We start from the raw sequence: 144,179 nt of genomic DNA, 5'->3' as shown, positions 1-144,179 counted from the left end.
CCAGATCAACCCTGTCTCTTACAAACTCCTCCTTCCTCCTTCTCTTCGTATTCCCAATGCCTTCCATGTCTCTCTCCTTAAACCACTCATCATTAACCGCTTCTCTCCCAAACTTGTTTCTCACACTCCTGTATCCGGTTCTTCTGACGTCTTCTCCGTGAAGGAGATTCTGGCCTCCAAGACGGTCAGAGGAAAAAAATTTTTTTTTGGTGGATTGGGAAGGCTGTGGTCCAGAAGAGAGATCCTGGGAACCTGAGGACAACATCCTAGACAAAAGTCTTATTCTCAGGTTCTCAGGCTCCAAGAAGAGGGGGAGACCCAAGGGGGGGGGGGGGTACTGTTACGCCGAGCGCTCCGGGTCCCCGCTCCTCCCCGGAGCGCTCGCAACTTCCTCGCATTTGCAGCGCCCCGGTCAGACCTGCTGACCGGGTGCGCTGCAATGTCTCTCTCAGCCGGGATGCGATTCGCGATGCGGGAGGCGCCCGCTCGCGATGCGCATCCCGGCTCCCGTACCTGACTCGCTCCCCGTCGGTCTTGTCCCGGCGCGCGCGGCCCCGCTCCTTAGGGCGCACGCGCGCCGGGTCTCTGCAATTTAAAGGGCCACTGCGCCACTGATTGGCGCAGCAGGCTTAATTAGTGTGTTCACCTGTGCACTCCCTATTTATACATCACTTCCCCTGCACTCCCTTGCCGGATCTTGTTGCCATTGTGCCAGTGAAAGCGTTTCATGTGTGTTCCTAGCCTGTGTTCCAGACCTCCTGCCGTTGCCCCTGACTACGATCCTTGCTGCCTGCCCTGACCTTCTTCTACGTCCGACCTTGCTCTTGTCTACTCCCTTGTACTGCGCCTATCTTCAGCAGTCAGAGAGGTTGAGCCGTTCCTGGTGGATACGACCTGGTTGCTACCGCCGCTGCAAGACCATCCCGCTTTGCGGCGGGCTCTGGTGAATACCAGTAGCAACTTAGAACCGGTCCACCAACACGGTCCACGCCAATCCCTCTCTGGCACAGAGAATCCACCTCCAGCCAGCCGAATCGTGACACTGGTTTTATCTGCTGTACAGTATACTGTCTCTATATTATACACAGACTTGTTTTATCTGCTGTACAGTAGACTGTCTCTATATTATACACAGACTTGTTTTATCTGCTGTACAGTGGACTGTCTCTATATTATACACAGACTTGTTTTATCTGCTGTACAGTGGACTGTCTCTATATTATACACAGACTTGTTTTATCTGCTGTACAGTAGACTGTCTCTATATTATACACAGACTTGTTTTATCTGCTGTACAGTAGACTGTCTCTATATTATACACAGACTTGTTTTATCTGCTGTACAGTAGACTGTCTCTATATTATACACAGACTTGTTTTATCTGCTGTACAGTGGACTGTCTCTATATTATACACAGACTGGTTTTATCTTCTGTACAGTAGACTGTCTCTGTATTATACACTGACTGGTTTTATCTGCTGTACAGTGGACTGTCTCTGTATTATACACTGACTGGTTTTATCTGCTGTACAGTGGACTGTCTCTATATTATACAAAGACTTGTTTTATCTTCTGTACAAAATACTGTCTCTATATTATACACTGACTGGTTTTATCTGCTGTACAGTGGATTGTCTCTGTATTATACACAGACTTGTTTTATCTGCTGTACAGTAGACTGTCTCTATATTATACACAGACTTGTTTTATCTGCTGTACAGTGGACTGTCTCTATATTATACACAGACTTGTTTTATCTTCTGTACAGTATACTGTCTCTATATTGTCACGATTCGGCTGGCTGGAGGTGGATCCTCTGTGCCAGAGAGGGATTGGCGTGGACCGTGCTGGTGGACCGGTTCTAAGTTGCTACTGGTATTCACCAGAGCCCGCCGCAAAGCGGGATGGTCTTGCAGCGGCGGTAGCAAACAGGTCGTATCCACCAGCAACGGCTCAACCTCTCTGACTGCTGAAGATAGGCGCGGTACAAGGGAGTAGACAAGAGCAAGGTCGGACGTAGCAGAAGGTCAGGGCAGGCAGCAAGGATCGTAGTCAGGGGTAACGGCAGGAGGTCTGGAACACAGGCTAGGAACACACAAGGAAACGCTTTCACTGGCACAATGGCAACAAGATCCGGCGAGGGAGTGCAGGGGAAGTGAGGTATAAATAGGGAGTGCACAGGTGAACACACTAATTAAGCCAGCTGCGCCAATCAGTGGCGCAGTGGCCCTTTAAATTGCAGAGACCCGCGCGCGCGCGCGCCGTAAGGAGCGGGGCCGCGCGCGCCGGGACAAAACCGACGGAGAGCGAGTCAGGTATGGGAGCCGGGATGCGCATCGCGAGCGGGCGCCTCCCGCATCGCGAATCGCATCCCGGCTGAGAGAAGTATTGCAGCGCACCCGGTCAGCAGGTCTGACCGGGGCGCTGCAAATGCGAGGATGTTGCGAGCGCTCCGGGGAGGAGCGGGGACCCGGAGCGCTCGGCGTAACAGTACCCCCCCCCCTTGGGTCTCCCCCTCTTCTTGGAGCCTGAGAACCTGAGGATAAGACTTTTGTCTAGGATGTTGTCCTCAGGTTCCCAGGATCTCTCTTCTGGACCACAGCCTTCCCAATCCACCAAGAAATTTTTTTTCCCTCTGACCGTCTTGAAGGCCAGAATCTCCTTCACGGAGAAGACGTCAGAAGAACCGGAAACAGGAGTGGGAGAAACAAGTTTGGGAGAGAAGCGGTTAATGATGAGGGGTTTAAGGAGAGAGACATGGAAGGCATTGGGAATACGAAGAGAAGGAGGAAGAAGGAGTTTGTAAGAGACAGGGTTAATCTGGCACAAGACTTTGAAAGGACCAAGATAGCGTGGTCCCAGTTTGTAACTGGGGACACGAAAGCGGACATATTTAGCGGAGAGCCATACCTTGTCTCCGGGAGCAAAAATGGGGGGAGTTCTTCTTTTCTTATCGGCAAACCTTTTCATGCGGGATGAAGCCTGTAAAAGAGAATTTTGGGTCTCTTTCCATATGGTGGAAAGATCACGAGTCACTTCATCCACAGCGGGCAAACCAGAGGGCAAGGGAGTAGGGAGGGGGGGGAAGAGGGTGACGGCCGTACACCACGAAAAATGGGGACTTAGCAGAAGATTCGGAGACTCTGAAGTTGTATGAGAATTCGGCCCATGGTAGAAGATCTGCCCAGTCATCCTGGCGGGAGGAAACAAAATGCCGTAAATAGTCACCCAGGACCTGGTGTTACGCCGAGCGCCCACGGGTCCCCGCTCCTCCCCGGAGCGCTCGCTACACTCTCGTTTCTGCAGCGCCCCGGTCAGATCCACTGACCGGGTGCGCTGCGATACCGCCTCCAGCCGGGATGCGATTCGCGATGCGGGTGGCGCCCGCTCGCGATGCGCACCCCGGCTCCCGTACCTGACTCGCTCTCCGTCGGTCCTGTCCCGGCGCGCGCGGCCCCGCTCTCTAGGGTGCGCGCGCGCCGGGTCTCTGCGATTTAAAGGGCCACTGCGCCGCTGATTGGCGCAGTGGTTCTAATCAGTGTGTTCACCTGTGCACTCCCTATTTATACCTCACTTCCCCTGCACTCCCTCGCCGGATCTTGTTGCCATTGTGCCAGTGAAAGCGTTCCTTGTGTGTTCCTAGCCTGTGTTCCAGACCTCCTGCCGTTGCCCCTGACTACGATCCTTGCTGCCTGCCCCGACCTTCTGCTACGTCCGACCTTGCTTCTGTCTACTCCCTTGTACCGCGCCTATCTTCAGCAGCCAGAGAGGTTGAGCCGTTGCTAGTGGATACGACCTGGTCACTACCACCGCAGCAAGACCATCCCGCTTTGCGGCGGGCTCTGGTGAAAACCAGTAGTGACTTAGAACCGGTCCACTAGCACGGTCCACGCCAATCCCTCTCTGGCACAGAGGATCCACCTCCTGCCAGCCGGCATCGTGACAGTAGATCCGGCCATGGATCCCGCTGAAGTACCTCTGCCAGATGTCGCTGACCTCACTACGGTGGTCGCCCAGCACTCTCAACAGATAGCGCAACAAGGCCACGAGCTGTCTCAACTGACCGTGATGCTACAGCAGCTACTACCACAGCTTCAGCAATCATCTCCTCCGCCAGCTCCTGCACCTCCTCACAGGCCTTATGACTGTCCTATTGACCTCCTCCCGGGCACTACTCCACCCCGGGGCAGAATTTATCCTCTCTCTGTCCCTGAGACTCTTGCTATGTCTGAGTATATCCAGGAAAATTTAAAGAAGGGCTTTATCCGCAAATCCTCCTCTCCTGCCGGAGCCGGATTTTTCTTTGTGTCCAAAAAAGATGGCTCCCTACGTCCTTGCATTGACTACCGCGGTCTTAATAAAATCACTGTAAAAAACCGCTACCCCCTACCTCTCATCTCTGAACTCTTTGATCGCCTCCAAGGTGCCCACATCTTTACCAAACTGGACTTAAGAGGTGCCTATAATCTCATCCGCATCAGAGAGGGGGATGAATGGAAAACGGCATTTAACACTAGAGATGGACACTTTGAGTATCTGGTCATGCCCTTTGGCCTGTGCAACGCCCCTGCCGTCTTCCAAGACTTTGTTAATGAAATTTTTCGTGATCTCTTATATTCCTGTGTTGTTGTATATCTGGACGATATCCTGATTTTTTCTGCCAACTTAGAAGAACACCGCCAGCATGTCCGCATGGTTCTTCAGAGACTTCGTGACAATCAACTTTATGCCAAAATGGAGAAATGTCTGTTTGAATGTCAATCTCTTCCTTTCCTAGGATACTTGGTCTCTGGCCAGGGACTACAAATGGATCCAGACAAACTCTCTGCCGTCCTAGATTGGCCACGCCCCTCCGCACTCCGTGCTATCCAACGTTTTTTGGGGTTCGCCAATTATTACAGACAATTTATTCCACATTTTTCCACCATTGTGGCTCCTATTGTGGCTTTAACCAAAAAGAATGCCAATCCTAAGTCATGGCCTCCTCAAGCGGAAGACGCCTTTAAACAGCTCAAGTCTGCCTTTTCTTCGGCCCCCGTGCTCTCCAGACCTGACCCATCTAAACCCTTCCTATTGGAGGTTGATGCCTCCTCTGTAGGAGCTGGAGCGGTCCTTCTACAAAAAAATTCTTCCGGGCATGCTGTTACTTGTGGTTTTTTTTCTAGGACCTTCTCTCCGGCTGAGAGGAACTACTCCATCGGGGACCGAGAGCTTCTAGCCATTAAATTAGCACTTGAGGAATGGAGGCATCTGTTGGAGGGATCAAGATTTCCCGTTATTATTTTCACCGATCACAAGAACCTCTCCTATCTCCAGTCTGCCCAACGGCTGAATCCTCGCCAGGCCAGGTGGTCTCTGTCCTTTGCCCGATTTAATTTTGAAATTCACTTTCGGCCTGCCGATAAGAACATTAGGGCCGATGCTCTCTCTCGTTCCTCGGATGCCTCGGAAGTAGAGCTCTCTCCTCAACACATCATTCCCCCTGACTGCCTGATCTCCACTTCTCCAGCCTCCATCAGGCAAACTCCTCCAGGGAAGACCTTCGTTTCTTCACGCCAACGCCTCGGAATCCTCAAATGGGGTCACTCCTCCCATCTCGCAGGTCATGCGGGTATCAACAAATCCGTGCAACTCATCTCTCGTTTCTATTGGTGGCCGACTCTGGAGACGGATGTTGTGGATTTTGTGCGAGCCTGCACTGTCTGTGCCTGGGATAAGACTCCTCGCCAGAAGCCCGCTGGCCTTCTTCATCCTCTGCCTGTCCCCGAACAGCCTTGGTCTCTGATTGGTATGGACTTTATTACAGACTTACCTCCATCCCGTGGCAACACTGTTGTTTGGGTGGTCGTTGATCGATTCTCCAAGATGGCACATTTCATTCCTCTTCCTGGTCTTCCTTCAGCGCCTCAGTTGGCAAAACAATTTTTTGTACACATTTTTCGTCTTCACGGCTTGCCCACGCAGATCGTCTCGGATAGAGGCGTCCAATTCGTGTCAAAATTCTGGAGGGCTCTCTGTAAACAACTCAAGATTAAATTAAACTTTTCCTCTGCATATCACCCTCAATCCAATGGGCAAGTGGAAAGAATTAACCAGGTCCTGGGTGATTATTTACGCCATTTTGTTTCCTCCCGCCAGGATGACTGGGCAGATCTTCTACCATGGGCCGAATTCTCGTATAACTTCAGAGTCTCTGAATCTTCCTCCAAATCCCCATTTTTCGTGGTGTACGGCCGTCACCCTCTTCCCCCCCTCCCTACTCCCTTGCCCTCTGGTTTGCCCGCTGTAGATGAAGTGACTCGTGATCTTTCCACCATATGGAAAGAGACCCAAAATTCTCTTTTACGAGCTTCATCTCGCATGAAAAAATTTGCCGATAGGAAAAGAAGAGCTCCCCCCATTTTTGCTCCCGGAGACAAGGTATGGCTCTCCGCTAAATATGTCCGCTTTCGTGTCCCCAGTTACAAACTGGGACCACGCTATCTTGGTCCTTTCAAAGTCTTGTGCCAAATTAATCCTGTCTCTTACAAACTTCTTCTTCCTCCTTCTCTTCGTATTCCTAATGCCTTTCATGTCTCTCTTCTTAAACCACTCATCATCAACCGTTTCTCTCCCAAGTTAGTTTCTCCCACTCCTGTCTCCGGTTCTTCTGACGTCTTCTCAGTGAAAGAGATACTGGCCTCCAAGACGGTCAGAGGAAAAAGGTTCTTTTTGGTGGATTGGGAGGGCTGTGGACCTAAAGAGAGATCCTGGGAACCTGAGGACAACATCCTAGACAAAAGTCTGCTCCTCAGGTTCCCAGGCTCTAAGAAGAGGGGGAGACCCAAGGGGGGGGGTACTGTTACGCCGAGCGCTCCGGGTCCCCGCTCCTCCCCGGAGCGCTCGCTACACTCTCGTTTCTGCAGCGCCCCGGTCAGATCCACTGACCGGGTGCGCTGCGATACCGCCTCCAGCCGGGATGCGATTCGCGATGCGGGTGGCGCCCGCTCGCGATGCGCACCCCGGCTCCCGTACCTGACTCGCTCTCCGTCGGTCCTGTCCCTGCGCGCGCGGCCCCGCTCCCTAGGGCGCGCGCGCGCCGGGTCTCTGCAATTTAAAGGGCCACTGCGCCGCTGATTGGCGCAGTGGTTCTAATCAGTGTGTTCACCTGTGCACTCCCTATTTATACCTCACTTCCCCTGCACTCCCTCGCCGGATCTTGTTGCCATTGTGCCAGTGAAAGCGTTCCTTGTGTGTTCCTAGCCTGTGTTCCAGACCTCCTGCCGTTGCCCCTGACTACGATCCTTGCTGCCTGCCCCGAACTTCTGCTACGTCCGACCTTGCTTCTGTCTACTCCCTTGTACCGCGCCTATCTTCAGCAGCCAGAGAGGTTGAGCCGTTGCTAGTGGATACGACTTGGTCACTACCGCCGCAGCAAGACCATCCCGCTTTGCGGCGGGCTCTGGTGAAAACCAGTAGTGACTTAGAACCGGTCCACTAGCACGGTCCACGCCAATCCCTCTCTGGCACAGAGGATCCACCTCCTGCCAGCCGGCATCGTGACACCTGGTTAATTCTTTCTACTTGCCCATTGGATTGGGGATGATAAGAAGAAGAGAAGTTTAATTTAATCTTGAGCTGTTTACAGAGGGCCCTCCAGAATTTAGACACGAATTGGACGCTTCTATCCGAGACGATCTGCGTGGGCAAACCGTGAAGACGAAAAATGTGTACAAAAAATTGTTTTGCCAACTGAGGCGCTGAAGGAAGACCAGGAAGAGGAATAAAATGTGCCATCTTGGAAAATCGATCAACGACCACCCAAACAACTGTGTTGCCACGGGATGGGGGTAAGTCTGCAATAAAGTCCATACCAATCAGTGACCAAGGCTGTTCGGGGACAGGCAGAGGATGAAGGAGACCAGCAGGCTTCTGGCGAGGAGTCTTATCCCGGGCACAGACAGTACAGGCCCGCACAAAATCAACAACATCCGTCTCCAGAGTCGGACACCAATAGAAACGAGAGATGAGTTGCAAGGATTTTTTGATGCCCGCATGGCCTGTGAGGTGGGAGGAGTGTTCCCATTTGAGAATCCCGAGACGCTGGCGTGGAGAAACGAAGGTCTTCCCTGGAGGAGTTTGCCTGATGGAGGCTGGAGAAGTGGAGATCAGACAGTCAGGAGGAATGATGTGTTGCGGAGAGAGCTCTACTTCCGAGGCATCCGAGGAATGAGAGAGGGCATCGGCCCTAATGTTCTTGTCGGCAGGGCGAAAATGAATTTCAAAGTTAAAACGGGCAAAGAACAACGACCACCTGGCCTGGCGAGGGTTCAGCCGTTGGGCAGACTGGAGATAAGAGAGATATATGATATATGATAACTGGAAATTTTGATCCCTCCAGCAGATGCCTCCATTCCTCAAGCGCCAATTTAATGGCCAGTAGTTCTCGATCCCCGATGGAGTAGTTTCTCTCCGCCGGAGAGAAGGTCCTAGAAAAAAACCCACAAGTAACAGCATGCCCGGAAGAATTTTTTTGTAGAAGGACCGCTCCAGCTCCCACTGAGGAGGCATCAACCTCCAATAGGAAGGGTTTAGATGGGTCAGGTCTGGAGAGCACGGGAGCAGAAGAAAAGGCAGACTTGAGATGTTTAAATGCGTCTTCCACTTGGGGAGACCAGGACTTGGGATTGGCATTTTTCTTGGTTAAAGCCACGATAGGAGCCACAATAGTGGAAAAGTGTGGAATAAATTGTCTGTAATAATTGGCGAACCCCAAAAAACGTTGGATAGCACGGAGTCCGGAGGGGCGTGGCCAATCTAAGACGGCAGAGAGTTTATCTGGGTCCATTTGTAGTCCCTGGCCAGAGACCAAGTATCCTAGGAAAGGAAGAGATTGACATTCAAACAGACATTTCTCCATTTTGGCATAAAGTTGATTGTCTCGAAGTCTCTGAAGAACCATGCGGACATGCTGGCGGTGTTCTTCTAAGTTGGCAGAAAAAATCAGAATATCGTCCAGATAAACCACAACACAGGAATATAAGAGATCACGAAAAATTTCATTAACAAAGTCTTGGAAGACAGCAGGGGCGTTGCACAGGCCAAAGGGCATGACCAGATACTCAAAGTGTCCATCTCTAGTGTTAAATGCAGTTTTCCATTCGTCCCCCTCCCTGATGCGGATGAGATTATAAGCACCTCTTAAGTCCAGTTTGGTAAAGATGTGGGCACCTTGTAGGCGATCAAAGAGTTCCGAGATAAGAGGTAGGGGGTAGCGGTTCTTTACCGTGATTTTATTAAGTCCGCGGTAATCAATGCAAGGACGTAGGGAGCCATCTTTTTTGGACACAAAAAAAAATCCAGCTCCGGCAGGAGAGGAGGATTTGCGGATAAAGCCCTTTTTTAAATTTTCCTGGATGTACTCTGACATGGCAAGAGTCTCTGGAGCAGACAGAGGATAAATGTCACGATTCGGCTGGCAGGAGGTGGATCCTCTGTGCCAGAGAGGGATTGGCGTGGACCGTGCTAGTGGACCGGTTCTAAGTTACTACTGGTATTCACCAGAGCCCGCCGCAAAGCGGGATGGTCTTGCAGCAGCGGTAGTAACCAGGTCGTATCCACTAGCAACGGCTCAACCTCTCTGACTGCTGAAGATAGGCGCGGTACAAGGGAGTAGACAAGAGCAAGGTCGGACGTAGCAGAAGGTCGGGGCAGGCTCTTCTTTTCTTATCGGCAAACTTTTTCATGCGAGATGAAGCCTGTAAAAGAGAATTTTGGGTCTCTTTCCATATGGTGGAAAGATCACGAGTCACTTCATCCACAGCGGGCAAACCAGAGGGCAAGGGAGTAGGGAGGGGGGGAAGAGGGTGACGGCCGTACACCACGAAAAATGGGGATTTAGCAGAAGATTCAGAGACTCTGAAGTTGTACGAGAATTCGGCCCATGGTAGAAGATCTGCCCAGTCATCCTGGCGGGAGGAAACAAAATGCCGTAAATAGTCACCCAGGACCTGGTTAATTCTTTCTACTTGCCCATTGGATTGAGGATGATAAGCAGAAGAGAAGTTTAATTTAATCTTGAGTTGTTTACAGAGAGCCCTCCAGAATTTAGACACGAATTGGACGCCTCTATCCGAGACGATCTGCGTGGGCAAACCGTGAAGACGAAAAATGTGTACAAAAAATTGTTTTGCCAACTGAGGCGCTGAAGGAAGACCAGGAAGAGGAATAAAATGTGCCATCTTGGAAAATCGATCAACGACCACCCAAACAACAGTGTTGCCACGGGATGGGGGTAAGTCTGTAATAAAGTCCATACCAATCAGAGACCAAGGCTGTTCGGGGACAGGCAGAGGATGAAGGAGACCAGCAGGCTTCTGGCGAGGAGTCTTATCCCGGGCACAGACAGTACAGGCCCGCACAAAATCAACAACATCCGTCTCCAGAGTCGGCCACCAATAGAAACGAGAGATGAGTTGCAAGGACTTTTTGATGCCCGCATGGCCTGCGAGGTGGGAGGAGTGACCCCATTTGAGAATCCCGAGACGTTGGCGTGGAGAAACGAAGGTCTTCCCTGGAGGAGTTTGCCTGATGGAGACTGGAGAAGTGGAGATCAGACAGTCAGGAGGAATGATGTGTTGCGGAGAGACCTCTACTTCCGAGGCATCCGAGGAACGAGAGAGAGCATCGGCCCTAATGTTCTTGTCGGCAGGGCGAAAATGAATTTCAAAGTTAAAACGGGCAAAGAACAACGACCACCTGGCCTGGCGAGGATTCAGCCGTTGGGCAGACTGGAGATAGGAGAGATTCTTGTGATCGGTGTAAATGATAACTGGAAATTTTGTTCCCTCCAGCAGATGCCTCCATTCCTCAAGTGCCAATTTAATGGCCAGTAGTTCTCGATCCCCGATGGAGTAGTTCCTCTCCGCCGGAGAGAAGGTCCTAGAAAAAAAACCACAAGTAACAGCATGCCCGGAAGAATTTTTTTGTAGAAGGACCGCTCCAGCTCCCACTGAGGAGGCATCAACCTCCAATAGGAAGGGTTTAGATGCGTCAGGTCTGGAGAGCACGGGAGCAGAAGAAAAGGCAGACTTGAGCCGTTTAAATGCGTCTTCCGCTTGGGGAGACCAGGACTTAGGATTGGCATTCTTCTTGGTTAAAGCCACGATAGGAGCCACAATAGTGGAAAAATGTGGAATAAATTGACTGTAATAATTGGCGAACCCCAAAAAACGTTGGATAGCACGGAGTCCGGAGGGGCGTGGCCAATCTTTCATTGTTAACACAATTGATGTAGAGGGGTCTGGCGAGACTGGTCCCCGGAATGTTGAACCTGTTGATGAGAGAGGCCAAAATAAAATTTCCTGCAGATCCGGAATCCAAGAAGGCCATAGTAGAGAAGGAGAAGGTAGAGGCAGATATCCGCACAGGCATAGTAAGGCGTGGAGAAGCAGAGTTGACATCAAGAACTGTCTCACCTTTGTGCGGAGTCAGCGTACGTCTTTCCAGGCGGGGAGGACGGATAGGACAATCCTTCAGGAAGTGTTCGGTACCGGCACAGTACAGGCAGAGATTCTCCATGCGGCGTCGTGTCCTCTCTTGAGGTGTCAAGCGAGACCGGTCAACTTGCATAGCCTCCACGGCGGGAGGCACAGGAACGGATTGCAGAGGACCAGAGGGAGAGGAGCCGGGGAGAAAAAACGCCTCGTGCGAACAAAGTCCATATCCTGGCGGAGCTCCTGACGCCTTTCGGAAAAACGCATGTCAATGCGAGTGGCTAGATGAATGAGTTCATGCAGGTTAGCAGGAATTTCTCGTGCGGCCAGAACATCTTTAATGTTGCTGGATAGGCCTTTTTTAAAGGTCGCGCAGAGGGCCTCATTATTCCAGGATAATTCGGAAGCAAGAGTACGGAATTGGATGGCGTACTCGCCAACGGAAGAATTACCCTGGACCAGGTTCAGCAGGGCAGTCTCAGCAGAAGAGGCTCGGGCAGGTTCCTCAAAGACACTTCGAATTTCCGAGAAGAAGGAGTGTACAGAGGCAGTGACGGGGTCATTGCGGTCCCAGAGTGGTGTGGCCCATGACAGAGCTTTCCCAGACAGAAGGCTAACTACGAAAGCCACCTTAGACCTTTCAGTAGGAAACTGGTCCGACATCATCTCCAAGTGCAGGGAACATTGCGAAAGAAAGCCACGGCAAAACTTAGAGTCCCCATCAAATTTATCCGGCAAGGATAGTCGTAGGCCGGAAGCGGCCACTCGCTGCGGAGGAGGTGCAGGAGCTGGCGGAGGAGATGATTGCTGAAGCTGTGGTAGTAGCTGCTGTAGCATCACGGTCAGTTGAGACAGCTGGTGGCCTTGTTGCACTATCTGTTGCGACTGCTGGGCGACCACCGTGGTGAGGTCGGCGACAACTGGCAGTGGAACTTCAGCGGGATCCATGGCCGGATCTACTGTCACGATTCGGCTGGCAGGAGGTGGATCCTCTGTGCCAGAGAGGGATTGGCGTGGACCGTGCTAGTGGACCGGTTCTAAGTTACTACTGGAATTCACCAGAGCCCGCCGCAAAGCGGGATGGTCTTGCAGCGGCGGTAGTAACCAGGTCGTATCCACTAGCAACGGCTCAACCTCTCTGACTGCTGAAGATAGGCGCGGTACAAGGGAGTAGACAAGAGCAAGGTCGGACGTAGCAGAAGGTCGGGGCAGGCAGCAAGGATCGTAGTCAGGGGCAACGGCAGGAGGTCTGGAACACAGGCTAGGAACACACTAGGAAACGCTTTCACTGGCACAATGGCAACAAGATCCGGCGAGGGAGTGCAGGGGAAGTGAGGTATAAATAGGGAGTGCACAGGTGAACACACTAATTAGACCAACTGCGCCAATCAGTGGCGCAGTGGCCCTTTAAATCGCAGAGACCCGGCGCGCGCGCGCCCTAGGGAGCGGGGCCGCGCGCGCCGGGACAGGACCGACGGAGAGCGAGTCAGGTACGGGAGCCGGGGTGCGCATCGCGAGCGGGCGCCACCCGCATCGCGAATCGCATCCCAGCTGGGGGCGGTATCGCAGCGCACCCGGTCAGTAGATCTGACCGGGGCGCTGCAGTAGCGAGGATGTTGCGAGCGCTCCGGGGAGGAGCGGGGACCCGGAGCGCTCGGCGTAACAATAAATTCTGCCACGGGGTGGAGTAGTACCCGGGAGGAGGTCAATAGGACAGTCATAAGGCCTGTGAGGAGGTAAAGTCTCAGCTTGCTTTTTGCAAAACACGTCAGCATAGTCCATATAAGCCTTAGGAAGACCGGTTACAGGGGGAACCACAGGGTCACGGCAGGGAGTACTGGGAACCGGTTTAAGACAGTCCTTGAAACAAGAAGTACCCCAGTTCTTGATTTCTCCTGTGGACCAAACAAGGGTTGGGGAATGGCGTTGAAGCCACGGTAATCCAAGAAGAATTTCAGAAGTGCAGTTGGAGAGGACCAAAAATTCAATTTTTTCGTGATGAGGTCCGATGCACATTAGGAGAGGTTCCGTGCGGTAACGCACGGTACAGTCCAATCTTTCATTGTTAACAGAATTGATGTAGAGGGGTCTGGCGAGACTGGTCACCGGGATGTTGAACCTGTTGATGAGGGAGGCCAAAATAAAATTTCCTGCAGATCCGGAATCCAAGAAGGCCATAGTAGAGAAGGAGAAGGTAGAGGAAGATATCCGCACAGGCACAGTAAGGCGTGGAGAAGCAGAGTTGACATCAAGAACTGTCTCACCTTTGTGCGGAGTCAGCGTACGTCTTTCCAGGCGGGGAGGACGGATAGGACAATCCTTCAAGAAGTGTTCGGTACCGGCACAGTACAGGCACAGATTCTCCATGCGGCGTCGTGTCCTCTCTTGAGGTGTCAAGCGAGACCGGTCAACTTGCATAGCCTCCACGGCGGAAGGCACAGGAACGGATTGCAGATGACCAGAGGAGAGAGGAGCCGGGGAGAGAAACCGCCTCGTGCGAACAAAGTCCATATCCTGGCGGAGCTCTTGACGCCTTTCGGAAAAACGCATGTCAATGCGGGTGGCCAGATGAATAAGTTCATGCAGGTTAGCAGGAATTTCTCGTGCGGCCAGAACATCTTTAATGTTGCTGGATAGGCCTTTTTTAAAGGTCGCGCAGAGGGCCTCATTATTCCAGGATAATTCGGAGGCAAGAGTACGGAATTGGATGGCGTACTCGCCAACGGAAGAATTACCCTGGACCAGGTTCAACAGGGCAGTCTCAGCAGAAGAGGCTCGGGCAGGTTCCTCAAAGACACTTCGAATCTCCGTGAAGAAGGAGTGTACAGAGGCAGTGACGGGGTCATTGCGGTCCCAGAGCGGTGTGGCCCATGACAGAGCTTTCCCAGACAGAAGGCTGACTACGAAAGCCACCTTAGACCTTTCAGTTGGAAACTGGTCCGACATCATCTCCAAGTGCAGGGAACATTGCGAAAGAAAGCCACGGCAAAACTTAGAGTCCCCATCAAATTTATCCGGCAAGGATAATCGTAGGCCGGAAGCGGCCACTCGCTGCGGAGGAGGTGCAGGAGCTGGCGGAGGAGATGATTGCTGAAGCTGTGGTAGTAGCTGCTGTAGCATCACGGTCAGTTGAGACAGCTGGTGGCCTTGTTGCGCTATCTGTTGCGACTGCTGGGCGACCACCGTGGTGAGGTCGGCGACAACTGGCAGTGGGACTTCAGCGGGATCCATGGCCGGATCTACTGTCACGATTCGGCTGGCTGGAGGTGGATCCTCTGTGCCAGAGAGGGATTGGCGTGGACCGTGCTGGTGGACCGGTTCTAAGTTGCTACTGGTATTCACCAGAGCCCGCCGCAAAGCGGGATGGTCTTGCAGTGGCGGTAGCAACCAGGTCGTATCCACTAGCAACGGCTCAACCTCTCTGACTGCTGAAGATAGGCGCGGTACAAGGGAGTAGACAAGAGCAAGGTCGGACGTAGCAGAAGGTCGGGGCAGGCAGCAAGGATCGTAGTCAGGGGCAACGGCAGGAGGTCTGGAACACAGGCTAGGAACACACAAGGAAACGCTTTCACTGGCACGATGGCAACAAGATCCGGCGAGGGAGTGCAGGGGAAGTGAGGTATAAATAGGGAGTGCACAGATGAACACACTAAATAAGCCAGCTGCGCCAATCAGTGGCGCAGTGGCCCTTTAAATTGCAGAGACCCGGCGCGCGCGCGCCCTAAGGAGCGGGGCCGCGCGCGCCGGGACAAGACCGACGGAGAGCGAGTCAGGTACGGGAGCCGGGATGCGCATCGCGAGCGGGCGCCTCCCGCATCGCGAATCGCATCCCGGCTGAGAGAGGTATTGCAGCGCACCCGGTCAGCAGACCTGTTTTATCTGCTGTACAGTGGACTGTCTCTGTATTATACACTGACTGGTTTTATCTGCTGTACAGTGGACTGTCTCTATATTATACACAGACTTGTTTTATCTTCTGTACAGTAGACTGTCTCTATATTATACACAGACTTGTTTTATCTGCTGTACAGTGGACTGTCTCTATATTTTACACAGACTTGTTTTATCTGCTGTACAGTAGACTGTCTCTATATTATACACAGACTTGTTTTATCTGCTGTACAGTGGAATGTCTCTATATTATACACAGACTGGTTTTATCTGCTGTACAGTGAAATGTCTCTATATTATACACAGATTTGTTTTATCTGCTGTACAGTGGAATGTCTCTATATTATACACAGACTGGTTTTATCTGCTGTACAGTGGAATGTCTCTATATTATTCACAGACTTGTTTTATCTGCTGTACAGTGGAATGTCTCTATATTATACACAGTCTGGTTTTATCTGCTGTACAGTGGAATGTCTCTATATTATACACAGTCTTGTTTTATCTTCTGTACAGTGGACTGTCTCTATATTTTACACAGACTTGTTTTATCTGCTGTACAGTGGACTGTCTCTATATTATACACAGATTTGTTTTATCTGCTGTACAGTAGACTGTCTCTATATTATACACAGACTGGTTTTATCTGCTGTATAGTGGAATGTCTCTATATTATACACAGACTGGTTTTATCTGCTGTACAGTGGAATGTCTCTATATTATACACAGACTTGTTTTATCTTCTGTACAGTGGACTGTCTCTATATTTTACACAGAGTTGTTTTATCGGCTGTACAGTAGACTGCCTCTGTATTATACACAGACTTGTTTTATCTGCTGTACAGTGGACTGTCTCTATATTATACACAGACTTGTTTTATCTTCTGTACAGTAGACTGTCTCTATATTATACACAGACTTGTTTTATCTGCTGTACAGTAGACTGTCTCTATATTATACACAGACTGGTTTTATCTGCTGTACAGTGGAATGTCTCTATATTATACACAGACTTGTTTTATCTTCTGTACAGTGGACTGTCTCTATATTTTACACAGAGTTGTTTTATCGGCTGTACAGTAGACTGCCTCTGTATTATACACAGACTTGTTTTATCTGCTGTACAGTGGACTGTCTCTATATTATACACAGACTTGTTTTATCTTCTGTACAGTAGACTGTCTCTATATTATACACAGACTTGTTTTATCTTCTGTACAGTAGACTGTCTCTATATTATACACAGACTTGTTTTATCTTCTGTACAGTAGACTGCCTCTGTTTTATACACAGACTTTTTTATCTGCTGTACAGTAAACTGTTTCTGTATTATACACAGGCTTATTGTATCTGCTGTACAGTAGACTGTCTATGTATTTTACACAGGCTTGTTTATCTGTTGTACAGTAGACTGTCTCTGTATTATACATAGGCTTGTTTATCTGCTGTACAGTAGTCTGTCTCTGTTTTATACACAGGTTTATTTTATCTGCTGTACAGTAGACTGTCTATGTATTTTACACAGGCTTGTTTATCTGTTGTACAGTAGACTGTCTCTTTATTATACACTGACTGGTTTTATCGGCTGTACAGTAGACTAACTCTGTATTAAACACAGACTTTTGTATCTGCTGTACAGTAGACTGTCTCTGTATTATACAAATAATTGTTTTATCTGCTCTACAGTAGACTGTCTATGTATTATACACAGACTTGTTTTATCTGATGTACAGTAGATTGTCATATTATCCACAGGCTTGTTTTATCTGCTCTACAGTAGACTGTCTCTTTAATATGCACACACTTGTTGTATCTGCTGTACAGTAGACTGTCTCTTTAATATGCACACACTTGTTTTATCTGCTGTACAGTGGACTGTCTCTGTATTATACACAGACTTGTTTTATCTGCTGTAAATAATACTGTCTCTTTAAAATGCACAGGCTTGTTTTATCTGCTGTACAGTAGACTGTCATTGTATTATGCACAGACTTGTTTTATCTGCTCTACAGTTGACTTGTTTTATCTGCTTTAAAGAATACTGTCTCTTTAATATGCACAGGCTTGTTTTATCTGCTGTACAGTAGACTGTCATGGTATTATGCAAAGACGTGTTTTATCTGCTGAACAGTAGACTAACTCTGTATTATACACAGATATGTTTTTTTCTGCTGTGCAGTAGACTGTCTCTGTATTATGCACATATTTGTTTTAACTGCTGTTCAGTACACTGTCTCTTTAATATGCAAAGGCATGTTTTATCTGTTATGCAGTAGACTCTCTGTACTATACACTGACTTGTTTTAAGTGCTGTACAGTAGACTGTCTCTGTACTATACACAGACTTGGTATAACTGTTGTACAGGAGACTGTCTGTATTATTCACAGACCTGTTTTATCAGCTGTACAGTAGACTGTCTCTTTAATGCAGACAGACTTGTCTCTGTATTTTGCACAGACTTGATTTATCTTCTGTACAGTGGACTGTCTCTGTATTATGCACAGGCTTGCTTTATCTGCTGTACAGTAGATTGTGTCTGTATTTGGCACAGGCTTGTATTATTTACTGCACAGTAGACTGTCTGTATAATGCACAGATTTGTTTTATCTGTAGTACAATAGAAAGTATTTGTATTATGCACAGACTTGTTTTAATGTGCTGAACAATAGACTGACTGTATTCTACACAGGCTCATATTATCTGCTGTACAGTAGACTGTCTCTGTATAATGCTCAGGCTTGTTTTATCTGCTGTACAGTATACTGTCTCTGTATAATGCTCAGGCTTAATTGAGCTGCTGTACAATAGACTGTCTCTGTATAATGCTTAAGCTTGTTTAATCAGCTGTACAGTAGACTGTCTCTGTATTATACACAGAATTGTTTTATCTGATGTACAGTAGACTGTCTCTGTATTATGCACAGACTTGTTTTACCTGCTGTACAGTAGACTGTCTCTGTATAATGCTCAGGCTTGTTTAATCTTCTGTACCGTAGACTGTCTATTATGCACATACTCGTTTTATCTGCTGTACAGTATACTGTCTCTGTATAATGCACAGGCTTGATTTATCTGCTGTACAGTAGACTGTCTCTGTATTTTGCACAGGCTTGATTATCAGCTGTACAGTAGACTGTCTCTGTATTATGCACAGACTTGTTTTACCTGCTGTACAGTAGACTGTCTCTGTATAATGCTCAGTCTTGTTTAATCAGCTGTACAGTAGACTGTCTCTGTATTATGCACAGACTTGTTTTACCTGCTGTACAGTAGACTGTCTCTGTATAATGCTCAGGCTTGTTTAATCTTCTGTACCGTAGACTGTCTATTATGCACATACTCGTTTTATCTGCTATACAGTATACTGTCTCTGTATAATGCACAGGCTTGATTTATCTGCTGTACAGTAGACTGTCTCTGTATTTTGCACAGGCTTGTATTATTTACTGCACAGAAGACTTTCTCTGTATTATGCAAAAACTTGTTTTATCTGCTCCATAGTAGAAAGTCTTTGTATCATGCACAAACTTAATTGACCTGCTGTACAGTAGACCATCTCTGTATAATGCTCAGGCTTGTTTAATCTGCTGTACAGTGGACTGTCTCTATATAATGTTCAGACTCGATTGATCTGCTGTACAGTATACTGTCTCTATATGCTGCATAGGCTTGTATTTTCTGCTTTACAGTATACTGTCTCTGTATTATGCACATACTTGTTTATTCTGCTGTACAGTATACTGTCTCTGTATTATGCACAAACTTGTTTTATCTGCTGTACAGTATACTGTCTCTGTATTATGCACAGACTTGTTTTATCTGCTGCACAGTATACTGTCTCTGTATTATGCACAGACTTGTTTAATCTGCTGTACAGTGGACTGTCTCTGCATTATGCACAGACTTGTTTATTCTGCTGTACAGTATACTGTCTCTGTATTATGCAGACTTGTTTTATCTGCTGTACAGTGGACTGTCTCTGTATTATGCACAGACCTGTTTATTCTGCTGTACAGTATACTGTCTCTGTATTATGCACAGACTTGTTTTATCTGCTGTACAGTAGACTGTCTCTGTATTATGCACAGACTTGTTTTATCTGCTGTACAGTATACTGTCTCTGTATTATGCACAGACTTGTTTTATCTGCTGTACAGTATACTGTCTCTGTATTATGCACAGACTTGTTTAATCTGCTATACAGTAGACTTTCTCTGCATTATGCACAGACTTGTTTATTCTGCTGTACAGTAGACTGTCTCTGTATTATGCACAGACTTGTTTAATCTTCTGTGCAGTAGACTGTCCCATTGTATTGCACAGGCTTGCTTTATGTCCTATACAGTAGACTGTCTCTTTATATTGCACCATCTCTCACATGTGACAAAAGGAGCCAGAACAATTAACAAGAGTGTAAAGTGCAGAAACACAAAAAAATGACCTGTCATGTATTCTCTGTGTGACATGTGGAAGGGTCACGGGGGACATTGAGCTGCAAGTGAAGTATATTGATTTTCCTGCGGCGCCACCACAGGGGAATTGAAGCATTACACAGTTTCCATTATAATCCACGGGTGATCTGTTTGATGAACCTGGCACTAGAAAAGTGCTTCCCAGCCATAGTGCCTCCAGCTGTTGCAAAACTACAACTCCCAGCATGCCCGGACAGCCTTCGGCTGTCCGGGCATGCGGGGAGTTGTAGTTTTGAGACAGCTGGAGGCACCCCGGTTGGGAAACACTGTATTAGAGAGAGAGAGGGGGATCTTCTTTGTACAGTAGTTGCACTTTAATAATTTAGAATGTCTTCCTATTGTAATATTGTATTTGGTTGTTACCGATTATCACCACTAGGGGGAGACTTCTGAGGAACCGACCAAAGGCTTCATCTCTGTACAAAGCTACAAATGAAGATTGCGACTAACTAAAAGAACAGCAAGTCCCAGCATGTCCTCCGTGACTGTGACCAGTAAGACATGCTGGGGCCTTTGTATCCTATTATATTGTGATATGAGGCTTTATATAGTATAAGAGGATCATAGTGTAATGTAGTGTAATGGGGGGGGGGGGGGGGCTGACACCTGCTGGGTGCAATCTTCTGCAGTGACATCTCCATCGATCACCCGACACCAGCTAAATGTAATCCCAGTCCAATTCCCTAGCGCTCGTCAGGTGTCGGCTCCTGGCTCCCCCCTCCTCATACTGTCTAGTTTCCTATCACCAGAATGACCAAAAGGTCCCATCCATACAGCTCATTGGGGCAGATGTGACACATTTCATGCCAGGGCTGGTGCAAGGATTTCTGGCACCCGAGGCAAAAACTAATCTTGCTTCCCCCTTGACTCTTCCCATTGACACTCCTAACCTTACTACTGGGGTGACACACTGTAACAAACCTCCTCCTCATGTAATTACCTTACTACTGGGGTGACACACTGTAACAAACCTCCTCCTCATCTAATCTCCTTACTATTGGGGTGACACACTGTAACAAGCCCCCTCCTCGTGTAATTACCTTACTACTGGGGTGACACACTGTAACAAACCTCCTCCTCGTGTAATTACCTTACTACTGGGGTGACACACTGTAACAAACCTCCTCCTCATGTAATCTCCTTACTACTGGGGTGACACACTGTAACAAACCTCCTCCTCGTGTAATTACCTTACTACTGGGGTGACACACTGTAACAAACCTCCTCCTCATGTAATTACCTTACTACTGAGGTGACACACTGTAACAAACCTCCTCCTCATGTAATCTCCTTACTACTGGGGTGACACACTGTAACACACCTCCTCCTCGTGTAATTACCTTACTACTGGGGTGACACACTGTAACAAACCTCCTCCTCGTGTAATTACCTTACTACTGGGGTGACACACTGTAAAAAACCCCCTCTCCATGAAATCTCCTTACTACTGGGGTGACACACTGTAACAAACCTCCTCCTCATGTAATCTCCTTACTACTGGGGTGACACACTGTAACAAACCTCCTCCTCATGTAATTACCTTACTACTGAGGTGACACACTGTAACAAACCTCCTCCTCATGTAATCTCCTTACTACTGGGGTGACACACTGTAACACACCTCCTCCTCGTGTAATTACCTTACTACTGGGGTGACACACTGTAACAAACCTCCTCCTCGTGTAATTACCTTACTACTGGGGTGACACACTGTAAAAAACCCCCTCCCCATGAAATCTCCTTACTACTGGGGTGACACACTGTAACAAACCTCCTCCTCATGTAATCTCCTTACTACTGGGGTGACACACTGTAACAAACCTCCTCCTCATGTAATTACCTTACTACTGAGGTGACACACTGTAACAAACCCCCTCCTCGTGTAATTACCTTACTACTGGGGTGACACACTGTAACAAACCCCCTCCCCATGAAATCTCCTTACTACTGGGGTGACACACTGTAACAAACCTCCTCCTCATGTAATCTCCTTACTACTGGGGTGACACACTGTAACAAACCTCCTCCTCATGTAATTACCTTACTACTGAGGTGACACACTGTAACAAACCTCCTCCTCATATAATCTCCTTACTACTGGGGTGACACACTGTAACAAACCTCCTCCTCATGTAATCTCCTTACTACTGGGGTGACACACTGTAATCAACCTCCTCCTCATGTAATCTCCTTACTACTGGGGTGACACACTGTAACAAACCTCCTCCTCATGTAATCTCCTTACTACTGGGGTGACACACTGTAATCAACCTCCTCCTCATGTAATCTCCTTACTACTGGGGTGACACACTATAACAAACCCCCTCCTCATGTAATCTCCTTACTACTGGGATGACACACTGTAACAAACCCCCTCCTCTTGTAATCTCCTTACTACTGGGGTGACACACTGTAATCAACCTCCTCCTCATGTAATTACCTAATACTGGGATGACACATTGTAACAAACCTCCTCCTCATGTAATCTCCTTACTACTGGGGTGACACACTGTAACAAACCTCCTCCTCATGTAATCTCCTTACTACTGGGGTGACACACTGTAACAAACCTTCTCCTCATGTAATCTCCTTACTACTGGAGTGACACACTGTAACAAACCTCCTCCTCATGTAATCTCCTTACTACTGGAGTGACACACTGTAACAAACCTCCTCCTCATGTAATCTCCTTACTACTGGAGTGACACACTGTAACAAACCTCCTCCTCATGTAATTACCTTACTACTGGGGTGACACATTGTAACAAACCTCCTCCTCATGTAATCTCCTTACTACTGGGGTGACACACTGTAACAAACCTCCTCCTCATGTAATTACCTTACTACTGGGGTGACACACTGTAACAAACCTCCTCCTCATGTAATTACCTTACTACTGAGGTGACACACTGTAACAAACCTCCTCCTCATGTAATTACCTTACTACTGAGGTGACACACTGTAACAAACCCCCTCCTCGTGTAATTACCTTACTACTGGGGTGACACACTGTAACAAACCCCCTCCCCATGAAATCTCCTTACTACTGGGGTGACACACTGTAACAAACCTCCTCCTCATGTAATCTCATTACTACTGGGGTGACACACTGTAACAAACCTCCTCCTCATGTAATTACCTTACTACTGAGGTGACACACTGTAACAAACCTCCTCCTCATATAATCTCCTTACTACTGGGGTGACACACTGTAACAAACCTCCTCCTCATGTAATCTCCTTACTACTGGGGTGACACACTGTAATCAACCTCCTCCTCATGTAATCTCCTTACTACTGGGGTGACACACTGTAACAAACCTCCTCCTCATGTAATCTCCTTACTACTGGGGTGACACACTGTAATCAACCTCCTCCTCATGTAATCTCCTTACTACTGGGGTGACACACTATAACAAACCCCCTCCTCATGTAATCTCCTTACTACTGGGATGACACACTGTAACAAACCCCCTCCTCATGTAATCTCCTTACTACTGGGGTGACACACTGTAATCAACCTCCTCCTCATGTAATTACCTAATACTGGGATGACACATTGTAACAAACCTCCTCCTCATGTAATCTCCTTACTACTGGGGTGACACACTGTAACAAACCTCCTCCTCATGTAATCTCCTTACTACTGGGGTGACACACTGTAACAAACCTTCTCCTCATGTAATCTCCTTACTACTGGAGTGACACACTGTAACAAACCTCCTCCTCATGTAATCTCCTTACTACTGGAGTGACACACTGTAACAAACCTCCTCCTCATGTAATCTCCTTACTACTGGAGTGACACACTGTAACAAACCTCCTCCTCATGTAATTACCTTACTACTGGGGTGACACATTGTAACAAACCTCCTCCTCATGTAATCTCCTTACTACTGGGGTGACACACTGTAACAAACCTCCTCCTCATGTAATTACCTTACTACTGGGGTGACACACTGTAACAAACCTCCTCCTCATGTAATTACCTTACTACTGAGGTGACACACTGTAACAAACCTCCTCCTCATGTAATCTCCTTACTACTGGGGTGACACACTGTAACAAACCTCCTCCTCATCTAATCTCCTTACTACTGGGGTGACACACTGTAACAAACCTCCTCCTCATGTAATCACCTTACTACTGGGTTGACACACTGTAATAAACCCCTCCTCATGTATTCTCCTTACTACTGGGGTGACACACTGTAACAAACCTCCTCCTCATGTAATCTCCTTACTACTCGGGTGACACAATGTAACAAACCCCCTCCTCATGTAATCTCCTTACTACTGGGGTGACACACTGTAACAAACCCCCTCCTCATGTAATGTCCTTACTAATGGGGTGACACACTGTAACAAACCTCCTCCTCATGTAATCTCCTTACTACTGGGGTGACACACTGTAACCAACATCCTCCTCATGTAATCTGCTTACTATTGGGGTGACACACTGTAACAAACCTCCTCCTCATGTAATCTGCTTACTACTGGGTGACAAACTGTAACAAACCTCCTCCTCATGTAATCTCCATACTACAGGGGTGACACACTGTAACAAACCTCCTCCTCATGTAATTACCTTACTACTGAGGTGACACACTGTAACCAACCTCCTCCTCATGTAATATCCTTACTACTGGGGTGACACACTGTAACAAACCTCCTCCTCATGTAATTACCTTACTACTGAGGTGACACACTGTAACCAACCTCCTCCTCATGTAATCTCCTTACTACTGGGGTGACACACTGTAACAAACCTCCTCCTCATGTAATCTCCTTACTACTGGGGTGACACACTGTAACAAACCTCCTCCTCATGTAATCTCCTTACTACTGGGGTGACACACTGTAACAAACCCCCTCCTCATGTAATCTCCTTACTACTGGGGTGACACACTGTAACAAACCTCCTCCTCATGTAATCTCCTTACTACTGGGATGACACACTGTAACAAACCTCCTCCTCATGTAATCTCCTTACTACTGGGGTGACACACTGTAACAAACCTCCTCCTCATGTAATCTCCTTACTACTGGAGTGACACACTGTAACAAACCCCCTCCTCATGTAATCTCCTTACTACTGGGGTGACACACTGTAACAAACCTCCTCCTCATATAATCACCTTACTACTGGGGTGACACACTGTAACAAACCTCCTACTCATGTAACCTCCTTACTACTGGGGTGACACACTGTAACAAACCTCCTCCTCATGTAATCTCCTTACTACTGGGGGGAACACTGTAACAAACCCCCTCCTCATGTAATCTCCTTACTACTGGGGTGACACTGTAACAAACCTCCTCCTCATATAATAACCTTACTACTGGGGTGACACACTGTAACAAACATCCTACTCATGTAACCTCCTTACTACTGGGGTGACACACTGTAACAAACCTCCTCCTCATGTAATCTCCTTACTACTGGGGTGACACACTGTAACAAACCCCCTCCTCATGTAATCTCCTTACTACTGGGCTGACACACTGTAACAAACCTCCTCCTCATATAATCACCTTACTACTGGGGTGACACACTGTAACAAACCTCCTACTCATGTAACCTCCTTACTACTGGGGTGACACACTGTAACAAACCTCCTCCTCATGTAATCTCCTTACTACTGGGGGGAACACTGTAACAAACCCCCTCCTCATGTAATCTCCTTACTACTGGGGTGACACTGTAACAAACCTCCTCCTCATATAATCACCTTACAACTGGGGTGACACACTGTAACAAACATCCTACTCATGTAACCTCCTTACTACTGGGGTGACACACTGTAACAAACCTCCTCCTCATGTAATCTCCTTACTACTGGGGTGACACACTGTAACAAACCCCCTCCTCATGTAATAACCTTACTACTGGGGGTAACACTGTAACAAACCTCCTCCTCATGTAATCACCTTACTCCAGGCAGCTGCCTATTCTGCCTATAGGTGGAGCCGGCTCTTTCTAGGGTCACCTAAAACCTTGCCCTGCTATGATTTAGCTCCTACCTCCTAGGCCCTACATGGCCGATTAACCTGTAAACACCATCTCACATGTGCCAGCCTTGTAACCCATTGCCCCCCAACCTGTGGCACTCCGGCTGTTGCAGGACTACAACCCCCAGCTGCGCTCCTCCTCGGGCTCGCTAGTTCTCCCCTCTTACTACCTTGAGTTGTAAAGTCCCCAATTTGACCATTCTTGAAGACAGTCCCTCGAAGGAACATGATCCAAGGTCCCGTCCATATACAGCTCATTGGTGCAGATGTGCCCACTTATACCCTGGGGCAACCTGAAACCACAATCAGACTCCTGCCTCCTAATGCCCTGGGTCATGTATGGTCAATGCTTTAAATCAACTGGTGCCAGAAAGTTAACCTGTTAAGGACCCAGGGCGTTCGTGTTAAAGCGGGGCCTGCTCATCATAGCAGGTCAGGCCCGGCCTCTAACAACACCCGAGACCCGTGGCTAATAGCGTGCGGCACTGATTGCGGTGCCACGCGCTATTAACCCTTTAGACGCGGCGTTCAAAGTTGAACGCCACGTCTAAAGGGAAAGTAAAACTATGCTGGTTAGCTCAGGGGGCTGTTCGGGATAGCCGCGGCGAAATCACGGCATCCCGAACAGCTTACAGGACAGCCGGAGGATCCCTACCTGCCTCCTCGCTGTCCAATCGCCGAATGACAGCTCAGTGCCTGAGATCCAGGCATAAGCAGTCAAGCGGCAGAATCATCGATCAATGGTTTCCTATGAGAAACCACTGATCAATGTAAAAGATCAGTGTGTGCAGTGTTATAGCCCCCTATGGGATAACAATGATCAATGTAAAAGATCAGTGTGTGCAGTGTTATAGCCCCCTATGGGATAACAATGATCAATGTAAAAGATCAGTGTGTGCAGTGTTATAGTCTCCTATGGGATAACAATGATCAGTATGAGAGATCAGTGTGTGCAGTGTTATAGGTCCCTATGGGATGACAAAGATCAGTATAAAAGATCAGTGTGTGCAGTGTTATAGTCTCCTATGGGATAACAATGATCAGTGTAAGAGATCCGTGTGTGCAGTGTTATAATCTCCTATGGGATAACAATGATCAATATAAGAGATCACTGTGTGCAGTGTTATAGTCTCCTATGAGATAATAATGATCAGTATAAGAGATCAGTGTGTGCAGTGTTATAGCCCCTTTGGGATAACAATGATCAGTATAAGAGATCAGTGTGTGCAGTGTTATAGGTCCCTATTGGATAACAATGATCAGTATAAGAGATCAGTGTTTGCAGTGTTATAGGTCCCTATGGGATAACAATGATCAGTATAAGAGATCAGTGTGTGCAGTGTTATAGCCCCCTATGGGATAACAATGATCAGTATAAGAGATTAGTGTGTGCAGTGTTATAGCTTCCTATGGGATAACAATGATCAGTATAAGAGATCAGTGTGTGCAGTGTTATAGGTCCCTATTGGATAACAATGATCAGTATAAGAGATCAGTGTTTGCAGTGTTATAGGTCCCTATGGGATAACAATGATCAGTATAAGAGATCAGTGTGTGCAGTGTTATAGCCCCCTATGGGATAACAATGATCAGTATAAGAGATCAGTGTGTGTAGTGTTATAGCTTCCTATGGGATAACAATGATCAGTATAAGAGATCAATGTGTGTAGTGTTATAGCCCCCTTCCCTAATAAAAGTTTGAATCACCCCGCTTTTTCCATAAAAAAAAAAAAAAAACTGTGTAAATAAAAATAGAAATAAACATATGTGGTATCACCGCGTGTGGAAATGTCCGAATGATAAAATCATATCATTAATTTAACCGCACGGTCAATGGCGTGCGCGCAAAAAAAGTCCAAAGTCCAAAATAGTGCATTTTTTATACATCATGAAAAAATAAACAAAAAGTGATCAAAAGGTCCGATCAATACAAAAATGGTACCGCTAAAAACTTCAGATCACAGCGCAAAAAATGAGCCCTCATACCCCCCCATATGCAGAAAAATACAAAAGTTATAGGGGTCGGAAGATGACAATTTTAAACATATACATTTTCCTGCATATAGTTATGATTTTTTCCAGAAGTACGACAAAATCAAACCTACATAAATAGGGTATCATTTTAATCGTATGGACCTACAGAATAAAGATAAGGTGTCATGTTTATCGAAATATGTACTACGTAGAAACGGAAGCCCCCAAAAGTTACAAAATAATGTATTTTTTTTTTTTTTTTCAATTTTGTCTCACAATGATTTTTTCTCCCCTTTCGCCGTAGATTTTTGGGTAAAATGACTGATTTCATTACAAAGTAGAATTGGTGGCACAAAAAATAAGCCAGCATATGGATTTTTAGGTGCAAAATTGAAAGAGCTATGATTTTTTAAAGGTAAGGAGGAAAAATCGAAAATGGAAAAACCCCGGGTCCTGAAGAGGTTAACCAGATTTGTAAATTACTTCTATTAAAAAATCTTAATCCTTCCAGTACTTATTACCGGCTGCATACTAAAGAAGAATGCTTTTCTTTTTGGATTTCTCTTCTGTCACGAGCACAGTTCTCTGCTGACCTCCGCTGTCCATTTTAGGAACTGTCCAGAGCAGGAGAAAATCCCCCATAGTAAACATATGCTGCTCTGGACAGTTCCTAAAATGGACAGCAGAGGTCAGCAGAGAGCACTGTGCTCGTGACAGAAGAGAAATCCAAAAAGAAAAGCATTTCCTCTGTAGTATACAGCCCCTAAAAAGTACTGGAAGGGTAAAGATTTTTTTAATAGCAGTCATTTACAAATTTTTTAACTTTCTGGCACCCGTTGATTAAAAAAAAAAAAGTTTTCCACCGGAGTACCCCTTTAAGAAACCATCTCCAAGATGACAACCTTTATAGACCAGTGGTCTTCAACCTGCGGACCTCCAGATGTTGCAAAACTACAACTCCCAGCATGCCCGGACAGCCGTATGCTGGGAGTTGTAGTTTTGCAACATCTGGAGGTCCGCAAGTTGGAGACCACTGTTATAGACTTTTGCTCCTTCTTTTTCTAAGAAGGTGCTCCCCAACCTGTGGCACTACAACCCCCATCATGCCCTGACAGCCTAAGACGTGGACCCTACTAAAGTGCCAGCCTTGCAACCCATTTCTCCTTCTTCTAAAGCAGTGTTCCCCAACCTGTTGGTCTCTAGTAGTGTTGAGTCCGAATATTCGTAATACGAATTTCTATCGCGAATGTCGGCACTTCTCGATTTCGCGAATATTTAGAATATAGCGCTATATATTGGCGAATATTCGTTTTTTTATGTTTTTTTACCATGCAAATTTGTATGCGAATTTTCCATGCAAATTTTCGTTTTTTGTTTGTTTTTTTCAACCAAATTTTTACGCAAATTTTCGCATGGAAAATAAAAAGTGAACGGAACTTAGCAAATATGCGAATTTCACGAACATAGGGCGAATAATCGTCAATATATTCGCGAAATATCGCAAATTCATAAATGGCCCCTGCTGCTCATCACTGTTGACGATTATTCGTCCTATGTTTGCGAAATTCGCATAAAGTTCCATTAACTTTTTTTTTTCCATGTGAAAATTTGCATGGAAAATTCGCATAAAAATTTTCATGTGAAAAAAAAAAAAAGAAGAAAATTTGCATAGAAAATTTGCATAAAAATTTGCGTGTGAAAAAAACTAAGAAAAAAACGAATATTCATCATGACGAATATATAGCACTATATTCTAAATATTTGCAAAATCCCGAAGTGCCGATATTCGCAATAAAAATTTGCATTACAAATATTCGTGCTCAACACTAATCATCAATATATTCGCAAAACATTGCGAATTTGAGTATGGCCGCTGCTGCTCATCACTATTGATGATTATTCGTCCTATGTTTGCGAAATTCACATATTCGCTAAATTCCCCTCCCTTTTTTTTTCTGTGCGAAAATTCGCATGGAAAATTCACATTAAAATTTGCATGTGAAAAAAAAGCTGAAAAAAAAGAAAATTTGCATGTAAAATTTGCAGAAAAAATCACATGAATTCGCATGTGCAAAAAAAAGAAAAAAAAAGAATATTTGTCATTACGAATATATAGCACTATATAAATATACGCAAAATCCCAAAGTGACGAAATTCGCAATTAAAATTTGCATTACGAATATTCGTGCTCAACCCTAATCGTCAATATATTCACGAAATATCGCGAATTCGAATATGACCCCTGCTGCTCATCACTGTTGACGATTATTCGTCCTATGTTTGCGAAATTTGCATAAAGTTCCATTCACTTTTTTTGTTCATGTGAAAATTCGCATGGAAAATTAGCATAAAAATTTGCATGTGAAAAAAACTAAGAAAAAAAACGAATATTCCTCATGACGAATATATAGCACTATATTTTAAATATTCGCGAAATCCTGAAGTGACGATATTTCCGCTAAAAATAATAAAGTTCCATTCACTGCCCTTTTGATATTAACCCTAAAAGTGCCCCTGGGCAGTGCTGGCATTATTATGTGGGCATTTATATAAACAATTATAAGAAGTGCCCCTGGGCAGTGCTGGCATTGTGATGTGGACATTTATATAAATAATTATAATAAGTGCCCCTGGGCAGTGCTGGCATTGTTATGTGGACATTTATATAAATAATTATAAGAAGTGCCCCTGGGCAGTGCTGGCATTATTATGTGGACATTTATATAAATAATTATAAGAAGTGCCCCTGGGCAGTGCTGGCATTGTTATGTGGACATTTATATAAATCATTATAAGAAGTGCCCCTGTGCAGTGCTGGCAATATTATGTGGACATTTATATAAACAATTATAAGAAGTGCCCCTGGGCAGTGCTGGCATTGTGATGTGGACATTTATATAAATAATTCTAAGAAGTGCCCCTGGGCAGTGCTGGCATTGTGATGTGGACATTTATATAAATAATTATAAGAAGTGCCCCTGGGCAGTGCTGGCATTGTGATGTGGACATTTATATAAACAATTATAAGAAGTGCCCCTGGGCAGTGCTGGCATTGTGATGTGGACATTTATATAAATAATTATAAGAAGTGCCCCTGGGCAGTGCTGGCATTATTATGTGGACATTTATATAAACAATTATAAGAAGTGCCCCTGGGCAGTGCTGGCATTGGGATGTGAACATTTATATAAATAATTCTTGTTAGTGCCCCTTTTATTCCGTTCAGCCCCTGCCCCCCTAAAATCTCTCTGCACATCCCTGCAAAGGCTGTCAGGGCACGATGGGGGTTGTCGTTTTGCAACAGCTGGAGACCCACCACTTGGGGCACCCCCGTTCCTATCTATAAATACTGTAGTCTCATCTTGCAGCTGGTTCGTAGGATGAAGCTTTGTGAGGAGATTGCTCAGCTCCTCCATTAACCCCTTCTTCTCACTCCTTAAAGGGACACCCCGAGCCAAGATCGCCTCCTCCTTGGTGCTGCCTGGGCATATCAGGAGGCTTCCTTCTGTACAGGTGGAGGTGGTCTGATCTGCAGGACTGTTCTTGGAGAAGCTTCTGGGGTCTCTTCTGTGGACCCCCTCCTCCTCCATCCTCGCTATCCTTGCAGGGACATCTTGTCGTGGACCCCGGGATGCAGTGTGTGGAGTCACTTGGTGGCCCTGGCTGAGGGTGGTCGTCACCCTGGTGCCTGCCCTCCCCCTTTTAGAGAGCAGAGAACCTTATATGGCCGGGGCTGGCGGTGCCGGAGCCTCCTGAGGGTGGTGCTGAAAGGACAGCTCCCAGGAGCCGCTGCCAGGAGCCGCAGAGCCGCCAGGAGCCTGATGGAGTTGGGGTGCAGCCATGACCTGGGGGTCCACTCAGCCACAGGAAGGAGCCCCTGAGACCCCCTGATGAAGATGAAGCGGCAGAACGTGCGGACCCTGGCCCTGATCATCTGCACCTTCACCTACCTCCTGGTGGGCGCCGCAGTCTTCGATGTCCTGGAGTCGGATGAGGAGACCACCGAGAAGAAGAGGCTGGAGGACAAGAGGGGCGAACTCCGGACCAAGTACAACCTGACTGAGGACAACTACAAGGAGCTGGAGTGGGTGGTCCTCAAACTCAAGCCCCATAAGGCCGGGGTGCAGTGGACATTCGCCGGGTCCTTCTACTTCGCCATCACTGTGATCACCACCATAGGTAAGAGGAGGAGGAGGAGGGCAACTTCTGCTCAATGTCATATAGTGTGTATATAGGGTACTGTGTGTGTATATGGGGTACAATGTGTGTGTATATAAGGTACTATGTGTGTATATAAGGTACTATGTGTGTATATGGGGTACAATGTGTGTGTATATAAGGTACTGTGTGTGTATATAGGGTACTGTGTGTGTATATGGGGTACAATGTGTGTGTATATAGGGTACTGTGTGTGTATATAAGGTACTATGTGTGTATATGGGATACAATGTGTGTGTATATAGGGTACAGTGTGTGTATATGGGGTACAGTGTGTGTATAAGGTACTGTGTGTGTATATGGGATACAGTGTGTGTGTGTATAAGGTACTGTGTGTGTATATAGGGTACAGTGTGTGTGTATGGGGTACAGTGTGTGTGTATGGGATACAGTGTGTGTATGGGATACAGTGTGTGTGTATATAAGGTACTGTGTGTGTATATGGGATACAGTGTGTGTGTATGGGATACAGTGTGTGTATATAAGGTACTGTGTGTGTATATGGGATACAGTGTGTGTGTATGGGATACAGTGTGTATGTATGGGATACAGTGTGTGTGTATGGGATACAATGTGTGTGTTTGGGATACAGTGTGTGTGTATGGGATACAGTGTGTGTATGGGATACAGTGTGTGTGTATGGGATACAGTGTGTGTGTATAGGGTACAGTGTGTGTATATGGGGTACAGCGTGTGTGTATGGGGTACAGTGTGTGTATATAGGGTACAGTGTGTGTATATGGGGTACAGTGTGTGTATATGGGGTACAGTGTGTGTGTATAGGGTACAGTGTGTGTATATGGGGTACAGTGTGTGTGTATGGGGTACAGTGTGTGTATATAGGGTACAGTGTGTGTGTATGGGATACAGTGTGTGTGTATGGGATACAGTGTGTGTGTATAGGGTACAGTGTGTGTCTATGGGATACTATGTGTGTATGGGATACAGTGTGTGTGTATGGGATACAGTGTGTGTATGGGATACAGTGTGTGTGTGGGATACAGTGTGTGTGTGTGGGATACAGTGTGTGTGTATGGGATACAGTGTGTGTATGGGATACAGTGTGTGTGTATGGGATACAGTGTGTGTGTATAGGGTACAGTGTGTGTATATGGGGTACAGCGTGTGTGTATGGGGTACAGTGTGTGTATATAGGGTACAGTGTGTGTATATGGGGTACAGTGTGTGTATATGGGGTACAGTGTGTGTGTATAGGGTACAGTGTGTGTATATGGGGTACAGTGTGTGTGTATGGGGTACAGTGTGTGTATATAGGGTACAGTGTGTGTATATGGGGTACAGTGTGTGTATATGGGGTACAGTGTGTGTGTATAGGGTACAGTGTGTGTATATAGGGTACAGTGTGTGTATATAGGGTACAGTGTGTGTGTGTGTATGGAATACATTGTGTGTGTATATGGGGTACAGTGTGTGTATATAGGGTACAGTGTGTGTATGGGATATAATGTGTGTGTATATAGGGTACAGTGTGTGTATATGGGTAACAGTGTGTGTATGGGATACAGTATGTGTGTATGGGATACAGTGTGTGTGTGTATGGGGTACAGTGTGTGTATATAGGGTACAGTCTGTGTATATAGGGTACAGTGTGTGTGTGGGATACAGTGTGTGTATATAGGGTACAGTGTGTGTATATAGGGTACAGTGTGTGTATATGGGGTACAATGTGTGTGTATATGGGGTACAGTGTGTGTGTATGGAATACATTGTGTGTGTATATAGGGTACAGTCTGTGTATATAGGGTACAGTGTGTGTATGGGATACAGTGTGTGTATATAGGGTACAGTGTGTGTATATAGGGTACAGTGTGTGTATATGGGGTACAATGTGTGTGTATATGGGGTACAGTGTGTGTGTATGGAATACATTGTGTGTGTATATAAGGTACAGTGTGTGTGTATAGGGTACAGTGTGTATGTATAGGGTACAGTGTGTGTGTATGGAATACATTGTGTGTGTATATAAGGTACAGTGTGTGTGTATAGGGTACAGTGTGTGTGTATAGGGTACAGTGTGTGTGTATAGGGTACAGTGTGTGTGTGTGTATGGGATACAGTGTGTGTGTGTATGGAATACATTGTGTGTGTATATAGGGTACAGTGTGTGTGTATAGGGTACAGTGTGTGTGTATGGGATACAGTGTGTGTATGGGATACAGTGTGTGTGCATGGGATACTATGTGTGTATGGGATACTATGTGTGTGTATGGGATACAGTGTGTGTATGGGATACAATGTGTGTGTATGGGATACAATGTGCGTGTGTGTATGGGATACAATGTGTGTATGGGATAAAGTGGTTGTATGGGATACAGTGTGTGTGTATGGTATAGAGTGTGTATGTATGGGATACAGTGTGTGTCTATGGGATACAGTGTGTATGTATGGGATACAATGTGTGTGTATGGGATACAGTGTGTATGTATGGGATACAATGTGTATGTATGGGATACAGTGTGTGTCTATGGGATACAGTGTGTATGTATGGGATACAATGTGTGTGTATGGGATACAGTGTGTGTGCATGGGATACTATGTGTGTATGGGATACTATGTGTGTGTATGGGATACAGTGTGTGTATGGGATACAATGTGTGTGTATAGGATACAATGTGTGTGTGTATGGGAAACAATGTGTGTGTATGGGATACAGTGGTTTTATGGGATACTATGTGTGTATGTATGGGATACAGTGTGTGTATGGGATACAGTGTGTGTGTATGGTATATAGTGTGTATGTATGGGATACTATGTGTGTGTCTATTGGATACAGTGTGTGTATGGGATACTATGTGTGTATGTATGGGATACAATGTGTGTATGGGATACAGTGTGTATGTGTGTATGGGATACTATGTGTGTATGTATGGGATACTATGTGTGTATGCGATACAGTGTGTGTGTGTATGGGATACTATGTGTGTATGTATGGGATACAGTGTGTGTATGGGATACTATGTGTGTATGTATGGGATACAATGTGTGTATGGGATACAGTGTGTGTGTGTATGGGATACTATGTGTGTATGTATGGGATACAGTGTGTGTATGGGATACTATGTGTGTATGTATGGGATACAATGTGTGTATGGGATACAGTGTGTGTGTGTATGGGATACTATGTGTGTATGTATGGGATACTATGTATGTATGGGATACAGTGCGTGTATGGGATACAGTGTGTGTATGGGATACAGTGTGTGTGTGGTTACAGTGCGTGTATGGGATACAGTGTGTATGTATGGGATACATTGTGTGTATGGGATATTATGTGTGTATAGGATACGGTGTGTGTATGGGATACCATGTGTGTATGGGATACAATGTGTGTGTATGGGATACAGTGTGTGTGTATGGGATACAGTGTGTGTGTATGGGATACAGTGTGTGAATGGGAGACAGTGTGTGTGTGTGTATGGGATACAGTGTGTGTGCATGGGATACAGTGTGTGTGTGTATGGGATACAGTGTGTGTGTATGGGATACAGTGTGTGTGTATGGGATACTATGTGTGTCTATGGGATAGAGTGTGTGTATGGGATACTATGTGTGTGTATGGGATAGAGTGTGTGAATGGGATACAGTGTGTGTATGGGATACAATGTGTATGTATGGGATACAGTGTGTGTGTATGGGATAGAGTGTGTGAATGGGATACAGTGTGTGTATGGGATAGAGTGTGTGAATGGGATACAGTGTGTGTATGGGATACAGTGTGTATGTATGGGATACAGTGTGTATGTATGGAATACAGTGAGTGTGTATGGGATAGAGTGTGTGTATGGGATACAGTGTGTGTCTATGGGATACAGTGTGTATGTATGGGATACACTGTGTGTGTATGGGATACAGTGTGTATGTATGGGATACAATGTGTATGTATGGGATACAGTGTGTGTCTATGGGATACAGTGTGTATGTATGGGATACAATGTGTGTGTATGGGATACAGTGTGTGTGCATGGGATTTTATGTGTGTATGTATGGGATACTATGTGTGTATGGGATACTGTGTGTGTATGGGATACAGTGTGTGTATGGGATACAATGTGTGTGTATGGGATACAATGTGTGTGTGTATGGGATACAATGTGTGTGTATGGGATACAGTGGTTGTATGGGAAACTATGTGTGTATGTATGGGATACAGTGTGTGTATGGGATACAGTGTGTGTGTATGGTATAGAGTGTGTATGTATGGGATACTATGTGTGTGTCTATGGGATACAGTGTGTGTATGGGATGCTATGTGTGTATGTATGGGATACAATGTGTGTATGGGATACAGTGTGTGTGTATGGGATACTATGTGTGTATGTATGGGATACTATGTGTGTATGGGATACAGTGTGTGTGTGTGTGTATGGGATACTATGTGTGTATGTATGGGATACAGTGTGTGTATGGGATACTATGTGTGTATGTATGGGATACAATGTGTGTATGGGATACAGTGTGTGTGTGTATGGGATACTATGTGTGTATGTATGGGATACTATGTGTGTATGGGATACAGTGTGTGTATGGGATACAGTGCGTGTATGGGATACAGTGTGTGTATGGGATACAGTGTGTGTATGGTTACAGTGCGTGTATGGGATACAGTGTGTATGTATGGGATACATTGTGTGTATGGGATATTATGTGTGTATAGGATACGGTGTGTGTATGGGATACCATGTGTGTATGGGATACAATGTGTGTGTATGGGATACAGTGTGTGTGTATGGGATACAGTGTGTGTGTATGGGATACAGTGTGTGTATGGGATACAGTGTGTGTGTATGGGATACAGTGTGTGTGTATGGGATACAGTGTGTGTATGGGATACAGTGTGTGTGTATGGGATACAGTGTGTGTGTATGGGATACTATGTGTGTGTATGGGATAGAGTGTGTGTATGGGATAGAGTGTGTGTATGGGATACTATGTGTGTGTATGGGATAGAGTGTGTGAATGGGATACAGTGTGTGTATGGGATACAATGTGTATGTATGGGATACAGTGTGTGTGTATGGGATAGAGTGTGTGAATGGAATACAGTGTGTGTATGGGATAGAGTGTGTGAATGGGATACAGTGTGTATGTATGGGATACAGTGTGTATGTATGGGATACAGTGTGTGTATGGGATACAGTGTGTGTGTATGGGATACAGTGTGTGTGTATGGGATACAGTATGTATGTATGGGATACAGTGTGTGTGTATGGGATACAGTGTGTGTATGGGATACAGTGTGTGTGTATGGGATACAGTGTGTGTATGGGATACAGTGTGTATGTATGGGATACAGTGTGTATGTATGGGATACTGTGTGTGTATGGTATACTATGTGTGTGTATGGGATACAGTATGTATGTATGGGATACAGTGTGTGTGTATGGGATACAGTATGTGTGTATGGGATACAGTGTGTGTATGGGATACAGTGTGTGTGTATGGGATACAGTGTGTGTGTATGGGATAGAGTGTGTGTATGGGATACAGTGTGTGTATGGGATACAGTGTGTGTATGGGATACTATGTGTGTGTGTATGGGATACATTGTGTGTATGGGATACAGTGTGTGTGTGTATGGGATACAGTGTGTGTATGGGATACTATGTGTGTGTATGGGATACATTGTGTGTATGGGATACAGTGTGTGTATGGGATACGTTGTGTGTATGGGATACAGTGTGTGTGTATGGGATACAGTGTGTGTATGGGATACTATGTGTGTGTGTATGGGATACATTGTGTGTATGGGGTACAGTGTGTGTATGGGATACATTGTGTGTATGGGATAGAGTGTGTGTATGGGATACTGTGTGTGTATGTGTGTGATATGATGTATGATACAATGTGTGTGTGTGTGTGTGTGTGTGTGTGATGTGATGAATGATACAATGTGTGATGTGATGTATGATACGGTGTGTGATGTGATGTATGATACAATGTGTGTGTGTGTGTGATGTGATGTATGATACAATGTGTGATGTGATGTATGATACGGTGTGTGATGTGATGTATGATACAATGTGTGTGTGTGTGTGATGTGATGTATGATACAATGTGTGATGTGATGTATGATACAATGTGTGTGTGTGTGATGTGATGTATGATACAATATGTGGGATATAATGTGGGATACAGCGCGGTGTTCTGTGAGGGATGACAGATTTCTAGGATAAGTCCTGAAAAGGGAACGCCGGGGCGGAAGAGGTTAAAGATCATTACCGGAAAGATACAGCTGTAGTGGGTGTGGAACTACAAGTACCAGGTGTGAGGTTAGAGAATGCTGAGAATTGTAAAATAAGATGCTGGATTGGATAGATAGATAGATAGATAGATAGATAGATATGAGATAGATAGATATGAGATAGATAGATAGATAGATATGAGATAGATATGAGATAGATAGATAGATAGATTATAGATATGAGATAGATAGATAGATAGGAGATAGATAGATAGATAGATAGGAGATAGATAGATATGAGATAGATAGATATATAGATATGAGATAGATAGATAGATATGAGATAGATAGATAGATAGATAGATAGATATGAGATAGATATGAGATAGATGATAGATATGAGATAGATATGAGATAGATAGATATATAGATATGAGATAGATAGATAGATGATAGATATGAGATAGATAAATATATAGATGGGTGTTACATTGTGTCCTTACATAAGCAGTGGGCGCAGGCGGCTCCAGGAATATTCCGTAGATAGATAGATAGATAGATAGATATGAGTAGATAGATAGATATGAGATAGATATGAGATAGATAGATAGATATGAGATAAATAGATATGAGATAGATATGAGATAGATAGATATGAGATAGATATGAGATAGATAGATATGAGATAGATAGATAGATAGATATGAGATAGATAGATAGATAGATATGAGATAGATAGATAGATAGATAGATATGAGATAGATAGATATGAGATAGATGATAGATATGAGATAGATAGATATGAGATAGATATGAGATAGATGATAGATATGAGATAGATATGAGATAGATAGATAGATATGAGATAGATAGATATATAGATATGAGATAGATATGAGATAGATATGAGATAGATAGATAGATAGATAGATAGATAGATAGATAGATATGAGATAGATAGATAGATAGATAGATAGATATGAGATAGATATGAGATAGATATGAGATAGATAGATATATAGATGGGTGTTACATTGTGTCCTTACATAAGCAGTGGGCGCAGGCGGCTCCAGGAATATTCCGTAGAATACTAGGGCTTCTATACTTAGCTCTGTTTTCTATCACCTTCCTGTACTATGTAACATACTAGAAGTCTCGGGTCGGGTGTGAGGAGAGGGCGAAAAATAGAGACTGCAACTGTCACACCCCAGGGCGACTGCTACACACAGTCTATTCTGAGACACAAGATGTGACATCCAGGAGAAGACACAGACTAGTGCACGAGACCTCAGAGCACAGGGAGGGGCCCCCACAACTAGTGACCAGAGGAAGGGGAACCTGGGGCCCCCACAACTAGTGACCAGAGGAAGGGGAACCTGGGGCCCCCACAACTAGTGACCAGAGGAAGGGGAACCTGGGGCCCCCACAACTAGTGACCAGAGGAAGGGGAACCTGGGGCCCCCACAACTAGTGACGAGAGGAAGGGGAACCTGGGGCCCCCACAACTAGTGACCAGAGGAAGGGGAACCTGGGGTCCCCACAACTAGTGACCAGAGGAAGGGGAACCTGGGGCCCCCACAACTAGTGACCAGAGGAAGGGAACCTGGGGCCCCCACAACTAGTGACCAGAGGAAGGGAACCTGGGGCCCCCACAACTAGTGACCAGAGGAAGGGAACCTGGGGCCCCCACAACTAGTGACCAGAGGAAGGGGAACCTAGATAGATATGAGATAGATGGGGGGGGGGGGGCTCTGTACATTCATCCTCGGGGGGCTCTGTGCAATCATCCTCAGGGTGCTCTGTACATTCATCCTCGGGGGGCTCTGTACATTCATCCTCGGGGGGCTCTGTACATTCATCCTCGGGGGGCTCTGTACATATATCCTCGGGGGGCTCTGTACATTCATCCTCGGGGGGCTCTGTACATATATCCTCGGGGGGCTCTGTACATTCATCCTCGGGGGGCTCTGTACATTCATCCTCGGGGGGCTCTGTACATTCATCCTCGGGGGGCTCTGTACATTCATCCTCGGGGGGCTCTGTACATTCATCCTCGGGGGGCTCTGTACATTCATCCTCGGGGGGGCTCTGTACATTCATCCTTGGGGGGCTCTGTACATATATCCTCGGGGGTCTCTGTACATTCATCCTCGGGGTGCTCTGTACATTCATCCTCGGGGGGCTCTGTACATTCATCCTCGGGGGGCTCTGTACATTCATCCTCGGGGGGCTCTGTACATTCATCCTCGGGGGGCTCTGTACATTCATCCTCAGGGGGCTCTGTACATTCATCCTCGGGGGGCTCTGTACATTCATCCTTGGGGGGCTCTGTACATATATCCTTGGGGGTCTCTGTACATTCATCCTCGGGGTGCTCTGTACATTCATCCTCGGGGGGCTCTGTACATTCATCCTCGGGGGGGCTCTGTACATTCATCCTCGGGGGGCTCTGTACATTCATCCTCAGGGGGCTCTGTACATTCATCCTCGGGGGGCTCTGTACATTCATCCTCGGGGGGCTCTGTACATTCATCCTCGGGGGGCTCTGTACATTCATCCTCGGGGGGCTCTGTACATTCATCCTCGGGGGGCTCTGTACATTCATCCTCGGGGGGCTCTGTACATTCATCCTCAAGGGGCTCTGTACATTCATCCTCGGGGGGCTCTGTACATTCATCCTCGGGGGGCTCTGTACATTCATCCTCGGGGGGGCTCTGTACATTCATCCTCGGGGGGCTCTGTACATTCATCCTCGGGGGGCTCTGTACATTCCTCCTCGGGGGGCTCTGTACATTCATCCTCGGGGGGCTCTGTACATTCATCCTCGGGGGGCTCTGTACATTCATCCCCGGGGGGCTCTGTACATTCATCCTCAGGGGGCTCTGTACATTCATCCTCGGGGGGCTCTGTACATTCATCCTCGGGGGGCTCTGTACATTCATCCTCGGGGGGCTCCTTCCTTGTGCTCTGCTCCCTGGTACAGATACTTATTCTCATAGATTTACAGATTCACAGGCTAATAAATCACATTAATGGCCGGGGATGGTTGTAATTCACTATGACATGTAACATGTTCTGTGGAACATACGGGAATGTATCTGCTGGGGGGAGGGGTTATATATTGGTGTACAGTATATATATATATATATATATATATATATATATATATATATATTATCATCCATAAATACATCATACACAGCACATTACCTCTACCCTGGGGGCACTGTGGAGGTCACTGCTATGGAGGCACTGTGGAGGTCACTGCTATGGAGGCACTGTGGAGGTCACTGCTATGGGGGCACTGTGGAGGTCACTGTTATGGGGGCACTGTGGAGGTAACTGTTATGGAGACACTGTGGAGGTCACTGCTATGGGGGCACTGTGGAGGTAACTGTTATGGGGGCACTGTGGAGGTCACTGTTATGGGGGCACTGTGGAGGTCACTGTTATGGGGGCACTGTGGAGGTCACTGTTATGGGGGCACTGTGGAGGTCACTGTTATTGGGGCACTGTGGAGGTCACTGTTATGGGGGCACTGTGGAGGTCACTGTTATGGGGGCACTGTGGAGGTCACTGCTATGGGGTAACTGTGGAGGTCACTGCTATGGGGGCACTGTGGAGGTAACTGTTATGGGGGTCACTGTCGAGGTCACTGTTATGGAGGCACTGTGGAGGTCACTGCTATGGAGGCACTGTGGAGGTCACTGCTATGGGGGCACTGTGGAGGTCACTGTTATGGGGGCACTGTGGAGGTCACTGCTATGGAGGCACTGTGGAGGTCACTGCTATGGAGGCACTGTGGAGGTCACTGCTATGGGGGCACTGTGGAGGTCACTGTTATGGAGACACTGTGGAGGTCACTGCTATGGGGGCACTGTGGAGGTAACTGTTATGGGGGCACTGTGGAGGTCACTGTTATGGGGGCACTGTGGAGGTCACTGTTATGCGGGCACTGTGGAGGTCACTGCTATGGGGTAACTGTAGAGGTCACTGCTATGGGGGCACTGTGGAGGTCACTGTTATGGGGGCACTGTGGAGGTCACTGTTATGGGGGCACTGTGGAGGTCACTGTTATTGGGGCACTGTGGAGGTCACTGTTATGGGGGCACTGTGGAGGTCACTGTTATGGGGGCACTGTGGAGGTCACTGCTATGGGGTAACTGTGGAGGTCACTGCTATGGGGGCACTGTGGAGGTAACTGTTATGGGGGTCACTGTCGAGGTCACTGTTATGGAGGCACTGTGGAGGTCACTGCTATGGAGGCACTGTGGAGGTCACTGCTATGGGGGCACTGTGGAGGTCACTGTTATGGGGGCACTGTGGAGGTCACTGCTATGGAGGCACTGTGGAGGTCACTGCTATGGAGGCACTGTGGAGGTCACTGCTATGGGGGCACTGTGGAGGTCACTGTTATGGAGACACTGTGGAGGTCACTGCTATGGGGGCACTGTGGAGGTAACTGTTATGGGGGCACTGTGGAGGTCACTGTTATGGGGGCACTGTGGAGGTCACTGTTATGCGGGCACTGTGGAGGTCACTGCTATGGGGTAACTGTAGAGGTCACTGCTATGGGGGCACTGTGGAGGTAACTGTTATGGGGGTCACTGTCGAGGTCACTGTTGTGGAGGCACTGTGGAGGTCACTGTTATGGGGGCACTTTGGAGGTCACTGTAATGGAGACACTGTGGAGGTCACTGTTATGGGGGCACTGTGGAGGTCACTGTTATGGGGGCACTGTGGAGGCCACTGTTATGGGGGGCACTGTGGAGGTCACTGTTATGGTGGCACTGTCGAGGTCACTGTTAGGGGGACACTGTGGAGGTCACTGTTATGGGGGCACTGTGGAGGTTACTGCTATGGGGGCACTGTGGAGGTCACTGTTATGGGGGCACTGTGGATGGCACTGTTATGGGGGCACTGTGGAGGTCACTGTTATGGGGGCACTGTGGAGGTTACTGCTATGGGGGCACTGTGGAGGTCACTGTTATGGGGGCACTGTGGATGGCACTGTTATGGAGGCACTGTGGAGGTCACTGCTATGGGGGCACTGTGGAGGTCACTGTTATGGGGACACTGTGGAGGTCACTGCTATGGGGGCACTGTGGAGGTCACTGTTATGGGGGCACTGTGGATGGCACTGTTATGGGGCACTGTGGATGGAACTGTTATGGGGCACTGTGGATGGCACTGTTATGGGGGCACTGTGGAGGTCACTGCTATGGGGGCACTGTGGAGGTCACTGTTATGGGGGCACTGTGGATGGCACTGTTATGGGGCACTGTGGATGGAACTGTTATGGGGCACTGTGGATGGCACTGTTATGGGGCCCCCAGGGCTGACTTTTGAGTTCCAGTATCTGGGCATAATACACAGCTCAAAAAATAAAGTGAACACTTAAACAACACAATGTAACTCCAAGTCACTGACACTTCTGTGAAATCCCACTGTCCACTCAGAAAGAACACTGATTGACAGTCAATGTCACATGATGTTGTGCAAATGGAACAGACAACATGTGGAAACTATGGGCAATAAGCAAGACACCCCAATAAAGGAGTGGTTCTGCAGGTGGTGACCACAGACCACTTCTCAGTTCCTATGCTTCCTGGCTGATGTTTTGGTCACTTTTGAATGCTGGCGGTGCTTTCACTCTAGTGGTATCATGAGACGGAGTCTACAACCCACACAAGTTGCTCAGGTAGTGCAGCTCATCCAGTATGGCCCATCAATGTGAGCTGTGGCAAGAAGGTTTGCTGTGTCTGTCAGCGTAGTGTCCAGAGCATGGAGGCGCTGCCAGGAGACAGGCCAGTACATCAGGAGACATGGAGGAGGCCGTAGGAGGGCAACAACGCAGCAGCAGGACCGCTACCTCCGCCTTTGTGCAAGGAGGAGCAGGAGGAGCACTGCCAGAGCCCTGCAAAATGACCTCCAGCAGGCTACAAATGTGCATGTGTCCACTCAAACGGTCAGAAACAGACTCCATGAGAGTGGTATGAGGGCCCAACATCCACAGGTGGGGGTTGTACTTACAGCCCAGCACCGTGCAGGACGTTTTGCATTTGCCAAAGAACACCAAGATTGGCAAATTCACCACTGGCGCTCTGTGCTCTTCACAGATGAAAGCAGGTTCACACTGAGCACATGTGCCAGACGTGACAGAATCTGGAGACGCCGAGGCGAACGTTCTGCTGCCTGCAACATCCTCCAGCATGACCAGTTTGGCGGTAGGTCAGTAATGGTGTGGGGTGGCATTTCTTTGGGGCCGCACAGCCCTCCATGTTCTTGCCAGATGTAGCCTGACTGCCATTAGATACCGAGATGAGATCCTCAGACCCCTTGTGAGACCATATGCTGGTGCGTTTGGGTTCCTCCTAATACAAGACAATGCTAGACCTCATGTGGCTGGAGTGTGTCAGCAGTTCCTACAAGAGGAAGGCATTGATGCTATGGACTGGCCGCCCGTTCCCCTGAATCCGATTGAGCACATCTGGGACGTCTCTCTCCATCCACCACAGACTGTCCAGGAGTTGGCGAATGCTTTAGTCCAGGTCTGGGAGGACATCCCTCAGGAGACCATCCTCCACCTCATCAGGATCATGCCCAGGTGTTGTAGGGAGGTCATACGGGCACGTGGAGGCCACACACACTACTGAGCCTCATTGGGACTTGTATGAAGGACATTACATAAAGTTGGATCGGCCTGTAGTGGGGTTTTCCGCTGTGATTTTGAGTGTGACTCCATATCCAGACCTCCAGGGGTTAATACATTTCATTTCCATTGATAATTTTTGTGGGATTTTGTTGTCAGCGAATTCAACTATGTAAAGAAGAAAGTATTTCATACGATTAGTTCATTCAGATCTAGGATGTGTTATCTTAGTGTTCCCCTTATTTTTTTGAGCTGTGTATATGATATTGCCCCACTGCGGGGGGGGGGGGGGGGGCAGTAAAGTCTATGGGGTCCACCAGGATAGGTTGTGTTCTCTGTTATCTGCCCCTTCTATCACTACTTCTCCCTACACAATGGAAAGCTGCTGATGGATCCTGTTGTCAATAGGATATATTCCCAATCATTTGTGTATTGGAGGCTGCGGATCGGTCGCGTCTCATCCTGTTCCCTGACTATTTGTTTCCATGTTGTGTGATACCAACCTGCGAGGGATCGGTCACTGGATTCACTGGTTTTACAGTGTATTTTCTTGCTATTTCTTGTAATATTGAGCAGTTTATTTTATACTTTGTTTGTTGCGCCACATTGCGTGTATAGAGCTGCTGTAAGGCAGGAACATGTTGTCCGCTGGGGCCACAGAAAGGTAGAGAAAGTTCCTGATACTAAACTGATGCCAACCTAGACCCATAGTGCCAGGGAACTCACCCAATGTGTGCTGGCGGATGGATGCGGGCACAATACCAATCCTAAAATCTGCAAATGTTGATAACATTTCTGTGGTTGGAAAATGCATGAAAACAAGCTGCTTCCTTGGCATGGAAGGGAAGAAAGGAGGCCATCGCCCTCTTCTGGGGTCTGGGAGGTGCAGGGTCCCTCCTCTATAGACTCAATATATCTTGGGCAATGTTCTCATCTGCAATATAAAGGAAGAAAACAAAAGTGCTCAGCTCACCAACCCCTAATGAGACGTCGGCTGAAAAGAAACAACTGGAGTAAGGATATTTCGGTCCGCTTCCCAAGAAGATGAAGGGGATGCAGCTCACAAAAATAGTGGCCATGATTAAGAGCTCCTATGTAGTTCGAAACGCGTCGGAATTTCTGTTTTTCTTTTTTGTTCACCTATTATTTTAACATAAGTTAGTAAAAGCTACGTTTTAACACTATTTTTGTGAGCTGGATCCCCTTCATCTCAATGTTCTCATCTGTTGCAGAACTACAATCCGTCAAGCCCCCTTCCATATACTTGCATTGAGGATGCGGAGCTATGACGTCACGAGCTCCCAGCGCCGGCTCCAGCGTTTGTTCCAAACACTGAGCAGCGGAGTACCTCTTTAAGGTTGTAATGTACCAAAATGCAAAAAAAGGAATCCTTCCAAAACAGGACGCGTTTCGGCCTGAGGGCCGAAACGCATCCTGTTTCAGAAGGATCCATAATAAATGACCACTTGAGCTTGAAGTATTGGTGAGTGCTGGGACTTTCCTCTCATTACTATATCTATCCATCCTTGTGCACCACCTACAATGGATGTGCCGACCCACCTACGTTGCATACTTAACAAAAATGGCGTCCTTAGGTGATATTGGGTTCTCTGCCCCTATATCTGTTACCCATGTTCTCCAAGAAGAGGTAGATTCACCATCATCTTGCCTGGAGCTTCAGCTGAGATAAGTGAATGTGTAGAAGGTGTCTTTGACTTTCTTTACTTGATAATGTATTGATAATGAACTTACAAGAGTCCAATAACCAGTGTCTATACTAAATAACATTTAAAGGGGTACTCCGCTGGAATTTTTTAAATTTTTTTAAATCAACTGGTGCCAGAAAGTTGAACAGATTTGTAAATGACTTCTATTAAAAAATCTTAATCCTTCCAGTACTTATCGGCTGCTGTATGCTACACAGGAAGTTCTTTTCTTTTTGAATTTCCTTTCTGTCTGACCACAGTGCTCTCTGCTGACACCTCTGTCCATGCCAGGCACTGTCCAGAGCAGGAGAGGTTTGCTATGGGGATTTCCTCCTACTCTGGACAGTTCCTAAAATGGACAGAGGTGTCAGCAGAGAGCACTGTGGTCAGACAGAAAGGAAATAAATAAAATAAAAAAAACTTCATGTGGAGCATACAACAGCAGATAAGTACTGGAAGGATCAAGATTTTTAAAATAGAAGTAATTTACAAATCTGTTTCACTTTCTGGCACTAGTTGATAAAAAAACAAAAAATGTTTTCCAGTGGAGTACCCCTTTAAGGGGTTCTCCCCTTTGGACAGTCCCTACTTGTACCAGATTGCCCCTTGATAATAGGGGGATTACTGATGGGACTCCCAGCAGTTAGTAAGTGTTCACATTCCCTGCAGTGCCACCACAGGAGAAATAAGGCATTACACTGTGTCCATGCTCATAAATGAGTTGTCTCTGTAATGCAGGATAGGGCAGGTCCTCCACAGTGGGGGGCGCTCTTCATAACATTTTTTCTGAAATCCTGTTGCCATATCGAGAAGCCCCAAGAATGATCAGATTTCCTTTCCTCCGGCAGTGTCTTTCACCATAGGCGTTGACATGTATGGTTGGCTGGGTTGGGACTGGGTTGATAACCGGTGACAATGGGGGGGGGGGGGGGGGGGGTATTTATAATTTTTTCCTATTGTCAGTTTCTTTTTGTGCTTTTTTTTTTTTTACTTTGGTTTTTACAGACGTGCGACAAATTTATCATTTGGTGCATGTCCTTTGGTAACTTTGGCGCATACCATGGTAGGTGTGTTTTTCCATGTCAGAATATTGTTGGTGGTGATTTGCACCAAACATGCATCAAAAAGCAGGCAAATTAGCACCAAAATACAATTGCTGACTACTACAAAAATCATACACAGGGCCGTCAAAATCCTAGCAAGTTTATAAAAGTACAGTGAAGAGAATGCGCAAAAAGACTTTGCGCAAAAAGACACTGTGCCGAAAAAAATGCACCAAACATACGGAATAAAAGACACATAAATCCGTTGATAAGTACCCCCCCAATGATCCAGCTTTATCCATACAGGCCCCGGACCCTCGGCCCCCATGTCTGTTCTGCGCTATTATTCTCAGGCTTTTAGTGTTCTCTCTGTAATGATCGGATCTACATAAAGACGCCGCAGAGCTGTAATAGCTGCACTCTGCATGGATTAGATTACATCAGTCCCCGGGGGCTGCAGGTGTTTAGGGCCTTTTGTGTTCTTTTTGCTGCAGTCAGTTATGCAGAAAATCTGTGGGTATGGAAACTAAGTGCACTTGGTGGCCACGGTGGGCTCGGTGGTAAATACTGGGGTAGGTTGTTTCCTATGCACTTACATTAGGGCTTGTCCACAGTTGTACATAGGGTTTTTGCCGAGATAATTTGCAGTGAAGGGAATGCAGCACTACAGTATAATGTGGCCCCTTTATTCTATCAATCATGGGGGGTGGGGGACCTGGAAGTTCTTATCGTAAAGTGACAGCTACAGGGCCCTTTAATAAACTGCAACAAAGTATTTACAGTGTTTGTAACATTCTGATGTGAGGAAGAATGAAGAATGTATCCGTGATGACTGCAGTATTGAAGTACAAAGTATATCCTGAAAAGAAAATGATGGCAAATACCAGCAATAGTGACACGTCCAAGTCTGAAGACACAGTTATGGTGCCACTGTAATAGATGCAATAAAGTATTTACAGTGTTTGTATCATTCAGATGTAAGAATGTATTCATTTGATGACTGCAACATTGAAGTACAAAGTATATCCTGAAAAGAAAATGATGGCATATACCAGCAAAAGTGACACATCCAAGTCTGAAGACACAGCTATGGTGCCACTGTAATAGATGCAATAAAGTATTTACAGTGTTTGTATCCTTCGGATGTTAGAATGTATTCATTTGATGACTGCAACATTGAAGTACAAAGTATATCCTGAAAAGAAAATGATGGCCTATACCAGCAATAGTGACACATCCAAGTCTGAAGACACAGTTATGGTGCCACTGTAATAGATGCAATAAAGTATTTACAGTGTTTGTATCATTCGGATGTTAGAATATATTCATTTGATGACTGCAACATTGAAGTACAAAGTATATCCTGAAAAGAAAATGATGGCTTATACCAGCAATAGTGACACATCCAAGTCTGAAGACACAGTTATGGTGCCACTGTAATAGATGCAATAAAGTATTTACAGTGTTTGTATCATTCGGATGTTAGAATATGTTCATTTGATGACTGCAACATTGAAGTACAAAGTATATCCTGAAAAGAAAATGATGGCTTATACCAGCAATAGTGACACATCCAAGTCTGAAGACACAGCTATGGTGCCACTGTAATAAACTGCAACAAAGTATTACAGTGTTTGTGTCAATCACCTGTAAGAATGTATCCATTTGATGACTGCAGCATTCAAATACAAAGTATATCCTGAAAACAAAGTGATGGTTTATACCAGTAAGAATAATACATCCAGTTCTGAAGATACAGCTATGGTGCCCCTGTAAAAAAAACTGCAACAAAGTATTACAGTGTTTGTATCATTCGTCTGTAAGAATGTATCCATTTGATGACTGCAACATTGAAGTACAAAGTATATCCTGAAAACCAAGTGATGGCATATAATACCAGCAATAGTGACGTATCCAGTTCTGAAAAAACAGCTACGGGGACCCCTTTACTAAACTGCAAAAAAGTATTTACAGTTTTTGTATCATTTGGATATAAGTTACAATGTATCAATTTGATGACTGCAACTTTAAAATACAGAGTAAATCCTGAAAACAATTGGATTCTGCTGCATCATGCCCATGGTGGAAACATCTGCCACGGAAATTCCAATTCCAAAACCAATTGACCTGTCTGCTCATAATGTATTGCCTTCCATGGAAAGGACGCATTTCTGGGCGGTCCTAGCGCCGTCTTTTTCAGCCACCACCTGCAGCCTGTGCAACGTCCATCCAGGAATTCTTACAGGTGGACATTGCGCCATGTGATATACCCTTCAGTCGGCAATTCAGCACAAATTCCATTCAAAAAAAGTTGGCCAAATTGGCAGTGTTCTCTAAACATAGAATTCCGCCGAAATTCAAGCCACATTGATTTCAATGGGATTCCGCTGCAGAATTCCCACAACATATAAGGATGGTCTTATATTTTTTCAGATTGTGGTAAGCGGAATTTCTGTAGAATCATGTGCAGTCATTTCGGTGGAATTTCCAGCGGAATTCTTCCAAGAAATTACATGCGGAAATTCCTCCATCTGGAATACCATTTTGCTGTATTCAGTTATCCAGAACATTCATTTATTTGGAAACTCTCTGTTAAAGGGGCTCAATGTTAAAGGGGTTATCCGGCCAAAGACATTTTATCCCCTATCCAAAGGGATAAGATGTCTGATCACGGGGGGCCCGCTGCTGGGACCCCCCACGATCTCCATGCAGCACCCACATTCTATGCGGAGCTGCATCTCCAGTCTCGGAAACCTCTTTGTTTCTCGGACTGGGGACTTGATGTCACTCCCCCTCGTGATGTCATGCCACGCCCCTCCATTCATGTCTATGGGAGGGGGCGCGACGTCACAAGGGTGTTTGGCGTTACATAACGTCTCCAGTCCCAGGAACAAAGAGCTTTCCAAGCCACAGGTTGGAGAACATTGACTTAGACTACACTGCCAGTCAACTGTGTGAGTCTAAGGGGCGCCATGGTGTATAGAAATACATTGTAAAATTGACTCATTACTAAGTAATTCTCCAGTATTGCCCCCAAATATTGCGCTTTTACATGATAAATTATTCTCCTCCCACATGTACCATGTATCTCTATAGGACGACCCCTTGTGTCTTTATATGCGATGGCTCCTATTGCGATGGCTCCTGTAGTGATGGCTCCTATTGCGATGGCTCCTGTAGTGATGGCTCCTATTGCGATGGCTCCTGTTGCGATGGCTCCTGCTGTGATGGCTCCTGTTGCGATGGCTCCTGTTGCGATGGCTCATGTTGCGATGGCTCCTGCTGTGATGGCTCCTGTAGTAATGGCTCATGTTGCGATGGCTCCTGCTGTGATGGCTCCTGTTGCGATGGCTCCTGCTGTGATGGCTCCTGTTGCGATGGCTCCTGCTGCGATGGCTCCTGTTGCGATGGCTCATGTTGCGATGGCTCCTGTAGCGATGGCTTCTGTTGCGAAGGCTCCTGTAGCGATGGCTCCTGTAGCGATGGCTCCTGTTGCGATGGCTCCTGTTGCGATGGCTCCTGTAGCGATGGCTCCTGTTGCGATGGCTCCTGTTGCGATGGCTCCTGTAGCGTTCCAGGGGACTGTGAGAGGGAGTGAAGAACCGTAGTGTAGCTAGACGACCGTACTGTAGAAACCGGTGGATGTAAATGGCGCGTCTAGATGGATGTTTGTAGAGCACCACTAGTGGAGCGTCCCAGGTAATGCAGGTAGACGGGTGCAGAGAACTCAGTTGCTTCTCTGAGTGATGTTTCTCCCCAAGATCATGTCCAGATGGGGCGTTCTTGATGGAGCGATGCCATGTTGTGCTCCTGACCCTTGAGCTGGTGACTCTGGACTGGCTCTTCCACCTGGCAGAGTGGAGACTCTGGGAATAGTCCGAGCTGCCCGGCTTCCCTGCACGACCTGGCCTGGACACTTTGCTAGGCGAGGAGACACACACATGCATGTTTGCTGTCTACATGGATCGGGGCACATTAAGCAGCCCGATGGCAGCTGCACCAGTCAGTCGTCTTTCGTGAAGGCCCCGACATACATACATACATTGCTGCATTAAGCTTATTATGGGCTCTGAGAGACCATTGTAAGTTGAAACTATCGTATGTTGGAGCTTTGTTAAGTCAAGGATTCACTGCATACTCACTCTGCGTCATCCATAAGGTAATAAGGCCCTATTTGCTTTTAGGGTAGGTTTTTTGGGATACATTTTTGGGGTACTATGCTGGTAACAGTTTGTTGAGATAACGTGATGATCGCGTCTGGCCCGGCCGTGCATATTGCTTTCTGGTCAGGTAAGAGTTACAGTCCTGGTCCAATCAGCAGCTGGGATGGGGTATTTCTAGCCTCCTTAGGCTTTGTATAGCCATGGCATATTAGTTCTGTCCTGTTTGGCTTTTACCTTATTCTGTTGTGGTCTGTACCTTGGTCGTTGTATTCCTGTCTGGTTTTGTGTCTGTTGTGTCTGTCAAGCCTCATATCCTGATCTATATAGTGTCTGACTTCCATTAACCTGTTCATCCCTGGTTATTCTTGCCGCTATATCTTTTAGTATACTGTTCAGTTCATACTCTCATACCTGCTGTATCTTGCTTTGGTTCTTAGGCTGTTGTCAGTACGTTATATACCTGCTGTCTTGTTACCCTCATATCTGATTGTTACTTCTTTGCATTCCTGCCACTATTAAAGGGGTTCTCCGGCCCTAAGACATATTATCCCCTATCCAAAGGAGAGGGGATAAGATGTCTGACCGCGGAGGTCCCACCACTGGGGACCCCCGCAGTTTTCCATTCAGCACCCACCTCTTTGAGCTGCATGCAGTGTTGTCAGCTCACAAACTGCTGGGTGCCGACCATGGGGACAGAGGATGGTGATGTCATGACTCCGCCCCCGTGTGACATCACCCCCTGCCCCCGCTATGCAAGTCTATGGGAGGGGGCGTCACGCCCCCTCCCATAGACTTGCATAGCGGGGACGGGGCGTGACGTCACCCGGGGGAGGAGTCCTGATGTCACGATACTCCGGCCCCCTGGTCGGCACCCGTCAGTTTGTGAGCTGGCAGCGCGGCATGCAGCTCAAAGAGGTGGGTGCTGAATGGAAAACTGTGGGGGTACCCAGTGGTGGGACCCCCGCGGTCAGACATCTTATCCCCTATCCTTTGGATAGGGGATAAGATGTCTTAGGACCGGAGTACCCCTTTAATATCCTGGTTCCCTGTCTGTTTATTATGGTTTGTTACCTTTCGTATCCTGACCTGTGTCAATGACCTCGTACAGTTCCTGTTTATTGTGTTGACTATGTTGCCCCTGCACTGTGGTCGGCGTAGGGCCTGACGCCCAGTTGTAGAACTGCTGCTTAGGGCAGCTATGCAATTGGCAGGGAAAGGGGTTCTGGGATAAGCTCAGGGCGCACTCTTCCTTGCCCTACATGACACAACATAATAGATCCATATGCCAACTTACACCGTATCATACTAACTGTGTGGCCCAATGACTTTATTGGATGGAATGTAGTCTACTAGTCACAAGTTCGGCTTATTTACCAAACATACAGTATACTTCTTCCACCACATTTTTGAGTGCCAAAAAAAAAAAAAAGTGTACATCTGGGCAATGGACGCGCCATAACCTGACATATACCATTGATATCTGAATCGGGCCATTAAAGTCAACAAATCATCCTGCGAAAAATTGAAATAAAAACAGAACACGTTACGACAATGGTAAAATCAGAAGTGCCGGAATGTGGTCTCATCGGTGGTGACGATCGTGATTGTTATTTGTTTTGTTGTTTTGATTTGATTTATGGCTTCTGGTAAGCGGTGACTAATGATCGGCCTCCTCTGCCTCTCCTTAATATTGGCGGTAAATGGCGTATTTCTTTTTTTGTTTCTTTTTATGACCACGCGTATTGATCGGGGCTCCGAGCAGAAAGAAGAGCGGTATGAGAAGAATCCATCAGATCTGGCGTCTGACGTTACGTAACAATAAAATCCCCTATTAGAGGTTTTTTCATTCAAATAGAACAATTCCAGGATGAGTTTGTGCATCAGTAGATGGATCCGGCGCAGCGTCCTATTAGTCGCTCACATGACTCCCGGAGCCGCCCGGGATGGGGGCGTTTGATTCTGATCTGCGGTGACAACAATTTCTTTTATTTTCTACTTAACAGAAATTTATGGGAAATATTTACGGTTGAGGTCAAAATCTGCCCAAAAGAGAACAAAATGTCCCAGGCCTAAAATACGGAACGGATGATTCTCCGCTCTGTGCAAAGTCAGGTGGAACTTGATGCTGAGCTATCTGGTGCCGACACACATGGGGGCCCCATGATTCTCTATTGTCTGGGGGCCCCATGATTCTCTATTGTCTGGGGGCCCCATGATTCTCTATTGTCCGGGGGCCCCATGATTCTCTATTCTTCGGGGGCCCCATGATTCTCTATTCTTCGGGGGCCCCATGATTCTCTATTCTTCGGGGGTCCCATGATTCTGTATTGTCTGGGGGTCCCATGATTCTCTATTGTCCGGGGGCCCCATGATTCTCTATTCTTCGGGGGCCCCATGATTCTCTATTCTTCGGGGGTCCCATGATTCTGTATTGTCTGGGGGTCCCATGATTCTCTATTGTCCGGGGGCCCCATGATTCTCTATTGTCTGGGGGCCCCATGATTCTCTATTGCTGGGGGCCCCATGATTCTCTATTGTCTGGGGGCCCCATGATTCTCTATTGTTTGGGGGCCCAATGATTCTGTATTGTTCGAGGGCCCCATGATTCTCTATTGTCCGGGGGCCCCATGATTCTTCATTGTCTGGGGGCCCCATGATTCTCTATTGTCCGGGGGCCCCATGATTCTCTATTGTCTGGGGGCCCCATGATTCTCTATTGTCTGGGGGCCCCATGAGTTGTCAGTCCACCCCTTGAAGCCGGTTCTGATGTAGCACAATAGCAGGCGCCATCCTTAGAAGGTCCACGGGGACCGGCAGAGGGGAATAATAACTGATAGTGGAGCAGAGCGCTGGATGCGGCCAGGATTAGGCCGGGTTCACACCACGTTTTTGCAATACAGCTCCCGAATTCCTCCAAACCGGACTAAACTGTATCAAAACGTGTGTACAAATCTTAACCCCTTATATGGTTTGAAAAATGATGTCCGGTTGCATCCGTTTTTTTAAGAAAAAAAACATACGTTTTTTTAACTCCATTATGAATAAAGTTTCACTTGTTTGATTGAAATTCCCATGAAAAAAACTTTTGGTGTGCACTGCGCATGTATCATGTCAAAAACCGTATGGCGCAAACCGGATGGAACCGTACACACATAAGGTTCTGTACGGTTCTCATTGACTCCAATGTTTAAAAAAAAATGTATACGGTTTCAATATGGTTTTTCATCCGGACGAAAAACCATGGTAGGCTAAAAAACTACAACTCCCAGCATGTTGGACTATATAGTAGTATAAAGTATAGGGCAGTGTTTCCCAACCAGGGGTGCCTCCAGCTGTGGCAAAACTACAACTCCCAGCATGTTGGACTATATAGTAGTATGTAGTATAGATCAGTGTTTCCCAACCAGGGGGTGCCTCCAGCTGTTACAAAACTACAACTCCCATCCTATTAGACTATATAGTAGTATATAGTACAGGTCAGTGTTTCCCAACCCTGGGTGCCTCCAGCTGTTGCAAAACTACAACCCCCAGCATGTTGGACTATATAGTAGTATATAGTATAGGTCAGTGTTTACCAACCAGGTGTGTCTCCAGCTGTTACAAAACTACAACTCCTAGCATGTTGGACTATATAGTAGTATATAGTATAGGTCAGTGTTTCCCAACCTGGGGTGCCTCCAGCTGTTGCAAAACCACAACTCCCAGCATGCCCTGATATAGCGTGTGGCTCAGCAGCTTCCCCAAACGAAAACTACAACTCTCAGCATGTTGGACTATATAGTAGTATATAGTATAGATCAGTGTTTCCTAACCAGGGGTGCCTCCAGCTGTTGCAAAACTACAACTCCCATCCTATTAGACTATATAGTAGTATATAGTATAGATCAGTGTTTACCAACCAGGGGTGCCTCCAGCTGTTTCAAAACTACAACTCCCAGCATGTTGGACTATATAGTAGTATATAGTATAGGTTAGTGTTTAACAACTAGGGGTGCCTCCAGCTGTTGCAAAACTACAACTCCCAGCATGTTGGACTATATAGTAGTATATAGTATAGGTTAGTGTTTACCAACTAGGGGTGCCTCCAGCTGTTGCAAAACTACAACTTTCAGCATGCCCGGACAGCCTTTGGCTGTCCGGGCATCCTGGAAGTTGTAGTTTTGCAACAGCTGGAGGTGCTCTGGTTGGGAAACACTGGTATAGTATATGGTGCAACGTTCCGGGAGTTGGAGGATTGGTTGGATAAATACCGGCCATTGCATTGCCGGTATTTTTAATATAAAAACACTGACAGGGTGGCCAAGATACCGGCTGTGCCAGTAAAGTACCAGCCAGGTGGCAACCCTAGTGCTGACATGCCACCTCATGTAGAGGAAGGGACGGGTACTGTAGGGCATTGTTCTACCTGCACTCCTGCAGTGAGGAGTGCAGGGAGGACGAGTCGCCTAACACTGCTGGGGCTTCAGGAGACTCAGAAAGCTGGGTGACATTCAGTATATATACTTTCTAAGGCCCCTTTTAGCGTGCGTTCACAAGTGCGTATTTTTGCTGCAGATTTTCTGTCCATTGACTTAAATGGGCAGCAAAATCTGCTGAAGAAAATCTGCAGCAGAAAATACGCACGTGTGAACGCACCCTCACACTGCCGGTATGCTCCGGCAAATTCGGCCGTCAGACTCCGGAGACTACGTGCGAACGTAGCTTTATGGCTATATCTCATAAGAAGGTCTCCGGAATGGTGGCCCTCAGGTCATCAGGTCATGACCAGGAGATATACCAGACGTTTGCCTCGAAGTAATCGTCCCTATAGTTGTGTTCAATGGAATTTGTTGTGAAGACGTCTAATTCTGCCAACCATCTGCTCTTCCTTCCGAAAAAAACATCATCAAAAAGACAAAATAAAGAGAGACGTACAATGAAGACCTCATGATTTCCATTACTATTCTGTGGAGAAACGTAACTCTGACTCCATGGAAGAACCTGGTCCCACTAAGCCTTCACGATGACGGGGATGTTCTTTATAATCCCGCCAGGGTACAGATAATCCACAGACATAGACGCTCCGTACAACATGGCGGTGACATATCTCACCCAGGAAGAGACCTAAGGAGGTGCAGGTGGTGGAATGGCCGGAACTTCCATATAACTCAATGTATATATATATACACACACACACACACACACACACACACACACACACACACACACACCATATATACTCGAGTATAAGCCGAGTTTTTCAGCACGATTTTTTGTGCTGAAAACGCCCCCCTCGGCTTATACTCGAGTGAACAAAAAACGCTTCTGGCTTAGCTGTGCGGGAATGGGCCAGGCCGTCCATCTTCGTCCATCTATGCTGCAGGGACCGTCCGGTGGGGAGGGTTAGTCGTTCCGGGCTGTCCATCTTCACCGGGAGGGCCTCTTCTCCGCTCCGGGCCGGCCCAGAACTAGTGACGCTGCATTGACGCCACGTCACAGACGTCTGCTGCGCACGGACTCCCCTGCGTGTCGTCGTCAATGTAATGTCCCTAGTCCGTGACCGGCCCGGAGCGGAGAAGAGGGCCTTCCGGTGAAGATGGACAGCCCGGAACGACTAACCCTCCCCACCGGACGGTCCCTGCAGCATAGATGGCCGAAGATGGACGGACCGGACCAGCTCACCCATCCATCCCACCGAGAAAGCAATAATTGGGGAGTTGACTAGAAAACAAAAGGGGCGTCTGGATGATGATGAGGGGGATGATGACGAAGGTGATAATGACAGGGTGATGATGATGAGGGTGATAATGACGGGGGTGATGATGACGGGGGGGGGGGGTTAATGACAGGGGGGTATGATGACATGTGGGATGATGTATTTCCCACCCTAGTCTTATAGTCGAGTCAATAACTTTTCCTAGGTTTTTGGGGTGAAATTAGGGGCTTATATTCGGAACGGATAGTACTCGAGTACATACGGTATATATATATATATATATATATATATATATATATATATATATATACAGTCATGGCCGTAAATGTTGTCCCCCCTGACATTTTTCTATAAAATGAAGTATTCCTCACAGGAAAGGATTGCAGTAACATGTTTTGCTATACACATGTTTATTCCCTTTTGTGTGTATTGGAACTAAACCAAAAAAGGAGGAAAAAAAGCAAATTGGACATAATGTCACCAAACTCCAAAAATGGGCTGGACAAAATTATTGGCACCTTTCAAAATTGTGGAAAAATAAGATGGTTTCAAGCATGTGATGCTCCTTTATTCTCGCCTGGGGCAAGTAACAGGTGTGGGCAATATAAAAATCACACCTGAAAGCAGATAAAAAGGAGAGAAGTTCACTTAGTCTTTGCATTGGGTGTCTGTGTGTGCCACACTAAGCATGGACAACAGAAAGAGGAGAAGAGAACTGTCTGAGGACTTGGGAACCAAAATTGTGGAAAAATATCAACAATCTCAAGGTTACAAGTCCATCTCCAGAGATCTAGATTTGTCTTTGTCCACAGTGCGCAACATTATCAAGATGTTTACAGCCCCATGGCACTGTAGATAATCTCCCTGGGTGTGGACGGAAGAGAAAAATTGATGAAAGGTGTCACCGCAGGATGGTCCGGATGGTGGATAAGCAGCCCCAAACAAGTTCCAAAGTTATTCAAGCTGTCCTGCAGGCTCAGGGAGCATCAGTGTCAGCGCAAACTATCCGTCCATATTTAAATGAAATGAAACGCTATGGAGGAGACCCGAGAGGACCCCACTATGGAGGAGACCCAGGAGGACCCCACTATGGAGGAGACCCAGGAGGACCCCACTGTGGAGGAGACCCAGGAGAACCCCACTATGGAGGAGACCCAGGAGGACCACACTATGGAGGAGACCCAGGGGGACCCCACTATGGAGGAGACCCAGGAGGACCCCACTATGGAGGAGACCCAGGAGGACCCCACTATGGAGGAGACCAAGGAGGACCCCACTATAGAGGAGACCCAGGAGGACCCCACTATGGAGGAGACCCAGGAGGACCCCACTATGGAGGAGACCCAGGAGGACCCCACTATGGAGGAGACCCAAAATGAACTTGAGTAACCAAAATCCTTCTGGGAAAACGTCTTGTGGACAGATAAGACCAAGATAGAGCTTTTTGGTAAAGCAAATCATTCTACTGTTTACCGAAAACGGAATGAGGCCTACAAAGAAAAGAACAAAGGGGGAGATTTTTGCAAAACCTGTCCAGAGGAAAAGTTGCCCATAGCAACAAATCAGATCGCTTCTTTCATTTTGCAGATACCTGGTTAAAAATGAAAGAAGCGATCTGATTGGTTGCTGTGGGCAACTGGGCAACTTTTCCTCTGGACAGGTTTTGATAAATCTCCCCCACAGTACCTACAGTGACATATGGGGGAGGTCAGTGATGTTTTGGGTTGTTTTGCTGCCTCTGGCACTGGGGGCTTTGAATGTGTACAAGACATCATGAAATCTGAGGATTACCAATGGATTTTGGGTCGCACTGTACAGCCCAGTGTCAGAAAGCTGGGTTTGTGTCCGAGATCTTGGGTCTCCCAGCAGGACAATGACCCCAAACATACATCAAAAAGCCCCAGAAATGGATGACAACAAAGTGCTGGAGAGTTCTGAAGTGTCAGCAATGAGTCCAGATCTAAATCCCATTGATCACCTGTGGAGGGATCTTATAATTACTGTTGGGAAAAGGCGCCGTCCAATAAGAGACCTGGAGCAGTTTGTAAAGGAAGAGTCCAACATTCCGGCTGAGAGGTGTAAGAAGCTTATTGATGGTTATAGGAAGAGTGGTCCAACATTCCGGCTGAGAGGTGTAAGGAGCTTATTGATGGTTATAGGAAGACACTGATTTCAGTTTTTTTTTTTAAAGGATGTGCAACCAAATATTTAAGGGGTACTCCGGCGCTTAGACATCTTATCCCCTATCCAAAGGATAGGGGATAAGATGCCTGATCGCGGGGGTCCCGCCGCTGGGGACCCCCGTGATCTTGCATGCCGCACCCCATTAAAATCAGTCCCCGGAGCGCGACGTCACAACGCTCCGTCCCCATGATAGACAGTAATCAGACCCGGAGCAAACACGCTCGGGGGACTGATTTTAATGGGGTGCGGCATGCAAGCTCATGGGGGTCCAGCCCATTTTTGGAGTTTGGTGACATTATGTCCAATTTGCTTTTTTTCCTCCTTTTTTGGTTTAGTTCCAGTACACAAAAAGGGAATAAACATGTGTATAGCAAAACCTGTGTTACTGCAATCCTTTCCTGTGAGAAAAATGTCATTTTCTAGAAAAATGTGTGGATTTATAAAAACCTGTCCAGAGGAAATGTTGCCCAGTTGCCCATAGCAACCAATCAGATCGCTTCTTTCATTTTCCAGAGGCCTTTTCAAAAATGAAAGAAGCGATCTGATTGGTTGCTATGCACTCAGCAACTTTTCATCTGGACGGGTTTGATAAATCTCCCCCTATGTGTTTGTGTATATATATATATATATATATATATATATATATATATATATATATTTGTGTCTGTTGTTCCAGCATTACTTGTAAACGGCTGGTGATATTTTCGATTTGGAAACATCTTTCTAGTAGCATTTATGGATGGTCCGATACCGACAATCTCCGCAGCCCCAGAGTAATACGGTGGAAATTATGCAAGTTTGTGGAACTTCCATGCATCTCTTGATCGTATTACTCTCGGGTTGCTGAGATTGCCCTGGAGTTTTAAACATCCTGTCTCTGGAACGAATATTATAGAATTGAAATGTCCGGCATTCAGGTGCAGAGAATAGTTAGTGTCAGGGCAGGGATAGAGGAGACAAGGGGAAGAGAAAACATCAGTAGCCTATCACAAGCAGCCTAGCACACAGCCACCCAGCTTTCCCAGTCTCCTGAAGCCCAAGCAGTGATAGGCTGCTCGTCCTCCCTGCACTCCTCGCTGCAGAAATGCTTGGAGGACATTGCGCTACAGTACCCAGGGATATCCCCCCAATTCTAAGGGTATCAGTTTAACATAAGGCAGGTCAACCCAGCAAAAGGTAGAAAGACCGGGCAATGGAGGGTACTCACCCAACAATCTATAAAACTAGAACGATGGTGACAAGGAAGCAGATGTCAGTAAATGAGGTCTCTCAGGAAGTTATAAAGCAACCTCCGATCCCGTAACAAGGGTCTGGATGTGGATCTGGATTCCCTGTGGGATTTATTTTTCCATCCTGGCTTCATTCCTGGTTATTTGTGCAGATACAAAAAATGTTGCTTGTCTGATAGGGTTAATAATGGTTGTCAATCTATAGTAAACGCTTTGAGGGTTAGACGAGAGCAGTTTCTCCTTTACATGTGTGGTGTCCCGATGCAGAACACACCTGTCTACCTGCCCTGTCAGGTGGATGTCACTTTAAAGGGGTACTCCACCCCTAGACATCATATCCCCTATCCAAAGGATAGGGGATAAGATGTCTGATCGCGGGGGTCCCGCCGCTGGGGACCCCCGCAACATAGCATGCAGCACCCATCTGTATTTGCTTCCAGCAGCGATGGAGATTTTGGCTCCCGACCACGGGTACAGAAGATTGTGACGTCACGACTCTGCCCTGTGTGATGTCACACCCCGCCCCCTCAATGCAAGTCTATGGGAGGGGGCGTGACAGTCGTCACGCCCCCTCCCATAGACTTGCATTGAGGGGGCAGGGCGTGACGTCACACGGGGTCGAGTCGTGACATCACGATCTTCCGTACCCGTGGTCAGGAGCCATAACCTCCAGCTCTGCCAGAAGCAAATACAGATGGGTGCTGCATGCTATGTTGCAGGGGTCCCCAGCGGCCCATGTGTAGGGGTGGAGTACCCCTTTAATGTGTCTCCTGTGGGCCATAATCCTGAGTAGTGGGCCCGGAGCAGACACGTTAAAGTGCCATCCACCTGACAGGGCAGGTAGACAGGTGTGTTCTGCATCGGGACACCACACAAGTGCATCTCAGAGAAAATTCTCAGATGGCGAAACAGCCGGAAAACACTACTTGTTGTGTAATAAGACATCAGAATCGTAAAGGTTCTGGACCTGCTGGTTGGGGGTGGATCACAGTTTACTGCGTCTCAATCTAATCTGACTGTTCTTTTTTTTATCAGATTGTATCTTTGTAACACGGTTATGGGAAGGGAATTGCGCTCGTGTAATTGCATCTTAAAATTTCCAGTTCGGTTTGATGAATGGTGCGATAATGAGGATAAGCCGGAGTGACAGAGACACAGAGCAGTCGACGCGTCCTAATGGCTCTTATATAACCCCCGAGAAGGGTCCATCTTGGGTTTATTGGCCACTTTCATGGAAGGACAGATGGTGTTTTTTTTTAATTGGTCCAAGTTTATAGCATTTGCTACATTGTTTGACCAGATGCAGAATAAAGAACAGTGGTGCTAAGATATATCTATCACCACAACAAACGTCTCTAGAAGGTTATATAAAGACACCTTGTGAGATAAAAAAAACCAAATCTCTGTGAAATTTGGGATGGTCAATAAGAAATATGGTGCAGATTAACAACCACCAAAAAGATTTAATAGTAACCGGTCTTCTTGAGTGGCGGTCTTCTCGAAGAAGAGGCCAATATCAATAATAAAACCTGTTCTAGATCAACAACAATCTGAAATGTCAGTAAAAATCTGGGCCGTCTTTTTAAAGAAGAGGCCAATATCAATGAAAATTGGGTCTAGATTAATAACCACTCAAATTTTTGGTCAGGTCAGTATCTGTAACAATCGCACCTGGCCAGGCTTTGCATGTTGCTCTCTGGTCAGGTAAGAGTTACAGGCCCGGGCCAATCAGCAGCCAAGGAGGGTTTTTGGTTCCTCCTCAGCCTCCTGGTTGTGCTCTTTATTTCAGCTTTTAGCTTTGTTCTGCGTCTGTTCACACTTTCTTTTGCATTGGCTTAGTAGTTCTGACCCGTTTTTATAGTTTTTAGCCTTGTCCTGTTTGTTACTTTTCTGTCTTTAGGTTTTCAGTTTAATCCTGCGTAGTTTGTATCTTTTATATGAACCTGTATCTTGGCTTGGGTTCACTCCTGTTTCTGTTTATCCAGAACCTAATCTTGACCCTCATTATACCAGTTTATGCTTGGTGTGTGTCGTATTTCTGCTCGTTCTTGTCAGAACTTGAACCTTTTTCCTGATCTGTTTGTATTTTGTATTCCTCCATTGTTAGGTCCATAGCTTGTTGCTTTGTCCCTAGCCTGGAGTTTTGTTCCTGTGTTTAGTTTTGTGTGAATTACTACTATTGTATCCTTATCTTTATAGCGTTCTGACCTCAGTTACTGTTCACATTGACATCCCTGGTAAATCATAGTTTTTTATAGTTTTATACCAGCTTTATATTATTAGTTCTTTGGATATTGATTTAGATTGATCTAGATCAACGACCACCAAACATTCTGGTGAAAACTGGTTTTAGAGGGGCGGTCTACTTAAAGTAAAGGCCAATTTTAACCCCTTAAGGACTCAGCCCATTTTGGCCTTAAGGACTCAGACAATTTAATTTTTACGTTTTCGTTTTTTCCTCCTCGCCTTCTAAAAATCATAACTCTTTTATATTTTCATCCACAGACTAGTGTGAGGGCTTGTTTTTTGCGCGACCAGTTGTCCTTTGTAATGACATAACTCATTATATCATAAAATGTATGGCGCAACCAAAAAACACTATTTTTGTGGGGAAATTAAAAAGAAAAACGCAATATTGCTAATTTTGGAAGGTTTCGTTTTCACGCCGTAAAATTTACGGTAAAAATGACATGTGTTCTTTATTCTGAGGGTCAATACGATTAAAATGATACCCATTATTACATACTTTTCTATTATTGTTGCGCTTAAAAAAAATCACAAACTTTTTAACCAAATTAGTACGTTTACAATCCCTTTATTTTGATGACCTATAACTTTTTAATTTTTCCGTATAAGCGGCGGTATGGGGGCTCATTTTTTGCGCCATGATCTGTACTCTTTTTTGATACCACATTTGCATATAAAAAACTTTTAATACATTTTTTATATTTTTTTTTTAGAAAATGTATTAAAAAAGTAGCAATTTTGGACTTTTTTTTTTTTTCGTTCACGCCGTTCACCGTACAGGATCATTAACATCACCGTACAGGATCATTAACATTTTATTTTAATAGTTCGGACATTTACGCACATGGCGATACCAAATAAGTCTATTAAATAATTTTTTACGCTTTTTGGGGGTAAAATAGGAAAAAACGGACGTTTTACTTTTTTTGGGGGGGAGGGGATTTTTCACTTTTTTTTACTTTTACATCTTTTTACATTTTTTTTTACACTTGAATAGTCCCCATAGGGGACTATTCATAGCAATACCATGATTGCTAATACTGATCTGTTCTATATATAGGACATAGAACAGATCAGTGTTATCGGTTATCTTCTGCTCTGGTCTGCTCGATCTCAGACCAGAGCAGGAAACGCCGGGAGCCGGAAGGAAGAAGGTGAGGGGACCTCCGTGCGGCGTTCTGAATGATCGGATCCCCGCAGCAGCGCTGCGGGCGATCCGATCATTCATTGAAATTGCGTACTGCCGCAGATGCCGGGATCTGTATTGATCCCGGCATCTGAGGGGTTAATGGCAGACGCCCGCGAGATCGCGGGCGTCGGCCATTGCCGGCGGGTCCCTGGCTGCGATCAGCAGCCGGGATCAGCCGCGCATGACACGGGCATCGCTCCGATGCCCGCGGTTATGCACAGGATGTAAATGTACGTCCTGATGCGTTAAGTACCACCGCACCAGGACGTACATTTACGTCCTGCGTCCTTAAGGGGTTAATTTAAAAAAAAATATATATATATATCTGTTCTAGATCAATGACCACCTCAAGATCAATAAACAATATCTGATGTACATCAACGACCACCCAAAATTCTGATAAAAACAGTTTTTGTTTTAGAGGGGTGGGCTTCTCAAAGTAGAGGCCAATGTTACATTGTTTTATGTATGATCTAGAACAATAGTGTTCCTCTCAAAGAAGTGAGTTCCTTGGCAGTTTCTTCGCATTGTCTTCAAGGGGCCATGACTTTGGAAATCAATTAGGTAAATTTGGATGAGTATTTTGGTAGTACTAACCCCTACTTGCTACATGAAGTGCATTAGCCCATAATGGTGGCCAGGCTGAATTGCCACCCCTCTAGTCCCCAAAAAGTTGCCACCCAACGTTTTATAGACCCCAATCAGCCTAAAAAACCGTCAGTGACCAGTAGAATTGTATTCCTGATTTCTTCTCCGCTGCACTTCCTATGTCACCCATCATGTTTGTGGTAGTTCTTGTATTCATGAGCCAGGAGGATCAGGATGAGCAGTCCATCGACAGCAAGTAATGTTGTAAGTCCAGTCTCTGGGGACATAGGGTTCTTTTATGGATGAGCCAGCTGCGCTGTGTTCTTCAGCCCATCATTCTCTCCTCGATGCTTTCTCACAGATAATATATTGCTCCCCGTCCAGAAGTCCTCGCCAGTAATGAAGTAACTGTGACCGGCGGGGTTCTGCTCAGTATTTACTGCGCGCCGCGTGGAGGTTTCGCGTGTCAAGTTAAACCATAATAAATGTTTACAATGTCTTTTCCATCGGCCTGGTCCTCGCCATCTGTTAATGTATGGAATGTAACCAGAGGAGTCATCTATCACATTTACTGTACGAGAGCAAGGTCCCCGTAAAGATGCTGCTCGAGAGGCCGGGCGACGGGCCAGTCCTGCCGGTATCACATGCAAACTAATAAAGTTTTATAAAGGGAAAATGTCATCTCTAGTTCCAAGAACATCAAGAAGCAAAGTTTATTTCTGCAGATTTTATGAATCTCGAGATGGTCTAGTCCTGGAGATACACAGTGTATGTATGTTTATGTGTGAACACTTTCTGTGTTAATTCTCCCTGGATGGGAAGAGTTAACCTTTCTTACTTCAGCACTGGGAGGATATATAAGACATCTTGAGGTGTTGTGCTGGGCTGGTGATTAGACCTGTATTCTGGCCATGTTGGCTTGATGTTGGCTTGATTCTGGCCATGTTGGCTTGATGTTGGCTTGATTCTGGCCATGTTGGCTTGATGTTGGCTTGATTCTGGCCATGTTGGCTTGATTCTGGCCATGTTGGCTTGATGTTGGCTTGATTCTGGCCATGTTGGCTTCACTATGTCTGTCTGTGCACGTGCTGAGTTTTAACCATGGTTATCTGTCCTGTTTGATATATAGATTTTAACTTGCTTTGTTTTAATACAGTTTTCGGGTTTTAGTTTTCTTGTATTCGTTCTGCATTTGCTTTGTGTTGCCTTAGTCTGTATTCACACTGTACATTTGTCAGTCCTGTTTTGACCTTGTTTGATCCTGGATCTCCTAGGATAGAATCTTGTTCTGAGCCTTGGGCTAATCCGCCTATCTAGGAGTGAGTGAGTCTTGTGTCTGTACCCATGTTTGCTTGTATTTAGGATTTTTGTTTCTTCCTAGGCCAGTATCCTGTTAACACTGTGGAGAGTTACCGCTAGCTAGGATCCTATTTGTCTTTATTATTGATGTCCCTCCATGCTTGAAATGGGGTGTCTAGTGTGTTTCTTGTTTTGTGTCCAGTGTGGACAGTTTTCTATATTTCCTGACCAGTTAACCAGTTCCTCCCCTGCATCTCCTGGTTTTGTCTGCTGTAAACTTACCAAATCTTGTTCATATTATCTTATCTGCTGTTATTCTTGATTTCTGTTTCTGAACTGTATGTTAGTTTACTATATCCTACCTTGTTTGTATTTATATATCTGTTTGTTGCTTATTGTATTCCTGTTGTGTTCCTGACTTGTTTCCCGACATATACAGTTCCATTTGTTTTGTTGACTGCGATGACAATGCACTTTAACACAAGGAACGGACCGTCTCCAAGTTGTCGATCCGTCATTTTGGGCGGATGGGCAAGTAGGCAGGGAGAGTCGTTTTTAGGGACAGCTTTAGGGCTCACTTCTCCCTGTCCCCCCCTTTTGGCTTGGTCCTTCTACCTTTGGTTGAGTTGTAGGGTGGTGGGAACCATCACAGGAGTCAATGATGGAGAATGAGGAAGGATGAGGGGGACAAAGATGATAGAAACAAACATGTGACCTCTCCTGTTTTTTTGGGGGATCTGGTCTGGGGTCTGTTTCTGATATAGGAGATCTGCTCCAGGGTCTGGTCTGGGGTCTGTTCTTTATTTAGGGTATTTGAAGTCTGGCATCTGTTCCATGGTCTGATATTATTATGGGGTCTGGCCTGGGGTCTGTTCTTTATATAGAGGGTCTGAAGTCTTAGATCTGCACCAGGGTCTGATATTATTATTGGGGTCTGATCTGGGGATTGATATAGAATATTTGAAGTCTGGGATTTGTTCTATATTATTATGGTGGTCTGGTTGGTGGTTCTTTAAGCTATGTCCCTCAGGAAGGTGACTCCTATATTTGCAGGACCCTCTTCTCGGGTATCTATGCAGGGTGGTCCCAAGGTGACATCTCTGTATAAGGCTGAGGTGAACATAGATGAGAGAAGGTCGGGGAGGAGATGACAGACGGTGAGGGATGGGGTGAAAGGTCACGTCTTATATTTCTTGCTTGTCTTGTAGAGTCCTCCAGGCGCCGCTCATCACTGCTGACTCATTGGGTGGGAGAGAATCACAGTCTCCTGGATGGTAATTTCACATGATTTATCTTCATTGTCCTGTGTATATAGAGAGATAGAACTGATGTCACCAGTAATGGAGCAGGTTATCACTGTGTTATCTGTGGTGTTACATAGGACTGCAGGTCACATCTATACATTATCTGTACTCAGAGAGTTATCACTGTTATCTGTGGTGTTACATAGGACTGCAGGTCACATCTATACATTATCTGTACTCAGAGAGTTATCACTGTGTTATCTGTGGTGTTACATAGGACTGCAGGTCAAATCTATACATTATCTGTACTCAGAGAGTTATCACTGTTATCTGTGGTGTTACATAGGACTGCAGGTCACATCTATACATTATCTGTACTCAGAGAGTTATCACTGTGTTATCTGTGGTGTTACATAGGACTGCAGGTCACATCTACTACATTATCTGTACTCAGAGAGTTATCACTGTGTTATCTGTGGTGTTACATAGGACTGCAGGTCACATCTATACATTATCTGTACTCAGAGAGTTATCACTGTTATCTGTGGTGTTACATAGGACTGCAGGTCACATCTACTACATTATCTGTACTCAGAGAGTTATCACTGTGTTATCTGTGGTGTTACATAGGACTGCAGGTCACATCTACTACATTATCTGTACTCAGAGAGTTATCACTGTTATCTGTGGTGTTACATAGGACTGCAGGTCACATCTATACATTATCTGTACTCAGAGTTATCACTGTGTTATCTGTGGTGTTACATAGGACTGCAGGTCACATCTATACATTATCTGTACTCAGAGAGTTATCACTGTGTTATCTGTGGTGTTACATAGGACTGCAGGTCACATCTATACATTATCTGTACTCAGAGAGTTATCACTGTGTTATCTGTGGTGTTACATAGGACTGCAGGTCACATCTACTACATTATCTGTACTCAGAGAGTTATCACTGTTATCTGTGGTGTTACATAGGACTGCAGGTCACATCTACTACATTATCTGTACTCAGAGAGTTATCACTGTGTTATCTGTGGTGTTACATAGGACTGCAGGTCACATCTACTACATTATCTGTACTCAGAGAGTTATCACTGTTATCTGTGGTGTTACATAGGACTGCAGGTCACATCTATACATTATCTGTACTCAGAGAGTTATCACTGTTATCTGTGGTGTTACATAGGACTGCAGGTCACATCTATACATTATCTGTACTCAGAGAGTTATCACTGTGTTATCTGTGGTGTTACATAGGACTGCAGGTCAAATCTATACATTATCTGTACTCAGAGAGTTATCACTGTTATCTGTGGTGTTACATAGGACTGCAGGTCACATCTATACATTATCTGTACTCAGAGAGTTATCACTGTGTTATCTGTGGTGTTACATAGGACTGCAGGTCACATCTACTACATTATCTGTACTCAGAGAGTTATCACTGTGTTATCTGTGGTGTTACATAGGACTGCAGGTCACATCTATACATTATCTGTACTCAGAGAGTTATCACTGTTATCTGTGGTGTTACATAGGACTGCAGGTCACATCTACTACATTATCTGTACTCAGAGAGTTATCACTGTGTTATCTGTGGTGTTACATAGGACTGCAGGTCACATCTACTACATTATCTGTACTCAGAGAGTTATCACTGTTATCTGTGGTGTTACATAGGACTGCAGGTCACATCTATACATTATCTGTACTCAGAGTTATCACTGTGTTATCTGTGGTGTTACATAGGACTGCAGGTCACATCTATACATTATCTGTACTCAGAGAGTTATCACTGTGTTATCTGTGGTGTTACATAGGACTGCAGGTCACATCTATACATTATCTGTACTCAGAGAGTTATCACTGTGTTATCTGTGGTGTTACATAGGACTGCAGGTCACATCTACTACATTATCTGTACTCAGAGAGTTATCACTGTTATCTGTGGTGTTACATAGGACTGCAGGTCACATCTACTACATTATCTGTACTCAGAGAGTTATCACTGTGTTATCTGTGGTGTTACATAGGACTGCAGGTCACATCTACTACATTATCTGTACTCAGAGAGTTATCACTGTTATCTGTGGTGTTACATAGGACTGCAGGTCACATCTATACATTATCTGTACTCAGAGAGTTATCACTGTTATCTGTGGTGTTACATAGGACTGCAGGTCACATCTATACATTATCTGTACTCAGAGTTATCACTGTGTTATCTGTGGTGTTACATAGGACTGCAGGTCACATCTATACATTATCTGTACTCAGAGAGTTATCACTGTTATCTGTGGTGTTACATAGGACTGCAGGTCACATCTATACATTATCTGTACTCAGAGAGTTATCACTGTTATCTGTGGTGTTACATAGGACTGCAGGTCACATCTATACATTATATGTACTCAGAGTTATCACTGTGTTATCTGTGGTGTTACATAGGACTGCAGGTCACATCTATACATTATCTGTACTCAGAGAGTTATCACTGTGTTATCTGTGGTGTTACATAGGACTGCAGGTCACATCTATACATTATCTGTACTCAGAGAGTTATCACTGTGATATCTGTGGTGTTACATAGGACTGCAGGTCACATCTATACATTATCTGTACTCAGAGAGTTATCACTGTGTTATCTGTGGTGTTACATAGGACTGCAGGTCACATCTATACATTATCTGTACTCAGAGAGTTATCACTGTGTTATCTGTGGTGTTACATAGGACTGCAGGTCACATCTACTACATTATCTGTACTCAGAGTTATCACTGTGTTATCTGTGGTGTTACATAGGACTGCAGGTCACATCTATACATTATCTGTACTCAGAGAGTTATCACTGTGTTATCTGTGGTGTTACATAGGACTGCAGGTCACATCTATACATTATCTGTACTCAGAGAGTTATCACTGTTATCTGTGGTGTTACATAGGACTGCAGGTCACATTTATACATTATCTGTACTCAGAGAGTTATCACTGTTATCTGTGGTGTTACATAGGACTGCAGGTCACATCTATACATTATCTGTACTCAGAGATTTATCACTGTGTTATCTGTAGTGTTACATAGGACTGCAGGTCACATCTACTACATTATCTGTACAGTTATCACTGTTATCTGTGGTGTTACATAGGACTGCAGGTCACATCTACTACATTATCTGTACTCAGAGAGTTATCACTGTGTTATCTGTGGTGTTACATAGGACTGCAGGTCACATCTATACATTATCTGTACTCAGAGAGTTATCACTGTTATCTGTGGTGTTACATAGGACTGCAGCTCACATCTATACATTATCTGTACTCAGAGAGTTATCACTGTGTTATCTTTGGTGTTACATAGGACTGCAGGTCACATCTACTATATTCTTAATTGTCTGCTGTAATGGAGCAGAGCTGTAGTTTAGCTAGGGGTGCACACAGTGACTAAATTACATCATGACCCAAATAATTTGTGCGACCTCATAACTTTATAACCCTACTTACTCAAAAATAAGGAAAGGGTTGAAGGTATAAATTGGATTATGATTAGAGTCCCTAATCGTAACTTAAAGGAGTATTCCAGGATTTCATATTTTATAGATTCTGTAAAAAAAAAAAAAAAAAAAATCATACTTACCTACCCTGACTCCTCGCAGCTCCTGCTTTCTTATTGTTCCCCTGCTGCTATAAAGACACGTCAGAATGAGACCTGTTGTCTTGGAATCAGGGAGAAGAAGTGAGCAGCAGGGGAACACCAAGGAGTTGCAACAGGAGCTGCAGAGAGTCGGGGAAGAACTGTGCAATGTATAAATAACTCCACCATAATTTGGCATCACAATAGAACATAGAGTCCGGCATTGTCACTGCATAAATCGCTAATGCATCACAATCGCATACCAATTATTGGCACGTTAAGGTGTAGACATGTAGTGTGGCAGACGGCTGCTGGTGGTACTGCACGTGTAAAACAACAAGCAAATAATGTCTTTTCAGTAAGAAAAGGAATGGAGCACCCACCCGGTAAGTTGGCTGTAACAGGAATTCTCGGATCACGATAAGTCGATGACTGAGCACGAAGGCATTAGTTGGTAAGGGGGTGGGGGGGAATTCAGGTGTTGGGCCACGGACCATATCACACCATTAGGTGCTTTGTCAGGCCCTGGTGATGTGGTCCCATAAGTCGATGACCCGAGCAGGGAGGTGGTAGGTGGTAACGGGGGGAGTTCAGGCGTCGGGCCACGGACCGTATCACACCATTAGGTGCTTCGTCATGCCCGTGATACGTGTGATATGGTCCGATAAGTCAATGACCGAGCAGGGAGGCGGCAGGTGATAACTGGGGGAGTTCAGGCGTCGGGACACTGACCGTATCACACTGTTAGGTACTTCGTCAGGCCCCTGTGATACGGTACCATAAGTCGATGACCGAGCAGGGAGGCGGTAGGTGGGAATGGGGGGGGAGGGATTCAGGTGTTGGGCCAAGGACCGTATCACACCGTTAGGTGCTTCGTCAGGCCCCTGTGATACGGACCGAAAAATCGATGACCGAGCAGGGAGGCGGTAGGTGGTAACTGGGGGGAATTCAGGTATTGGGCCATGAACCGTATCACACCGTTGGGTGCTTCGTCAGGCCCCAGTGATACAGACCTATAAGTCGATGACCGAGCAGGGAGGTGGTAGGTGGTAAAGGGGGGAATTCAGGTGTTGGGCCATGGACCGTATCACACTGTTAGGTGCTTCGTCAGGCCCCTGTGATATGGACCGAAAAGTCGATGACCGAGCAGGGAGGCGGTAGGTGGTAACTGGGGGGAATTCAGGTATTGGGCCATGGACCGTATCACACCGTTGGGTGCTTCGTCAGGCCCCAGTGATACAGACCTATAAGTCGATGACCGAGCAGGGAGGTGGTAGGTGGTAAAGGGGGGAATTCAGGTTTTGGGCCATGGACCGTATCACACCATTGGGTGCTTTGTCAGGCCCAGTGATGGGGACCTATAAGTTGATGACCGAGCACGAAGGTGGTAAGTGGTAATGGGGGGAATTTAGGCTTTGGGCCACGGACCATATCACACCGTTAGGTGCTTCATCAGGCCCCTGTGATACGGTCTGCTAAGTTGATGATCGAGCATGGAGGCGGTAGATGGTAACAGGGGAATTCTGTCGTCAGGCCACGGACCATATCACACCATTAGGTGCTTCGTCAGGCCCCTGTGATACGGTCCGATATGTCGATGACCGAGCACGGAGGCGGTAGGTGGTAATGGGGGGAATTCAGGTGTTGGGCCACAGACCGTATAACATCGTTAGGTGCTTCGTCAGGCCCCTGTGATACAGTCCGATAAGTCGATGACCGAGCATGGAGGCGGTTGGTGGTAACTGGTGGAGTTCAGATGTTGGGCCACGGACCATATCACACCGTTATGTACTTTGTCAGGCTCCTGTGATACGGTCCGATAAGTAGATGTACGAGCATGGAGGCGGTAGGTGGTAACGGGGGGAATTCAGGCATTGGGCCTCGGACCGTATCACACCGTTAGGTGCTTCGTCAGGCCCCTTACAGCAGGGAGGCGGTAGGTGTTAACGGGGGGAATTCAGGCGTTGGGCCACGGACCGTATCACACCGTTAGGTGCTTCGTCAGGCCCCTTACAGCAGGGAGGCGGTAGGTGCTAACGGGGGGAATTCAGGCATTGGGCCACGGACCGTATCACACCGTTAGGTGCTTCGTCAGGCCCCTTACAGCAGGGAGGCGGTAGGTGGTAACGGGGGGAATTCAGGCATTGGGCCTCGGACCGTATCACACCGTTAGGTGCTTCGTCAGGCCCCTTACAGCAGGGAGGCGGTAGGTGTTAACGGGGGGAATTCAGGCGTTGGGCCACGGACCGTATCACACCGTTAGGTGCTTCGTCAGGCCCCTTACAGCAGGGAGGCGGTAGGTGCTAACGGGGGGAATTCAGGCATTGGGCCACGGACCGTATCACACCATTAGGTGCTTCGTCAGGCCCCTTACAGGGGCCTGATGAAGCACCTAATGGTGTGATACGGTCCGTGGCCACACGCCTAAACTCCCCCCCCCCGTTACCACCTACTGCCTCCCTGCTCGGTCATTGACTTATCGTGTTCTGAGAAGTCCCGCTGCAGCCAACTTACCCGGTGAGTGCTCCGTTCCTTTTCTTGCTGTGAAGACACAACTCCACCATACTGTTTCCAATAAATAAACCGTATCTGCGTCCCCTGTCAATGTCTTTTGGAGACGGAGGAATGATCCCGGGGGGCGATCTTCACACCATCTCACCCCTAGCATCGGTCCTTCACGGACATTTGTCTTCTCACGGATATAATGTGACCTCAGTTTGGCCTCCGTCGCACGGTCCCTGAGCTTCATCCTCCCTAATGTGGGCAGCGCTCAGCGCCCCCGGGCACCTTCTGGTGATTAGACTTAATTACCTGCCCGGGACGCAGTGCCAGCTGCTCAGTCTGGGCGCTCAGTTTGTTGGCTCAGATTAGATGTGTCTATCGTTTCTCTCACCGCTAATTGTTACTGGAAACAAAAACATTATTAAACATTTAGAGAACTATTCTTGGTGCGGAAATCGTTTCCAAGACTTGTCGTCCTCCAGTGTGAAGTCTTTTGGTGTTGTAGTCGCCCTCGATGACACAAACGTCTGCACTGCTGCGCCATGTTACCCAGTGCCCTCCTGGTCTTCTATGTGTCAGTCTTCACTGTATTACTTGCATTCTAGTCATGTATCAGGAAGCCCAGGATGAGCAGAACATTAGATGGAGGGATGCAACCAGACTGTGGAAGCATGGCGGGATCTTTGCTCTTCCCTGCAGCGGGTGGGTGGGTGCTCACAGCCTGTGACACGCTGAATGCTGTTGTATAGGGGACAGTCTGCTGCCTCTCCTGTCACACGCTGAATGCTGCTGTATAGGGAACTGTCTGCTGCCTCTAATGTGACACGCTGAATGCTGCTGTATAGGGTAGAGTCTGCTGCCTCTCCTGTGACACGCTGAATGCTGCTGTATAGGAGATAGTCTGCTGCCTCTCCTGTGACACGCTAAATGCTGCTGTATAGGGTACAGTCTGCTGCCTCTCCTGTCACACGCTGAATGCTGCTGTACAGGGCACAATCTGCTGCCTCTCCTGTGACACACTGAATGCTGCTGTATAAGGCACAGTCTGCTGCTTCTCCTGTGACCCACTGAATGCTGCTGTATAGGGCGCAGTCTGCTGCCACTCCTGTGACACGCTGAATGCTGCTCTATAGGAGAAAGTCTGCTGCCTCTCCTGTGACACGCTGAATGCTGCTGTATAGGGGATAGTCTGCTGCTTCTCCTGTGACACGCTGAATGCTGCTGTGTAGGGCACAGTCTGCTGCCACTCCTGTGACACGCTGAATGCTGCTCTATAGGAGATAGTCTGCTGCCTCTCCTGTGACACGCTGAATGCTGCTGTATAGGGCACAGTCTGCTGCCTCTCCTGTGACACGCTGAATGCTGCTGTACAGGGCACAGTCTGCTGCCTCTCCTGTGACACGCTGAATGCTGCTCTATAGGAGATAGTCTGCTGCCTCTCCTGTGACATGCTGAATGCTGCTGTATAGGGGATAGTCTGCTGCCTCTCCTGTGACACACTGAATGCTGCTGTATAGGGCGCAGTCTGCTGCCACTCCTGTGACACGCTGAATGCTGCTCTATAGGAGAAAGTCTGCTGCCTCTCCTGTGACACGCTGAATGCTGCTGTATAGGGGATAGTCTGCTGCTTCTCCTGTGACACGCTGAATGCTGCTGTGTAGGGCACAGTCTGCTGCCACTCCTGTGACACGCTGAATGCTGCTGTACAGGGCACAGTCTGCTGCCTCTCCTGTGACACACTGAATGCTGCTCTATAGGAGATAGTCTGCTGCCTCTCCTGTGACATGCTAAATGCTGCTGTATAGGGGATAGTCTGCTGCCTCTCCTGTGACACACTGAATGCTGCTGTATAGGGCGCAGTCTGCTGCCACTCCTGTGACACGCTGAATGCTGCTCTATAGGAGAAAGTCTGCTGCCTCTCCTGTGACACGCTGAATGCTGCTGTATAGGGGATAGTCTGCTGCTTCTCCTGTGACACGCTGAATGCTGCTGTGTAGGGCACAGTCTGCTGCCACTCCTGTGACACGCTGAATGCTGCTCTATAGGAGATAGTCTGCTGCCTCTCCTGTGACACGCTGAATGCTGCTGTATAGGGCACAGTCTGCTGCCTCTCCTGTGACACGCTGAATGCTGCTGTACAGGGCACAGTCTGCTGCCTCTCCTGTGACACGCTGAATGCTGCTCTATAGGAGATAGTCTGCTGTCTCTCCTGTGACATGCTGAATGCTGCTGTATAGGGGATAGTCTGCTGCCTCTCCTGTGACACACTGAATGCTGCTCTATAGGAGATAGTCTGCTGCCTCTCCTGTGACACACTGAATGCTGCTCAATTGGAGATAGTCTGCTGCCCCCATCCCCCCCCCCCCCCCCCCCGTGACACGTTGAATTCTGCTGTATAGGGGATAGCCTGCTGCCCCCCCCCCCCCCCTGTGACACGCTGAATTCTGCTGTATAGGGTCCAGCGCTGGGAGGCAGGATAGGCATGGTGGCGACAGGGCTTGGCGAACCCCTAGCCATGCCTATCCGACTGTTCCTGACTTTTGGATAAAAGGTTTTTATTAGTAAGAAAAGAAGAACAAACAGCAATAAAGGTAAATGTCTGCAGTCACCACATAATCATCTGGACACCATTATAGTGGTCTCGGGGGTCACAATATGATGAAGGACGGGGCCATGTTTGGGCCCAGTAGGATGTGTTCACACGTTGTTGGATGAGATCTTCAGTTCCGAATTCTTAAGAACCATTATGTCACCATAACCCGTAGGGATGGAGGGGCCCGGCTCATCTGGAGGCCTTACAGCCATTAGAATCTTCTAAATGAGCCCGGATTACATCCCAGCAGCTGCCGGGTCCACTCTTCGGCCTTTTTGACCCCTGCAGGCTACACTCCCATGATCTCTATCAGAATATAGATACTTGGTGCCGATCTTAATATAGGAAAAGTAAAAATAAACATAACACAGTATAGGAAACAGGAGATGTTCTATACAAGAGGCCGGAGAGGGAAGAAAGACGGGAAGGGGCCAACCGAAAGAAGATGGCAGGGAGGACTGAGGGATCATGGGAACACAGCCCCCCCCCCCCATTGTAGTGACCATATTACATTTCACCTCTATTTTTGGGTGTATGTTATGACTGAGATTTGGGCAGTTTGCCCAATGACCACCATATTGTACATAGGGTCGCCACCCTTCTTGCAAAAAAATACCGGCCATGGTAATTTACATAATTAATAATATATGCGTGACATCACAGGATACACATATGCGGGGGAAATGTTGTCCTTTTCTGACCCCTATAACTTTTTTATTTCTCCTTATATTTTTTTGCGCCCTGATCTGTAGTTTTTAACAAGACCATTTTTGTTTTGATGGGACATATTTTTTATCCCTTTTTTTATTAAATTCGGGAGTTGCAGTTGTTACTAACTATAACTCCCAGCATGTCCTGATACAGCCTGTGGCTCAGCGACTGCTCCAAACAAAAACTACAACTCCCAGCATGTTGGACTATATAGTAGTATATAGTATAGGTCAGTGTTTCCCAACAAGTGGTGCCTCCAGCTGTTGCAAAACTACAACTCCCAGCATGTTGGACTATATAGTAGTATATAGTATAGGTCAGTGTTTCTCAACCAGGGGGGCCTCCAGCTGTTGCAAAACTACAACTCCCAGCATGTTGGACTATATAGTAGTATATAGTATAGGTCAGTGTTTCCCAACAAGGGGTGCCTCCAGCTGTTGCAAAACTACAACTCCCAGCATGTTGGACTATATCGTAGTATATAAAATAGGTCAGTGTTTCCCAACCAGGGGGGCCTCCAGCTGTTGCTAAACTACAACTCCCAGCATGTTGGACTATATAGTAGTATATAGTATAGGTCAGTGTTTCCCAACCAGGAGTGCCTCCAGCTGCTGCAAAACTACAACTCCCAGCATGTTGGACTATAGAGTAGTATATAGTATAGGTCACTGTTTCCCAACCAGGGGCGCCTCCAGCTGTTGCAAAACTACAAATCCCAGCATGCCCGGACAGCCAACGGCTGTCAGGGCATGCTGGGAGTTGTAGTTTTGCAACAGCTGGAGGCGCTCTGGTTGGGAAACACTAATATAGTATATGGTACAATATTCCGGGAGTTGGAGAATTGGTTGGATAGATACCGGCCATTGCAGTGCCAGTATTTTTAATATAAAAAGGCCGGTAGGGGGGCCAAAATACTGGCCAGGTGGCAACCTTAATTGTACAGTATACGGGTATAGAGCATTGGCCTGTGTGACTCTACCACTATGATCTATAACCACACCCCTCTGTGTCATGTGACTCTGGGGGCGGAGTGTTGAGTAGAAGTCTACTCTCCCTCTGTGATGTGCAGGGACACAATGCAAAAGACACAAGAAGAGATGTTGTTACTTTGGGGGCACAATGAGCTGATAGTGTCTCTGTATAGTGATATAGGCCTTATACTGAGGACAGGTCTTATAGTTCTGTTTGGAGAATTACTTTCATACATCCTAAGGCCTGAGCATTAAGTATAGACTCACCGATCCTTATCTCCTCACCCGCCTTATTGGTTTCCCCATTGATATCTCCTTGTACATTCCTCCATCCATTCTGTGGATTCCATTTCTTTGCATATGATCCTGTGGCTCCTGAATCCTCAAAGAGCCTTGACCCATCCTCCTCCGCACGTTCTATTCTGACGCTACCTACAGCCCTGGTGCAAGGATTTTTGCCACCCTAGGTGAAAAACTACTTTTGCGCCCCTTGACCCTGCCCATTGGCTCCTCCCTTTGACACACCCCACTTTACTACTGGGGTGACACACTGTAACAACCCTCCTCCTCATGTAATCTCCTTACTACTGGGGTGACACACTGTAACAAACCTCCTCCTCATGTAATCTCCTTACTGCTGGGGTGACACACTGTAACAAACCTCCTCCTCATGTAATCTCCTTACTACTGGGGTGACACACTGTAACAAACCTCCTCCTCATGTAATCTCCTTACTACTGGGGTGACACACTGTAACAAACCTCCTCCTCATGTAATCTCCTTACTACTGGGGTGACACACTGTAACAAACCTCCTCCTCATATAATCTCCTTACTACTGGGGTGACACACTGTAACAAACCTCCTCCTCATGTAATCTCCTTACTACTGGGGTGACACACTGTAACAAACCTCCTCCTCATGTAATCTCCTTACTACTGTGGTGACACACTGTAACAAACCTCCTCCTCATGTAATCTCCTTACTACTGGGGTGACACACTGTAACAAACCTCCTCCTCATGTAATCTCATTACTACTGTCGTGACACACTGTAACAAACCTCCTCCTCATGTAATCTCCTTACTACTGGGGTGACACACTGTAACAAACCTCCTCATGTAATCTCCTTACTTCTGGGGTGACACACTGTAACAAACCTCCTCCTCATGTAATCTCCTTACTACTGGGGTGACACACTGTAACAAACCTCCTCCTCATGTAATCTCCTTACTACTGGGGTGACACACTGTAACAAACCTCCTCCTCATGTAATCTCCTTACTACTGGGGTGACACACTGTAACAAACCTCCTCCTCATGTAATCTCCTTACTACTGGGGTGACACACTGTAACAAACCTCCTCCTCATGTAATCTCCTTACTACTGGGATGACACACTGTAACAAACCTCCTCCTCATGTAATCTCATTACTACTGTGGTGACACACTGTAACAAACCTCCTCCTCATGTAATCTCCTTACTACTGGGGTGACACACTGTAACAAACCTCCTCCTCATGTAATCTCCTTACTACTGGGGTGACACACTGTAACAAACCTCCTCATGTAATCTCCTTACTACTGGGTTGACACACTGTAACAAACCTCCTCCTCAGCACAACTACTACTAGGGTGGCAGGGTTTTGCTGGATGTGTGGGTGCTTCGGATGCTGGTTAACTTTATTGCTGCGGGCAGAGCTGTGCCCCCATCAAGAGTGCGCTCTAGGCGGCTGCCTATTTTGCATTAGGTTTAGTGTGTAGAAGAAAGGGGCCGTAATATCACATTAGGTTTTTCCACGCAGGGACAGAAGGACCTTCCTGTTCCCAACACCCAGTGGCATAGGATCCAACCGGAGCCCGAGCCCCATTTCCCTATAGGTCCAATAGCAGTCTCAGAGGTTCCGGAACTTACTTAGCCTATTGCCCCTTTTCAGAAAAAAAAAAATATTACCGTGACCCTTTGTAAACCTACCAGTCTCACCTGCACTAACCTGTCGGTACAGGCATGTTTTGCAGTTGACACTAATGACAATGATACTTACCTGGTCCTGTTCCGTGCTGTGATTCTCTGGCTATCCTCTTATCTTCCGCTCTGGGCCTGACTTGGAGCATGGGCGGAGCTTAGTGACATCACTGCTGCTGTTCTCTGCTGGATCCCACTTCTAGCAAACAGCAGCAGTGATGTCACTAAGCTCCGCCCATGCTCCAATTCAGAGCTGAAGATACTGAAGAGGATAGCCGGAGAATGACAGCACGGAATGGGACCAGGTAAGTATCGTTGGCATCAGTATCACCTGCGCTGTCTGTATGTACCCGACAGGTTAGTGCAGGTGACACTGATGACAGATTTTGAACAGACAGAAAGATGTAGTGGAAAATGTGCCCTCTTTTATATATTTCCAAAGATACTGAACACACACAGCACTGTACTACATACAGACTGCTAAAACACAATACAATGCACCCCCGACTGCCCCCTGCCACAGGACCTTTTGGTTGAGCCAATCATTGGCTGCAGTGGTGTCTTGTCTCGGCCAGTGATTGGCTGAGCCGGCAGGTCCTACAACAAGCACTCCTCTTGGAAGTAGATAAAGGATCTACCGGACAGGAGCTGCAGGGGACCAGGCCCATGTCAGTATAGTTTACTTTTCCAATTCCCCCACCCCCCACTTCACCACCATACAATTTTTTTTAAATAAAATATTGGACAACCCCTTTAAAATGGTACTCCGCCCCTAGACATCTTATCCCCTATACAAAGTATAGGGGATAAGATGTCTGATCATGGGGGTCCCGTCACTTTGGACAACCACGATCTCCCTGTTGCACGCGGCGTTCGTTTAGAGCGTCGGGTGCATTGCCGGAGGCTCATGACGTTGCGGCCACGCTTGCTCATGACATCACGACCACGCCCCCCTCAATGCAAGTCTATGGGAGGGGGTGTGACGGACGTCACACCCCCTCCCATAGACTTGCAATGAGGGGGCGTGGCTGTGATGTCACGAGTCTTCGCTCCACATCGCCAGTCATCCGGCACGGAGCAAAGTTCACTCGGATGTCTGGGGGTGCCGCAGCAGAGATTGCGGGGGTGCGGGGGTCCCGTCACTTTGGATAGGGGATAAGATGTCTAGGGACGGAGTACCCCTTTAATCTGTTCCCTACTTTTATTTAAAAAAAAATCTTAGTCCTTCCAGTACTTATTAGCTGCGGAATACTACAGCGGAAATTATTTTCTTTTTGAAACACAGAGCTCTCTGCTGACATCACGAGCACAGTGCTCTCTCTGCTGACATCTCTGTCCCTTTTAGGAACTGTCCAGAGCAGCATATGTTTGCTATGGGGAGTTCCTTTTACTCTGGACAGTTCCTAAAATGGACAGAGGTGTCAGCAGAGAGCACTGTACTCGTGATGTCAGCAGAGAGCTCTGTGTTCCAAAAAGAAAAGAATTTCCTCTGTAGTATTCAGCAGCTAATAAGTACAGGAAGGATTAAGATTTTTTAACAGACGTAATTTACAAATCTGTTTAACTTTCTGGCACCAGTTGATTTAAAAAATAATAATGTCACCGGAGTACCCCTTTAAGGACTCACATTTCACGTCTACGAGCAGTGATAAAGCTCCCAGCCGCTCTTCACCCTGAGATCACCCTCTCGGCCATTGCTAGGAGACCTGCAGAGATAAGTGATGTAACCCGCTCATTCCTTCTCCAATCATATCGAAAAGTTGATATCGAAAATAATGATGTTTGCTTTTTATAACAAGAGTCTTATCGTATGAACAGCGCAAATACCAGACGACCGGGCGTAATTGGTGACCCATTATATCTGGATCGGCGCCGAATGTGTTGGGTCATTGCACCTCACCATAAGTCATACATCTTACTTCTCAACCCATAGACTTGGACAGCAGCGGCCATTGGCTTGTTCTTCGTCCCAGCATGCACCACTACAGGAAGAGGAAATACATTGTTGCCCGACTCCAACGAGAGGATCGGGCAGGTAGAATTCATATTCCCTAGAATAGGCCGGAGTCCATCCATACATGACATATAGGCAGTCCTGCCAACATCACCAGCTTTGGCCAAATTTGATCTAATATGGTGATCACCGACCCAGCCCGATAATTGTATCACTTCTCAGCTGAGAGCAGGACGAGCTATGTACAATGTATCAGTCTGGGGTCCAGGATGTTTAGCTCACAGAGCATTGTCTAGACTGGATACAATTGTATCACTTCTCAGCTGAGAGCAGGACGAGCTATGTACAATGTATCAGTCTGGAGTCCAGGATGTTTAGCTCACAGAGCATTGTCTAGACTGGATACAACTTTATCACTTCTCAGCTGAGAGCAGGACGAGCTATGTACAATGTATCAGTCTGGAGTCCAGGATTTTTAGCTCACAGAGCATTGTCTAGACTGGATACAATTGTATCACTTCTCAGCGTAGAGCAGGACGAGCTATGTACAATGTATCAGTCTGGGGTCTGGGATGTTTAGCTCACAGAGCATTGTCTAGACTGGATACAATTGTATCACTTCTCAGCTGAGAGCAGGACGAGCTATGTACAATGTATCAGTCTGGGGTCAAGGATGTTCAGCTCACAGAGCATTGTCTAGACTGGACACAATTGTATCACTTCTCAGCGTAGAGCAGGACGAGCTATGTACAATGTATCAGTCTGGGGTCTGGGATGTTTAGCTCACAGAGCATTGTCTAGACTGGATACAATTGTATCACTTCTCAGCTGAGAGCAGGACGAGCTATGTACAATGTATCAGTCTGGAGTCCAGGATGTTTAGCTCACAGAGCATTGTCTAGACTGGATACAATTGTATCACTTCTCAGCTGAGAGCAGGACGAGCTATGTACAATGCATCAGTCTGGAGTCCAGGATGTTTAGCTCACAGAGCATTGTCTAGACTGGATACAACTGTATCACTTCTCAGCTGAGAGCAGGACGAGCTATGTACAATGTATCAGTCTGGAGTCCAGGATGTTTAGCTCACAGAGCATTGTCTAGACTGGATACACTTGTATCACTTCTCAGCTGAGAGCAGGACGAGCTATGTACAATGTATCAGTCTGGAGTCCGGGATGTTTAGCTCACAGAGCATTGTCTAGACTGGATACAATTGTATCACTTCTCAGCTTAGAGCAGGAAGAGCTATGTACAATGTATCAGTCTGGAGTCCGGGATGTTTAGCTCACAGAGCATTGTCTAGACTGGATACAATTGTATCACTTTTCAGCTGAGAACAGGACGAGCTATGTACAATGTATCAGTCTGGAGTCCAGGATGTTTAGCTCACGGAGCATTATCTAGACTGGATACAATTGTATCACTTCTCAGCTGAGAGCAGGACGAGCTATGTAAAATGTATCAGTCTGGATTCCAGGCTGTTTAGCTCACAGAGCATTGTCTAGACTGGATACAATTGTATATACTTCTCAGCTGAGAGCAGGATGAGCTATGTACAATGTATCAGTCTGGAGTCCGGGATGTTTAGCTCACAGAGCATTGTCTAGACTGGATACAATTGTATCACTTCTCAGCTGAGAGCAGGACGAGCTATGTACAATGTATCAGCCTGGGGTCCAGGATGTTTAGCTCACAGAGCATTGTCTAGACTGGATACAATTGTATCACTTCTCAGCTGAGAGCAGGACGAGCTATGTACAATGTATCAGTCTGGAGTCCAGGATGTTTAGCTCACAGAGCATTGTCTAGACTGGATACAATTGTATATACTTCTCAGCTGAGAGCAGGACGAGCTATGTACAATGTATCAGTCTGGGGTCCAGGATGTTTAGCTCACTTAGCATTGTCTAGACTGGATACAATTGTATCACTTCTCAGCTGAGAGCAGGACGAGTTATATACCATGTATCAGTCTGGAGTCCAGGATGTTTAGCTCACAGAGCATTGTCTAGACTGGATACAATTGTATTACTTCTCAGCTTAGAGCAGGACGAGCTATGTACAATGTATCAGTCTGGGGTCCAGGGTGTTTAGCTCACAGAGCATTGTCTAGACTGGATACAATTGTATCACTTCTCAGCTGAGAGCAGGACGAGCTATGTACAATGTATCAGTCTGGAGTCCAGGATGTTTAGCTCACAGAGCATTGTCTAGACTGGATACAATTGTATCACTTCTCAGCTGAGAGCAGGACGAGTTATGTACAATGTATCAGTCTGGAGTCCAGGATGTTTAGCTCACAGAGCATTGTCTAGACTGGATACAATTGTATCACTTCTCAGCTGACAGCAGGACGAGCTATGTACAATGTATCAAACTGGAGTCCAGGATGTTTAGCTCACAGAGCATTGTCTAAACTGGATACAATTGTATCACTTCTCAGCTTAGAGCAGGACGAGCTATGTACAATGTATCAGTCTGGAGTCCAGGATGTTTAGCTCACAGAGCATTGTCTAGACTTGATACAATTGTATCACTTCTCAGCTGAGAGCAGGACGAGCTATGTACAATGTATCAGTCTGGAGTCCAGGATGTTTAGCTCACAGAGCATTGTCTAGATTGGATACAATTGTATCACTTCTCAGTTGAAAGCAGGACGAGCTATTTACAATGTATCAGTCTGAGGTCCAGGATGTTTAGCTCACAGAGCATTGTCTAGACTGGATACAATTGTATATACTTCTCAGCTGAGAGCAGGACGAGCTATGTACAATGTATCAGTCTGGAGTCCGGGATGTTTAGCTCACAGAGCATTGTCTAGACTGGATACAATTGTATCACTTCTCAGCTGAGAGCAGAACGAGCTATAAATAATGTATCAGTCCGGAGTCCAGGATGTTTAGCTCACAGAGCATTGTCTAAACTGGATACAATTGTTTCACTTCTCAGCTGAGAGCAGGACGAGCTATGTACAATGTATCAGACTGGAGTCCAGGATGTTTAGCTCACAGAGCATTGTCTAAACTGGATACAATTGTATCACTTCTCAGCTGAGAGCAGGACGAGCTATGTACAATGTATTAGTCTGGGGTCCGGGATGTTTAGCTCACAGAGCATTGTCTAGATTGGATACAATTTTATCACTTCTCAGCTGAAAGCAGAACGAGCTATTTACAATGTATCAGTCTGAGGTCCAGGCTGTTTAGCTCACAGAGCATTGTCTAGACTGGATACAATTGTATCACTTCTTAGCTGAGAGCAGGATGAGCTATGTACAATGTATCAGTCTGGGGTCCAGGATGTTTAGCTCACAGAGCATTGTCTAGAATGGATGCAATTTTGAGCTATAAAAAAGGGGTCCCATCCTGAGGACCCTCATCTAGAAGCCAGAGAATGACTACACATGAAGGACCCAAGCTGCCTATGCATTACACTGACATTCCTTGAGTACTGTATGATACTTCGGTCCCCTGTGGATCACAGATGATCACTAGTGGATCCATGATTGGGACATCCTGACACTGGCTTTATGTCTATTATGTACCGGTATAGACCTTCCTGGAATAGCTACGTACGGTGATGTAAGGCCGCGGGCCCCGGGGACTGTCCTGGCTGAGGATTAATACACTCAGCTCTGAGGACTTTATATTACTATTATTTATGTGGCAGAGATATCATTTTCCACTTGGCTGAGGTTCTATCTATACTTTGTGCTTTTATCTAAATCGTTCTATAAAGAGAGCGCGATTCTTCCCGGTGGTGAACCGTAGGGAGTTCATCGGAGGAGCGGGGGCACGTGTCAATAATTCATCGCGCTCCTCCTTCTCTCATGTAAGAAATGTCTAATCTCACAATTTGTTTTTCTAACTACAAAGCCATGGTGGTAATGAGAGAGCGAGGGCGCCATTTACCCAGCTATGATGACCTGGAACATGGAGTAATAAGCCATCGCTTAGTAATGTAATTCGGGGGGGGGGGCGCTCAGTGAACTGAGGCAAATCAGCCCTACGGGAGATCGAAACCAATCTCAGCCGTTCCAACCTTCCTCTATGTGTTCAACAAAAAAATGTCTGTTCCTTCGAGGGCAGTTCTACCCACCCAATCTATAATATTGTGAACCCCCATCCCCAACCCACCAACTCCTAGGTAACAACCAAGTGACCGATTATTTCTAAGCCCAAGTGAAATATTAACCTACGGTAGGAGGTCTTTGTCTTCGACCCCCATGAATTGCATCAACACTCAAACCTATCTGTACTCGGGGCACTTGCACCCAGTTTGGAGCTACACAACATGATGTACGGATGGGTCCTGCCCTATCGATCCTGTTATAAATGGCGCGAGTTTGAAACATGATTTGCCAACACCCTGTCAGGAGGTGTTTGTGCTATTTGTGGTAGGTTTGAGCTGTGTTTTCTCTAAGCCTTTGTACCTAGTGAGCTGCAAAGTTATATCCTGCTAAATTCGGGGATATCTTAAAGGGGTACTCCGCCCCTAGACATCTTATCCCCTATCCAAAGGGGAACCCCGCGATCTCCCTGCTGCACCCGGCGTTCGTTAAGAGTGTCGGGGACAGTGCCGGAGGCTTGTGAAGTCATGGCTGCGCCCCCTTGTGATGTCACGCCCATGCCCCCTCAAAGCAAGGCTATGGGAGGGGACGTGATGTCACGAGCCTCCACCCCGCATTGCCAGTTATCCGACATGGAGAAAAGTTTGCTCAGTGCATCGGATGTCTGGGGTGCTGCAGCGAGATTGAGGGGGTCCCCATCGGCGGTACCCCTGTGATCAGACATCTTATCCCCTATCCTTTGGATAGGGGATAAGATGTCTAGGGGCGGAGTACCCCTTTAAGACAGGGAATAAGTACACAATGGGTGGAGGCCTGACTGCTGAGATCCCTACCGTTCTCAGGAACAGAGACCCCTTGTCCTTTCGAGTGAACGGCGAGGCTACACGCATACTTGACGGTCACTCCATTTGTTTTTTATGGGACTTACAAACATTGCTGAGCGCTGGAATTGACTGTGTCGCTCCATTCATTCAGGGGACAACTTGTGACTGAGAGAATTTGACCACTTATCTGCTGGTTATTGCCCATCTTGTTGATGGTATGATGGGTTTACAGTAACATCCCTGTGGTCTAAAGCAGAGAAGGAGTTAATGCCTACATGGTCTAGGAAGGGTTTCTATACTTGGTGTCCAGTCGGTTATTAACTTTTCCAAGCTTTAGCATTGTTCCTGCAGCAGAAAAGCAGATACTTCAATGGACCGGCATTCCCATTTCTCACAGACAACTCCCCATGCTCCCCATCACTCACAGACTGCTCCCCATGCCCCCATCACTCACAGACTGCTCCCCATGCCCCCATCACTCACAGACTGCTCCCCATGCCCCCATCACTCACAGACTGCTCTCCATACCACCATCACTCACAGATTGCTCCCCATGCCCCCATCTCTCACAGACTGCTCCCCATGCTCCCCATCTCTCACAGACTGCTCTCCATACCACTATCTCTCACAGACTGCTCTCCATACCACCATCTCTCACAGACTGCTCCTCATGCCACCATCTCTCACAGACTGCTCTCCATACCACCATCTCTCACAGACTGCTCTTCATGCCCCCATCTCTCACAGACTGCTCTCCATACCACCATCTCTCACAGACTGCTCTCCATACCACCATCTCTCACAGACTGTTCCCCATGCCCCCATCTCTCACAGACTGCACCCCATGCCACCATCTCTCACAGACTGCTCTCCATGCCCCCATCTCTCACAGACTGCTCCCCATGCCACCATCTCTCACAGACTGCTCTCCATGCCCCCATCTCTCACAGACTGCGCCCCATGCTCCCCATCTCTCACAGACTGCTCTCCATACCACCATCTCTCACAGACTGCTCTCCATACCACCATCTCTCACAGACTGCTCCTCATGCCACCATCTCTCACAGACTGCTCTCCATACCACCATCTCTCACAGACTGCTCTCCATGCCCCCATCTCTCACAGTCTGCTCTCCATACCACCATCTCTCACAGACTGCTCTTCATGCCACCATCTCTCACAGACTGCTCCCCCATGCTCCCTATTTCTCACAGACTGCTCCCCATGCCCCCATCTCTCACAGATTGCTCCCCATGCCACCATCTCTCACAGACTGTGCCCCATGCCACAATCTCTTACAGACTGCTCCTCATGCCACCATCTCTCACAGACTGCTCCTCATGCCACCATCTCTCACAGAATGCTCTCCATGCCACCATCTCTTACAGACTGCTCTCCATGCCCCCATCTATCACAGACTGCGCCCCATGCCACCATCTCTTACAGACTGCTCCCAATGCCCCCATCTCTCACAGACTGCTCCCCATGCCCCCATCTCTCACAGACTGCTCCCCATGCCACCATCTCTTACAGACTGCTCCCCATGCCCCCATCTCTCACAGAATGCTCTCCATGCCCCCATCTCTCACAGACTGCTCCCCATGCCACCATCTCTTACAGACTGCTCCCCATGCCCCCATTACTCACAGATTGCTCCCCATGCCCTCATCTCTCACAGACTGCTCCCCATTCCCCCATCTCTCGCAGACTGCTCCTTATGCACAACCTTCCATCATATTACCTCCCTGATAGCTTTGGTCTGTAGCAGGAAGCTGAACACTGACTGCTCAGCTTCCTGTTTCCTTTCGGAACTGATCATAGAGACGAGTCCTATCTACTCTGCTGACAGGCAACATGCACAGGGTTCATCCTCTACACCAGTGATTTCCAACCTGTGCAACTTCAGCTGTTGCAAAATTACAACTCCCAGCATGCTAAGAGTTGTAGTTTTGCATTAGCTGGTGGAACACTGGTTATGAAACACTGGTGTAGAGGATGAACCCTGTGCATGTTGCCCATCGGCAGAGTGGATAGGACTTGTCTCTATGATCAGTTCAGAAAGGAAACAAGAATCTGAGCAGTCAGTGTTCAGCTTACTGCTACAGACCAAAGCTATCAGGGAGGTCATATGAGGGAAGGTTGGGCATAAGGAGCAGTCTGTGAGAGATGGGGGCATAAGAAGCAGTCTGTAAGAGATGGTGGCATGGGGCACAGTCTGAGAGAGATGTGGCAAGGGGAGCAGTCTGTGAGAGATGGTGGCATGGAGAGCAGTCTGTGAGAGATGGTGGCTTGAGGAGCAGTATGTGAGAGATGGTGGCATGGGGAGCAGTCTGTGAGAGATGGGGCATGGGGAGCAGTCTGTGAGAGATGGTGACATGGAGAGCATTATGTGAGAGATGGTGGCATGGAGAGCATTCTGTGAGAGATGGTGGCATGGGGAGCAGTCTGTGAGAAATAGGGAGCATGGGGGAGCAGTCTGTGAGAGATGGTGGCATGGGGAGCAGTCTGTGAGAAATAGGGAGCATGGGGGAGCAGTCTGTGAGAGATGGTGGCATGGGGAGCAGTCTGTGAGAGATGGTGGCATGGGGAGCAGTCTGAGAGAGATGGTGGCATGGGGGAGCAGTCTGTGAGAGATGGTGGCATGGGGAGCAGTCTGTGAGAGATGGTGGCATGGGGAGCAGTCTGTGAGAGATGGTGGCATGGGGAGCAGTCTGTGAGAGATGGTTGCATGGGGAGCAGTCTGTGAGAAATAGGGAGCATGGGGGAGCAGTCTGTGAGAGATGGTGGCATGGGGAGCAGTCTGTGAGAAATAGGGAGCATGGGGGAGCAGTCTGTGAGAGATGGTGGCATGGGGAGCAGTCTGTGAGAGATGGTGGCATGGGGAGCAGTCTGAGAGAGATGGTGGCATGGGGGAGCAGTCTGTGAGAGATGGTGGCATGGGGAGCAGTCTGTGAGAGATGGTGGCATGGGGAGCAGTCTGTGAGAGATTGTGGCATGGGGAGCAGTCTGTGAGAGATAGGGGCACAAGGAGTAATCTGTGTTAAGCTTGTGAAGCACTGCTATACACACTCACAGAAACAGCTAAGAGATAGGGCAGTGGCCAGAGAGGCAACAAACAATGGGCCCAGGGTCCTGGCGTGAACCAATGAGGTGCCCGTCTTTGACAGTGCTTCACCTGGAGGCTCCTCATTCCCTAGCACAGTGTCTTCTCCTCCACCTGCCCTCTTCTCCTGACTGGTCTATCTAAGGCAACAATGGAGGGCCAGCAGGGAGGCTCAGCCCTGTGAATCCCTCTCTCCCTCACGGTGGCCTCCTATTTGGCAGTCCGGGCCCCTGAAGAATGTTATTTGCTTTCCTTGCAATTTTTTTACTATGTGTTAAGCTACAATCTAAGAACGTAAAACTGCACAAAGCAGATATGTCTGATTCCATTCTGTAAAATAACTTTGGCGGGCAGGATTTCGGGCCCCTCGCCAGCAACTGCCAGGGGTCACTGTGTTATTTAAGGTCTTCTGTCTACTTTATATGGGAACTGGAAGCTACACACCAAGTCCAGTCCAGCATGTGTATTGAGGGACAGAAGATGGGTTCCTTGGGTCGCCTTCATACCCTTTGCTCAAGGACCATTTTGTCCGAGATGTCTCCTCACGAAAATGCCCTTTAGTCCCCATAGCACTGGTATTGCACCCATCTGAGGAATTGGGGGCTTGAAATTAAGCAATATGGTCTCCCCCTCCTAGAAACTATACAACGGTAATGTCTTGCTTCATTGGCAGGTGGAGATACCTTAAAGGGGTGTTCCATTAAAAAATATTTTTTGTTTTTTTTCCAGAAAGTTAAACAGATTTGTAAATTACTTCTATTAAAAAATCGTAATCCTTCCAGTACTTATCAGCTGCTGACTTTGAGTTGTTCTTTTCTTTCTGACAACAATGCTCTCTGCTGACATCTCTGTCTGTCTCAGGAACTGCACAGAGTAGCAGCAAATCCCCATATCAAACCTCTCCTGCTCGGGGCAGTTCCTGAGACAGACAGAGGTGTCAGCAGAGAGGACTATGGTCAGACAGAAAAAAAAACTCAACTTCAGCAGCTGATAAGTACAGGAAGGATTAAGATTTTTTTTTTTTTTTTTTTTAATAGAAGTAATTTACAAATCTGTTTAACTTTTTGGAGCCAGTTGATATGAAAAAAAAAAGTTTTTTTTTGTTTTTTTTCATGGAATACCCCTTTTATAGAAGACCTCCACTTTGGAAACAAACTTGAACCCCCACCAAGTTTATGAAACTGGAGGCATGTGCAGGTACAGTAGGGGGCGCAATCACCTCTATGGGTGCCCTGTAGTCAGAGACATTGTGGCATCACTCACACTTCACCATGTCTGGGATGGATCATCCGCACGTATCAGGACTTTACCAGGCAGAATGACTCCATCCAGCGCCGTCAGTCATGTGACCTTAATCTGGAATTTAATCAAAATGAACATCTTGGATGATCCTCCCGATACACGGCCGCACAGGAAGCAATCTGCTTATATAAAGCACAACCACTTATTGAATTGAGCGGAAGATTAGTGGCAAACGCTGCGTCACTGGGATATATTCGTTTTCTATGGATTTAACAATCGAAATGCCGCAGGACCCACGAGGATCTATATCGCTATAGATGCTCTGTGGAGCCCTTATAGGGGGTCGTCAGATCTGCTGAAAAAATCATAACAAAAAGTTGTGAAATTATGTGAATCACAGGGTGAACCCCTGCTGATACCCCATCTATGGTGAAACCTGTTAAGAAGTGTTTATGCTCCCTGTAGAACCCCACGTGGATATGTGACCCTCTTGGCAGTGTTTCGTAACCAGACTGCCTCTGGGTGTTGCAAAACTACAACTCCCAGCATGCCTGGACAGCCAAAGGCTGTCCAGGCATGCTGGGAGTTGTAGTTTTGCAACATCTGAAAGCACCCTGGTTGGGAAACACTGCTGTATGGTGAAACTTGCGGAGAAGTGTTCAGTAGCACAGATGTCCCAGGTCGACCAGGTTGAGAGACCCTCTAGATAAAAGTCACAAAAACAGTCACTTTGCCGTGATTGATTGACAAGACCACACCCACTGATATGAGGCCACGCCCACATATTGGTGGAAAGCCACACCCTTTTTTATTTTAATTTTTTTTAATTTTTTTTAATACTCTGCACAGCATTATATAGATGACAGCCCCACCCCCAAGCTGCACAGGACCCATTCCTGGCTCCAAAGGCAATTTATCTGACCTTGTGTTCTTCTCTACATTGATACATTGTAACAATACCGTCCACTCCGTCAGCTGATACCCCTTTATATGCCATGGTACGCTCCCTGAGGCATCCTAGAGGACAGCCTTACCCCTAACTTTATTCCTTCATTTCTGGCTACGAAGGTAGTTTAGTCCACCTCTGAGTTTTTGTTTAAACTGATACATTGTAACATATTGGATACATTGTAACGACCCCATAAACTATATCGGAAGGAGTCAGGATGTCTTATCTAATACCATGGCATTGCCCCTCCCTGAGTTCTTCTCTATACCCATACATTGTAACAATCCATAATCTTTACTTGCCCTATCCTATACCGTGTATTGTTCCTCCAGTTCTTCTCTACACTGATACATTGTAACGACCCCCTAAACTATATCGACCCAATCCTATACCATGGCATTTCCCCCTTCCTAAGTTCTTCTCCACACCGATACATAAACTTGTCAGAAGGACTGAGTCAGGATGCCCATCCTATACTATGGCATTGCCCCTCGCTGAGTTCTTCTCTACACTGATACATTGTAACGACCCCTAAACTTTACTTGCCCCATCCTATACCGTGTATTGTTCCCCCGAGTTCTTCTCTATACTGATACATTGTAACGACCCCATAAACTATATGGGAAGGACTGAGTCAGGATGCCCATCCTATACTATGGCATTGCCCCTCCCTGAGTTCTTCTCTACACTGATACGTTGTAACGACCCCATAAACTATATCGGAAGAAGTCAGGATTCCCCATCCTATACTAGGGCATTGCCCATTCCTCAGTTCTTCTCTACACTGATACATTGTAACGACCCCATAAACTATATTGGAAGGACTGAGTCAGGATGCCCATCCTATACTATGGCATTGCACATTCCTAAGTTATTCTTCACACTTATACTTTGTAACAACCCCATAAACTATTTTTGCCCCATCCTATACCATGGCATTGCCCCCCCCCCCCCCCCCTGAGTTCTTCTCTACACCAATACATTGTAACAACCCCATAAACTACTGTATATCGACCCCATCCTATACCATGCAGTGCCCCTCCATGATTTCTTCTCTACACTGATACATTGTAACAACCCCATAAACTATATTGTCCCCATCCTATACCATGGCATTGCCCCCTTCCTAAGTTCTTCTCCACACTGATACATTGTAACAACCTCATAAATGATATCGTCCCCATCCTATACCATGGCATTGCCCCTCCATGATTTCTTCTCTACACTGATACATTGTAACAAACTCCTCAACTATATTGGAAGAACTGAGTCAGGATGCCCATCCTATAGCATGGCATTGCCCTTCCCTCAGTTCTTCTCTACACCGATACATTGTAACAACCCCATAAACTATATCGACCCCATCCTATACCATGCAGTGCCCCTCCCAGAATTCTTCTCCACACCGATACATTGTAACAACCCCATAAACTATATCGACCCCATCCTATACCATGCAGTGTCCCTCCCTGAATTCTTCTCCACACCGATACATTGTAACAACCCCATAAACTATATCGACCCCATCCTATACCATGCAGTGCCCCTCCCTGAATTCTTCTCCACACCGATACATTGTAACAACCCCATAAACTATATCGACCCCATCCTATACCATGCAGTGCCCCTCCCTGAATTCTTCTCCACACCGATACATTGTAACAACCCCATAAACTATATCGACCCCATCCTATACCATGCAGTGCCCCTCCCAGAATTCTTCTCCACACCGATACATTGTATCAACCCCATAAACTATATCGACCCCATCCTATACCATGCAGTGCCCCTCCCTGAATTCTTCTCCACACCGATACATTGTAACGACACCATAAACTATATTAGCAGGATTCCCGTATTTGCATACTTTATATCAGTTCTTGCCTGTTTTCAAAAGCGACAAAATGTTTAAAAGAGTTAAAAAAAAAAAAAAAAAAAACAAGAAACAAAATGTAACAATCCCAAAGTCTTTGACGCAGGGGAAGCATTAGCCCTGGCGGAGAGAGCGGGAACGCGGTTACCCGGCGTGACACTGATGGATGTATGGAAGTGGCGTTGTTGATGCTTAATGTACTCGAGAGTTATTATCGGGCCAATGAATCAGTGCGAGACGAGGAGAAGAGCGCTCAGAAAATTAAACAAATTCTCATTCTGTGAGCGGGCGCCGAGCGATTTATCTGCCGCCATTGTCACGTTATCATTGAGCGCAGCATTAATGGCTTCTCCTGCTCTTTAAAAGCCAGACAAAGCAAACATTTATAAAGCGCTCCCCGTCCTGCGCCGCGGGCCCCGGACCGCTCCGTCATCTTGTGTTTGTCCGGGCGCAGTCATAATAAAAGGCATCAATTATTAACAGGTGCAAAGTAATCACGGCTGATAATATATACAGGGTACGGGGATCACGCCTGATAATATATACAGTATATAGGTGTCATAGATGATAATACAGTGGGGCAAAAAAGTATTTAGTCAGACACCAATTGTGCAATAAAGATGAGAGGCTGTAATTGTCATCATAGGTTATAACTTCAACTATGAGAGACAGAATGAGAAAAAAATCCATAAAATCACATTGTCTGATTATTAAAGAATTTATTTGCAAATTATGGTGGAAAATAAGTATTTGTCACCTACAAACAAGTAAGATTTCTGTCTCTCACAGACCTGTCACTTCTTCTTTAAGAGTTTCCTCTGTCCTCCACTCGTTACCTGTATCAATGGCTCCTGTATGAACTTGTTATCAGTATAAAAGACACCTGTCCACAACCTCAAACAGTCACACTCCAAACTCCACTATGGCCAAGACCAAAGAGCTGTTGAAGGACACCAGAAACAAAAGTGTAGACCTGCACCAGGCTGGGAAGACAGAATCTTCAAAAGGCAAGCAGCTTGGTGTGAAGAAATCAACCATGGGAGCAATTATTAGAAAATGAAAGACATACAAGACCACTGATAATCTCCCTCGATCTGAGGCTCCACGCAAGATCTCAACCCGTGGTGTCAAAATGATCACAAGAACGGTGAGCAAAAATCCCAGAACCACACGGGGGGACCTAGTGAATGACCTGCAGAGAGCTGGGACCAAAGTAACAAAGGCTACCATCAGTAACACCCTACACCGCCAGGGACTCAAATCATGAAAGTGCCAGACGTGTCCCCCTGCTTAAGCCAGTACATGTCCAGGCCCGTCTGAAGTTTGCTAGAGAGCATTTGGATGATCCAGAAGAGTATTGGGAGAATGTCATTCGTTCAGGTGAAACCAAAGTAGAACTTTTTGGTAAAAACTCAACTCGTTGTGTTTAGAGGAGAAAGAATGCTGAGTTGCACCAAAGAACACCATACCTACTGTGAAGCATGGGGGTGGAAACATCATGCTTTGGCTGCTTTTCTGGAAAGGGACCAGGACAACTGATCTGTGTAAAGGAAAGAATGAATGGGGCCATGTATCATGAGATTTTGAGTGAAAACCTTCTTCCATCAGCAAGGGCATTGAAGATGAAACGTGGCTGGGTCTTTCAGCATGACAATGATCCCAAACACACCGCCCGGGCAATGAAGGAGTGGCTTCGTAAGAAGCATTTCAAGGTCCTGGAGTGGCCTAGCCAATCTCCAGATCTCAACCCCATAGAAAACCTTTGGAGGGAGTTGAAAGTCCGTGTTGCACAGCGACAGCTCCAAAACATCACTGCTCTAGAGGAGATCTGCACGGAGCAATGGGCCAAAATACCAGCAACAGTGTGTGAAGACCTTGTGACCTCTGTCATTGCCAACAAAGGGAATATAACAAAGCATTGAGATTAACTTTTATTACTGACCAAATACTTATTTTCCACCATAATTTGCAAATTAATTTCCTTAAAAATCAGACAATGTGATTTTATGGATTTTTTTTCTCATTCTGTCTCTCATAGTTGAGGTCAGGCCCCAGATTGCATGACGGAAGATCACTATGTTGCGCCTCCTGAATTGTGCTGCATCTTGGCCAATGTGAGTAAATGAGATTGTGCTGCAAACCCCAAATGGCTGTGACTACAACATGAGAAATGTAACAATTCCATCCAGGATGAATTTGTGGCTGCGGTAATTTGGGGGTCGCAATGTGACCTCATTTAGTGCAAATCAGCCCAGTTCCTCCCTTTGTAAGAATGAAGTGCACGGACGGCTGTGGAGCAACAGCAACTTGTAAGGACACATGTAGTGAAATCCAGCGCAAAACAGCATCGTAACATATATGGTCACCGGAAACCGCAGGGTCACAGAAAGCCATACATTTTATGATGCTGTTTTAAGGGTTTAAAGGGGTACTCCAGCGCTTAGACATCTTATCCTCTATCCAAAGGGTCTGATTACTGCCGATCACGGGGCCGGAGCGTTGTGACATCAAGGCTCCGCCCCATGTGACACCACGCTCCGCCCCCTCAATGCAAGCCTATGGGAGGGGGCGTGACATCTGTCACGCCCCCTCCCATAGGCTTGCATTGAGGGGGCGGAGCGTGACATCACACGGGGCGGGGCCTTGACGTCACAAGACTCCGGCCCCATGATCGACAGTAATCAGGCACGGAGCGAACACGCTCCGGGGACTGATTTTAACGGGGTGCAGTGTGCAAGATCACTGGGGTCCCAAGCGGCGCGACCCGCGCGATCAGGCATCTTATCCCCTAGGGGATAAGATGTCTAAGCGCCGGAGTACCCCTTTAATAAACCACCTAAAGAGCAAGAACTGATTGGCGCTGGATTTCTCTATGTGTGATCACATTTACTTACATTGGCTGAGATTCAGCACGATTCAAGGAGAACAACATGGCGATCTTTGACTGTGCGACCCATTTTTGTAGCCCTAAACTAATACCATCATTTTGTTCTTTATACAGTAATAGTCACTGCACACAGATAAATAGAATCCGAATCTCTATGCGGATATTGCGGAGCACCGGCATAATATCCCAGGGCGCTAGGACCGCGCAGGAATGATCCGTCTCATAGACAGCTATGCATTCTGTGTGACCTCCGCACAAAGAAAGAACATGTTCATTCTTTGTGCAGACACAGGAAATTCCGCCATGTGCACAGTGCAGCAGAATCCTGTTTAATTCAATGGGCCCACATTTACTATAACAGTGATCTTCTCAGTGCTGCCCGTCAGGAATAGCGCCCACATATACTATAACAGTGATCTTCTCAGTGCTGCCTGTCAGTAATAGCGCCCACATATACTATAACAGTGATCTTCTCAGTGCTGCCTGTCAGTAATAGCGCCCACATATACTATGACAGTGATCTCCTCAGTGCTGCCTGTCAGTAATAGTGCCCATATATACTATAACAGTGATCTTCTCAGTGCTGCCTGTCAGTAATAGCGCCCACATTTACTATAACAGTGATCTTCTCAGTGCTGCCTGTCAGTAATAGCGCCCACATATACTATAACAGTGATCTTCTCAGTGCTGCCTGTCAGTAATAGTGCTCACATAAACTATAACAGTGATCTTCTCAGTGCTGCCTGTCAGTAATAGTGCCCAGATATACTATAACAGTGATCTTCTCAGTGCTGCCTGTCAGTAATAGTGCCCAGATATACTATAACAGTGATCTTTTCAGTGCTGCCTGTCAGTAATAGCGCCCAGATATACTATAACAGTGATCTTCTCAGTGCTGCCTGTCACTAAAAGTGCCCAGATATACTATAACAGTGATCTTCTCAGTGCTGTCTGTCAGTAATAGCGCCCAGATATATTAAACAGTGATCTTCTCAATGCTGCCTATCAGTAATAGCGCCCACATATACTATAACAGTGATCTTCTCAGTGCTGCCTGTCAGTAATAGCGCCCACATTTACTATAACAGTGATGTCCTCTGTGTCACCTGTCAGTAATAGCGCCCACATTTACTATAACAGTGTACTTCTCAGTGCTGCCTGTCAGTAATAGCACCCACATTTACAATAACAGTGATCTTCTCAGTGCTGCCTGTCAGTAATAGCGCCCACATATACTATGACAGTGATCTCCTCAGTGCTGCCTGTCAGTAATAGCGCCCATATATACTATAACAGTGATCTACTCAGTGCTGCCTGTCAGTAATAGCGCCCACATATGCTATAACAGTGATCTTCTCAGTGCTGCCTGTCAGTAATAGCGCCCACATATACTATAACAGTGATCTTCTCAGTGCTGCCTGTCAGTAATAGCGCCCACATATACTATGGCAGTGATCTTCTCAGTGCTGCCTGTCAGTAATAGCGCCCATATATACTATGACAGCGATCTTCTCAGTGCTGCCTGTCAGTAATAGTGCCCACATATACTATAACAGTGATCTCAGTGCTGTCTGTCAGTAATAGCACCCACAAATACTATAACAGTGATCTTCTCAGTGCTGCCTGTCAGTAATAGTGCCACATATACTAGAACAGTGATCTTCTCAGTGCTGCCTGTCAGTAATAGCGTCCACATATACTATAACAGTGATCTTCTCAGTGCTGCCTGTCAGGAATAGCGCCCACATATACTATAACAGTGATCTTATCAGTGCTGCTTGTCAGTAATAGTGCCCATATTTACTATAACAGTGATCTTCTCAGTGCTGCCTGTCAGTAATAGTGCCCACATGTACTATAACAGTGATCTTCTCAGTGCTGCCTGTCAGTAATAGCACCCACATATACAATAACAGTGATATTCTCAGTGCTGCCTGTCAGAAATAGTGCCCACATATACTATAACAGTGATCTTCTCAGTGCTCCCTGTCAGTAATAGCACCCACATATACTATAACGGTTATCTTCTCAGTGTTGCCTATCAGTAATAGCGCCCACATATACTATAACAGTGATCTTCTCAGTGCTGCCTGTCGGTAATAGCGCCCACATATACTATAACAGTGATCTTCTCAGTGCTGCCTGTCAGTAATAGCGCCCATATATACTATAACAGTGATCTTCTCAGTGCTGCCTGTCAGTAATAGGGCACACATATACTATGACAGTGATCTCCTCAGTGCTGCCTGTCAGTAATAGGGCACACATATATTATGACAGTGATCTTCTCAGTGCTGCCTGTCAGTAATAGTGCCCACATATACTATAACAGTGATCTCAGTGCTGCCTGTCGGTAATAGCGCCCACATATACTATAACACTGATCTCAGTGCTGCCTGTCAGCAATAGCGCCCACATATACTATAACAGTGATCTCAGTGCTGCCTGTCAGTAATAGCGCCCACATATACTATAACAGTGATCTCAGTGCTGCCTGTCAGTAATAGCGCCCACATTTACTATAACAGTGATCTTCTCAGTGCTGCCTGTCAGTAATAGCGCCCACATATACTATAACAGTGATCTTCTCAGTGCTGCCTGTCAGTAATAGTGCTCACATAAACTATAACAGTGATCTTCTCAGTGCTGCCTGTCAGTAATAGTGCCCAGATATACTATAACAGTGATCTTCTCAGTGCTGCCTGTCAGTAATAGTGCCCAGATATACTATAACAGTGATCTTCTCAGTGCTGCCTGTCAGTAATAGCGCCCAGATATACTATAACAGTGATCTTCTCAGTGCTGCCTGTCACTAAAAGTGCCCAGATATACTATAACAGTGATCTTCTCAGTGCTGTCTGTCAGTAATAGCGCCCAGATATATTAAACAGTGATCTTCTCAATGCTGCCTATCAGTAATAGCGCCCACATATACTATAACAGTGATCTTCTCAGTGCTGCCTGTCAGTAATAGCGCCCACATTTACTATAACAGTGATGTCCTCTGTGTCACCTGTCAGTAATAGCGCCCACATTTACTATAACAGTGTACTTCTCAGTGCTGCCTGTCAGTAATAGCACCCACATTTACAATAACAGTGATCTTCTCAGTGCTGCCTGTCAGTAATAGCGCCCACATATACTATGACAGTGATCTCCTCAGTGCTGCCTGTCAGTAATAGCGCCCATATATACTATAACAGTGATCTACTCAGTGCTGCCTGTCAGTAATAGCGCCCACATATGCTATAACAGTGATCTTCTCAGTGCTGCTTGTCAGTAATAGTGCCCATATTTACTATAACAGTGATCTTCTCAGTGCTGCCTGTCAGTAATAGCGCCCATATATACTATGACAGCGATCTTCTCAGTGCTGCCTGTCAGTAATAGTGCCACATATACTAGAACAGTGATCTTCTCAGTGCTGCCTGTCAGGAATAGCGCCCACATATACTATAACAGTGATCTTATCAGTGCTGCTTGTCAGTAATAGTGCCCATATTTACTATAACAGTGATCTTCTCAGTGCTGCCTGTCAGTAATAGTGCCCACATGTACTATAACAGTGATCTTCTCAGTGCTGCCTGTCAGTAATAGCACCCACATATACAATAACAGTGATATTCTCAGTGCTGCCTGTCAGAAATAGTGCCCACATATACTATAACAGTGATCTTCTCAGTGCTCCCTGTCAGTAATAGCACCCACATATACTATAACGGTTATCTTCTCAGTGTTTCCTATCAGTAATAGCGCCCACATATACTATAACAGTGATCTTCTCAGTGCTGCCTGTCGGTAATAGCGCCCACATATACTATAACAGTGATCTTCTCAGTGCTGCCTGTCAGTAATAGCGCCCATATATACTATAACAGTGATCTTCTCAGTGCTGCCTGTCAGTAATAGGGCACACATATACTATGACAGTGATCTCCTCAGTGCTGCCTGTCAGTAATAGGGCACACATATATTATGACAGTGATCTTCTCAGTGCTGCCTGTCAGTAATAGTGCCCACATATACTATAACAGTGATCTCAGTGCTGCCTGTCGGTAATAGCGCCCACATATACTATAACACTGATCTCAGTGCTGCCTGTCAGCAATAGCGCCCACATATACTATAACAGTGATCTCAGTGCTGCCTGTCAGTAATAGCGCCCACATATACTATAACAGTGATCTCAGTGCTGCCTGTCAGTAATAGCGCCCACATATACTATAACAGTGATCTCAGTGCTGCCTGTCAGTAATAGTGCCCACATATACTATAACAGTGATCTCAGTGCTGCCTGTCAGTAATAGCACCCACATATACTATAACAGTGATCTTCTCAGTGCTGCCTGTCAGTAATAGTGCCCACATATACTATAACAGTGATCTTCTCAGTGCTGCCTGTCAGTAATAGTGCCCAGATATACAATAACAGTGATCTTCTCAGTGCTGCCTGTCAGTAATAGTGCCCAGATATACTATAACAGTGATCTTCTCAGTGCTGCCTGTCAGTAATAGCGCCCAGATATACTATAACAGTGATCTTCTCAGTGCTGCCTGTCACTAAAAGTGCCCAGATATACTATAACAGTGATCTTCTCAGTGCTGTCTGTCAGTAATAGCGCCCAGATATATTAAACAGTGATCTCCTCAATGCTGCCTATCAGTAATAGCGCCCACATATACTATAACAGTGATCTTCTCAGTGCTGCCTGTCAGTAATAGCGCCCACATTTACTATAACAGTGATGTCCTCTGTGTCACCTGTCAGTAATAGCGCCCACATTTACTATAACAGTGTACTTCTCAGTGCTGCCTGTCAGTAATAGCACCCACATTTACAATAACAGTGATCTTCTCAGTGCTGCCTGTCAGTAATAGCGCCACATATACTATGACAGTGATCTCCTCAGTGCTGCCTGTCAGTAATAGCGCCCATATATACTATAACAGTGATCTACTCAGTGCTGCCTGTCAGTAATAGCGCCCACATATGCTATAACAGTGATCTTCTCAGTGCTGCCTGTCAGTAATAGCGCCCACATATACTATAACAGTGATCTTCTCAGTGCTGCCTGTCAGTAATAGCGCCCACATATACTATGGCAGTGATCTTCTCAGTGCTGCCTGTCAGTAATAGCGCCCATATATACTATGACAGCGATCTTCTCAGTGCTGCCTGTCAGTAATAGTGCCCACATATACTATAACAGTGATCTCAGTGCTGTCTGTCAGTAATAGCACCCACAAATACTATAACAGTGATCTTCTCAGTGCTGCCTGTCAGTAATAGTGCCACATATACTAGAACAGTGATCTTCTCAGTGCTGCCTGTCAGTAATAGCGTCCACATATACTATAACAGTGATCTTCTCAGTGCTGCCTGTCAGGAATAGCGCCCACATATACTATAACAGTGATCTTATCAGTGCTGCTTGTCAGTAATAGTGCCCATATTTACTATAACAGTGATCTTCTCAGTGCTGCCTGTCAGTAATAGTGCCCACATGTACTATAACAGTGATCTTCTCAGTGCTGCCTGTCAGTAATAGCACCCACATATACAATAACAGTGATATTCTCAGTGCTGCCTGTCAGAACTAGTGCCCACATATACTATAACAGTGATCTTCTCAGTGCTCCCTGTCAGTAATAGCACCCACATATACTATAACGGTTATCTTCTCAGTGTTGCCTATCAGTAATAGCGCCCACATATACTATAACAGTGATCTTCTCAGTGCTGCCTGTCGGTAATAGCGCCCACATATACTATAACAGTGATCTTCTCAGTGCTGCCTGTCAGTAATAGCGCCCATATATACTATAACAGTGATCTTCTCAGTGCTGCCTGTCAGTAATAGGGCACACATATACTATGACAGTGATCTCCTCAGTGCTGCCTGTCAGTAATAGGGCACACATATATTATGACAGTGATCTTCTCAGTGCTGCCTGTCAGTAATAGTGCCCACATATACTATAACAGTGATCTCAGTGCTGCCTGTCGGTAATAGCGCCCACATATACTATAACACTGATCTCAGTGCTGCCTGTCAGCAATAGCGCCCACATATACTATAACAGTGATCTCAGTGCTGCCTGTCAGTAATAGCGCCCACATATACTATAACAGTGATCTCAGTGCTGCCTGTCAGTAATAGCGCCCACATATACTATAACAGTGATCTCAGTGCTGCCTGTCAGTAATAGTGCCCACATATACTATAACAGTGATCTCAGTGCTGCCTGTCAGTAATAGCACCCACATATACTATAACAGTGATCTTCTCAGTGCTGCCTGTCAGTAATAGTGCCCACATATACTATAACAGTGATCTCAGTGCTGCCTGTCAGTAATAGCGCCCATATATACTATAACAGTGATCTACTCAGTGCTGCCTGTCAATAATAGCGCCCACATATACTATAACAGTGATCTCAGTGCTGCCTGTCAGTAATAGCACCCACATATACTATAACAGTGATCTCCTCAGTGCTGCCTATCAGTAATAGCGACCACATATACTATAACAGTGATCTCAGTGCTGCCTGTCAGTAATAGCGCCTACATATACTATAACAGTGATCTCAGTGCTGCCTGTCAGTAATAGCGCCCACATATGCTGTAACAGTGATCTCAGTGCTGCCTGTCAGTAATAGCACCCATATATACTATAACAGTGATCTCAGTGCTGCCTGTCAGTAATAGTGCCCACATATACTATAACAGTGATCTCAGTGCTGTCTGTCAGTAATAGCGCCCACATATACTATAACAGTGATCTTCTCAGTGCTGCCTGTCAGTAATAGCGCCCACATATACTATAACAGTGATCTTCTCAGTGCAGCCTGTCAGTAATAGCGCCCACATATACTATAACAGTGATCTTCTCAGTGCTGCCTGTCAGTAATAGCGCCCACATATACTATGACAGTGATCTCCTCAGTGCTGCCTGTCAGTAATAGTGCCCATATATACTATAACAGTGATCTCAGTGCTGCCTGTCAGTAATAGCGCCCACATATACTATAACAGTGATCTCAGTGCTGCCTGTCAGTAATAGTGCCCACATATACTATAACAGTGATCTTCCCAGTGCTGCCTGTCAGTAATAGTGCCCAGATATACTATAACAGTGATCTTCTCAGTGCTGCCTGTCAGTAATAGTGCCCAGATATACTATAACAGTGATCTTCTCAGTGCTGCCTGTCAGTAATAGCGCCCAGATATACTATAACAGTGATCTTCTCAGTGCTGCCTGTCACTAAAAGTGCCCAGATATACTATAACAGTGATCTTCTCAGTGCTGTCTGTCAGTAATAGCGCCCAGATATATTAAACAGTGATCTTCTCAATGCTGCCTATCAGTAATAGCGCCCACATATACTATAACAGTGATCTTCTCAGTGCTGCCTGTCAGTAATAGCGCCCACATTTACTATAACAGTGATGTCCTCTGTGTCACCTGTCAGTAATAGCGCCCACATTTACTATAACAGTGTACTTCTCAGTGCTGCCTGTCAGTAATAGCACCCACATTTACAATAACAGTGATCTTCTCAGTGCTGCCTGTCAGTAATAGCGCCCACATATACTATGACAGTGATCTCCTCAGTGCTGCCTGTCAGTAATAGCGCCCATATATACTATAACAGTGATCTACTCAGTGCTGCCTGTCAGTAATAGCGCCCACATATGCTATAACAGTGATCTTCTCAGTGCTGCCTGTCAGTAATAGCGCCCACATATACTATAACAGTGATCTTCTCAGTGCTGCCTGTCAGTAATAGCGCCCACATATACTATGGCAGTGATCTTCTCAGTGCTGCCTGTCAGTAATAGCGCCCATATATACTATGACAGCGATCTTCTCAGTGCTGCCTGTCAGTAATAGTGCCCACATATACTATAACAGTGATCTCAGTGCTGTCTGTCAGTAATAGCACCCACAAATACTATAACAGTGATCTTCTCAGTGCTGCCTGTCAGTAATAGTGCCACATATACTAGAACAGTGATCTTCTCAGTGCTGCCTGTCAGTAATAGCGTCCACATATACTATAACAGTGATCTTCTCAGTGCTGCCTGTCAGGAATAGCGCCCACATATACTATAACAGTGATCTTATCAGTGCTGCTTGTCAGTAATAGTGCCCATATTTACTATAACAGTGATCTTCTCAGTGCTGCCTGTCAGTAATAGTGCCCACATGTACTATAACAGTGATCTTCTCAGTGCTGCCTGTCAGTAATAGCACCCACATATACAATAACAGTGATATTCTCAGTGCTGCCTGTCAGAAATAGTGCCCACATATACTATAACAGTGATCTTCTCAGTGCTCCCTGTCAGTAATAGCACCCACATATACTATAACGGTTATCTTCTCAGTGTTGCCTATCAGTAATAGCGCCCACATATACTATAACAGTGATCTTCTCAGTGCTGCCTGTCGGTAATAGCGCCCACATATACTATAACAGTGATCTTCTCAGTGCTGCCTGTCAGTAATAGCGCCCATATATACTATAACAGTGATCTTCTCAGTGCTGCCTGTCAGTAATAGGGCACACATATACTATGACAGTGATCTCCTCAGTGCTGCCTGTCAGTAATAGGGCACACATATATAATGACAGTGATCTTCTCAGTGCTGCCTGTCAGTAATAGTGCCCACATATACTATAACAGTGATCTCAGTGCTGCCTGTCGGTAATAGCGCCCACATATACTATAACACTGATCTCAGTGCTGCCTGTCAGCAATAGCGCCCACATATACTATAACAGTGATCTCAGTGCTGCCTGTCAGTAATAGCGCCCACATATACTATAACAGTGATCTCAGTGCTGCCTGTCAGTAATAGCGTCCACATATACTATAACAGTGATCTCAGTGCTGCCTGTCAGTAATAGTGCCCACATATACTATAACAGTGATCTCAGTGCTGCCTGTCAGTAATAGCACCCACATATACTATAACAGTGATCTTCTCAGTGCTGCGTGTCAGTAATAGTGCCCACATATACTATAACAGTGATCTACTCAGTGCTGCCTGTCAGTAATAGCGCCCACATATACTATAACAGTGATCTCCTCAGTGCTGCCTATCAGTAATAGCGACCACATATACTATAACAGTGATCTCAGTGCTGCCTGTCAGTAATAGCGCCTACATATACTATAACAGTGATCTCAGTGCTGCCTGTCAGTAATAGCGCCTACATATGCTATAACAGTGATCTCAGTGCTGCCTGTCAGTAATAGCACCCATATATACTATAACAGTGATCTCAGTGCTGCCTGTCAGTAATAGTGCCCACATATACTATAACAGTGATCTCAGTGCTGTCTGTCAGTAATAGCACCCACATATACTATAACAATGATCTCAGTGCTGCCTGTCAGTAATAGCGCCCACATATACTATAACAGTGATCTCAGTGCTGCCTGTCAGTAATAGCGCCCACATATACTATAACAGTGATCTCAGTGCTGCCTGTCACTAATAGTGCCCACATATACTATAACAGTGATCTCAGTGCTGCCTGTCAGTAATAGCACCCATATATACTATAACAGTGATCTCAGTGCTGCCTGTCAGTAATAGTGCCCACATATACTATAACAGTGATCTCAGTGCTGTCTGTCAGTAATAGCACCCACATATACTATAACAATGATCTCAGTGCTGCCTGTCAGTAATAGCGCCCACATATACTATAACAGTGATCTCAGTGCTGCCTGTCAGTAATAGCGCCCACATATACTATAACAGTGATCTCAGTGCTGCCTGTCACTAATAGTGCCCACATATACTATAACAGTGATCTCAGTGCTGCCTGTCAGTAATAGCACCCACATATACTATAACAGTGATCTGCTCAGTGCTGCCTGTCAGTAATAGCACCCACATATACTATAACAGTGATCTGCTCAGTGCTGCCTGTCAGTAATAGCGCCCACATATACTATAACAGTGATCTCAGTGCTGCCTGTCAGTAATAGCACCCACATATACTATAACAGTGATCTTCTCAGTGCTGCCTGTCAGTAATAGTGCCCACATATACTATAACAGTGATCTCAGTGCTGCCTGTCAGTAATAGCGCCCATATATACTATAACAGTGATCTACTCAGTGCTGCCTGTCAGTAATAGCGCCCACATATACTATAACAGTGATCTCAGTGCTGCCTGTCAGTAATAGCACCCACATATACTATAACAGTGATCTCCTCAGTGCTGCCTATCAGTAATAGCGACCACATATACTATAACAGTGATCTCAGTGCTGCCTGTCAGTAATAGCGCCTACATATACTATAACAGTGATCTCAGTGCTGCCTGTCAGTAATAGCGCCCACATATGCTATAACAGTGATCTCAGTGCTGCCTGTCAGTAATAGCACCCACATATACTATAACAGTGATCTCAGTGCTGCCTGTCAGTAATAGTGCCCACATATACTATAACAGTGATCTCAGTGCTGCCTGTCAGTAATAGCACCCACATATACTATAACAGTGATCTCAGTGCTGCCTGTCAGTAATAGCGCTCATTTTATTCTTTACACAGTAAAAGTTTTCCTCTTAATGCCCCGCACTGTACAAATGCCCCTCTTGTGCCCCTCACAGTGTAATAATGCCCACCTTCATGCCCCTTACTCTACTACAGATCACAGTGCAAAAAAATGAGCCCTCATTCTGCCCCGTAAATGTGAAAATGAGAAAGTTATAGGGTCAGAATAGGGCGATTTTAAACAAACTTATTTTGTTAAAATGTCTGAGTTTTTGAAAAGCAAATAATATAAATCATTTACATATCATTGACCTACAGAATAAAGAGAACCTGTCGGTTTTACCATAAAGTTCACTGCATGACAACTAAAAGCCTCCAAAATTGCCAAAAGTGGGATTTTCTTTTCAATTTACCAAATTGGTCTTGCCGTACATTTTATGGTAGAATGAAAGGTGTTATTACAAAATACAATCAATGGTGCAAATAAACAAGCCCCATATGGGTCTGTTTTAGCTGTGTCCTCAAGGAGTTAAAATCTTCAATCACCCCCCACAATATCTATTGGTGGATCCACACTAGGTATATATGAGTTGATGTTGAATAGTTATCCCTCCCCCTCCATACTTTCCCCTATTACCTTTTTTGGTTTTTATCCATTTCACAGAGCTCATACACAGCACAGGCTTACTATGGGTCTCCCAAGACTTGTGATGACATCATCAGGAGTCCTAGCCTATAGGAGTCATGGCAGGTCCTAGAAGGTCCATAGTAAGTCTTTAACTGCTGACTATGGGCTCTCTGCAGCCCAGACAGCTTTAAAGGGGTACTCCGGTGAAAACCTTTTTTCTTTTAAATCAACTGGCGGCAGAAAGTTAAACATATTTGTAAATTACTTCTATTCAAAAATCGTAATCCTTCCAGTACTTATTAGCTGCTGAATGCTACAGAGGAAATTCCTTTCTTTTTGGAACACTGATGACATCACGAGCACAGTGCTCTCTGCTGACATCTCTGTCCATTTTAGCAACCATGCATAGCAGATGCATGCTAAGGGCAGCATGGTGGCTCAGTGGTTAGCACTGCTGCCTTGCAGTGCTGGGGACTTGGGTTCAAATCCCACTAAGGACAACAATAAATAAAGCATTATTATTATTATAATAACGTCAGCAGAGGGAACTGTGCTCGTGATGTCATCAGAGAGCATTCCAAAAAGAAAAGAATTTCCTCTGTAGTATTCAGCAGCTAATAAGTACAGGAAGGATTAAGATTTTTTAATAGAAGTGATTTACAAATATGTTTAACTTTCTGCCACCAGTTGATTTAAAAGATAAAAAGGTTTTCTCCGGAGTACCCCTTTAAAGGGGTACTCCGGCGCTAAGACACCTTATCCCCTATCCAAAGGATAGAGCTGGAGGGGAGGTGTATAACTAGTGTTGAGCGGCATAGGCCATATTCGAATTTGCAATATTTCGCGAATATATGGACAAATATTCGTCATATATAAGCTAAAAGAAGGGAGGGATCAATATTCGCAAATATTCGCATATACGAATATTCGCCCGGCGGTCTCACACAGTAGTATTAGAGCCTTCTTTACACCACACAAGCTGGAAGCAGAGAGGGATGATCACTGTGATGTGTACTGTGAAAGAAAAGCGAATATTCATAATTTAGAATATATAGTGCTATATTCCCGAATATTCGCGAATTTGCGAATATACGATATTGGCAAATAAAATTTGAATTGCGAATATTCGTGAGAAACAGTATGTATAACTACTATATATCTTGATCCCATAGAGATAGCAGCAGTATACAGATAGAGCTGGAAGGTAGCAGGAGGGTTCTGATAGGTGATGATGTCAGCCTGTAGTTCACATGAAGTCAGCTGACCCAGGACTGACCACTCCCTCTGACACATTAAAGGGGTATTCCGCCTCTAGACATCTTATCCCCTATCCAAAGGATAGAGAATAAGATGTCAGATCGCGGGGGTCCCGCCACTGGGGACCCCCCCACTGGGGACCCACGGGATCTACCATGCAGCAGCCATCTTTAGGGGCTTCCGGAACCGCTGGAGGTCCTCAGGCTGAGTCCATCTCGACCACGAGGACAGAGCATAGTGACGTCACAGCTCCGCCCCCGTGTGACATCACGCTCCGAGAAAGCTGTCACGCCCCCTCCCATAGGCTTGCATTGAGGTGGCGGAACATGATGTCACACGGGGGCGGAGCTGTGATGTCACTATGCTCCTTCCCCGTGATCGCCAGTAATCAGACCCGGAGCGAACGCGCTCCGGGGACTGATTCTAACGGGGTGCAGCGTGGAAGATCACGGGGGTCCCCAGCGGCGGGACCCCCAGCAATCAGGCATCTTATCCCCTATCCTTTGGATGTCTTAGCGCTGGAGTACCCCTTTAAACAATGTGATTTCTGGGGGTCAGACAGGTGAAGTGTTTAGGATGTCTTGTTCTTTCATCCTCATATCCTGAAAGTTCTAGCATTTGGTTTGGTTTTTTGTTTTTCTACGTTGGGGTCTGTTTTTATGTTTGTTTTTTGTTTTGGGATTTTTTTAGCCTTATTTCATTTTGGATTAGATACACATTTTGATTACTTTTTACTCTGTGTTTTTTTTTTTTTTGTTTGTTTTTTTTTGGAGGGGTTGAACATATATATTGACATTTATTTTTTTTTTTACAGTGTTATAATAAAATAATGAACAATTTTATAGTTTCGGTTGTGGTTTTTTTTGTACCTTTTTTTTTTTTTTTTTTTTTTAATATAAACTTAACCCCGTGCTTTGTTTTTGGGCACACTATGTTTGTATCATTTGAGGAGTATATAGTTGGATTATTTACAATACTGGTTGTATGATTTGACCGCGCTACATGGTGGTTGTATTATTTGGGCACAATTTGGCAGTTTTAGTTAGGTATCATATTGCTGTGTTATGTAATATATTGTTGTATTACTTGGGTACTGTGTATTATGTGTGCACTGTATGGTTGTATTATATGTGCACTGTATGGTTGTATTATATGTGCACTATATGGCTGTATTATATGTGCACTGTATGGCTGTATTATATGTGCACTGTATGGTTGTATTATATGTGCACTATATGGCTGTATTATATGTGCACTGTATGGCTGTATGATGTGTGCACTGTATGGCTGTATTATCTGTGCACTGTATGGTTGTATTATGTGTATACTGTATACCTGTATGATGTTTTGCACTGTATGGCTGTATTATATGTGCACTGTATAGTTGTATTATGTGTGCACTGTGTGGCTGTATGATATGTGCACTGTATGGTTGTATTATGTGTGAACTGTATGGCTGTATTATGTGTGCACTGTATGGTTGTATTATGTGTGCACTGTATGGCTGTATGATGTGTGTACAGTATGGTTGTATTATGGCTGTATTATGTGTGCACTGTATGGTTGTATTATGTGTGCACTGTATGGCTGTATTATGTGTGCACTGTATGGTTGTATTATGTGTGCACTGTATGGCTGTATGATGTGTGCACTGCATGGTTGTATTATGTGTGAACTGTATGGCTGTATTATGTGTGCACTGTATGGTTGTATTATGTGTGCACTGTATACCTGTATGATGTTTTGCACTGTATGGCTGTATTATATGTGCACTGTATAGTTGTATTATGTGTGCACTGTGTGGCTGTAGGATATGTGCACTGTATGGTTGTATTATGTGTGAACTGTATGGCTGTATTATGTGTGCACTGTATGGTTGTATTATGTGTGCACTGTATGGCTGTATGATGTGTGTACAGTATGGTTGTATTATGGCTGTATTATGTGTGCACTGTATGGTTGTATTATGTGTGCACTGTATGGCTGTATTATGTGTGCACTGTATGGTTGTATTATGTGTGCACTGTATGGTTGTATTATGTGTGCACTGTATGGTCGTATTATGTGTGCACTGTATAGCTGTATTGTGTACACTGTATGGTTGTATGATGTGTGCACTTTATGGCTGCATTATATGTGAACTGTATGTTTGTATTTTGTGTGCCCTGTATGGCTGTATTATATGTGCACTGTATGGCTGTACGATGTGTGCACTGTGTGGCTGTATTATATGTGCACTGTATGGCTGTATAATGTGGGCACTGTATGGCTGTATGATGTGTGCACTGTATGGCTGTATTATGTGTGCACTGTATGGTTGTATTATGTGTATACTGTATACCTGTATGATGTTTTGCACTGTATGGCTGTATTATATGTGCACTGTATAGTTGTATTATGTGTGCACTGTATGGCTGTATGATATGTGCACTGTGTGGCTGTATGATGTGTGCACTGTATGGTTGTATTATATGTGCACTGTATGGCTGTATTATGTGTGCACTGTATGGTTGCATTATGTGTGCACTGTATGGCTGTATGATGTGTGTACAATATGGTTGTATTATGGCTGTATTATGTGTGCACTGTATGGTTGTATTATGTGTGCACTGTATGGTTGTATTATGTGTGCACTGTATGGTCGTATTATGTGTGCACTGTATAGTTGTATGATGTGTGCACTGTATGGCTGTATGATATGTGTACAGTATGGTTGTATTATGGCTGTATTATGTGTGCACTGTATGGTTGTATTATGTGTGCTCTGTATGGTTGTATTATGTGTGCACTGTATGGCCGTATTATGTGTGCACTGTATGGTTGTATTATGTGTGCACTGTATGGTTGTATTATGTGTGCACTGTATGGCTGTATGATGTGTGTACAGTATGGTTGTATTATGGCTGTATTATGTGTGCACTGTATGGTTGTATTATGTGTGCACTGTATGGCTGTATTATGTGTTCACTGTATGGCTGTATGATGTGTGCACTGTATGGTTGTATTATGTGTGCACTGTATGGTTGTATTATGTGTGCACTGTATGGTCGTATTATGTGTGCACTGTATAGTTGTATGATGTGTGCACTGTATGGCTGTATTGTGTACACTGTATGGTTGTATGATGTGTGCACTTTATGGCTGTATTATATGTGCACTGTATGGCTGTACGATGTGTGCACTGTGTGGCTGTATTATATGTGCACTGTATGGCTGTATAATGTGGGCACTGTATGGCTGTATTATATGTGCACTGTATGGCTGTACGATGTGTGCACTGTGTGGCTGTATTATATGTGCACTGTATGGCTGTATTATGTGTGCACTGTATGATTGTATTATGTGTGCACTGTATGGCTGTATTATATGTGCACTGTATGGCTGTATTATATGTGTACAGTATGGTTGTATTATGGCTGTATTATGTGTGCACTGTATGGTTGTATTATGTGTGCTCTGTATGGTTGTATTATGTGTGCACTGTATGGCCGTATTATGTGTGCACTGTATGGTTGTATTATGTGTGCACTGTATGGTTGTATTATGTGTGCACTGTATGGCTGTATGATGTGTGTACAGTATGGTTGTATTATGGCTGTATTATGTGTGCACTGTATGGTTGTATTATGTGTGCACTGTATGGCTGTATTATGTGTTCACTGTATGGCTGTATGATGTGTGCACTGTATGGTTGTATTATGTGTGCACTGTATGGTTGTATTATGTGTGCACTGTATGGTCGTATTATGTGTGCACTGTATAGTTGTATGATGTGTGCACTGTATGGCTGTATTGTGTACACTGTATGGTTGTATGATGTGTGCACTTTATGGCTGTATTATATGTGCACTGTATGGCTGTACGATGTGTGCACTGTGTGGCTGTATTATATGTGCACTGTATGGCTGTATAATGTGGGCACTGTATGGCTGTATTATATGTGCACTGTATGGCTGTACGATGTGTGCACTGTGTGGCTGTATTATATGTGCACTGTATGGCTGTATTATGTGTGCACTGTATGATTGTATTATGTGTGCACTGTATGGCTGTATTATATGTGCACTGTATGGCTGTATTATATGTGTACAGTATGGTTGTATTATGGCTGTATTATGTGTGCACTGTATGGTTGTATTATGTGTGCTCTGTATGGTTGTATTATGTGTGCACTGTATGGCCGTATTATGTGTGCACTGTATGGTTGTATTATGTGTGCACTGTATGGTTGTATTATGTGTGCACTGTATGGCTGTATGATGTGTGTACAGTATGGTTGTATTATGGCTGTATTATGTGTGCACTGTATGGTTGTATTATGTGTGCACTGTATGGCTGTATTATGTGTTCACTGTATGGCTGTATGATGTGTGCACTGTATGGTTGTATTATGTGTGCACTGTATGGTTGTATTATGTGTGCACTGTATGGTCGTATTATGTGTGCACTGTATAGTTGTATGATGTGTGCACTGTATGGCTGTATTGTGTACACTGTATGGTTGTATGATGTGTGCACTTTATGGCTGTATTATATGTGCACTGTATGGCTGTACGATGTGTGCACTGTGTGGCTGTATTATATGTGCACTGTATGGCTGTATTATGTGTGCACTGTATGATTGTATTATGTGTGCACTGTATGGCTGTATTATATGTGCACTGTATGGCTGTATTATATGTGCACTGTATGGTTGTATTATGTGTGCACTGTATGGTTGTATTATGTGTGCACTGTATGTTTGTATTATGTGGGCACTGTATGGCTGTATTATGTGTGCACTGTATGGTTGTATTATGTGTGCACTGTATGGCTGTATTATATGGGCACTATATGGTTGTATTATGTGTGCACTGTATGGCTGTATTATATGGGCACTATATGGCTGTATTATATGTGCACTGTATGGCTGTATTATATGTGCACTGTATGGATGTATTATATGTGCACTGTATGGCTGTATTATATGTGCACTATATGGCTGTATTATATGTGCACTGTATGGCTGTATTATATGTGCACTGTATGGCTGTATTATATGTGCACTGTATGGTTGTATTATGTGTGCACTGTATGGCTGTATGATGTTTGCCCTGTTTGGCTGTATTATGTGTGCACTGTATGGCTGTATTATGTGTGCACTGTATGGTTGTATTATGTGTGCACTGTATGTTTGTATTATGTGGGCACTGTATGGCTGTATTGTATGTGCACTGTATGGTTGTATTATGTGTGCACTATATGGTTGTATTATGTGTGCACTGTATGGCTGTATTATATGGGCACTATATGGTTGTATTATGTGTGCACTGTATGGCTGTATTATATGTGCACTGTATGGATGTATTATATGTGCACTGTATGGCTGTATTATATGTGCACTATATGGCTGTATTATATGTGCACTGTATGGCTGTATTATATGTGCACTGTATGGCTGTATTATATGTGCACTGTATGGTTGTATTATGTGTGCACTGTATGGCTGTATGATGTTTGCCCTGTTTGGCTGTATTATGTGTGCACTGTATGGCTGTATTATGTGTGCACTGTATGGCTATATTATGTGTGCACTGTATGGCTGTATTATATGTGCACTGTATGGCTGTATTATGTGTGCACTGTATGGCTGTATTATATGTGCACTATATGGCTGTATTATATATGCACTGTATGGCTGTATGATATGTGCACTGTATGGTTGTATTATATGTGCACTGTATGGCTGCATTATATGTGCACTGTATGGTTGTATTATGTGTGCACTGTATGGCTGTATGATGTTTGCCCTGTTTGGCTGTATTATGTGTGCACTGTTTGGCTGTATGATGTGTGCACTGTATGGCTGTATTATATGTGCAATGTATGGTTGTATTATGTGTGCACTGTATGGCTGTATTATGTGTACACTGTATGGCTGTCTTATATGTGCACTGTATGGCTGTATTATGTGTACACTGTATGGCTGTCTTATATGTGCACTGTATGGTTGTATTATGTGTGCACTGTATGGTTGTATTATGTGTACACTGTATGGCTTTCTTATATGTGCACTGTATGGTTGTATTATGTGTGCACTGTATGGCTGTATTATGTGTGCACTGTATGGTTGTATTATGTGTGCACTGTATGGCTGTATTATATGTGCACTGTATGGCTGTATTATATGTGCACTGTATGGCTGTATGATGTGTGCACTGTATGGCTGTATTATATGCGCACTGTATGGTTATAGTATGTGTGCACTGTATGGCTGTATAATGGGTGCACTGTATGGTTGTATTATGTGTGCACTGTATGGTTGTATTATGTGTGCACTGTATGGCTGTATTATATGTGCACTGTATGGCTGTATTATATGTGCACTGTATGGCTGTATGATTTATACACTGTATGGCTGTATTATATGCGCACTGTATGGTTATAGTATGTGTGCACTGTATGGCTGTATAATGGGTGCACTGTATGGCTGTATTATATGTGCACTGTATGGTTGTATTATGTGTGCACTGTATTGCTGTATTATGTGTGCACTGTATGGTTGTATTATATGTGCACTGTATGGCTGTATTATATGTGCACTGTATGGCTGTATTATATGTGCACTGTATGGCTGTATTATATGTGCACTGTATGGCTGTATGATGTGTGCACTGTATGGCTGTATTATATGCGCACTGTATGGTTATAGTATGTGTGCACTGTATGGCTGTATAATGGGTGCACTGTATGGTTGTATTATGTGTGCACTGTATGGCTGCATGATTTATACACTGTATGGCTGTATTATATGCGCACTGTATGGTTATAGTATGTGTGCACTGTATGGCTGTATAATGGGTGCACTGTATGGCTGTATTATATGTGCACTATATGGCTGTATAATGTGGGCATTTTGACACTAGACACCATGTTGTAGCAGTGAGTCCATTCAGCAGGACGTGGCTGTATTATACTTTGTATAGATCCTGCTGTCACATATTGATATTACTGGAGATAACGCTGATATATGGCGGTGGAGTATAGCAGAGCCAGGAATACCTGGAGATGTAGTGTCTGGTAATATCTCTCCCAGCGGACGATGACATTATATGGAATAACCGGATCATAGATATATTACAGCTCTATTATAAGATGATGGCCGCTGCCAGACATCAACACCAGACTCATCAACCCCCAGCATGCTCTACCATGTATCAATGGAGGAAAAGAGGAAACAAAAAAGCGTCTCTCCAGCTGTTGCAAAACTACAACTCCCAGCATGCCCGGACAGCCAACGGCTGTCCGGGCATGCTGGGAGTTGTAGTTTTGCAACAGCTGGAGACACACTGTTGGGAAAACACTGATCTAAAGACCAGGATAGAATTGCCTGCACTGATACATTGTAACAAATCACCTGTTTGCATTCAATGACTTCAAGAAGAGACAAAAATATTGCGCAAAATGCATTAAAGGGGTACTCCGGTGGGAAACTTTATTTATTTATTTTTTTAAATCAACTGGTGCCAGAAAGTTAAACAGATTTGTAAATGACTTCTATTAAAAAAAATCTTAATCCTTCCAGTACTTATTAGCTGCTGAATACTACAGAGGAAATTATTTTATTTTTGGAACACAGAGCTCTCTGCTGACATCATGACCACAGTGCTCTCTGCTGACATCATGACCACAGTGCTCTCTGCTGACATCATGACCACAGTGCTCTCTGCTGACATCATGACCACAGTGCTCTCTGCTGACATCATGACCACAGTGCTCTCTGCTGACACCTCTGTCCGTTTTAAGAACTGTCCAGAGTAGGAGAAAATCCCCATAGAAAACATATGCTGCTCTGGACAGTTCCTAAAATGGACAGAGATGTCAGCAGAGAGCACTGTGGTCAGGATGTCAGCAGAGAGCTCTGTGTGTTCCAAAAAGAAAAGAATTTCCTCTGTAGTATTCAGCAGCTAATATGTACTGGAAGGATTAAGATTTTTTAATAGAAGAAATTTACAAATCTGTTTAACTTTCTGGCACCAGTTGATTTAAAAAAAAAAAAAAAAGTTTTCCGCCGGAGTGCCCCTTTAAAACAATCTGGCTAAAAGCGCATTGATATCCTAGCCCAGATCTATCTGAAATCCAGACAGATGTAGCAGAGCTGAGTTTGTCATTTATGGGGTCTAGGGATGGAGCTTCAGTAGTTGCACCCAGCCCCTGGTGTATAAGGGGCAAACACCTCTCTGCTACATAGTAAAGCCACAGACAACACATCACATTACCGCCATAACTTGTACTAAATGACTAACTTGGCTCTGCTACATGAGACAGCGTCAGCTCAGCTATATCACAACATGGCAACGAATCGTGATATACTGAGCACAGTCTCCACCTTATAGCAATCTAGATAAAAAACATATGAATATCCCAGCCAGGCTACAGGAATGTCTGACTGAAATCCAGACAGATGTAGCAGAGCTGAGTTTGTCACTTACTGGATTTAGAGATGAAGCCTCAGCAGTCTCATCTCTCCTACATCTGACAGTCTCAGCTCTCCTACATCTGACAGTCTCAGCTCTCCTACATCTGACAGTCTCATCTCTCCTACAAGTGACAGTCTCATCTCTCCTACACGTGACAGTCTCATCTCTCCTACATCTGACAGTCTCAGCTCTCCTACATCTGACAGTCTCATCTCTCCTACATCTGACAGTCTCATCTCTCCTACACGTGACAGTCTCATCTCTCCTACAAGTGACAGTCTCAGCTCTGCTACATCTGACAGTCTCAGCTCTCCTACATCTGACAGTCTCATCTCTCCTACATCTGACAGTCTCATCTCTCCTACATCTGACAGTCTCATCTCTCCTACACGTGACAGTCTCATCTCTCCTACAAGTGACAGTCTCAGCTCTGCTACATCTGACAGTCTCATCTCTCCTACATCTGACAGTCTCATCTCTCCTACATCTGACAGTCTCAGCTCTCCTACATCTGACAGTCTCAGCTCTGCTACATCTGACAGTCTCATCTCTCCTACATCTGACAGTCTCATCTCTCATACACGTGACAGTCTCAGCTCTCCCACATCTGACAGTCTCAGCTCTCCTACATCTGACAGTCTCATCTCTCCTACATCTGACAGTCTCATCTCTCCTACATCTGACAGTCTCATCTCTCCTACATCTGACAGTCTCATCTCTCCTACATCTGACAGTCTCAGCTCTGCTACATCTGACAGTCTCATCTCTCCTACACGTGACAGTCTCATCTCTCCTACATCTGACAGTCTCAGCTCTCCTACATCTGACAGTCTCATCTCTCCTACATCTGACAGTCTCATCTCTCCTACATCTGACAGTCTCATCTCTCCTACACGTGACAGTCTCATCTCTCCTACAAGTGACAGTCTCATCTCTCCTACATCTGACAGTCTCAGCTCTCCTACATCTGACAGTCTCAGCTCTCCTACATCTGACAGTCTCAGCTCTGCTACATCTGACAGTCTCATCTCTCCTACATCTGACAGTCTCATCTCTCATACACGTGACAGTCTCAGCTCTCCTACATCTGACAGTCTCATCTCTCCTACATCTGACAGTCTCATCTCTCCTACATCTGACAGTCTCATCTCTCCTACATCTGACAGTCTCAGCTCTCCTACATCTGACAGTCTCAGCTCTGCTACATCTGACAGTCTCATCTCTCCTACATCTGACAGTCTCATCTCTCATACACGTGACAGTCTCAGCTCTCCTACATCTGACAGTCTCATCTCTCCTACATCTGACAGTCTCATCTCTCCTACATCTGACAGTCTCATCTCTCCTACATCTGACAGTCTCAGCTCTCCTACATCTGACAGTCTCAGCTCTGCTACATCTGACAGTCTCATCTCTCCTACATCTGACAGTCTCATCTCTCATACACGTGACAGTCTCAGCTCTCCTACATCTGACAGTCTCATCTCTCCTACATCTGACAGTCTCATCTCTCCTACATCTGACAGTCTCATCTCTCCTACATCTGACAGTCTCATCTCTCCTACATCTGACAGTCTCATCTCTCCTACACGTGACAGTCTCAGCTCTCCTACATCTGACAGTCTCAGCTCTGCTACATCTGACAGTCTCATCTCTCCTACATCTGACAGTCTCATCTCTCATACACGTGACAGTCTCAGCTCTCCTACATCTGACAGTCTCAGCTCTCCCACATCTGACAGTCTCAGCTCTCCTACATCTGACAGTCTCAGCTCTCCTACATCTGACAGTCTCATCTCTCCTACATCTGACAGTCTCAGCTCTGCTACATCTGACAGTCTCATCTCTCCTACACGTGACAGTCTCATCTCTCCTACATCTGACAGTCTCAGCTCTCCTACATCTGACAGTCTCATCTCTCCTACATCTGACAGTCTCATCTCTCCTACATCTGACAGTCTCATCTCTCCTACACGTGACAGTCTCATCTCTCCTACAAGTGACAGTCTCATCTCTCCTACATCTGACAGTCTCATCTCTCCTACATCTGACAGTCTCATCTCTCCTACATCTGACAGTCTCATCTCTCCTACATCTGACAGTCTCATCTCTCCTACATCTGACAGTCTCAGCTCTCCTACATCTGACAGTCTCAGCTCTGCTACATCTGACAGTCTCATCTCTCCTACATCTGACAGTCTCATCTCTCATACACGTGACAGTCTCAGCTCTCCTACATCTGACAGTCTCATCTCTCCTACATCTGACAGTCTCATCTCTCCTACATCTGACAGTCTCATCTCTCCTACATCTGACAGTCTCATCTCTCCTACATCTGACAGTCTCATCTCTCCTACACGTGACAGTCTCAGCTCTCCTACATCTGACAGTCTCAGCTCTCATACACGTGACAGTCTCAGCTCTCCTACATCTGACAGTCTCAGCTCTCCTACATCTGACAGTCTCAGCTCTGCTACATCTGACAGTCTCATCTCTACTACATCTGACAGTCTCATCTCTCCTACATCTGACAGTCTCATCTCTCCTACATCTGACAGTCTCAGCTCTGCTACATCTGACAGTCTCAGCTCTCATACACGTGACAGTCTCATCTCTCCTACACGTGACAGTCTCAGCTCTCCTACATCTGACAGTCTCATCTCTCCTACATCTGACAGTCTCAGCTCTGCTACATCTTTATGTGCTGTATATGGGATTTAATGAGGATCATGGTCAGAGCTCGGACCTCACAGGCCGCAGACAATGAGCAAAAAAGCGTGAAAAACCCGAGCGCGAGCACGAAGCGCAGGGACTAAAGCGGAGAGGATTGGAGGGCGGCCAGAGCCGGCGGAGCGGCCAGATCCTGTGAACTTCGTCTCCGGCTTCTGCAATTTTCCATAACACGATCCAAGATGTTACAGGTCTTGTGTGACCCCCAAAGCGCAACATCTGGGGGACGACGCAGCAGAGACGAGATTGTCATCACAACATATCTGAGCGCATCAATACAGCAATATATAAACAATATGATCAATAATAATACAGCCTGCAGTCCTATGTAACACCACAGATAACACAGTGATATCTCTCTGAGTACAGATAATGTATAGATGTGACCTGCAGTCCTATGTAACACCACAGATAACACAGTGATAACTCTCTGAGTACAGATAATGTAGTAGATATGACCTGCAGTCCTATGTAACACCACAGATAACAGTGATAACTCTCTGAGTACAGATAATGTATAGATGTGACCTGCAGTCCTATGTAACACCACAGATAACAGTGATAACTCTCTGAGTACAGATAATGTATAGATGTGACCTGCAGTCCTATGTAACACCACAGATAACAGTGATAACTCTCTGAGTACAGATAATGTATAGATGTGACCTGCAGTCCTATGTAACACCACAGATAACACAGTGATAACTCTCGGAGTACAGATAATGTAGATGTGACCTGCAGTCCTATGTAACACCACAGATAACAGTGATAACTCTCTGAATACACATAATGTATAGATGTGACCTGCAGTCCTATGTAACACCACAGATAACACAGTGATTACTGTCTGAGTACAGATAATGTATAGATGTGACCTGCAGTCCTATGTAACACCACAGATAACACAGTGATAACTCTCTGAGTGCAGATAATGTATAGATGTGACCTGCAGTCCTATGTAACACCACAGATAACACAGTGATAACTCTCTGAGTACAGATAATGTATAGATGTGACCTGCAGTCCTATGTAACACCACAGATAACAGTGATAACTCTCGGAGTACAGATAATGTAGATGTGACCTGCAGTCCTATGTAACACCACAGATAACAGTGATAACTCTCTGAATACAGATAATGTATAGATGTGACCTGCAGTCCTATGTAACACCACAGATAACAGTGATAACTCTCTGAGTACAGATAATGTATAGATGTGACCTGCAGTCCTATGTAACACCACAGATAACACAGTGATAACTCTCTGAGTACAGATAATGTATAGATGTGACCTGCAGTCCTATGTAACACCACAGATAACAGTGATAACTCACTGAGTACAGATAATGTAGTAGATGTGACCTGCAGTCCTATGTAACACCACAGATAACAGTGATAACTCTCTGAGTACATATAATGTATAGATGTGACCTGCAGTCCTATGTAACACCACAGATAACACAGTGATAACTCTCTGAGTACAGATAATGTATAGATGTGACCTGCAGTCCTATGTAACACCACAGATAACACAGTGATAACTCTCTGAGTACAGATAATGTATAGATGTGACCTGCAGTCCTATGTAACACCACAGATAACACAGTGATATCTCTCTGAGTACAGATAATGTATAGATGTGACCTGCAGTCCTATGTAACACCACAGATAACACAGTGATAACTCCCTGAGTACAGATAATGTATAGATGTGACCTGCAGTCCTATGTAACACCACAGATAACACAGTGATAACTCTCTGAGTACAGATAATGTATAGATGTGACCTGCAGTCCTATGTAACACCACAGATAACACAGTGATAACTCTCTGAGTACAGATAATGTATAGATGTCATCTGCAGTCCTATGTAACACCACAGATAACAGTGATTGTGCAGTCTTTGGACAGTATTGTGCACTGTATGGAGGGTATTGTGCACTGTATGGAGGGTATTGTGCACTGTATGGAGGGTAATGTGCACTGTATGGAGGGTATTGTGCACTGTATTGAGAGTATTGTGCACTGTATGGAGGGTATTGTGCACTGTATGGAGAGTATTGTGCACTGTATGGACAGTATTGTGCACTGTATGGACAGTATTGTGCACTGCATGGACAGTATTGTGCACTGTATGGAGAGTATTGTGCACTGTATGGAGAGTATTGTGCACTGTATGGAGAGTATTGTGCACTGTATGGAGAGTATTGTGCACTGTATGGAGGGAATTGTGCACTGTATGGAGAGTATTGTGCACTGTATGGACGGTATTGTGCACTGTATGGAGGGTATTGTGCACTGTATGGAGGGTATTGTGCACTGTATGGACGGTATTGTGCACTGTATGGAGGGTATTGTGCACTGTATGGAGGGTATTGTGCACTGCATGGAGGGTATTGTGCACTGCATGGAGAGTATTGTGCACTGTATGGAGGGTATTGTGCACTGTATGGAGAGTATTGAGCACTGTATGGAGGATATTGTGCACTGTATGGAGGGTAATGTGCACTGTATGGAGGGTATTGTGCACTGTATGGAGGGTATTGTGCTCTGTATGGAGGGTAATGTGCACTGTATGGAGGGTATTGTGCACTGTATGGAGAGTATTGTGCACTGTATGGAGGGTATTGTGCACTGTATGGAGAGTATTGTGCACTGTTTGGACAGTATTGTGCACTGTATGGACAGTATTGTGCACTGCATGGACAGTATTGTGCACTGTATGGAGAGTATTGTGCACTGTATGGAGAGTATTGTGCACTGTATGGAGAGTATTGTGCACTGTATGGAGAGTATTGTGCACTGTATGGACGGTATTGTGCACTGTATGGAGGGTATTGTGCACTGTTTGGAGGGTATTGTGCACTGTATGGAGGGTATTGTGCACTGTATGGACGGTATTGTGCACTGTATGGAGGGTATTGTGCACTGTATGGAGGGTATTGTGCACTGCATGGAGGGTATTGTGCACTGCATGGAGAGTATTGTGCACTGTATGGAGGGTATTGTGCACTGTATGGAGAGTATTGAGCACTGTATGGAGGATATTGTGCACTGTATGGAGGGTAATGTGCACTGTATGGAGGGTATTGTGCACTGTATGGAGGGTATTGTGCTCTGTATGGAGGGTAATGTGCACTGTATGGAGGGTATTGTGCACTGTATGGAGAGTATTGTGCACTGTATGGAGGGTATTGTGCACTGTATGGAGAGTATTGTGCACTGTTTGGACAGTATTGTGCACTGTATGGAGAGTATTGTGCACTGTATGGACAGTATTGTGCACTGTATGGACAGTATTGTGCACTGTATGGACGGTATTGTGCACTGTATGGAGGGTATTGTGCACTGTATGGACAGTATTGTGCACTGTATGAACGGTATTGTGCACTGTATGGAGAGTATTGAGCACTGTATGGACAGTACTGTGCACTGTATGGAGAGTATTGTGCACTGTATGGAGGGTATTGTGTACAGTATGGACAGTATTGTGCACTGTATGGAGAGTATTGAGCACTGTATGGAGAGTATTGTGCACTGTATGGAGGGTAATGTGCACTGTATGGAGGGTATTGTGCACTGTATGGAGAGTATTGTGCACTGTATGGAGGGTATTGTGCACTGTAGGGAGAGTATTGTGCACTGTATGGACAGTATTGTGAACTGTATGGAGAGTACTGTGCACTGTATGGAGGGTATTGTGCACTGTATGGATGGTATTGTGCACTGTATGGAGGGTATTGTGCACTGTATGGACATTAATGTGCACTGTGTGGACGGTATTGTGCACTGTATGGAGGGAATTGTGCACTGTATGGAGGGTATTGTGGACGGTATGGAGGGTATTGTGCACTGTATGGAGGGTATTGTGCCCTGTATGGAGGGTATTGTGCCCTGTATGGAGGGTATTGTGCACTGTATGGAGAGTATTGTGCACTGTATGGAGAGTATTGTGCACTGTATGGAGAGTATTGTGCACGGTATGGAGGGTATTGTGCACTGTATGGAGGGTATTGTGCCCTGTATGGAGGGTATTGTGCACTGTATGGAGGGTATTGTGCACGGTATGGAGGGTATTGTGCACTGTATGGAGCATATTGTGCACTGTATGGAGAGTATTGTGCACTGTATGGACAGTATTGTCAACTGTATGGACAGTATTGTGCACTGTATGGAGGGTATTGTGCACTGTATGGAGCATATTGTGCACTGTATGGAGAGTATTGTGCACTGTATGGACAGTATTGTGCACTGTATGGACAGTATTGTGCACTGTATGGAGGGTATTGTGCACTGTATGGAGGGTATTGTGCACTGTATGGAGGGTATTGTGCACTGTATGGAGGGTATTGTGCACTGTATGGAGAGTATTGTGCACTGTATGGAGAGTATTGAGCACTGTATGGAGGGTATTGTGCACTGTATGGACGGTATTGTGCACTGTATGGAGGGTATTGTGCACTGTATGGAGGGTATTGTGCACTGTATGGAGAGTATTGTGCACTGCATGGACAGTATTGTGCACTGTATGGACAGTATTGTGCACTGTATGGAGGGTATTGTGCACTGTATGGAGAGTATTGTGCACTGTATGGAGGGTATTTTGCAATGTATGGAGAGTATTGTGCACTGTATGGAGGGTATTGTGCACTGTATGGGGAGTATTGTGCACTGTATGGAGAGTATTGTGCACTGTATGGACAGTATTGTGCACTGTATGGAGGGTAATGTGCACTGTATGGAGAGTATTGTGCACTGTATGGAGAGTATTGTGCACATTATGGAGAGTATTGTGCACTGTATGGAGAGTATTGTGCACTGTATGGAGAGTATTGTGCACTGTATGGAGAGTATTGTGCACTGTATGGAGAGTATTGTGCACTATATGGAGGGTATTGTGCACTGTATGGAGGGTATTGTGCACTGTATGGAGGGTATTGTGCACTGTATGGAGAGTATTGTGCACTATATAGAGGGTATTGTGCACTGTATGGAGGGTATTGTGCACTGTATGGAGGGTATTGTGCACTGTATGGAGGGTATTGTGCACTGTATGGAGAGTATTGTGCACTGTATGGAGGGTATTGTGCACTGTATGGAGAGTATTGTGCACTGTATGGACAGTATTGTGCACTGTATGGACAGTATTGTGCACTGTATGGACGGTATTGTGCACTGTATGGAGGGTATTGTGCACTGTATGGACAGTATTGTGCACTGTATGAACGGTATTGTGCACTGTATGGAGAGTATTGAGCACTGTATGGACAGTATTGTGCACTGTATGGAGAGTATTGTGCACTGTATGGAGGGTATTGTGTACAGTATGGACAGTATTGTGCACTGTATGGAGAGTATTGAGCACTGTATGGAGAGTATTGTGCACTGTATGGAGGGTAATGTGCACTGTATGGAGGGTATTGTGCACTGTATGGAGAGTATTGTGCACTGTATGGAGGGTATTGTGCACTGTAGGGAGAGTATTGTGCACTGTATGGACAGTATTGTGAACTGTATGGAGAGTATTGTGCACTGTATGGAGGGTATTGTGCACTATATGGATGGTATTGTGCACTGTATGGAGGGTATTGTGCACTGTATGGACATTAATGTGCACTGTGTGGACGGTATTGTGCACTGTATGGAGGGAATTGTGCACTGTATGGAGGGTATTGTGCACGGTATGGAGGGTATTGTGCACTGTATGGAGGGTATTGTGCCCTGTATGGAGGGTATTGTGCACTGTATGGAGAGTATTGTGCACTGTATGGAGAGTATTGTGCACTGTATGGAGAGTATTGTGCATGGTATGGAGGGTATTGTGCACTGTATGGAGGGTATTGTGCCCTGTATGGAGGGTATTGTGCACTGTATGGAGGGTATTGTGCACGGTATGGAGGGTATTGTGCACTGTATGGAGCATATTGTGCACTGTATGGAGAGTATTGTGCACTGTATGGACAGTATTGTGCACTGTATGGACAGTATTGTCCACAGTATGGAGGGTATTGTGCACTGTATGGAGCATATTGTGCACTGTATGGAGAGTATTGTGCACTGTATGGACAGTATTGTGCACTGTATGGACAGTAATGTGCACTGTATGGAGGGTATTGTGCACTGTATGGAGGGTATTGTGCACTGTATGGAGGGTATTGTGCACTGTATGGAGAGTATTGTGCACTGCATGGACAGTATTGTGCACTGTATGGACAGTATTGTGCACTGTATGGAGGGTATTGTGCACTGTATGGAGAGTATTGTGCACTGTATGGAGAGTATTGAGCACTGTATGGAGGGTATTGTGCACTGTATGGACGGTATTGTGCACTGTATGGAGGGTATTGTGCACTGTATGGAGGGTATTGTGCACTGTATGGAGAGTATTGTGCACTGCATGGACAGTATTGTGCACTGTATGGACAGTATTGTGCACTGTATGGAGGGTATTGTGCACTGTATGGAGAGTATTGTGCACTGTATGGAGGGTATTTTGCAATGTATGGAGAGTATTGTGCACTGTATGGAGGGTATTGTGCACTGTATGGGGAGTATTGTGCACTGTATGGAGGGTATTGTGCACTGTATGGAGGGTATTGTGCACTGTATGGAGAGTATTGTGCACTGTATGGAGAGTATTGTGCACATTATGGAGAGTATTGTGCACTGTATGGAGAGTATTGTGCACTGTATTGGGAGTATTGTGCACTGTATGAAGGGTATTGTGCACTGTATGGAGAGTATTGTGCACTATATGGAGGGTATTGTGCACTGTATGGAGGGTATTGTGCACTGTATGGAGAGTATTGTGCACTGTATGGAGGGTATTGTGCACTGTATGGAGAGTATTGTGCACTGTATGGACAGTATTGTGCACTGTATGGACAGTATTGTGCACTGTATGGACGGTATTGTGCACTGTATGGAGGGTATTGTGCACTGTATGGACAGTATTGTGCACTGTATGAACGGTATTGTGCACTGTATGGAGAGTATTGAGCACTGTATGGACAGTATTGTGCACTGTATGGAGAGTATTGTGCACTGTATGGAGGGTATTGTGTACAGTATGGACAGTATTGTGCACTGTATGGAGAGTATTGAGCACTGTATGGAGAGTATTGTGCACTGTATGGAGGGTAATGTGCACTGTATGGAGGGTATTGTGCACTGTATGGAGAGTATTGTGCACTGTATGGAGGGTATTGTGCACTGTAGGGAGAGTATTGTGCACTGTATGGACAGTATTGTGAACTGTATGGAGAGTATTGTGCACTGTATGGAGGGTATTGTGCACTGTATGGATGGTATTGTGCACTGTATGGAGGGTATTGTGCACTGTATGGACATTAATGTGCACTGTGTGGACGGTATTGTGCACTGTATGGAGGGAATTGTGCACTGTATGGAGGGTATTGTGCACGGTATGGAGGGTATTGTGCACTGTATGGAGGGTATTGTGCCCTGTATGGAGGGTATTGTGCACTGTATGGAGGGTATTGTGCACGGTATGGAGGGTATTGTGCACTGTATGGAGCATATTGTGCACTGTATGGAGAGTATTGTGCACTGTATGGACAGTATTGTGCACTGTATGGACAGTATTGTGCACTGTATGGAGGGTATTGTGCACTGTATGGACAGTATTGTGCACTGTATGGACAGTATTGTGCACTATATGGAGAGTATTGTGCACTGTATGGAGGGTATTGTGCACTGTTTGGAGAGTATTGTGCACTGCATGGACAATATTGTGCACTGCATGGACAGTATTGTGCACTATATGGAGAGAATTGTGCACTGTATGGACAGTATTGTGCACTGTGTGGGGAGTATTGTGCACTGCATGGACAGTATTGTGCACTTTATGGAGAGAATTGTGCACTGTATGGACGGTATTGTGCACTGTATGGAGGGTATTGTGAACTGTATGGACAGTATTGTGCACTATATGGAGAGTATTGTGCACTGTATGGAGAGTATTGTGCACTTTATGGAGAGTATTGTGCACTGTATGGAGAGTATTATGCACTGTATGGAGGGTATTGTGCACTGTATGGAGAGTATTGTGCACTGTATGGACGGTATTGTGCACTGTATGGAGGGTATTGTGCACTGTATGGAGGATATTGTGCACTGTATGGAGGGTATTGTGCACTGTATGGAGGATATTGTGCACTGTATGGAGGGTATTGTGCACTGTATGGAGAGTATTGTGCACTGTATGGAGGGTATTGTGCACTGTATGGACAGTATTGTGCACTGTATGGAGGGTATTGTGCACTGTAAGGAGGGTATTGTGCACTGTATGGAGAGTATTGTGCACTGTATGGAGGGTATTGTGCACTGTATGGAGGGTATTGTGCACTGTATGGAGAGTATTGTGCACTGTATGGAGAGTATTGTGCACTGTATGGAGAGTAGTGTGCACTGTATGGACAGTATTGTGCACTGTATGGAGGGTATTGTGCACTGTATGGAGGGTATTGTGCACTGTATGGGGAGTATTGTGCACTGCATGGTCAGTATTGTGCACTATATGGAGAGTATTGTGCACTGTATGGAGAGTATTGTGCACTGTATGGAGAGTATTGTGCACTGTATGGAGGGTATTTTGCAATGTATGGAGAGTATTGTGCACTGTATGGAGGGTATTGTGCACTGTATGGAGGGTATTTTGCAATGTATGGAGAGTATTGTGCACTGTATGGAGGGTATTGTGCACTGTATGGACAGTATTGTGCACTGTATGGAGGGTATTGTGCACTGTATGGAGAGTATTGTGCACTGTATGGAGGGTATTGTGCACTGTATGGAGAGTATTGTGCACTGTATGGAGGGTATTTTTCAATGTATGGAGAGTATTGTGCACTGTATGGAGGGTATTGTGCACTGTATGGGGAGTATTGTGCACTGTATGGAGAGTATTGTGCACTGTATGGACAGTATTGTGCACTGTATGGAGGGTATTGTGCACTGTATGGAGAGTATTGTGCACTGTATGGAGAGTATTGTGCACATTATGGAGAGTATTGTGCACTGTATGGAGAGTATTGTGCACTGTATTGGGAGTATTGTGCACTGTATGGAGGGTATTGTGCACTGTATGGAGAGTATTGTGCACTATATGGAGGGTATTGTGCACTGTATGGAGGGTATTGTGCACTGTATGGAGGGTATTGTGCACTGTATGGAGGGTATTGTGCACTGTATGGAGAGTATTGTGCACTGTATGGAGGGTATTGTGCACTGTATGGAGAGTATTGTGCATTATATGGGGAGTATTGTGCACTGTATGAAGAATATTGTGCATTGTATGGAGGGTATTGTGCACTGTATGGACGGTATTGTGCACGATATGGAGGGTATTGTGCACTGTATGGACAGTATTGTGCACTGTATGGAGGGTATTTTGCACTGTATGTAGAGTATTGTGCACTGTATGGGGAGTATTGTGCACTGTATGGAGGGTATTGTGCACTGTATGGAGGGTATTGTGCACTGTATGGAGGGTATTGTGCACTGTATGGACGGTATTGTGCACTGTATGGACGGTATTGTGCACTGTATGGAGGGTATTGTGCACTGTATGGACAGTATTGTGCACTGTATGGAGAGTGTTGTGCACTGTATGGACGGTATTGTGCACGGTATGGAGGGTGTTGTGCACTGTATGGAGGGTATTGTGCACTGTATGGAGGGTATTGTGCACTGCATGGACGGTATTGTGCACTGTATGGAGGGTATTGTGCACTGCATGGACGGTATTGTGCACTGTATGGACAGTATTGTGCACTGTATGGAGAGTATTGTGCACTGTATGGACGGTATTGTGCACGGTATGGAGGGTATTGTGCACTGTATGGAGAGTATTGTGCACTGTATGGAGGGTATTGTGCACTGTATGGAGGGTATTGTGCAATGTATGGAGGGTATTGTGCACTGTATGGAGAGTATTGTGCACTGTATGGTTTTTATTGTGCACTGTATGGAGCATATTGTGCACAGTATGGAGAGTATTGTGCACTGTATGGACAGTATTGTGCACTGTATGGAGGGTATTGTGCACTGTATGGACGGTATTGTGCACTGTATGGACGGTATTGTGCACTGTATGGACGGTATTGTGCACTGTATGGAGGGTATTATGCACTGTATGGAGAGTATTGTGCACTGTATGGAGGGTATTGTGCACTGTATGGAGAGTATTGTGCACTGTATGGACAGTATTGTGCACTGTATGGACGGTATTGTGCACTGTATGGATGGTATTGTGCACTGTATGGACAGTATTGTGCACTATATGGACGGCATTGTGCACTGTATGGAGGGTATTGTGCACTGTTTGGAGGGTATTGTGCACTGTATGGAGAGTATTGTGCACTGTATGGACAGTATTGTGCACTGTATGGACGGTATTGTGCACTGTATGGACGGTATTGTGCACTGTATGGACGGTATTGTGCACTGTATGGAGGGTATTGTGCACTGTATGGAGAGTATTGTGCACTGTATGGAGAGTATTGTGCACTGTATGGAGAGTATTGTGCACTGTATGGACAGTATTGTTCACTGTATGGAGGGTATTGTGCACTGTATGGAGAGTATTGTGCACTGTGTGGAGGGTATTGTGCACTGTATGGAGAGTATTGTGCACTGTATGGAGGGTATTATGCACTGTATGGAGAGTATTGTGCACTGTATGGAGGGTATTGTGCACTGTATGGAGAGTATTGTGCACTGTATGGACAGTATTGTGCACTGTATGGACGGTATTGTGCACTGTATGGATGGTATTGTGCACTGTATGGATGGTATTGTGCACTGTATGGACAGTATTGTGCACTGTATGGATGGTATTGTGCACTGTTTGGAGGGTATTGTGCACTGTATGGAGAGTATTGTGCACTGTATGGACAGTATTGTGCACTGTATGGATGGTATTGTGCACTGTATGGACGGTATTGTGCACTGTATGGACGGTATTGTGCACTGTATGGAGGGTATTATGCACTGTATGGAGAGTATTGTGCACTGTATGGAGAGTATTGTGCACTGTATGGAGAGTATTGTGCACTGTATGGACAGTATTGTGCACTGTATGGACAGTATTGTTCACTGTATGGAGGGTATTGTGCACTGTATGGAGAGTATTGTGCACTGTGTGGAGGGTATTGTGCACTGTATGGAGAGTATTGTGCACTGTATGGAGGGTATTGTGCACTGTATGGAGGGTATTGTGCACTGTATGGACAGTATTGTGCACTGTATGGAGGGTATTGTGCACTGTATGGAGAGTATTGTGCACTGTATGGACGGTATTGTGCACTGTATGGAGGGTATTGTGCACTGTATGGAGAGTATTGTGCACTCTATGGACGGTATTATGCACTGTATGGAGGGTATTGTGCACTGTATGAACAGTATTGTGCACTGTGTGGCACTGTACAATGTAACCATTTTTTAGTATATTATGGAAGTAGCACCGTATGGCATTAATATGTTGGTGTCTATATAAAAGTCTTGTACAGCACTGACTATTATGGTGAGTAATTCTATCCTCACGCACAGTCTGGTATATGTATGTGTATACGGTATGAGTGTGCATGATAGAAACAAAGCACATAAGCAGCAGAGAGTGGTGACTGTGACCTGTCAGCTGTGAGGAGCCGTGAGCTGTCACCGGAGATCCGCCTCACCCAGAAGCCTTTGTGTTAGGAAATAACACCTTTACCTAATATAAGGTATCATTACTAGACAAAGGGGGGGGGGGACTAGAGGCCTGGGGACCCCAATATTACCAGTATAAAAGAAGCAATATCACCATACATATTACCATCATACTGTCACTCACCAAATCCTCTATACTGAGACCAATATTACCAATAATATCAGTATACAAGGAGGAATATTATCACCATACATATTACCATCATACTGTTACTGACCAAATCCTGTATACTGAGACCAATATTACCAATAATACCAGTATACAAGGAGGAATATTATCACCATACATATTACCATCATATTGTTACTGACCAAATACTGTATACTGAGACCAATATTACCAATAATACCAGTATACAAGGAGAAATATTATCACCATACATATTACCATTATACTGTTACTGACCAAATCCTTGTATACTGAGACCAATAATACCAATAATACCAGTATACAAGGAGGAATATTATCACCATACATATTACCATCATACTATTACTGACCAAATCCTTTTATACTGAGACCAATAATACCAGTATACAAGGAGGGATATTATCACCATACATATTACCATCATATTGTTACTGACCAAATCCTGTATACTGAGACCAATATTACCAATAATACCAGTATACAAGGAATAATATTATCGCCATACATAGTACCATTATACTGTTACTAACCAAATCCTGTATACTGAGACCAATATTACCAATAATACCAGTATACAAGGAGGAATATTATCACCATACATATTACCATTATACTGTTACTGACCAAATCCTGTATACTGAGACCAATATTACCAATAATACCAGTATACAAGGAGGAATATTATCACCATACATATTACCATCATACTGTTACTGACCAAATCCTGTATACTGAGAGCAATATTACCAATAATACCAGTATACAAGGAGAAATATTATCACCATACATATTACCATTATACTGTTACTGACCAAATCCTTGTATACTGAGACCAATAATACCAATAATACCAGTATACAAGGAGGAATATTATCTCCATACATATTACCATCATACTATTACTGACCAAATCCTTGTATACTGAGACCAATAATACCAGTATACAAGGAGGGATATTATCACCATACATATTACCATCATATTGTTACTGACCAAATCCTGTATACTGAGATCAATATTACCAATAATACCAGTATACAAGGAGGAATATTATCACCAACTAAACTAAATAGTCCCTCTGCACCCCCATATGGTAAATAAGCCACTCTGTGGCCCCTCTCTGTGTCCCTACATAGTTAGGCCCCCACAGTGCCCCATAAAAAAAATTATTCCCTGTGCTCCAATGCAAGCCTTCACTTCTCTGAGCGTACAGAGACTCTGCATCAGGAGTCCTGGCTGCCGACATACCTTCATCTGTGCGTGCTTCTTAATGACGTACACACAGCTGGAAGCAATGCATGCTCGTACAGGCAGCATGAATATCCTGGATCTTCCAGAGAAGAAGATAAAAGCCACTCATCCTGCTTTAAAGGCGAGGGGGGCTTCTGGGGTTGGGGGGCACAAGGAGATAAATCAAGAAGATACTTAATGAGTTCTTTAAAGGGGTACTCCCAAGACATTGTACTGCCTGGGTCCAAGAGTGAAATGCTGCGCATTAGGTAGGCAGCAGTACCCCCACATTAGATAGTCAGCATAGTTTCCCTACATTAGGTAGGCATCATAGATTCCCCACATTAGGTAGCATAGTATCCTCACATTAGGTAGCATAGTTTCCCCACATTAGGTAGCATAGATTCACCACATTAGGTAGCATAGTTTCCTCACATTAGGTAGCATAGATTCCCCACATTAGGTAGCATAGTTTCCTCACATTAGGTAGCATAGTTTCCTCACATTAGGTAGCATAGTTTCCTCACATTAGGTAGCATAGATTCCCCACATTAGGTAGCATAGTTTCCCCACATTATGTAGCATAGTCCTCCCCTCCAAGACACAGATACACTCACCTGGCCTGCACAGCGCTTCTTCTCTCCAGCGTCGGCCTGACGAGTGACGTTACTGACCTCCTCCTGCTCGGGTCTGCGGAGAAACGTCACTTGCGCGACATCTCTTGTCAGACCCGGCGGGCCAGACCATGGACCTAGGTGGCACAAAAAAAAGGGGGGGCCACAAAGTGCCGCCCCTGAAAAGTGCTGCCTGGGACCAATGGTCCCAACGGGTCCCATGGTAGGGCCAGCCCTGGGTACTCCACTGAAAAACAAATATTTTTTTAATTAATTGGCTCCAGAAAGTTAAACAGATTTGTAAATTACTTCTACTAAAAAATATTAATCCTTCCGGTACTTATCAGCTGCTGTATTCTCTACAGGAAGTTGTGTAGTTCTTTCCAGACTGACCACAGTGCTCTCTGCTGACACCTCTGTCCATATCAGGAACTGTTCAGAGCAGGAGCAAATCCCCATAGCAAACCTATCCTGCTCTGGACTGTTCCTGACATGGACAGAGGTGTCAGCAGAGAGCACTGTGGTCAGACTGGAAAGAACTACACAACTTCCTCTGGAGCATACAGCAGCTGATAAGTACTGGAAGGATTAAGATTTTTATATAGAAGTAATTTAAAAATCTGTTTAGATTTCTGGCACCAGTTGATTAGAAAAAAAAATGTTTTCCAGTGGAGTACCCCTTTAAAGTTCTCCCATACCTTAGACATAAGTGTTATTGTTAATACAGTATCTCCCATCCCTTCTTCCAGAACCACAAGAGGAACTGAAATACCCGTTATATTTACCACTAACCTAACACCCACGCCCACTCCCTGACTAGACCCCCAACTCTTGAACTGGTGTAGTTGGGCCTAAATTGGCTTTGAAGCTTATGGAAAAAGCACAGGGGCAACCAAACGATCATGATCATACATAATATATTTAAAGGGGTACTCCGGTAGAAAACTTTTTTTTTTCTTTTTTTTTAATCAACTGGTGCCAGAAAGTTAAACAAATTTGTGAATGACTTCTACATAAAAAGCTTAATCCTTCCAGTACTTATCAGCTGCTGTCTGCTTCACAGGAAGTTCTTTCCTTTTTTAATGTCCTTTCTTTCTGACCACAGTGCTCTCTGCTGACACCTCTGCACACTTCCTGACATGGACAGAGGTGGCAGCAGGGAGCACTGTGGTCAGACTGGAAAGAACTACACAACTTCCTCTGGAGCATACAGCAGCTGATAAGTACTGAAAGGGTTAAGATTTTCAAATAGAAGTAATTCACAAATCTAACAGTCTATCAGAGGGCACTCGGCACCACTTAAGTTAACAGGTTGATGTCCGGATATTAATAGTGTACGGCCCCTTTAACTGCTGTATGAACTCTATGTGCGCTGAAGATTAAGAGGATAACACTTCCAACACTGAAGAGGAAGAAAAAATGCGGAGCACTCACCAAGCTTCAACTTCAGCTGTAGTTTATTGCAAAACTTACATCATAGGGGAGCACGGACCAGGGAGTTGTGCGGAGGACGCGGGGGTATAATCTCGGTACCCCCACGTCCTCCGCATAACTCCCTGGTCCGTGCTCCCCTATAATGTAAGTTTTGCAATAAACTACAGCTGCAGTTGAAGCTTGGTGAGTGCTCCGCATTTTTTCTTCACTTCAGTGTTGAAAGATAATTTACAAATCTGTTAAACTTTCTGGCACCAGTTGATTTTAAACAAATTGGGGATTTGCTCCTACTCTGGACAGTTCCTGACATGGACAGAGGTGGCAGCAGAGAGCACTGTGGTCAGACAGAAAGGAAATTCAAAAATAAATGTAAGAAGAAAAAAAATGTTCTGTGGGGCATACAGCAGCTGATAAGTACTGGAAAGATTAGGATTTTTAGATAGAAGTAATTTACAAATCTGTTCGACTTTCTGGCACCAGTTGATTAGAAAAAAATTGTTTTCCATCGAAGTACCCCTTAATAGTGATGAGCAGCAGGGGCCATATTCGAATTCGCAATATTTGGCGAATATATTGACGAATATTCATCCTATGTTCGCAAAATTCGCATATTCTCTATGTTCATTCACTTTTTTTCCCATGCGAAAATTTCTATGCGCATAAAAATTTTTCCTAAAAATGAGAAAAAAAACAAAAAAACTAAACAAAAATTTGCATGGAAATTTCTCATAAAATTTGCATAAAAATTTGCATGTGAAAAAAAAAAATATATATATATATATATTCGTCATTACGAATATGAAGCACTATATTATAAATATTCACGAAATCGCAAAGTGCCGATATTCGCGATAAAAATTTGCATTATGAATAGTCATGCTCAACACTACCCCTTAAAGGGGTACTCCCGTGGAAAACTTTTTTTTTTTTTTTTTTAAATCAACTGGTGCCAGAAAGTTCAACAGATTTGTAAATCACTTCTAATATAAAATCTTAATCCTTCCAGTACTTTTTAGGGGCTGTATACTAAAGAGAAATCCAAAAAAGAAATGCATTTCCTGTGATGTCCTGACCACAGTGCTCTCTGACCTCTGTTTTCCATTTTAGGAACTGTCCAGAGAAGAAGAAAATCCCCATAGCAAACATATGCTTATCTGCACAGTTCCTAAAATGGACAGCAGAGGTCAGCAGAGAGCACTGTGGTCAGGACATCACAGAAAATGCATTTCTTTTTTGGATTTCTCTTTAGTATACAGCCCCTAAAAAGTACTGGAAGGATTAAGATTTTTTTAATAGAAGCAATTTACAAATCTGTTTAACTTTCTGGCACCAGTTGATTTAAAAAAAAAAAAAAAAACGTTTTCCACGGGAGTACCCCTTTAAATGTGCCAAAAAGAGATGAAGAGGCATCCATAGCCTTTAGACCAGTGGTCTCAAATTGTGGCTTTTTAGATGTTGCAAAACTTCAACTCCCAGCATGCCCGGACAGCCGTTGGCTGTCCGGGCATGCTGGGAGTTGAAGTTTTGCAACGTCCGAAGAGCCTAAGTTTGAGGCCACTGCTTTAGACAGATCAGTAGACCCTCTACAGTCCATCACTGAGCATGTGCAGAGAATAAGACTGTTTAAGCTCCGATCTCTAACTAGGTGTTTATGGTCTCTTTTAGGTTATGGACATGCTGCTCCCAGCACCGATGGAGGCAAAGTCTTCTGCATGTTCTACGCCCTTCTAGGAATCCCCCTGACCCTGGTCATGTTCCAGAGCCTGGGTGAGAGGATCAACACCTTTGTCAGATATTTACTCTACCGTATCAAGAAGTGCCTTAGAATGAGACGACCGGACGTGTCCATGGCCAACATGGTCATCATCGGCTTCTTCTCCTGCATCAGCACCCTGTGCATCGGAGCGGCGGCGTTCTCCTACTACGAGCAGTGGAGCTTTTTCCATGCCTACTACTACTGCTTCATAACCCTCACCACCATCGGATTCGGGGACTACGTGGCCCTCCAGAAAGACGCCGCTCTCCAAAACAAGCCCCAGTACGTTGCCTTTAGCTTTGTGTACATCTTAATCGGACTGACCGTCATAGGAGCCTTCCTCAACTTGGTGGTCCTCCGGTTCATGACCATGAACGCGGAGGACGAGAAACGGGACGCGGAACATCGGGCTTTACTCAACAGAAACGGGCCCTCCAGCATACACACCACGGACTCCAGCTCTTCGACAGGGGGCTTTCGAAACGTGTATGCTGAAGTCCTTCACTTCCAGTCCATGTGCTCGTGCCTGTGGTACAAAAGTAGGGAAAAACTACAGTATTCCATCCCCATGATCATCCCCCGGGACCTGTCCACCTCAGACACTTGCATGGAACAGAACCACCCCTCCCCTGGTAGATGGGTGGGCACGCCATCCAATGGATGTATCTGTAACAACCAACACTCGGCCATCAGTTCCGTATCCACGGGACTGCACAGTCTCTCGGCGTTTCGAGGACTCATGAAGCGGAGAAGTTCTGTGTAGTCCAGACAGGTCTACAATATAGACTTTTTTCTAATTACAGATTGCCTACTGAGTGTTCCCTTGTGTACAGTGCTCTTTATTTGTCATAAATTCGGGCCCATCATGTAGGTAATTTGGGCTAAGCTGGTTATGGTAACATTGGAGGGTCATGTATCAAAGAGTGAGAAAAAAATAACTAAAAAATAAAAAAAAAGCCTAGACCTAGAAGCATCCAAGTGATGGTGCCACAGATGTCCTTATATTTCTACATAGATATCATCTCACTGAGCCAATTCTATGTGCCAAAACAGGAAAAAAAATGGCGTCATATACACCAAACTAGACCAATTTTACTATTTCCGACTTTTATATTTGTCTGAATTGGCCAACAAACTCTTTTTGTTTTGTTTTTTATAAACAAAATGAGCAAAACTTCTTCATAAATGGCCTGAAAAATGTCAAGATGACTCATTTGATACATGACCCTCTTCATGCCAACGAGTAGGAGAAAGCTCAGCCACAGAGTGGTTACAACCTGTACGGTGAGCGTTGGTGGTGGGTGTGCCCATTTATGTTAATATACCATCTGTCATATGTTATACATCATACTATTTAGAGAGTTGGATGTTCACCATGAATTAAAGGGGACCTTTCATAAAAAAAATAAAAAAAAAACTTTTGATAGATTATAGATTAATGTATGCAGAATAACTTTCCAATTGCATGTTATTAAACAATATGCTTCTTTCTATTTAATTTTCCACTTTGAAAAAATGACCACTAAGGGTCTCCCTACCAGTCCTGGCCACAAGCCTTTTTTTTTTTTTTATAGATTCCAGACTCATGCTGGAGTCCGGGACACAGACAAGCTCAGCACTTCTCCCTGCCAGGGAGCAGTGCTGAGCTTGTCTGTGTCCCGGCTGCAGTCTGAGATTGAGGACTCCAGCCTGAGTCTGGAATCTATAATAAAAGGCTTGCGGCCAGGACTGGTAGGGAGACCCCTAGTGGTCATTTTTTCAAAGTTGAAAATTTTATAGAAAGAAGCATATTTTTTAATAACACGCTATTGTAAAGTTATTCTGCATACATTAATCTATAATATAGCAAAAGTTTTTTTGATGAAAGGTACCCTTTAAACCAAGATGGCCGCTACCATCAAGTATATGCTGTATGATATGAACGTTCTGAACGCCTAGCGTTAGGAGTTTGAGCCATCGTTACCCGACTTTCATCGTTGACAAAAAGAAAATGTGATAATCCGGCCCTCCAACACAACAGTCCACCTCAGTTGTCTCCATTCCGCATGTAGCATGTGTCATTGTTTATGTCCGATAAGAAGAATCCCAGGGCTAATTTATTTTCTCTTGTAATATAAGGAGGACACCTCTTTTTTGTATACATGCCAAATGCCATATCTTTGTACACAAAAACTTGCTTTAATGTTTGTGTAAAATTTAAGATTTCTAGATGACAGACGCTAGCATGAAGCTTAGGTGGCGCTGTACGCACAAGTGTATTAACCCAAAAGTAGATATTTGTAATCTTAAGGGGGTATTCCGCAGCTCAGCGCTTGGAACAAAATGTTCCGAATACTTAGAGCCGGCTTCAGGAGCTCCGCCCCTCATGAGGTCAGGCCCTGCCCCCTCAATGCAAGTCTATGGGAGGGGGCGTGACATCTGTCACGCCCCCTCCCATAGACTTGCATTGAGGGAGCGGGGAGTGACGTCATGAGGGGCGGGGCTACGACGTCACGGGCTCCCGGCACCAGCTCTAGGCATTCGGAACATTTTATTCCAAACGTTGAGCAGCGGAGTACCCCTTTAAGGAATAGGAAGAGATTCTCAGGGAGAGATGGAGCGATGTGCAAAAAGAGAAATCCCAAAAATATTCATATTTATAGAAAGAAATGGAATTTTATTGTAAATGATGGTTCGTTTAACCTTACGAGACAAACCTCAATTTTAGGAGGGGCTATCCTCAAGACAATGGGCATACTGATAAGATCACCAATGGTAGGTTGTCTTCTCAATGTCCTTCAAGGCTTTTTTGTGTTGTCATTGGCTTCTGCGAGAGAGTGGGCCATAGGATTCCCTTCTCCATGTACAATATGACATCTCCCTCAGATATGATCTAAGTCTTGACTTGATTGTTGCATTGGGTTGGACATTGGTTGGAATATTGGACAAGCGTGGAGCAACCATTTTCATATTCCAAGATGAAGGTCTTTGGGGGTCTTTTCCCAAATTAAAGGTGGCCATGTACAAGACCATGAGACAAACTTCAAATTCGAGGGCACTAACCTCAAGACAATGGGCATCGATCACCGATGATAGGTTTGTCTTCTCAATGTCCGTTACGGTTCCTTTGTATTGTCATTGGCTTCCGTAAGAGAGTGGGCCATAGGATTCCCTTCTCCATGTACAATATGGATTCCTTATTCTGAACGGAGCCTCATCTCCTTCATACATCATCCAAGTCTTGACTTGATTGTTGCATTGGGTTGGATTGTTGCATTGGTTGGAATATTGGACAAGCATGGCGCAGCCATTTGCATATTCTGAGCTGAAGGTCTTTGGTGGTCTTTTACATGGTTCCTTTGACACATTAAAGGGGTACTCGGGTGGAAAACATTTTTATTTTAAATCAACTGGTGCCAGAAAGTTAAACATATTTGTAAATGACTTCTATAAAAAAAAAAAAAAATCTTTACCCTTCCAGTACTTTTTAGCGGCTGTATGCTACAGAGGAAATTCTTTTCTTTTTGAATTTCTTTTTTGTCTTGTCCACAGTGCTCTCTGCTGACACCTGATGCCCGTATCAGAAACTGTCCAGAGCAGCATAGGTTTGCCATAGGGATTTTCTCCTGCTCTGGACAGTTCCTGATACGGGCATCAGATGTCAGCAGAGAGCACTGTGGACAGGACAAAAAATACATTCAAAAAGAAAAGAATTTCCTCTGTAGCAGACAGCTGCAAAAAAGTACTGGAAGGGTAAAGATTTTTTTAATAGAAGTGATTTACAAATCTGTTTAACTTTCTAACACCAGTTTAGTTGATTTAAAAAAAAAAAAATTCCACCGGAGTACCCCTTTAAATGAGACTAAAGGATGCCATGTACAAGACCATGATACAAACTTCAATTTTGATGGTGCTATCCTCAAGACAATGGGAATACAGATAAGATCACTAATGGTTTGTCTTCTCAAGGTCCTTCAAGGTTCCTTTGTGTTGTCAGTCCCATCCACCTATACCATTTCCATATACTAAGCATAAAGGGGTACTCCGGCGAAAAACATCTTATACCCTATCCAAAGGAAAGGGGATAAGAGGTCTGACCGCGGGAGTCCTGCAGGGCTGTCCTGGCATGCTGGGAGTTGAAGTCTTGCAACATTTTCTGCCATCGGTAATCCTTGGCCCTAAAATCCTATATAGTACCCAGCCCTATACCCTTATTGTAATCCTTCACCATAACACTTAAATTATATGTAAGCCTAACCAAATACTTTATCTCTGACCTAACCCTTAACCCTAACTCTATGCCAGCAAAAATCCTATCCCTAACCCTATCCTGTACCTAGCCCTAAACTAAAAACCTTGTTGTGATCATGCATAACCCTAAACGTAGACATAATCCTTATCATATACAGTATAGTACCTTATCCTAATCATGAATCTCAACAATAACCCTAACCTAATCCTAACCAAATACATAACCGTGACCAAAATCTTATAATATACCTTTACTCTAACTCTATTCCTAACAATAACCATATTTCCCACTGTATGCTGTACCTTTGTCCATGCATCTAACCCTAATCTTACCCTAGACCCATATATCTAACCCTGTTTAAAATCTTAACCTTGCCAGGTATATAACCCAATATCTTAGCCATAACCCTACAAATTAAACCTAATCTCATACCTTAACAAATACCTTAACACAAAACCTAACCCTAACCATAAGCCTAGCTTTATAGCTGACCAAAATACCTAAGCCCAACCAAATATCAAACCCTATACCTTAAATCTTGGCACATACTTCAACGTATTAGGTCTAACCATTTACTTCAACCCTATACCTCAGCTCCTATACTTCAGCCCTAACCCTATACTTTAACCCTAACTCTTCCCCTCATCCTAACCCTTAACCCTAACTCTTCCCCTCGTCCTAACCCTATACCTTAAAGGGGTTCACCAACCCATATACATCTTATCCCCTATCCAAAGGATAGGGGATAAGATGTCTGATTTTGGGGGTCCCACGGCTGGGGACCCCCGCAAAATGTCATTCAGCACCCACCTTTGCGAGCTCTCTGCAGCGCTGAAGTCTCCGAGTCTGCAGCGCGACGACCACAGGGCCAGAGTATCGGGACGTCATGACTCTGCCCTCGTGTGATGTCACGCCCCGCCCCCTCAATGAAAGTCTATGGGAGGGGGCGGGACGGCTTCGGGCAGCTTTGGTCGTCACAGCTCACCTCCATGTCTATGGGAGGGGGCGTGACAGCTGTGGTCACTCGTCAGAGTGCAGTGGATAACTGGGGTGCCAGGCCAGCGATTATGGGGTTCCCCCGTGATCAGACATCTTATCCCCTATCCTTTCGATAGGGGATCAGATGTCTAGGGGCGGAGTACCCCTTAAATGTCTATGTGAGCTTAGATGTCTTCACATCTCGTAATGGAAAGGGCATTGGGTATCTCTCCTTATGTAGCTATAACTAGTTTTGGTGACTACACTACCTATCCTGGGCAAGGGTGCCTTGCGGCACCCTTGCCCAGGATAGGTAGTGTAGTCACCAAAACTAACACCAGGAAAGAGCCTCTTCTGTATAGTATGTGCACCACAATATACTATATTATGTATTTGACGAGGATGGGAGAGATAAAAAAGAGACAGGGGGCGCTCCCTTGTAGCGTATATTGACTTGGTGTGATCCCTCCACCGCACCTAAGTGATATACTCACCTCCGAGCTGATGACGTATTGATTCCACGGCTGTTGTAGGTCATGGCGATCGAGGTTCACTTGGTTGGTAGAAAATGGAACTGCTGCACTCGGACCGATTCTGGGTTCCAAACGTGGGCCCAGCTTAGAAAAGTGGGAGTGAATTGGAAAAGGCAGTCTTGGAGGAGCTGTTCAGGGTAGTACACAATGAAGCGGACGCAGGCCGGCACAGGACAATAAATATTTTATTGAGAAATACGGACAACGCGTTTCGGCACTCAAAGGTGCCTTCCTCAGGTCCAATTAGGCAGTACACTTTTTTGGAGTAGGTGCCTTTAAAAGTGTGCTGGTTAGGATCCTGTATGTGTGGTGGTGCCGGCGTTATCTCAAAGGAAGGCACCAGTTGAGTGCCAAAACGCGTTGTCCGTATTTCCCAACAAAATATTTATTGTCCTGTACCGGCCTGCATCCGCTTCATTGTGTACTACGCTAAGCAGCGCCTCCAAGACCGCCTTTTCCAATTCACCAATTACGTATTTGGAAGAGTTTGATGTCCCCACTGAACATCTCAGTTGACCCTACATAGAGTAATGGAAAAAACAATGCCCTCTCTGTGCTTCTGTGCCTGTCCTTGCAGGAAATTCTCCAATTATTAGTTTATATTCCAGAGTAAGAACTATATTAGCAAATCTTTTTTCTCCATGAATTCCTCATTATCCTCGAGCCGGGAGTTGCGTATCCTGCTGCCCTTCCATTGTTTCTTCAAATAATTAAATTAACCACTTATTAGAATGGCCAGAGACCCATAATCATGAGGACAAGGCAAGTGTAGTCTGCCTAATGTGATCAGCGCAGTCGTATGATCTGGTATTCACAGAGAACTGACGTCCAGGACCGCGCACCCAGCAGTATTCAAGATGGAGTCTAGAACGTTCATCACAAGGAGCTGACCCCGGGAGGACATACTTGGGTGGGGATATTGTCCTGAAACTGTCTTACTCTATAAGCTCACATCCTTGTAAAATATTGCTAAGCCACCATTGAGTTCATAAAACCGTGGACGAAATTACATTGATTTGAAAAATTCCATATGTGTCTTGCGCCCAAGAAAACCTTCAACAAGTAAAGTATTGAAAAATATCTTATATCTGTATGCCCCCCCCCCCCCCATAAGGGGCTAAAATGGGTTACACCACCCATGAAAAAGGAGGATAAGATGAACA

The 144,179-nt window shown here is 45.3% G+C and overlaps 1 protein-coding gene across 2 annotated transcripts; it reads left to right on the top strand.

The window, feature by feature from the left end:
- The first annotated feature begins 31,230 nt into the window (after nt 1-31,230).
- KCNK3 (potassium two pore domain channel subfamily K member 3) lies at nt 31,231-138,717 on the top strand. Of its 2 annotated transcripts, none has more exons than XM_056563734.1 (2): nt 31,231-32,001; nt 137,184-138,717. In XM_056563734.1, the coding sequence occupies exons 1-2, from the start codon at nt 31,713-31,715 to the stop codon at nt 138,035-138,037; spliced, it is 1,143 nt and encodes a 380-aa protein (XP_056419709.1). In that variant the 5' UTR covers nt 31,231-31,712; the 3' UTR covers nt 138,038-138,717. The 2 variants fall into 2 exon arrangements, with proteins under 2 accessions (XP_056419709.1, XP_056419710.1); XM_056563735.1 differs by lacking the exon at nt 31,231-32,001 and adding an exon at nt 67,075-67,511.
- The last annotated feature ends 5,462 nt before the right edge of the window (nt 138,718-144,179 follow it).

This window comes from Hyla sarda, chromosome 3 (assembly GCF_029499605.1).
Source record: "Hyla sarda isolate aHylSar1 chromosome 3, aHylSar1.hap1, whole genome shotgun sequence".
In the NCBI taxonomy this organism is placed as follows: domain Eukaryota; kingdom Metazoa; phylum Chordata; class Amphibia; order Anura; family Hylidae; genus Hyla; species Hyla sarda.
Note: the sequence above shows the minus strand (reverse complement) of the source record. Positions and strands in the feature narration are given on the sequence as shown.

What these genes read in the sequence shown, in the direction of transcription:
- KCNK3 (XM_056563734.1), top strand. Translation starts at nt 31,713, where the DNA reads ATGAAGATGAAGCGGCAGAACGTGCGGACCCTGGCCCTGATCATCTGC. An exon ending in CACTGTGATCACCACCATAG is followed by an intron (nt 32,002 to 137,183) that starts GTAAGAGGAGGA and finishes GGTCTCTTTTAG; the next exon opens with GTTATGGACATGCTGCTCCC.